Source organism: Musca domestica, unplaced genomic scaffold (assembly GCF_030504385.1).
Source record: "Musca domestica strain aabys unplaced genomic scaffold, Musca_domestica.polishedcontigs.V.1.1 5, whole genome shotgun sequence".
Lineage (NCBI taxonomy): Eukaryota > Metazoa > Arthropoda > Insecta > Diptera > Muscidae > Musca > Musca domestica.
Window position 1 is genome coordinate 7,736,543 of NW_026712346.1, and position 130,989 is coordinate 7,867,531.

At 37.5% G+C, this 130,989-nt stretch overlaps 1 protein-coding gene and 1 long non-coding RNA gene across 2 annotated transcripts; one reads left to right on the forward strand and one right to left on the reverse strand.

Moving 5' to 3' along the window:
- Window positions 1-65,304: 65,304 nt before the first annotated feature.
- LOC131804852 (uncharacterized) lies at window positions 65,305-76,802 on the reverse strand. Its single transcript, XR_009343358.1, has 7 exons — window positions 76,013-76,802; window positions 74,986-75,937; window positions 74,650-74,918; window positions 74,522-74,583; window positions 74,227-74,425; window positions 65,731-65,804; window positions 65,305-65,655 (listed from the first exon to the last, which is right to left on the reverse strand). It is a non-coding gene; the product is annotated as an uncharacterized LOC131804852 (long non-coding RNA).
- A 15,114-nt stretch (window positions 76,803-91,916) lies between these two features.
- On the forward strand, window positions 91,917-116,172 carry LOC101891897 (alanine--tRNA ligase, cytoplasmic). Its single transcript, XM_059128102.1, has 3 exons — window positions 91,917-92,056; window positions 92,238-93,253; window positions 114,080-116,172. Exons 2-3 carry the CDS (start codon window positions 92,259-92,261, stop codon window positions 115,986-115,988), a joined length of 2,904 nt encoding a protein of 967 aa, XP_058984085.1. The 5' UTR covers window positions 91,917-92,056; window positions 92,238-92,258; the 3' UTR covers window positions 115,989-116,172.
- Window positions 116,173-130,989: the final 14,817 nt, after the last annotated feature.

Sequence of the window (130,989 nt, forward strand, 5' to 3'; positions counted from 1 at the left end):
ATTCCCTCGATTTCGTCAGGTATATCCCACTCTGTCAATAGGCAAGTGTATCATATTTCGCAAAACAAAAATGTTGTTTTGGGTACTGCAATGGTGAATCTAATTCACCAAGGCATCACATACCCTGCTCGTGCCCTAATCGACCCAGCTTCTGAAGCGTCTTTCATCACTGAAAATTTGCAACGTCGTCTTGGTATTTCTACTACGTCGACCCAAGCTACGATTTCTGGCGTTAATCAAAGTGTTTCCACTACATCCAGAAAATTGTGCTCATTATGTATAGGTTTTCCTATCGACTCATCATTTTCTTTGAAATCCCAGCTCTAGTGGTTCCCGCTATTTCTGGTAATTTACCCTCTATTTCAATAGGTGGTGACATAATTTCCCGTTTGCCAAATATTCGTTTGGCAGATAGAAATTTATGCGATTCTAGACCAGTTGACCCAGTTGAGCTGATTTATATCCTAGAATCCTTTTACAGGGAATTCAATCGAACATCTTAGGTTCTTTAATGGCATAGAGAACTGTTTTCGGCTGGATCATTACTGGTCCCATTCCCAATTCTACAATAACGGTTTTAACAACCACTATCAACTTTCCGGAAGAAGATCTTAACAAGACTCTTCTTCGATTCTGGAAATTGAAAGAACCTTCAAAACGCTCTATCTTGTCTCCTTCGGACAAATTCTGTGAGGAAAAACCCAAAAAGACGACTCGACGGGACTCAGAAGGCAGATATATTGTCACACTTCCCATCACACTTCCCGCAGGCCAACTTGGTCATTCTAGGACCAATTGCTTACGACAATTCTTTCGAAATGAGGCTTCACTCCTAACAAAACCGCAAATTAAAACCATTTACGATGGTGTGGTCCGGGAATATTTAGAATTAGACCACATGAGACTGGTTTCGACTTCGTCAGCAAGCTCTACAGTTTGCTATCTTCCTCACCATCCAGTTATTAATCCGGATAAACAAACAACAAAATTGCGGATAAACAAACAACAACGGGAACAGTCTTAACGATATTCTCTATGTCGGTCCAACTCTTCAGTTGGACCTAGTCCTTCTTATTCTAAGATGGAGACTTTTCCAATTTGTATTCAATTGCGACGTAACGCAAATGTACAGGCAGATTCGGGTCGATTCTGCTCATACTCCTCTCCAACGAATTTTATTTCGGGATTCTCCCAACAAACCGGTTCAAGACTTTGAACTTCAAACGGTAACCTTCGGAGTAAACTGTGCTCCTTATCTAGCGATTCGGACTTTACTTCAATTGGCCGATGATGCAGAAAATGAATTTTCGCTAGCTGCACATATCCTTCGGAAGTGCATGTACGTAGATGACGTCTTGGCCGGTTATCACGATTTGGAGACAGCGCAAAAATCAAGAGACCAACTCATTGGTGCTCTTTCTTCCGCGAAGTTTGAACTTCGTAAATCGAGAAATTTTAGATTGTTTTCCCTTAGATCACCTATATGATGCTAAGTTTCTCACTTTCGGGGAAGCTAGTAGTTCAAAACCGCTGGGCATTCGATGGAATGCACAGTTGGACCATTTCTATTTCAGTGTAAACCCGCTGGAACACCGGTCCAAATATACTAAACGGGAAGTTTTGTCAACCATCGCCAAGCTCTTCGATCCAGTAGGATGGTTAGGACCAGTAATTGTTGTAGCAAAAATAATCATGCAGCGTATTTGGATAGACAACATTGGTTGGGACGATTCGACAGAACCCGAATGGGAAAAATTTGTGATGTCTTATCAGGGTGTTTATTACATATCCATTCCTCGTTGGGTCCAATATTCACCTCTTTGTCATGTCGAACTTCATGTATTTTCCGATGCCTCGAAAAATGCAAAATACATGGGCAAAATACATGGTTTCATGTTCGATCTGAAAACAATCCTGCTGATTTAGGTAGCAGGGGGCTTTCTCCTTCGGAGTTGGCCTCTACTCAGATTTGGTTGCACGGTCCTCATTGGCTAAGCCTTAATAGTTCTAACTGGGAAATTCAAAATGTTTCTGTTGACACTGAGGTCGAACTTCGTCCTGTTAAAAGTCATGTCACTTTTATCAAAGACTATGAGGATGTTTTAAATAGATTTTCTTCCATAGATAGGGCATTTCGAGCCATTGCATATATCTTTAGATTTTTCCACAATACGCATTCTTTTCATAGAGGTAAACATCATTATGAAGGTTCCGCTCCTAACAATTCAGAGATCCTAGCAGTAAAATTACGTCTTGCTGCGCTTGCTCAAAAGGCATACTATTCAGAGGAATATTATGCCTTACTTCATAAACCACCACTTAATCCTAAAAGTGCTATTTTATCTTTAAATCCATTTCTGGATAAAGAAGGGGTAATGAGATTGAATGGACGCCTATCGCAGTCTCCGACTCTCTCCTATTCTGAACGGCATCCTATTCTCTTAACTTATCATAGTAAATTCGCAAGACTGTTGTTGGAACAAATTCATATAGATTTGCTTCATGGAGGAAACCAATTAATGCTCCGTATGCTTTGGATGGAGTACTGGATTCCTCGCGCTACTTCACTGATCAGGTCAACCATAAGATATTGCAAATTGTGCGTTTTAGCAAAGAAACGTACTTGTACCCAAATTATGGCATCTCTGCCTCCAAAAAAAACGGTTTTGGTTAGGCCTTTCACATCTACTGGTATCGATTTCGCTGTCCCATTCGACATTAAATCCTTTACAGGTAGATGTTGTAAAATTACAAAAGGTATGTCTGTGTCTTCGTGTGCTTTTCTACGAAAGCAATACATTTAGAGCTAGCCTCGGATTTATCTACCACTACCTTCCTGGCTGCATTTAATAGATTTATATCTCGTCGTCGATGTCCAAAGACTATCTTCTCGGACGAGGGCACTAACTTCGTTGGTGCATCTCGAGAGATAGAACGGGAATTTAAGCAAGCATTAAATGAAATTCGTGATAAACTCCGATCAAAGTTTTCCTATCAAGAGATTTCATGGAGATTTAACCCAGCTGGAGCTCCACATATGGGTGGACTTTGGGAAGCTGCGGTTAAAAGCTTTAAAATTCATTTTAGGAAAATGGCTAAAAATTTCAAATATACGTTTGAAGAATTTTCTACATTGCTCACAAGAATTGAGGCGTGCTTAAATTCTCGTCCACTCTGTCCCATGACTGATAGTCTTGACTCTACGGTAGCCCTTACACCTGGGCATTTCCTTATAGGATCTCCGATCCTCGCTCCTCTGGTGCCCATAATAAATGAATCTCCATTGGATATCGTTAATCGGTATAGAAAATTAAAAGCACTCTCACAACAATTCTGCCTTCGGTAGAAATTTGAGTCAGATGGCCGCTTCCCTTCCTTACTACGATGAGGTCATCCAAATGTCGGATGAAGAGAGAGGTGTTGAGGATGCCATTATTCCCTTGGGCTCCCAGGACCCCGATATACGCGAGGTCAGCAATGCTGCGGCTCCTCTTCGGGAACCTGCAATGACACTACCAGCCAACTCACCCGGCTCTACGGCCGATCAAACAGGCTCTGCTTCTCCTCTACGGGAGAATTGCACTGCCCAACCGGCAGGAGTTACCCCTCAGGTGCTCCCAGCCTCAACCAATGGCCTTTCGACCACAGGCGCAGACACCGCTGCTCCTCTACGGGAGATTGCACCCGTCGTCCACGACGACGACAGATGTGGCTACCAAAGGCGGAGTGGTTGCTCCTCTACGGCAGACTAAAACTTCCACTTCCGCCGAAACTCCTCAAGGCAAATGCACAGTGGCCAGATCCATTCGACAACAGGGACCTAAATGTGTTTTATGCACACAGAGGCACGTCCTTCGGGAATGTCCCGAGCTCATCAAATTGACCTGCGAAAAAACGATTCGATTTGTGGTTCAGGAGCATTTCTGCTCCAATTGTTTAGGCAGGTCATATACCCTCCGAAAATGTTTGAGTCCACATCGTTGTCAGAAGTGTAAAGGCGACCACCATACACTTCTTCACCTCGCAAAAAGCCCCTATCCAAGGGAAAAGTCCGACCTTCGGGTAAAAAAGATTCCACGCCTCGTCAATCCACCTCGTCGCAAAAGTCCGTTCCAAAAGAAGTCTTCTAAACCGAGTTTGTCCGGTCTCGTCCAAGCCGTCGAGCTTTGTTGTTCCGACTATACAGTCCATCCAGCCCATTGTTACGCTGGGGCCGACAATGGTGGTTAACATTATCCTTCCGGATAGAAAAGTACCAGTCAGAGCGCTGTTGGACCCCTGTGCTGGACATAGCCGTATATGCTCAACGCTGGCTAGTAAGTTTCAGCTCAATTCTCTAAACGTTGGCCAAGAGCATTATTGCCAACTTACTTTGCAGTCATTTCATGATTCGTCCCAACTTCTGCGCGTTTCCGCCAGAAGTATGTCCTTGAGGCATGTGGTCACACCGTCGCAATCAGCCCCCGACTATTTCAAGGACCATTATGCCGGCATGCAATTGGCAGATCCCGAATTCCATAAGTCCGCTCACGTGGGGCTCATTCTTGGGCCTGATGTGTACCCGAAGGCAATAAAGTCAGAGACTTATTCGAGTCCCGGGTTCCCCTGGGCTCAATTAACCATTTTTGGTTGGGTGATATCGGGTCTTTGTCCACCGTAGGATCGCCAGAGATGATCAGCCAACATCTGTCTCTATCGCCAAGCTGATTTTTGGAGGCAATCTTCTATTGTCTATATAGTTATACGACCATCAGTTGTTTTTTGAAAAAAAAAATGTGAAAAAAAGAGAATATATGTATGTAATAATAAAATGAATTTAGTATGCTCAAAATTGACGGTTACGCCTCTTATTTAATGTAATTATATTTCAAATTTATTATAAGCTAAGATTTTTTTGTTGTAACATCGCTAGATGTTTCAAGGGTGGCGGAAATGTTTAACTTCAATTTAATTTAATTTCTTTAAAAATGCAACCCTTTGCTCTTTTTCTTCATTTTGTCAAATACCATTTTATTCAACTTTGAACTTTCGTTCAAAGTTAGTGATGACAAATTGTAACGAGCAAAGATCATCAATTCGCGCCTCTCTTGTGACATCTAGGCTTGCTCGCTACTTTTTAACTTACTTGTTTTTCGGATTTTCGTCCAACAACATCGAGCAAGTTTTTCGACTAATATATCTAATAAAACCGCCAATTTTTATTATTTAAAAATTTTAATTATTTGTGATTGGACCCATTCCTCGTTGGGTCCAATATTCACCTCTTTGTCATGTCGAACTTCATGTATTTTCCGATGCCTCGGAAAATGCATACGCGGGGGTATCGTACATTCGTGTCGTTGCTTCAAATGGAAAAATTTTCACAAATTTGCTGACTTGCAAAACAAAAGTAGCTCCGCTTAAGTCCATTTCCCTACCTCGCTTAGAATTATGCGGTGCTGTATTAGCATCAGAACTTGTCAAGGGTATTTTGAGTGAAATTGACATATCTTTTTTAATAATATCTTTTGTTGGACCGATTCTACGATTCTTTTTGGCTTTAAAAGACTCCATCTACTTGGTCTACTTTCGTTGCAAATAGGGTATGTCACATTCAAGGGAATGTTGGGCAAAATACATGGTTTCATGTTCGATCTGAAGACAATCCTGCTGATTTAGGTAGCAGGGGGCTTTCTCCTTCGGAGTTGGTTACACGGTCCTCATTGGCTAAGCCTTAATACTTCTAACTGGGAAATTCAAAATGTTTCTGTTGACACTGAGGTCGAACTTCGTCCTGTTAAAAGTCATGTCACTTTTATCAAAGACTATGAGGATGTTTTAAATAGATTTTCTTCCATAGATAGGGCATTTCGTGCCATTGCATATATCTTTCGATTTTTCCACAATACGCATTCTTTTCATAGAGGTAAACATCATTATGAAGGTTCCGCTCCTAACAATTCAGAGATCCTAGCAGTAAAATTACGTCTTGCTGCGCTTGCTCAAAAGGCATACTATTCAGAGGAATATTATGCCTTACTTCATAAACCACCACTTAATCCTAAAAGTGCAATTTTATCTCTAAATCCATTTCTGGATAAAGAAGGGGTAATGAGATTGAATGGACGCCTATCGCAGTCTCCGACTCTCTCCTATTCTGAACGGCATCCTATTCTCTTAACTTATCATAGTAAATTCGCAAGACTGTTGTTGGAACAAATTCATATAGATTCGCTTCATGGAGGAAACCAATTAATGCTCCGTATGCTTCGCATTGAGTACTGGATTCCTCGCGCTACTTCACTGATCAGGTCAACCATAAGACATTGCAAATTGTGCGTTTTAGCAAAGAAACGTACTTGTACCCAAATTATGGCATCTCTGCCTCCAAAAAGAACGATTTTGGTTAGGCCTTTCACCTTTACAGGTATCGATTTCGCTGGCCCATTCCACATTAAATCCTTTACAGGTATATGTTGTAAAATTACAAAAGGTATGTCTGTGTCTTCGTGTGCTTTTCTACGAAAGCAATACATTTAGAGCTAGCCTCGGATTTATCTACCACTACCTTCCTGGCTGCATTTAATAGATTAATATCTCGTCGTGGATGTCCAAAGACTATCTTCTCGGACAAGGGCACTAACTTCGTTGGTGCATCTCGAGAGATAGAACGGGAATTTAAGCAAGCATTAAATGAAATTCGTGATAAACTCCGATCAAAGTTTTCCTATCAAGAGATTTCATGGAGATTTAACCCAGCTGGAGCTCCACATATGGGTGAACTTTGGGAAGCTGCGGTTAAAAGCTTTAAAATTCATTTTAGGAAAATGGCTAAAAATTTCAAATATACGTTTGAAGAATTTTCTACATTGCTCACAAGAATTGAGGCGTGCTTAAATTCTCGTCCACTCTGTCCCATGACTGATAGTCTTGACTCTACGGTAGCCCTTACACCTGGGCATTTCCTTATAGGATCTTCGATCCTCGCTCCTCTGGTGCCCATAATAAATGAATCTCCATTGGATATCGTTAATCGGTATAGAAAATTAAAAGCGCTCTCACAACAATTCTGCCTTCGGTGGAAAGAAGAATACTTAAAGAGCCTCCACCATCGTTACAAGTGGAAATTTCCGCAACGCGATATTCAACCGGATGATTTAGTAGTCCTTCGACAGGAACATTTACCTCCCACAGCGTGGAAATTAGGTCGCGTTGTCCAAGTTTATCCGGGAATTGACGGTCACGTTCGCGTCGTTGATATTAAAACGGAAACCGGTATCGTAAGACGACCTGTAGTTAAGCTGGTCATTTTGACCGACGAAGATTAAAATGTTCACCTCTCTCCCATGCCATCTACACTTTTTTCACAGATGGAAAATTTGAGTCGGATGGCCGCTTCCCTTCCTTACTACGATGAGGTCATCCCAATGTCGGATGAAGAGAGAGATGTTGAGGATGCCATTATTCCCTTGGGCTCCCAGGACTCCGATATACGCGGGGTCAGCAATGCTGCGAACTTTCAACGACAGATGTGGCTACCAAAGGCGGAGTGGTTGCTCCTCTACGGGAGACTAAAACTTCCACTTCCGCCGAAACTCCTCAAGGCAAATGCACAGTGGTTCAGATCGCCAGAGATGATCAGCCAACATCTGTCTCTATCTAGATAGTTATGCGACCATCAATTGTTTTTTGAAAAATAAAGGGGAAAAAAGAGAATATATGTAATAAAAAAATGAATTTAGTATGCTCAAAAGTGACGGTTACGCCTCTTATTTATTATAATTATATTTCAAATTTATTATAAGCTAAGATTTTTTTGTTGTAACATCACTAGATGTTTCAAGGGTGGCGGAAATGTTTAACTTCAATTTAATTTAATTTCTTTAAAAATGCAACCCTTTGATCTTTTTCTTCAATTTGTCAAATAACATTTTATTCAACTTTGAACTTTCGTTTAAAGTTAGTGATGACAAATTGTAACGAGCAAAGATGATCAATTCGCGCCTCTCTTGTGACATCTAGGCTCGCTCGCTACTTTTTAACTTACTTGTTTTTCAGATTTTCGTCCAACAACATCGAGCAACACCCACTGTTAAAAAAGGTAAATAATATTAGTTTTTTGACTAATATTTATTATTTCAAAATTTTAATTATTTGTGTTTTATTTTCCTTTTTTCATTTTCGCTGCTCCGCAACAACAATAATATAAGTGACATAGAAAACAAGTTAAACGAAAATCTTTCACACGAAGAAAAACAACAATTTCAGTCTAATGAAAATATCATAATAACAGGAACACAGAGAAAAAATTATGAAATGCACAAAAATAAATACCACAAACTACAAGACTAAAGAACTCAACCTAAAGCGATAATTGGTTTGTCAAAAAAACGAACAAAACTTTCCCAGATGATATAAAATGGTTACTCTCCTTAGGAGACAAACACTGCTTACCAACAAGAAGAGCGCATTTCCCTTTCTTCAAATATATTGCGGCCGCGGAAGATCTCATACAAAAACAGTGACAAAGAACAACAAGAAATGGGAAGAACAAAACTAACAAATATTCTGGAAACACATATGAATAGAATCAGAGAGAGTAATAGAGACAAATACATGATAAGCACAGTAGAACGAACCCGAAAATTTCTAAACCAAAATAAGGACATATTGATGCTAAATGCAGACAAAGGCAACGTGACTATAGCTATGAATAAAATGATTACCAGGAAAGAATGACCAATTTACTCTTAGACATGATGACGTATCAATAAGGACCCAACGTCAAACCTCCAAAAGAAAAATAATGATATCGTTGAAGAATTTGTAAAGATTCAAAACAGAAATTGCGATATATGGTTTACCCAATATCCACAAAGACGGCTATCCATTACGACCCATATGTTCATCTATAAATTTTCCGTCAATAAAACTGTGCAAATACATAGTGAACATATTAAAGAATTGGGCAAAGTCAACTTACGACGTAAGGGATTTTGTGCAATTTAAGGATAAGATAAAGAACTCGACAATTAATAATAATAAAAAAATTTAAATCTTGCGTTCTCTGTCCTAAATTGGTTCACCCATTTCGTTTTTGTCCAGAGTTCAAAAAATTATCAATAGAAGGTCGTTTTTCAGTGTTCAAACGCTTCAATTGTTGTCTGAACTGTCTGATTGTTGGTTATGAAGTTAAAAAATGTGTAGGTAAACACAATTGTGGGAAATGCAATAAGCGACATCACACACTTTTACATCGTGAAATGTCAAACCACGCAAATTCTACACCAGCAGCGACTCCGTCGCCAACAACTTCTAACCAATCCATCAATGCGAAGGTCGTTTTTCAGTGTTCAAACGCTTCAATTGTTGTCTGAACTGTCTGATTGTTGGTTATGAAGTTAAAAAATGTGTAGGTAAACACAATTGTGGGAAATGCAATAAGCGACATCACACACTTTTACATCGTGAAATGTCAAACCACGCAAATTCTACACCAGCAGCGACTCCGTCGCCAACAACTTCTAACCAATCCATCAATGCGAATCCAAGTATTCCCTCGATTTCGTCAGGTATATCCCAATCTGTCAATAGGCAAGTGTATCATATTTCGCAAAACAAAAATGTTGTTTTTGGTATTGCAATGGTGAATCTAATTCACCAAGGCATCACATACCCTGCTCGTGCCCTAATCGACCCAGCTTCTGAAGCGTCTTTCATCACTGAAAATTTGCAACGTCGTTTGGTATTTCTACCACGTCGACCCAAGCTACGATTTCTGGCGTTAATCAAAGTGTTTCCACTACATCCAGAAAATTGTGCTCATTATGTATAGGTTCTCCTATCGACTCAACAATTTTCTTTGAAATCCCAGCTCTAGTGGTTCCCGCTATTTCTGGTAATTTACCCTCTATTTCATTAGGTGGTGACATAATTTCCCGTTTGCCAAATATTCGTTTGGCAGATAGAAACTTCTGCGATTCTAGACCAGTTGACCTTCTACTAGGCGCTGATTTATATCCTAGAATCCTTTTACTGTTAATTCAATCGAACATCTTAGGTTCTTTAATGGCATAGAGAACTGTTTTCGGCTGGATCATTACTGGTCCCATTCCCAATTCTACAATTACGGTTTTAACAACCACTATCAACTTTCCGGAAGAAAATCTTAACAAGACTCTTCTTCGATTCTGGGAATTGGAAGAACCTTCAAAACGCGCTATCTTGTCTCCTTCGGACAAATTCTGTGAGGAAAATCTCAAAAAGACGACTCGACGGGACTCAGAAGGCAGATATATTGTCACACTTCCCATCATTCCTGAATTCGCAGGCCAACTTGGTCATTCTAGGACCAATTGGTTACGACAATTCTTTCGAAATAAGGCTTCACTCCTAACAAAACCGCAAATTAAAACCATTTTCGATGGTGTGGTCCGGGAATATTTAAAATTAGACAACATGAGACTGGTTTCGACTTCGTCAGCAAGCTCTACAGTTTGCTATCTTCCTCACCATCCGGTTATTAATCCAGATAAACAAACAACAACGGGAAAAGTCTTAACGATATTCTCTATGTCGGTCCAACTCTTCAATTGGACCTAGTCCTTCTTGTTGTAAGATGGAGACTTTTCCAATTTGTATTCAATTGCGACGTAACGCAAATGTACAGGCAGATTCGGGTCGATTCTGCTCATACTCCTCTCCAACGAATTTTATTTCGGGATTCTCCCAACAAACCGGTTCAAGACTTTGAACTTCAAACGGTAACCTTCGGAGTAAACTGTGCTCCTTATCTAGCGATTCGGACTTTACTTCAATTGGCCGATGATGCAGAAAATGAATTTTCGCTAGCTCATTGGTGCTCTTTCTTCCGCGAAGTTTGAACTTCGTAAATCGAGAAATTTTAGATTGTTTTCCCTTAGATCACCTATATGATGCTAAGTTTCTCACTTTCGGGGAAGCTAGTAGTTCAAAACCGCTGGGCATTCGATGGAATGCACAGTTGGACCATTTCTATTTCAGTGTAAACCCGCTGGAACACCGGTCCAAATATACTAAACGGGAAGTTTTGTCAACCATCGCCAAGCTCTTCGATCCAGTAGGATGGTTAGGACCAGTAATTGTTGTAGCAAAAATAATCATGCAGCGTATTTGGATAGACAACATTGGTTGGGACGATTCGACAGAACCCGAATGGGAAAAATTCGTGATGTCTTATCAGGGTGTTTATTACATATCTATTCCTCGTTGGGTCCAATATTCACCTCTTTGTCATGTCGAACTTCATGTATTTTCCGATGCCTCGAAAAATGCAAAATACATGGGCAAAATACATGGTTTCATGTTCGATCTGAAAACAATCCTGCTGATTTAGGTAGCAGGGGGCTTTCTCCTTCGGAGTTGGCCTCTACTCAGATTTGGTTGCACGGTCCTCATTGGCTAAGCCTTAATAGTTCTAACTGGGAAATTCAAAATGTTTCTGTTGACACTGAGGTCGAACTTCGTCCTGTTAAAAGTCATGTCACTTTTATTAAAGACTATGATGATTTTTTAAATAGATTTTCTTCCATAGATAGGGCATTTCGAGCCATTGCATATATCTTTAGATTTTTCCACAATACGCATTCTTTTCATAGAGGTAAACATCATTATGAAGGTTCCGCTCCTAACAATTCAGAGATCCTAGCAGTAAAATTACGTCTTGCTGCGCTTGCTCAAAAGTCATACTATTCAGAGGATATTATGCCTTACTTAATAAACCACCACTTAATCCTAAAAGTGCAATTTTATCTCTAAATTCCATTTCAATCCATAAAGAAGGGGTAATGAAATTGAATTGACGCCTATCGCAGTCTCCGACTCTCTCATATTCTGAACGGCATCCTATTCTCTTAACTTATCATAGTAAATTCGCAAGACTGTTGTTGGAACAAATTCATATTGATTCGCTTCATGGAGGAAACCAATTAATGCTCCGTATGCTTCGCATGGAGTACTGGATTCCTCGCGCTACTTCACTGATCAGGTCAACCATAAGACATTGCAAATTGTGTGTTTTAGCAAAGAAACGTACTTGTACCCAAATTATGGCATCTCTGCGTCCAAAAAGAACCTCCACCTCTACAGGTATCGATTTCGCTGGCCCATTCGACATTAAATCCTTTACAGGTAGATGTTGTAAAATTACAAAAGGTATGTCTGTGTCTTCGTGTGCTTTTCTACGAAAGCAATACATTTAGAGCTAGCCTCGGATTTATCTACCACTACCTTCCTGGCTGCATTTAATAGATTTATATCTCGTCATGGATGTCCAAAGACTATCTTCTCGGACAAGGGCACTAACTTCGTTGGTGCATCTCGAGAGATAGAACGGGAATTTAAGCAAGCATTAAATGAAATTCGTGATAAACTCCGATCAAAGTTTTCCTATCAAGAGATTTCATGGAGATTTAACCCAGCTGGAGCTCCACATATGGGTGAACTTTGGGAAGCTGCGGTTAAAAGCTTTAAAATTCATTTTAGGAAAATGGCTAAAAATTTCAAATATACGTTTGAAGAATTTTCTACATTGCTCACAAGAATTGAGGCGTGCTTAAATTCTTGTCCACTCTGTCCCATGACTGATAGTCTTGACTCTACGGTAGCCCTTACATCCTCGCTCCACTGGAGCCCATAATAAATGAATCTCCATTGGATATCGTTAATCGGTATAGAAAATTAAAAGCGCTCTCACAACAATTCTGCCTTCGATGGAAAGAAGAATACTTAAAGATCCTCCACCATCGTTACAAGTGGAAATTTCCGCAATGCGATATTCAACCGGATGATTTAGTAGTCCTTCGACACGAACATTTACCTCCCACAGCGTGGAAATTAGGTCGCGTTGTCCAAGTTTATCCGGGGATTGACGGTCACGTTCGCGTCGTTGATATTAAAACGGAAACCGGTATCGTAAGACGACCTGTAGTTAAGCTGGTCATTTTGACCGACGAAGATTAAAATGTTCACCTCTCTCCCATGCCATCTACACTTTTTTCACAGATGGAAAATTTGAGTCGGATGGCCGCTTCCCTTCCTTACTACGATGAGGTCATCCCAATGTCGGATGAAGAGAGAGGTGTCGAGGATGTCATTATTCCCTTGGGCTCCCAGCACTCCGATATACGCGGGGTCAGCAATGCTGCGGCTCCTCTTCGGGAACCTGCAATGGCACTACCAGCCAACTCACCCGGCTCTACGGCCGATCAAACAGGCTCTGCTTCTCCTCTACGGGAGAATTGCACTGCAGAGTCTGCGCCAAATCAGGGATTTTCGTCCCAACCGGCAGGAGTTACCCCTCAGGTGCTCCTAGCCTTAACCAGTGGCCTTTCGACCACAGGCGCAGACACCGCTGCTCTTCTACGGGAGATTGCACCAGCGAGGTCTGCATCTCCTCAAGGCTCTGCCTGGACCGTTGGCACGGCGTCTTCTCTACGGGAGCTTGTACCCGTCGTCCACGAACTTTCAACGACAGATGTGGCTACCAAAGGCGGAGTGGTTGCTCCTCTACGGGAGACTAAAACTTCCACTTCCGCCGAAACTCCTCAAGGCAAATGCACAGTGGCCAGATCCATTCGACAACAGGGACCTAAATGTGTTTTATGCACACAGAGGCACGTCCTTCGGGAATGTCCCGAGCTCATCAAATTGACCTGCGAAAAAACGATTCGATTTGTGGTTCAGGAGCATTTCTGCTCCAATTGTTTAGGCAGGTCATATACCCTCCGAAAATGTTTGAGTCCACATCGTTGTCAGAAGTGTAAAGGCGACCACCATACACTTCTTCACCTCGCAAAAAGCCCCTATCCAAGGAAAAGTCCGACCTTCGGGTAAAAAAGATTCCACGCCTCGTCAATCCACCTCGTCGCAAAAGTCCGTTCCAAAAGAAGTCTTCTAAACCGAGTTTGTCCGGTCTCGTCCAAGCCGTCGAGCTTTGTTGTTCCGACTATACAGTCCATCCAGCCCATTGTTACGCTGGGGCCGACAATGGTGGTTAACATTATCCTTCCGGATAGAAAAGTACCAGTCAGAGCGCTGTTGGACCCCTGTGCTGGACATAACCGTATATGCTCAACGCTGGCTAGTAAGCTTCAGCTCAATTCTCTAAACGTTGGCCAAGAGCTTTATTGCTAGCTTAGTTTGCAATCATTTCATGATTCGTCCCAACTTCTGCGCGTTTCCGCCAGAAGTATGTCCTTGAGGCATGTGGTCACGCCGTCGCAATCAGCCCCCGACTATTTCAAGGACCATTATGCCGGGATGCAATTTGCAGATCCCGAATTCCATAAGTCCGCTCACGTGGGGCTCATTCTTGGGCCTGATGTGTACCCGAAGGTAATAAAGTCAGAGACTTATTCGAGTCCCGGTTTCCCCTGGACTCAATTAACAATTTTTGGTTGGGTGATATCGGGTCCTTGTCCACTGTAGGATCGCCAGAGATGATCAGCCAACATCTGTCTCTATCGCCAAGCTGATTTTTGGAGGCAATCTTCTATTGTCTAGTTAGTTATACGACCATCAATTGTTTTTTGAAAAAAAAAAAAAATGTGAAAAAAAGAGAATATATGTAATAAAAAAATGAATTTAGTATGTTCAAAATTGACGGTTACGCCTCTTATTTATTATAATTATATTTCAAATTTATTATAAGCTAAGATTTTTTTGTTGTAACATCGCTAGATGTTTCAAGGGTGGCGGAAATGTTTAACTTCAATTTAATTTAATTTCTTTAAAAATGCAACCCTTTGCTCTTTTTCTTCAATTTGTCAAATACCATTTTATTCAACTTTGAACTTTCGTTCAAATTTAGTGATGACAAATTGTAACGAGCAAAGATGATCAATTCGCGCCTCTTTTGTGACATCTAGGCTTGCTCGCTACTGTTTAACTTACTTGTTTTTCGGATTTTCGTCCAACAATATCGAGCAACACCCATTTTTAAAAAAGGTAAATAATATTAGTTTTTCGACTAATATTTCTAATAAAACCGCCAATTTTTATTATTTAAAAATTTTAATTATTTGTGTTTTATTTTCCTTTTTTCATTTTCGCTGCTCCGCAACAACAATAATATAAGTGACATAGAAAACAAGTTAAACGAAAATCTTTCACACGAAGAAAAACAACAATTTCAGTTTAACGAAAATATCATAATAACAGGAACACAGAGAAAAAATTATGAAATGCACAAAAATTAATACAACAAACTACAAGAAGAACTGACTAAGGAACTCAACCTAAAGCACAACGATAATTGGTTTGTCAAAAAAACGAACAAAACTTTCCCAGATGATATAAAATGGTTACTCTCCTTAGGAGACAAACACTGCTTACCAACAAGAAGAGCACATTTCCCTTTCTTCAAATATATTGCGGACGCGGAAGATCTCATACAAACAAACAGTGACAAAGAACAACAAGAAATGGGAAGAACAAAACTAACCAATATGCTGAAACACATATGAATAGAATCAGAGAGAGTAATAGAGACAAATACATGATAAGCACAGTAGAACGTACCCGAAAATTTCTAAACCAAAATAAGGACATACTGATACTAAATGCAGACAAAGGCAACGTGACTGTAGCTTTGAATAAAAATGATTACCAGGAAAGAATGATAATTTACTCTCAGACATGATGAGCAATATACAAACATAACGAAAGACATGTTTCTGAATATTGTCAAATTTTGCATAAGGGACAACAGATACTTCAAGTTTGAAGACAAAATATACAAACAAAAAGCAGGGGTACCGATGGGGTCTCCAGCATCACCCATAATTGCAGATTTGGTTACGGAACCATTACTCAACAAAAGCATGCAATCTTTACAATCAAAACCAAAGGTACTGACGAAATACGTGGGTGACTTGTTTTTAATTATAAGGGAAGATGCAACACTAGAAACGTTGACAATACTAAATAGTTTTAACCAAAACATTAAATTTACTTTGGAAGAAGAATGCGATGGAAAAATCCCATATTTGGACACATTAGTAATACGAAATTCAAATAACACCATTGATATTAATTGGTATCAAAAACCTACAGCTTCAGGTAGAATAATCAATTACTGCTCTTAACACACAAAACGGACAATTATCAATACAGCGAAAAGCTTAATAAAGAGAGTACTAACAATAAGCGACGAAAAATTTCATTTCCAAAACAAACTAAAAATAAAGGACATTCTAATTAATAATAACTTTTCATTACACATAACCAAATCCCTAATTGAAAATTATTATAATAGCAAACATACAAGTCGAAACTCGCAGAAAACAGATCCGTCGAGGATAAACAAATCCTAACATGTTTATCCGAGGATAAATAATTGGAAAAATCAGAAATATATGACAAAAATAAATACACAATAGTATGAAAGAAAAATAATGATATCGTTGAAAAATATGTAAAGACTCAAAACAGAAATAGCGATATATGGTTTACCCAATATCCACAAAGACGGCTATCCATTGAGACCCATATGTTCATCTATAAATTTCCCGTCAATAAAACTGTGCAAATACATAGTGAACATATTAAATAATTTTACGGCAAAGTCAACTTACGACGTAAGGGATTTTGTACAATTTAAGGATAAGATAAAGAACTCGACAATTAATAATAATGAAAAAATGGTATCTTTTGACGTGGTCTCACTGTTCCCTAGTATTCCAGTAGAATTAGGACTAAATATAATTAATACGAAATTATACGAAATTCAAATAACACCATTGATATTAATTGGTATCAAAAACCTACAGCTTCAGGTAGAATAATCAATTACTACTCTTAACACACAAAACGGACAATTATCAATACAGCGAAAAGCTTAATAAAGAGAGTACTAACAATAAGCGACGAAAAATTTCATTTCCAAAACAAACTAAAAATAAAGGACATTCTAATTGATAATAACTTTTCATTACACATAACCAAATCCCTAATTGAAAATTATTATAATAGCAAACATACAAGTCGAAACTCGCAGAAAACAGATCCGTCGAGGATAAACAAATCCTAACATGTTTATCCGAGGATAAACAATTGGAAAAATCAGAAATATATGACAAAAATAAATACACAATAGCACATAGCTCACATAACACAACAAAATCTTTATTCACAAACATAAAAAGTAAAATTCCTAAAATGGACAAACATAATGTAGTATACGAAATTGAATGTGGTGGTAACAAGGAAGAAAGTTGCGGAAAACTTAACGTTGGCACAACAAAAACAAACTAAAAACTAGAATGTCAGCACACAAATCAGACATCAAATTAAGAAACAATAAATCAATACAAAAAAACAACGTTAGCCGAACATCGTAAACAGAACAACCATACATCCAAGATCGATGACGTGAGAGTGTTACAAACAAAACATCACTACAACAAGAGACTAACGATTGAGATGCTCCACATCAATAGTTTATCAACAACAAAAAGAGTAAACAGCAAAGCAGACACGGACAACAAAGCATACTGCTACAGGCCTTTTACAAAAAGAGATCGTGCAATAAGCAAATAATTATCAGTGCAATAATAACTCTTGACGGTAGTAGTCACATTACGCTAGATTTAAGTTTAATATTCTAATTATTTGCATGTAAGCAATTGTATTTTTAAGTTTTTATATCCTAACATGCTGTGATAATGTTAATATGCTGTATTTTTGTTATTTAATTTGTAGATCACCATGATGATGAAACTCACAGAGTTTCGAAATATTGGATAAATAAATAATTAAAAACCAAAAAGATTGACCTCAAGCTCAAACAGTTGCTTTTTGTTAACAATTTAAAGGGTCGAAAAACCAGAAAAATATGAAAATAAAAAAATAAATAAATGAAATTCCAACTACAGATCTGATCTTAGAAAATATAGTTGTAACCATGGTACAATAAGGAGATAGAACCGCTTCGTGAAACTACAGAAATACAGCCCTGAGACTATGCTCGCTTGCTGTCAAACTCATTCAAAATCAATGCAAAAATTTATAATTATTTTCCTTTAAATTTTTCCTCATTTAAATAAATGAGCTAAACAGCGCGAAAAATGAATGAAATGCCTGGAAAATGTGATCCAAACTGTTCAATCTGTAAATTTCATGGCTAAACTGGTTAATAGGTTTAATGCGCAGGGAGAATACTGTTCCACAGCTGGTTTTAATTAATATAACTGATACAACTCAGACTGATCGTAAACAGTGGTATGCCAGTGTTGATAAACACCCAGTTTCGGTAATTAATGGCGACATAAGTAAAGGCGTAAATAATCCTGAGGTTATGAGTATTGATAGTGAGGTTTCTAAGAAAACTTCACCATCCACTCATGACACTCAGGAATTGTCGTTCTGTAGATTTTAAAAGAATTTGGCCTGCCCGGGCATTTCGGGTTTCAGTGCCAAAAAACTAAATAATTTATTTTTTATTTGCTATCAGAATGTATGGGGGCTTTACATAAAATTAACACTCTATATACTGATAGCATTGGTTTTTATTATAATGTATCGGTTTTCTACGAAACTTGGTTAAACCCATCTATATTAAATAGTGAGACATCGATATTAATAGTGAGTTTTATGTTGAAAATATGAAATATTTAGAAAAGATCATGTTTGTAAAAAATGGTGGTAGCGTCCTTATTGCGCAACTATTTTAATAGATCACAATGGTTTTCTTTATATAGAGTTTATTGGTGTTTCCATTGAATTGGGCAAATTTCAATTATTTGTAACTTGTTTTTATATTCCACCTTCATCTTCACTTGAATTTGTAATCAACATTTATCAGCAATAAATTTAATCACTGAAAAAATGAACTATTCTGATTGTATTCTGATTCTTGGTGATTTTAACATGCCTTCCATTAGGTGACTTCAGATTCTGATGCTTTGATTTTATTGCCATCCAAAATGAACAGTACCCAGTATACATTTGAAGTTATAAATCGTTATTGTGACATAAATCTTCATCAAATAAACAGTGTTCACGTCAAAATTCTTGATTTGGCGTTGTAAATATAACACAGCATTTCGAATTTTCAGAATTCCTCCAATATGATCCATGACTCACAGTTATATAAATGAACAAAGTCAGTCCGATTCATTTAAAACTGTCCTTAATTATAACAAAGCTAATTTTCTACAACTTAATGCCCACATTTCCTCCACAAATTGGGCCTCGTTTTGCCTGTGTAATAGTCATAAAAATCTGGAATATGTAATTGATAGATTAGAGTTAAAACTGTTCATGTTAAAAATTTCAATAAATATCCATGGATAACGCCTGAGTTCACAATTTCAAAACATTCTAAAATTAAGCTTTTTCATAAATATAACAAGTAAAAAAGCTGTAAGTTCGGCCGGGACGATCTTTGAATACCCTCCACGATTTGGAACGAATTTGGCAAAAAATAATAATAATAATAACAAAATCCGTTAAAAATTCTGTTAAAATCTTAAAAATACCGAATGTATATTAGGGTCTATACGAAGACGTGGACCTCCATAGGCAACTTTTGTCATAATCCATTAGAATATTCAAATGCGAAACTTGAAAAAACATTCCGGTGAATAATGTCGCAAAAATCGCCAAAATACCGAAAAGAGGGAGGTACCATTATAAGGGGCAATACCAAAACTTGGACCTACATGACCCATTTTCAATACTAAAAGTCCTGCAGACATAATACACATTTAAGTAAAATTTTATCAACTTACTTCCTTTAGAGTGATTTCCACAGACGGATAGACGGACGGACATCGCTAAATCGAGACAGAATTTTATGCTGATCAAAGATATATATACTTTGTGGGATCTAAAATGTATATATCGAGGTGGAGGGTATAAAAAATCAGGTCTAAAAATAGACTACACTAATTTCTCTGTTGCTAGGTCCAAATAGGTCTCGTAGATTGTATAATCTTTACCTCGACAAAAAGTTTGCGTAGTGCAAAATCGATTAAATGTTCAGGCTTGGATGGTATACTCAATATAATTCTTAAATATTGTTCAGAAACATTAGCACTGTCTTTAATAATATTGTTTATTTATTTACTTAAATTTGGCCACTTTCCTACTTTCTGGAAAAAATGTTATATTATACCTTTACATAAGTCCGTTAGTCTCACAAATGTGTCATATTACAGAGGAATTGCAAAATTAAGTGACACTACAAAATTGATCGAAAAATTAATTACTGCAGTAAATGAAAATTTAATCTATATTGAGTACATATCAGCATGGCTTTTATAGTGGTCTTTCAACTACAATAAATCTTATACGGTAAATGGATTTGTTCAGCGTAAACAAACTGACACAATTTATACCGATTTTAGTTAATTTTTTAAAGGGGTAACCAAGAGCTCCTAATATATAAATTAAATTATATGGGTTTCAGCACAAACCTACTCAAATGGATATCATCTTACTTACAAGATAGATCAAAACTAGTTTTGTTTGAAGGGTTTCATCGGGTATTCCGCAACGAAGTCACCATGAACCGGTCCTATTTCTTTTATTTATCAACAATATACCTAATTCCATAAATTACTCGAAATTGTTAGTGTACGCAGATAATGTTAAATTATTCATTTTCCATAATTGTGATAAACAAGCTAGTTTACTTCAAAACGATTGGGGCAGGTTACATTGTAATGATTTAAATTTAAGCAAATGTAGACATATGAGCTTCTCCAGATATTCTTATCTGATATTACAATATAATATTGACGGTCGTTCATTATCAACTGTAGATTCATTTGTCGATCTCGGCCTCTTGATGGGTCCAAAATTAAATTTTAATAGCCATGTAATAACAATAGTAAATAAAGTAAATGGTGTTCTAGGTTTTGTTAAACGGTTCTGTTAAATTTTCTGATCTGTATACAACAAAACTGTTATGTACGTCTCTTTTTAGATCTATATTAGAATACGGCTCTGTTGTCTGGGATTTTCACTGCACGAATGATTCAATGGGCGAACCTCTTGGTAAAATGTGTGTTGATTTTAAATGTGTGTGCTGTAATGTAGATTTTGGAATGAGTTTAAAAGTTATTAAATCTAGAATAATTTTATTTTTATTAAACAATTAAAATACATGTTTAAGTTAGAATTGCAAATTGCCAAACGATCCAGAGAGCCTACGTTCGCTTAGTACGGACCGTAGAGAGATGCATTCTTGGGCTAAAAGGTTGCCTGCTACTTCCCCTTGGAGCCTACGTTCGCTTGGCTCGGACCGTAGGGAGAAAGCCTTCCTAGTCTGAAGATTTTCCCTACAACTCTCCTTGGGGCCTACGTTCGCACAGCTCGGACCGTAGGCAGCTTTTCCAAGTCATTTCTCTACAACTCTCTCTGGGTACTCTCTCAGCCCGTGTTGCTGTTAGAGATTTCCTGGAAGCATCGGTGCTTCCAGCCACCTCGATGCATTGCGACTTTGCATTCATAGTAACTCTCTTGCTAGCTACGGAGCTAACCGCATAAAAAAGGTAATCTGTCAACTCGGGTTGACAAACTCTCACAACAATAAACGGTCATTTATATTATATTAATACTAATCCCCCTTGGTTTTATTTATCTTTTTATTTCTATACGGTCACGATTTGTATGCCTGAGAGAACATCAACGTCTCATACGGAGAGAAACATTTGGTCCAATCGAGCCGGATTTCTCATCAGTGCCTTTCCCTTTGCTTTCTCCAGGCATTACGTACGGAAAATCATCCCCCCGCATCCTCATACAGTCCACACAACATACATAAAACCATCATCTTCATCAATTATCAACAAAATAACAGGTACGTGAAATCATTTTCTAAAAGTGAGCGAAAAGGAAAAAATAGAATAAACGAAAGGAAAAAAGTCGCGAGTGCATATTCGGAACATAATTGTATTAAACACATATGTGCTGGTCGTCCATCTATCACCCTAATCTCGGCATTAACGGCAATATACGTATTTGGTTAGCATTGTGTTTCTTTTTTATAATCCCCATGCATTGAAGTCCCTTCCAAGAAGTGTTAACAATTTAATATTTGTTAAAGTTTGAATTCGGACAGACATACTTCTCTATAAGCATCATTTATTGTCGTTTAAAAAAAAAAAAAAAAGAGCATTGGTTTATGCAGTAGTGAATTTGCCTTTCGTTTTGATCATTCACTTACAGCATACCTACTTCGCCAAATGATCTAGTTGTTTGTTGTTATTGTTATGCCTATTCGCCGCCTCTCATTGCATTGAAAAAAATAACAATAAAAACATATCGATATTCCAACCACTGGTCGCATACCGAAAAAAAACTATTTGGTTGTTCGCTCCGTTGTTGTGAGAGCTTGCATTTACTTCTTTATTTTTTCTAACAACAACACACTCAGTTGTTGCTGCTCTGCCGCTTGACCGCTTTCTTATGCACCACCACAGGCACTTTGACTACGCTGTCGACGTCGCTTGTGTTTTATTTCGTTTTGTCTGCTTTCGTTATTTCGCTGCACAGTGGGTCGCAGGTGAAAAATTCATAATTTATTTTTAATAAATTTATTAAAACAGAAAATTGGCGTATTTTCTCAAATTAATTAATTTTTTGCTACCAACGGGTTTTTGGATGTTGTGCACGCTACAACCAGCCACATATGTACAAATAAATATTTCGGCTAAGAATAGTTTTGATTTATTTGTATAAAAATATTTATTTGGGTTCTTTTTGCAAATATTATTATCTGTTTTTCATTGAACTTCAGTTTTATTTTCTTGCGTACCCTACATTCGGTCATATACGCCAAAAATAACAAAATTGTTTATTTCTCTTGGAAAATTGAACGAGATTTTCAGATTGTTTTTATATTTTCTTACATTAAATATCAGCTGTGTAGTATTTCTCGGAATTTTACTTTTTCTCTAAACGCACACCCTACGGACAGCCCCATTGAAATTTTGAAAATATAATAGGTGAAATTATTTTTTTGCAGATTTCAAGCATAATTTCGTAGGAAATCGATATTTTTAGAGATGTTACCTATCTAGTGCTCGTTGTTTGCCTTTAACTTGATAAATCGTAGATCTTATTGAGTATATATTTTTTCCGCTGCAATTTTAAGTATTTTTCTGGTTTCTTATTCACCATGCCATTTACCCCATTGGACATGTTCATTAGAGCTTCGGATGCTCTTATTAAATTTGATGCACACTTCAATTTGGTACGCGATGAGGATATGGATGAGTTTGAACTAGAGGTTCGCTGCGCAGAAATCGAGAAATTGTGGGCAAAAGTTCAGGAAATGTTTGATAAATGCCTGGACTATTTGATGTCTTCAGTAGATTCTCAAAAAGAGGACATCGATTCAGTTGACAGCAAATATGAGGTTTCACATCAGACATATATTAAATGTCTTTCGAGTATTAAGCGGAGACTTACCAAATATCGGCAACTCCCACCATCACCTTCTAACTCTGATGGAAATGGTTCCATTGTGTCACTAGTTGAAGCTCCTGAAAACGCGGTTCCCAATTTAAGTTCGTCCACCCAGGCATCTAAGGATATTGGCACGCAAGTCGAAACTATTACTTCTGAAGTAGATTCTATGCAGAGTGGTAGAAACAACGTCTCAGGTTGGTTCCCTTCGGATAATGTTCACAATCTTGCACTTCCTCCTTGTGATATTGAAGTTTTTAAAGGAGATTTTCTTTCATGGCCCACTTTTCGGGATTTATTTTCCACGGTTTACATAAACAATGCCCGATTAAGTGATATTGAAAAACTGTGCCATTTAGTGCAGAAAACGTCTGGGGAAGCTAGGGAAATAATAAACAAATTTCCACTCACCCACCGCAGTTTCATTTTAGCTTGGACCGCTTTAAAAAACACATATGACAATAAACGAGTCATTGTAAATAGTCATCTGAAGCTTTTATTTGACCTTCCCGCTGTAGATCGAGAATCTAGTTCCAATTTAAAAATAATTCAACGGGGCATAAACACTTGTTTGTCGGCTATGGCAGTTTATGATATTCCAACGGATCAATGGGATCCTATTTTAGTCTTTTTGTGCATTCAACGTTTGCCTAGGTTAACGGTCACCTTGTGGGAGCAAAGTATTCGGGATAAATCAGCAATATCTTTGTGGTCAGATTTAGATGCATTTTTGACAGAGAGAATTCAGACTCTTGATTGTTTACGGGACATTAAGGGACCTGATTCACATACCAGATCTAATCAGGCCAGGGTTCAGCCTCACTTCACTAGCGCTTCGGTGAATGTTCACGCAAAATCCACTTCGGAATTCTTTTGTTCCCTCTGCCCTAGACAAACCCATTCTCTTCGGTCATGTCCAAAATTCCGAACATTGTCGATAGGTAAGAAATTGTCTGTTGTCCAAATACAGGGATGTTGTTGGAACTGTCTGTCTCTGGGACATTCAGTTGAAGAATGTAAAAGTTCTAATCGGTGTAGTATTTGCAAAGGCACTCATCACTCTTTAATTCATCGTCCAAGCAGTAATACTCGGGTATCAAATAGCTCATCCTCGCACTCGGTTGCCCTATCAAATCCTAACGTCGCATCCACTTCTACTGGTTCTAGTCCCACTATCACCAATACGCAAGTTTTTCACACTTCGCAGAGTAGAAATGTCTTACTAGGTACAGCTATGGTAAATATCCTTCATCAGGGTATATCTTATCCAGTTCGGGCTCTAATTGATCCTAGGTCTGAGGCGTCATTCGTTACTGATCGCATTCAAAAGCAACTAAATCTACCAGTACCTTCGGTAGTTGCTACGGTTTCTGGTGTCAACGGTTCCGTCTCTGCCACATCTAGGAAAAGTTGTTCACTTTGTTTTGGATCTCTGCACCATTCTTCGGTTCAAATTGAAACGGTAGCTTTCGTTCTACCTCAGATTTCGGAAAACTTGCCTTCATTTGCTGTTCGGTCTAATCTTTTTGATCAATTGCCCAAGCTACCATTAGCTGATCCTCACCTCTTCGACAGTCGTCCGGTAGATTTGTTGATAGGTGCTGATTTGTATCCCCAGATAGCGTTAGAGGGAGCTCATCAAAAGGTTCTAGGGTCACTTGTAGCTCAAAATACGGTATTTGGTTGGATCCTAACGGGTCCATTGTTAGCAAAACATATGCAAGTTTTTAATTCAAGGCTGCATTTCGAAAAAAAGGAAAATCTTTTAAGCGATTCAATATTGTCTCCTCCGATAAAAAGATTTCGCAACATTTGCGCAAACAAGCCGAAAAATCTAAATGGTTTTGATTTTCAGATCGATTTGCACAAACTCGTACGTGTGACACATACAACCTTATTTCACTAACACACATAAGCGATTTGCACAAAAATTTGTGTGGTCTATGGGTCGCTTTATGTTAACTCAATTACAGTTCCGCGTTGGGTTCGTTATGAATCCAACACTTGGCAGAACTACATGAGTTCTCTGATGGTTTGAAGAAAGCATCCCCCCGGGGTAATTTACATGCGAATAAAAAATTCTCTAGGGGAAATTAAGACAAGAGTATCCCCAATTAATTTGGTTACATCGTTTGGAATTATTAGTGCTATTAGTGCCAGAGTCGGTACTCACAAAGTGCATTTTTCCAAAGTGGATATTCCAATTGACAAGATATACTGTTGGACCGACTCCATAATTGTGTTAGCATGCTTGCGAAAAGCTCCATCAACTTGGATATGCCAATAGTTCCACTTGGTGGACAGGTCCAAGTTGGTTGACTCCATAGAGCTCCGCTTGGAAAACATTGGATTTCCCACCTCTTGAAGCACATTTTCATTTCTACTCAAAATATGAAGATATTTTGGAGCGATTTTCGCTCAATAGAGCATTGCGATGTTTCGCATAAATGTACAGTTTCATCCACAAATCTCAACCCCAGGCTGTACTTTGTTTCAGGGTAAAATCCCGACCTCTGAAGAAATTAGAATGGTTAAAACTCATTTAGCCATATTGCCACAGAAGTATTATTAAACCCCATTCTAGACGAGTTTGGTGTTATTCATCTGAATGGACGCTTAATAAATTCTCTCACCATATCTAAGAATGAAAAGCGCCCATTTTTCTTTCATATGGTTGTCGATTAGTACGTTTTCTTCTTGAATACACACAAACGTTCACGGTGGCAATTAACTTATTATACCCTTCACCTTGGAATGGAGGGTATATTAACTTTGTCATTCTGTTTGTCGTAAAATAAGGTATATATCATGGTACAATGAATCGGTCCACATTTTGGTATAGTCCCCATGTAACGATACCTCCCGATATTCGGTATTTTGATGATTTTTGCCACATTTTTTCACGGATTTGTCTGAAAATTGTTATTTTTAGGTCATAATGGGTCCTTGTTTGTGTGGGGAAACACTGTATGTATAGACCCACGCTTTGTTATAGCCTCCATATAACCATACCTCCCGATATTGGGTATTTTGATGATTTTTTCCCCATATTTTTTTACAGATTTGTCTAAAAATTGGTCATAATGGGTTCTAGCTCCGGTGGCGGAACATTGCGTGTGTAGGTCTACGAATTGGTATAGCCCCCACATAACAGTACCTTCCGATATTCGGTATTTTAATGGTTTTTGTCACATTTTTTCACGGAATTGTCTCATCCCAGTCTTTCTGGTCTGGTCTTATGTATGCTTTGATAGCTGAAATAACCGACCGGTTCCATCTTGTGGAGAATGAACAGCAGTATAGACGTGGTTAATGTTGTAAGACCTCAAAAGTTCATTGAATTTCTTTCCCCGAAACTGGGTGTCATTATCGGACACTATACTCTCCGGTACACCAAAGGTGTGAAACAAATCCCCCTCTAGGTATTTAATTATCGTGTCTGCGGTAAACTTTTTGACAGGGCGAAGGAAACAAAATTTGGAAAAATGATCAAGAACATTGAAAATTCCAATATGCACCCCTCTAGGTATTTAATTATCGTGTCTGCGGTAAACTTTTTGACAGGGCGAAGGAAACAAAATTTGGAAAAATGATCAAGAACATTGAAAATTCCAATATGCCCCGTTCTCGATCTTGGGTAAGGCCCTAAAAAGTCAACATACAACTTCTGAAAGAATCTATGTGAACTACCCGTGTCCCCCATTGGTGGTCGCATGGCATTTGGGTGTTTAGTACTTTTGCACACTTCACAAGATCCAATGTAGCTTTTAACATCTGCAACTAAGTTAGGCCAAAAATTGTACCTCCTGATTCGCTCCAAACATTTGTTAATGCCACAATGAGCTGACAAAGGATCGTGGTGATGTTTATGCAGAAGTTAAGGCACCATATCCCTGGGAATCAATAGCCTCCAAGCCAGATCATTAGCTACAGGATTACCGGTGGAATGATTGGTTCTCCTATATAAGTATCCATCTACAACCTTTAAATCTGGGATAGAGTCAGGACTACTGCTAACCTTCTTCAATAATTCTTTATAATCCTCCGATGAGAAATGTGGAGACTTACAATCCACAAAAACGCCATATTCTTTCTCGACTTCAGACAAACAATCTAGGACGGATAAATCATCTATGGTGGTACGCGAAAGTGCATCAGGAACTATATTCAGCGATCCCTTTCTGTGTTCTATTTTGAACCGATATCCTTGTAGTTTTAAAGCCCATCTCGCCAACCGTGAACTTTAATCGTTTTGGGACATGAGCCACTTAAGGGAAGCGTGATCTGTAATTACCGTGAACTCATGTCCCTCGACATAGGCTCTAAATTTTTTTATACAAAGGATTGCCAATAAACATTCCTGTTCGGTGACGCTGTAGTTACGTTGGGCTTGGTTGAGTTTCTTAGACATAAATGCTATCGGAAACTCTTTACCCTCCGTAGTTTTTTGCACCAACACACCTCCTATTCCTGTCTTGCTACATAAACTTGCGGTTCGTTTTCAGTAAATCGGTTAAAGGGCTTGAAATTGCAGCATAGTTCCTAATGAACTTTCGGTACCAACCAGACATCCCTAAAAATCGCCTGAGGTGTTTAGCAGAACGGGGTGGTGGAAATTCTGTTATGGCCGAAACCTTATCTGGATCAGGACGCACAGTTCCATTACCAATTACATGACCTAAGTACCGAATCTCAGACATACAAAACTTGCTCTTTTCTACATTGATTGCCAATCCCGCACTTCGAAGGCTTTCTGCTACCTTTTTAAGAACCTCTATGTACCTCTCAAAAGTTGGAGATACCACCAGGAGCAGCACTTCAGTCCGGAGAAACACCGGAACCACTCTGTCCATGAGCCTGCACATCGTTTGAGGAGCATTACAAAGCCCAAATGGCATGACTTTGAAATGGTACAGCGGTCTCCTGGGAACTGTAAAGGCAGTCTTACCCTTCGATGACTCCTCGAGTGGTATCTGCCAAAAGGCATCTTTTAAGTCTAAGCTGGAAATAAATTCCGCATTATGTAGTCTGCTAAAAATACCTTCAATATGAGGTAGAGGATAAGCATCTCCTTTCGTCACGGCGTTAAGCTTCCTACTGTCTAGGTACAGACGATTTTTGCCCGGTTTTCTATGCAATACGCCCATAGCCAACATCCTATCAAGTTGTTCATATATAAGTTTCTCTATTGCCGGAGAGACTGGAAAATGTCGTTGCTTAATGGGATGTGCATCTCCTGTATCGATTTTGTGACATATAACGCTCGTTTTTCCCAGACCCTCTTTCGCAAAGGAGGGAAAAACATCAATGACACCTTGAAGTAGATATTTTTGTTCAGATGTCAGTCTACTATGATCTAAAATAATATTATCTCTGGGAGATGATAACGCAGAAATCATTAAAGAGGGTGACAACAAATGAAACATCTTCCAAAAGTCGATGCCCAATATTAGGTCTTGTGACAAGTTTGGGACTATATAGACGGATATACTTTGGCTTTCACCGTCAGTGACATCAGTTGTAAAAACTCCAACTATATACTGGGGCTTACCATCAGCTGTTCTAACAATGGTATTTAATTTCTTGTAAGGCGAATTAGAACCTAAGAAATCTATGGCGGCCTGAGAACCGAGACAAGTCACCAAGGCGCCTGTATCTAACAACACCTCGGCATAGGGACGGATATATCCTGGCCTTTCTAGAAATGACACTGAAAAACACTTCCTTACAGCCTTCACGTTTTTTTCCAAAAATTTTTAATTCTGCTGATCGATCGACTAATTCCAACAAACAACGGAAACCTGTGAAATGTTTTCGGGTTCGAGCAATTCCTCTGCAGCACGTCTTGTAAAAGCATTACCCCTTTGATTGGAAAAACCATGTCTGCGACTAACATCCTGCAAGAAAAGTTCCCTACGCCTACAAATCATCCTTAGTTTACCAACTGAATCTATGGACATGTTTCATATTTCATGCTGAATTTCAGGCAAAAGATTCCTCCGAAGAATTCCTACCATGGTCCGGTCATCTATGGGTTCATCCAACCGATCTGCCAGCTACATTATCGAAACATAGAAAACGTCGAATGTTTCATTTGGCTTTTGTTCGCGTAACATTTCGCGTAACATTTTCGGAACTCCAGGTCGGATCTCGAGTCCCTATATTGCTGTCTCATGGCGGAACATAGCGCCTTCCATTGGACCACATGCACTGAGCGATGGAAACGCCAGAACCAATCACCAGCTTTCCCATCGAAAAGCGCACTGGCACTACGACAGAGAACATCGGAATCCCCATTTAGGATTTGTTTAGTTAATGCCTCTACACGATAAATGAAACTATCGACTGGTAGACTCGAGGAGCTACCACTGAATTTTAAGCGCCAATTTGAGATTATCTGACTGACCTTATCGGGTCTTGTCGTCAAATCCGGATTAGAGGTGGGATTGCTATTCCGAGATCTATTGAAGGACAATCCATCGTTATTCATTTGCCCGAAGCCATTGCCATCATTATTTTCAGCGGGAGGAAGACCTAACAATTGTTTTGCTATTAACTCTATTTACAGCTAAAGAATTTGATTGTTTATTATCCTTAATTATTCTGAAACCACACACAGGACAATCAGAATGGGTCTTAATGTAGCTGGTATTTTATGAAATACTCCAGATAATACTCCAGGATTTTGGAATATTTCAAGGTTCCAGATGGTTAATCAGTTATTAGAGTTAAAGTCAGTTTTAGCACTATGCCCGAGCTCTGATTTCATTCAACTTATAACCTCACAGATAAATTCTTCGAAATAGAGTGAAGGAAAGACAACATTATAACCGGTAAAATGCGTTAGCACTACTGCTGCTTGACATAGAAATTCCGAGGAAATTTTGCCATCCTGATGGAAAAAAAGAAAATAGAATAGAAATTAGTCCAAACCCTACGTTGAGAAAAGGCCCAAAGTGAAAGTATTGTGTTATTGAAAACACAAGTATTTTAAATCCTGACAAAATTTACCCATTTTTAATCCACCTCGGGCCTCATGTTAGGCGCCAAAACTGTAACGTTCATTGATGGGTTTAAGTTTGAAGTTCTCCAATTTCGTTAATGATGAATTTTCTAGCCTGGCACGCAGATATCTCCGGCCCTATTGCTCGTCAGTTGGGTTGAGTTTTGCCATGATTCACCATTAAAAGTTGTCAGTTACCTGCGTGCTCAACCAGGTATAAGAAAAAATGTAACGGAAATAATTTGAATTAAAGAAATCATTCATCGATTGTCTTATGCGTGCCTAGGTGACAGTGCACGCTCGCCCACCCACCTTTTTACTATGATGTTGGGAAAAAAGAAAAAAATAATAATACACATTTTTCCACAGTAAACCTATCCACCGAGATCCTAACTTATTTTACCAACCCTTTTCTGAATCAAACCCTAAATTTGATTTAATTCATAAGGATATACTGAAATCTTTTATTCTATAGAATTCCATTATTCAGTTATTATAAGAAATATGATTGCTATCGTATCATCTCAGAATATTACTCTTCAGTTAACATAAGTTTCTTATTCTAACAAAAGTAATTACTTATCTAATAGGTAAGCCATGAGAATTAATTAAAATAAGAAGGTTACAGCAAAAAGTATATGTAAGCGATTTTGGATGTAGAAATTTGAAAAAACAAAATTTAAAAAATGAGAACTGACAATATTAATAAAAAAACATCCTAGTGTAAGGAGTACGTAACTCTAATTAACTCCATAAAAATCAAGAGCAGCAATAGTAATTGATGCAGTTGATTTTTCGTAACCTATCGGGTCAATTCAAGATCAGTATTTGATTATCCAAAAGGAAAATCGAAGTTGAAACAAATTTACAGGAAGGTAATGTATTGTAATATATAATCAAAACGTATGTATAACTTTAATATGTTTTGGTACAGATCAGCTGTGAGGGCATTGACCTTCACCCTGGCTGAGGTATGTTACAGATTATATGTGGGTATGTATTAATATAGTTGCCATGAAAATATTGTATTGGATTTAAACAGATGTTAATATTAATTTTTTATAAACATCTGAAATGTTATTATAGTCGTCGAGTTTACCAAAGCTCCTCTTTTACAGTAGATATTTTTTTAAAGACAACTATTGCAATTGCCGTTCGTTAGAACACATACCAAAGGTACATAATTAAAATCGTTAAAGCAGTGCTTCTCAAACTGTATTTTCACGGTGTATATTTTAATAGAACGAGATCTGACCTTAACAGCCAGCCGATAGTTTACAGAGGAGCAATAACTGCTGTTATCTAGCATAAAACAACAGAAAATAAGATGGTACAAGCACAAAAAGTGGGGTACATCCTTTAGTGTTTTCTTGCTCAAAGTAAAAATAGCGTAATTTTGATTTATTTGGAAATAATTGGTTATTTAAATTCAAGATATAAAAACTATGGAAACAAAAAAAATGTATTGACAGCAGCAATACAGAGAGAGAGAGAGAGATAACGGTGCGGATATACCCTCTCTGAACTTGCTCCACCTTTTGTGTTTGTGTAATGTTAGTATAAGAGTAGCGGGACTTACTTTGATTGGCTTAGCTCCAACGATGAAATTCCTTTCAGGGGAGATGGTGAAGGTTGCAGAAATCTCAGCAATTTCAATCAAATCAAATTATGCATATTTGCTGCTGTTATATATGCCAATGTATGATTTTGATGAACACAGTTTAATTAATATTATAATCTTATCCGGCGAAAAAGTATCGATTAAAAAAATAATTTCTGACACACTAACATATGTTGTTCTCAAATAAATTTGTTTCACTTTCGATGGCTCAATAAACCGTTTAACACAATATGAAAGATAGCAACACAAAAAATCTAATGTCCGTCTTTGCTTACTTTATGATCTAAATTGGTGTTCAAAAAAAAAAAGTATATATATATATACACCTAAGCCTGCTTTTACACGGTAGATTGGTTCCAGAAGAAACCGTGTAAAAAAAACCGTGTAAAAAAGACATTGATCTTATACAAAAATGGGTGATTTGTTCCTAATCTCTAAAACCTATTAAAATTAGTGAAAAACAAGAATTTTTATTTTTTTCTTTACCAAACACGTCTTATTGCATTAACAGTTCACAAAATATTAACACGTTTCAATTGCTCTGACCAGTAAATTTTATTGTATGCACATAGTGCTATTCACATTTCACATATATATATATATAGCTTTTTCTTTTCTTTTTTTTTAAATGGTAGTTTCGCAATAATCCCGGTAGGTAATGACACCAACAACAGCGTCTTACCAGTTAATATGTATTTATTATCGATTATGGTAGTATCCAAGATAAAAATAGTACATACAACGGATCTTCACAAACGGGTCCCAAAAATTGGCGGCCAAGAATGAACCAGGCAAAAAAATAATTTATAGGACAGATTCGGACATTTAATTCCTGCCACCAAAGAAATGTTATCCTCTTGTCAAGATCTGGACGACAAATCTAAATTACTCATGCAACAATTCCCAGAAAATTTTGCAGTGATACTTGTGGACGGTGGAAAGTTTGAATCAAAATGACTGGCATATTTTCAGATACTTTTGTAATTTCGTTTAAAGTTAAGGTCAATTGGCTGAATCACTAATACCAGCCCAGAATTCCAAGAATTAAGATGGCTTCTTTAACCATCAATGGTATATAAGCCTTAAATAATCAGTAATTTATTGGTATTGGTGATAAAAAGAAAACCAAAGAAAAAAACCCAACCAATTCACCACTTCACCGGCGGGGAATTATGGCAATTAACATTCCACCATAATAACTAACATGGCGGAAATTACATATACCAATCCAAGAATCAACGAAAGTATTACAAGGTAAATTTCTCTACTTCGCCAATAAAAAAATTAGTAACAAATGCGAAAATCATATAAAAATAAAACAGGGAAATAAAGAAAAAAATCGAACCCGAAGTCCCGCAGATGACAATCTCAACCAGTGCCTCTAGGCTACGCTCAGGCTTAGACTCGGCTTGGCTTAACGATGCTATCAATAGCCAGCCATTAACATAGAACATACAACAAGACAACAATCAACCGATTACAACATCATCATGACAGTAGAATAACTATTGCATCGTCATAACTACTGTAAAAGTATTCTAAAAATAGAATAACATTTATAAAATTATGCATTTCAATATCTGTACGGCTTGTGTACCAGGAATGATATTAACAGGTGCACTGGAAAAGAAATCAACCAAGGGTGTGCAAAGCAAAGGTGTTGGGAGGGCCATTACAAAAATTAAAGCCACAAGTACAATCACCTATCTACATGCGCCCCTACAACATACATGTATATCAATTAGGTAATGCTAAAAGGAATTACGGGAATTTTAAATTTCTGTGCAATAACATTTACAAATAATAATAACATGTTAGGGCGTAAAATCTGTGAAAATAATGGAGCATTTTATACAAATCATTTCAATAAATAGTAGTTACAAATTGTAATAGTAGTAATAGCTAGTTACAAATTGACGGGACCCGAAAATACCTAACCAAACGCGATGGGAAGAACAGGCTATTGGATCATTCTCGGCTTAATTCTTTTATAATAATTTTCTATCGCTATTTGAACAGAACAATCAAACGATGGACGAATGTGATGTTCGCAAAGCTCGCAGTAGCGAAATGCCGTTGACCCGTGTCAAACCGTGAAGTTATCATAAAGTTATCGTAGAATATATGATTGACTATGGTGGTGGGCTTCCGAAGGTCATCTATTAGGGACGCGCACACCTGACATCTTGGACAAGAAGGGTAAAGGCCTACATAGAATAGTACAATTAGTTAGACATAGATTTAAACATAAGATGAAATTCAAGAACAATACGCGACTTATTGTTGCTCATGCAAATTGGAGTGGTGTTTTTAACACAATAATTACACCATTTGGGGACCGTACACAAATTTGAAACGCTATTAGGACGCAAATTATTATAATGATAACGGTGATAAACGACTAAAGACAGCATTTGTGTATAGAATGATACTGATATATAACCGATACTGAAACGATGATCTTGATGACAACGTTGTTACACGTGGAGACGCTGAGCTAACATGTGAGTTGCTAGTGACCTGTCGGCATTTTGAGCAGCTATCAAATGTGGGCCTATTGACTCAGGGGGTATTACCGGGGAGCTATAGGCTGAGGGGGTTAAACATGGAGGTCTAAAGATCAAGCCTGGTTATTTATAGGCTCAAGAGGTGGATATCACGTTTTTAGGAATGGGACATCATCTAGTCGGACAAAAAGACCTCAGGAAAAGTTGATGTTGGTATGCAATAACTAACGCGTATAACAAAAGAGGACAACACAATAGGGAGAGCAAACAGCAGAATTCATTTTGCAACACGACTAACTACACGACTGGTCACATAACAATATCCTGAGCAGTTGGACGCTTACAACGCGAACCTTACCGCCGTTAACGGGATGCGTTTCGACTACACTTGCTAGCTTCCACGAAGTAGGTGGAAGTTTTTCATGCCTAATGGCTACTACAACCTTTCTCTCCGGATATTTCCACTTATAAAGCGTTATTCAAACTATCTATTTTGCAACAACGGAAAGATGTAATAATGAAAACCCGATAATGTGAACTTTATCCTCCCGATATTGGGTATATTGATGATTTTTGCCACATTTTTTCACAGATTTGTCTAAAAATTGGTATTTGTTGGTCATAACGGGTTCTAGCTCCGATGGTGGAACATTGCGTGTATAGGTCCACAATTTAATATAACTCCCATATAACGGACCTCCGGATATTCGGTAGTTTAATGGTTTTTCCACTGCTTTGTCTGAAAATTGGTATGTTTAGGTCATAATGGGTTCTTGTTCGTGTGACGAAACATTGTATGTGTAGATCCACGCTTTGTTGAATTCGAAAAACATTTTGGAACGTTTCTCAGTGAAAGTCGTTATACCGTTTGTTCCACTATGTGGTATCAAAAACTTATCAGGCCACTGAAAACTGGTTGTTGTCGGTTTGCTCACATTGTTACAAATCCTCTCATTCAAATTTAAAATAATACCACGAGGAAACTTGCATCAGTATTATAAAACACACAGTGCTTTTGCTAACACTGATGCAAGTTTCCTCGTGGTATTATTTTAAATTTGAATGAGAGGATGTTTAACAATGTGAGCAAACCGACAACAACCAGTTCCCAGCGGCGATCCGCTCTCTAGGGTCTCCACCAAGGGAGTTGTAGAGGAGATGCCAGTGTGCCAATCAGCATCCGTGATTGTTCGAGCAAGGAAAGTTGAGGAACAAAGTATCTAAATTATACAATGCCGCGCAATTTGATATACATACATGTATATCAATTAGGTAATGCTAAAAGGAATTACGAGACATGTTAGGGCGTAAAATCTGTTAAAATAATGAAGCATTTTACACAAATCATTTCAATAAATAGTAGTTACAAATTTTAATAGTAGTAATAGCTAGTTTCAAATTGACGGGACCCGAAAATACCTAACCAAACGCGATGGGAAGGCCAGGCTATTGGATCATTCTCGGCTTAATTATTTTATAATAATTTTCTGGGCCAATACCATCGCTCTTTGAACAAAACAATCAAACGATGGACGTATCTGATGTTCGCGAAGCTCGCAGTAGCGAAATGCCGTTGACCCGTGTCAAACCGTGAAGTTATCATAAAGTTATCGTAGAATATATGATTGACTATGGTGGTGGGCTTCCGAAGGTCATCTATTAGGGACGCTCACACCTGACAGCTTGGACAAGAAGGGTCCAATAAAGGCCTACATAGAATAGTACAATTAGTTAGGCATAGATTTAAATATAATATGGAATTCAAGAACAATACGCGACTTATTGGTGCTCATGCAAAATGGAGTTGTGTTTTTAACACAATAATTTCACCATTTGGGGACCGTACACAAATTGGAAACGCTATTAGGACAGCATTTGTGTATAGAATGATACTGGGAATATAACCGGTACTGAAACGATGATCTTGATGACAACGATGTTACACGTGGAGACGCTGAGCTAACATGTGAGTTGCTAGCGACCTGTCGGCATTTTGAGCAGCTATCAAATGAGGGCCTATTGACTCAGGGGGTATTACCGGGGAGCTATAGGCTGAGGTGGTTAAACATGGAGGTCTAAAGATCAAGCCTGTTTATTTATAAGCTCAAGGGATGGACATCACGTTTTTCGGAATGGACATCATCTAGTCGGACAAAAAGACCTCAGGAAAAGTTGATGTTGGTATGCAATAACTAACACATATAACAAAAGAGGACAACGCAAAAGGGAGAGCAAACAGCAGAATTCATTTTACAACACTACTAACTACACGACTGGTCACCTAACAATATCCTGAGCAGTTGGACGCTTACAACGCGAACCTTACCGCCGTTAACGGGATGCGTTTCGACTACACTTGCTAGCTTCCATGAAGTAGGTGGAAGTTTTTCATGCCTAATGGCTACTAAACCTTTCCCTACGGATATTTCCACATATAAAGCGTTATTCAAACTATCTATTTTGAAACAACGGAAAGATGTAATAATGAAAACCCGATAATGTGAACTTTATCTTTCACTTCTTAAAGTAAGGGGTAACCATAATTTTGAAAAAATGTTAAACATGTTGTACAAAATACTTTGTACATACTTTTGAGTGCGATTGAGGCGCTGGGAAAATGTAGCAATACAAGATAAATGTTCTAAAATTAAATATTTCCCAGCCGCCATAAAATATCACATGTGAAGAATTCGGTGATCTTGTGTGCTGACGCATACGATAATGTGAGACATAATAAAGGTTATGATCCACACGCACATATATCGATGCGCTCAGTAGATGCACAAGACCACTTGAATGAAATGTCAAGCAGCCCTGCAATATTCTCCATTCAATATTAGAATAGATAAGAATAATTGTGTGGCTGCGATTAGGTTAAGTTAGATTAGTTTCAGTAGCACTTAAGAAACATATTTTTTAAATAAAATCAGAATTGAATCTACAGCCAAACCATTCGGTTGGTTTTCTTTTCTCACTCATTGATCCTCCGAGCAGGATCCAAAACAGAATTGAAATAACACCCTAACGAAGCGGTCGTGTTTCTTTTCTCACCAAAACCAGAATAGAGTTGACAATCGAAGAGGGAGATTGGACTCTATTCTACTTTACATTGGTCAATCGAGCCTTCACTTTTGTCAAAGTGAAACGAATTAGCGACCACAAAACGAAAATAGTAGGAGTTTTCCCCCACCAGTTGTAAGAGACTCACTACAAGCAGAAGTAGCTATTCTTCAAAAAAAGAGGAGAATAGCTACCAATAAAAATCCGTTGAGGGATAAAATTATAAAGAGCCATAAGGGCAAAATTTAAACATACATATTTAAAAATAAAAACCCAGGGGCAAATTAAAAAAAAAACATAACGAAAAGAGGACAACAAAAGTCCCAATAAAACAAAAAAAAAAATATACACATTTGAAAAGAGGACATCAAAAGTCCAAAATAAAAAAGAAACAAATTAAAAAAAAAATAGAAAAAGCCAAGAAGGCAATATAAAAAAGTTTTTAAAAGAGGACAAATAGTCCCATCTAAAACATTTAAATTAAAAATGAATAAAAAATTGAAGAAGATATCACCACTTTGGCAGACTATTTCCAGTTGTTAACGTCGACGTCAGCCTTTGAAAAGGTACTGGTACTGGTAGAGGTACTGGTAGAAAATTCATATTACCAGTTACGACGGTACTTGAGGGTACACCACAAATACTTTCCAACCCATATGAAGACATTGTCCTGTGATGTGGATATGTGTATGTTATCAGCAATGAAGCTTTTAGCAACCCGGAGTCGCAATAACACAGACTTGGACATCGATGAAGAAATCGAAGATTCGATGAAACCCCTATTACGATGGACACTCTCGCTGAAATATGACCATTTAACTTGGGAAGAGCAAGTGGAAGAAAACAGACAACTTAGCTATGTCGAAACAAAGGAAGATTACGACAGAGAATTAGAAGATGGTTTGCATGAACAAATGCAAGCATATGAAAACAAGTTTCAATCTCTGCAGGGACAAGCAATCGAACTGCGTTCTCAACTAACAATCGAAGTGGAAAAAAGTGAAATGATATTGAGAAATGCGAAGGCCCACGAAAAATATCTGCTCGCCAAATCTGAAGAAAACCTGCGGGCCAAAGATGAACAATTCGAAGAAAAACATCGTGTTCAGAAAGATCAAGTGCAACATCTGAAAACGAAGTTAGAGAAAGTCAATGAAAAATTGGCTAGCTCGGAAAGAGCGCGGCAAGTCTTGAAAGCCGAGAAAGATGACCTGTCCAAGCAACTAGAAAGTGTAAGAAAGGGACATAATGCTGTTAATCTAAAACAGATTCGATGTTTAGAAGGAAATATTGTGAAGTGTTTCCCGCCGGCAAGTCCTCATTTTGAGGAACGGAAAGAAGAGGAAGAAAATTCCACCCTGACCAATGAAGAATTCGAAAAACATAATTATATTGGATTAAAGGAAAAAGGAATAAAGGAGTTACGCACAGAAGGTCCCATCAGTTCCAACGAGTATGGAAATGAATTTATCGAAGAAGTGGGAAAAAACAAACAAAATTCTCTGGTTCCAGTTCCTGAAGGGTATTGCCTTAGCGAAATCAATAGCAAATCATGGCCGTGAAAACAGAAGACGACAAAGCAGAGCGTACCATGGAGCCAATGGTAATCCTTTCCGACGTGAATGATGGCGGTCTACATCGATGGACTATTAATGCGGTATGGAGAATGAAGCCGGCAGATAAAGGTGGTGGCATTGGCAAGAAGGACTGGACAAAGAAATGGAGTCGTTTCCTGGAAGCATTTACTTAATTGAATATTTATATTGTTTGAGCACATATAGTTAGTTTCCTTTTTATATTTAAATATTTTATACATTTATTCAACTTTATAAAAATACAGTCCACTATTAACATACACATTTAAGCCGCCCGGGAGAATGTACAAAATACTTTGTACATACTTTTGAGTGCGATTGAAGCGCTGCAATAAAAAATAAATCTTCTAAAATTAAATATTTCCCAGCCGCCATAAAATATCACATGTGAAGAATTCGGTTGTTGTTGTTGTAGCAGTAGTGCATGTGTGTGTTTGTGTTCTGCTAATCTGGTTCCAGCTCCAGGTTTAGAAATTCGGCTACTTTAACGGGCTGTAGCCAGAGATCCTCTGGAGTGAGTTGGGTAGGTTTGGCTGAGCAATTAAAAAGGTGTAGCGTATTGTGCGGGCCTGTATCGCACGCCGGGCAGGCGTCACGCACATCTTCATCAATTCGTGCCCAATACGAATTGAGGCGACTACACCATCCTGAACGTAATTGCGCCAAAACTACCCTGGTTTGTCTAGGCAGCTGACGTTCTTCGGCTGCAATGGATGGGGGGTGGACTCCGAGGACGGCATTCACTTTATAACTGCTCATAGCATCCGCGACTGCATCGGTGTGAATGCCACTCAGACCTGCCTGATAGGCTTCTTGATCTAGAGGCTCTCTCTTGTAGCGCTGGACCTCCCTCTCTAGATCATGTATGTCCTTCCTGACACGCCTGGGTGGGGGAGAGTTATCCACCATATGATGGTTGGGATGACTCTCGCGGTAACACCCAAGCAGGTACTGCAACGAAAGCATATGATTATGCTGACGTAAGGGAAGGACTTTCGCCTCCTCATGTAGATGGTCCACTGGTGTCATGAGGAGGCACCCTGTCGCAGTTCTCAGGGCAGCGTTCTGGCAGGTCTGGATATTCTTCCACTGCGTAGCACTAGTATTCGCAGACCACACTGGAGCCGCATAGTTGACCACAGACCGACCTATCGCGTTATAAGAGGTCAACAAGGTTTCTTTGTCCGCACCCCAAGAGCTGCCGGCTAGCGCCTTGAGGACCTTGTTCCTACTTTTCATCTTGTCGCAGATAGCTGTGGCTTGCGCGGACGACTTGAACATGCTGTCGAACGTTACCCCAAGAATCTTGGGGTAGTTCGTGGTCGGTATTAGATTCCCCTCGACCTGAACATTCAGCTGTGTTCTCATCTCCGCAGACCATGTGGTAAAGAGTGTGGCCGTTGATTTCGTGGCGGATATTTTCATATTCCTCGCGTGGAAGTATGCGGCAAGCTCCGCGAGATAGGGGTTCAACCTTTCGCATATGTCATCGACCACTGGACCCGACGCCATGATCGTACAATCATCCGCATACGTTACGATCTCAATGCCGTCTGGAGGGCGAGGAATTCCGGAAAGGTAGAGGTTAAACAGTTCCGGAGATATCACCCCGCCTTGGGGAACTCCCTGTTTCACTCTACGGGCTTTGGACTTCTTGTTCCGGAATTCCACGTACGACTGGCGTCCACACATATAGTTGATTATCCAACGTTTCAAACTTGGCCGGAGGGTAGTTCTCTGTACGTCCTCAAACAGTGTGGCATGATTGACCGTATCAAATGCCTTTGATAGGTCAAGGGCTACCAACACTGTTCTGTCACACGGCCTGTTCTGGTTTAGTCCTCTACTAATATGTGTGGAAATGGCGTGTAATGCTGTTGTGGTACTATGTTGTGGACGGAATCCATGCTGGTGGTTGGCAACTGCATAGCTTCCTCTAATGCTGGGGAGGAGTAAAGCCTCAAGAGTCTTTGCTACTGGCGACAAAAGCGAAATCGGCCTGTACGATTCGCCTTTACTGGCATCCTTGCCTGGCTTCAGTAGCGGGACCACCCGGCCCATTTTCCAGGTTTCGGGCACTATGTGGGTGGCTAGCGACAAATTGAGAACTTTTGTTAAGTACTCGACTCCCGGCGTATCCAGCTGCTTCAACATTACCATTGAGATTCCGTCCGGGCCCAACGCTTTGGATGACTTAGCGTTACGGATGACATTTGCAACATCACCCATCGTAAACTGTGGTGGTTCCTCCTCGGCGGGAAGAGATCTGATACGACGTAGTACTCTTCGCTTCGCCCTATCACTCTCGGGGTGCTCGACAAATTGTCGGTTAAAATATTCCGCGCACCTCTTCGGATCAGTCACCGTTACGTCGTTAAAAGTGACTGAGGTCCTATCATCCTTTTTTCCAGGGTTCGAGAGCGACTTAACCGTTACCCACAGCTTACTCATATCGGTTCCAATGTTGCAGCACTTCAGATGGTCTAGCCACTTTTTCCTCTTATGCTCCTGTACCAACCGGTTGACTTCAACTGTCAAATCACTGATTCTAGGATCAGTAGGGTTGGTACGACGGAGATCATCACGCTCGTTTGCTAATCCCGCTGCCTCTGCTGGGAAGTTTGGTCTTATCTCGGGTATTCGACCAGCAGGTATATAGCGAGCGGCTGCAGCTCTGATGATGTTTCGGAAAATCCTTTCTGCTACCCGAACATCAGAAGGGTTGGGCAGTTCTCTGAAGCGGCGGTTGGTGAATTCTCTGAACTCTGGCCAGTGAGCTTTCCCATGGTTAAGGAAAGTGCGGCGTTCAGAGGTTATGAAATCGGGCGACCTGCTTATGGAGACGATTATCGGGAGATGGTCTGAGCCAAGAGAAATGACGGGTTGCCAAGTCACGTCATTTATCAGACCGGGTGACACTATGGTTAAGTCTGGCGAACTGTGACACTCTCCTCTTATTCGGGTGGGGGCATCCTCGTTAACCGTGCAAAATGTGGAGCAGTCAATCTGCTCTGCCAGCGCTGATCCCCTCTGGTCATTACCTAGGACGGAATGCCACAACTCATGGTGGGCATTAAAATCCCCTAGTACCAGGCGGTTATTGCCTACCAATAATGGGCTAATATCAGGCAAATAACGCGGTTCACAGCTATTAATCGGCGGGATATACACATTAAGCACCTCTACCTCGGCAGTTCCACACTTGACTGCTACCCCCATACATTCCATGTATGGGTCACTAGAGACTAGCTCAAGCGAGATAGGTCTGTACTGAACAGAATGGTGTAACAGGAACGCTAATCCCCCACCTCCACTTCTGGTGCGATCCTTCCTTAGTACGTTGTAACCATAACAACGTTGTAGGCTGCAATTTTCATTCAGCTTGGTTTCCTGCACCGCTGCGATCTTAATATTCCTCCGACTCATAAATTCCACTATCTCATCTATTTTGCCTCGAAGTCCGTTGCAATTGAATTGCAAGAATGATGCACAATCCGGAGTTGGAACAGCAACATGTGGCGTTAGGTGCTGCGGTGTTGGTTGCTGTTCTGGAGACTGCGGTGGAGTGCCATACTCCGACGACGTCTCTGACGAGGACGACGAAGAAGAGGACTCGCTGGGGACTACGTTACTGCAGCAAGTCGCAACATAATCCCTTTCGCTGTAGTCTCGCAAACGCCTTAATCCGGAACAGTTCTTAAAGTGCACCCACTCTCTGCATCCATTACATCGCACCGAGACAGATCTGTGGTGGATGACGTTCTGACAAACCGAGCAGAACCAAGGTCCGGGGTTTTCCTCAATCCCGGCACGGACCAATAAAATCCGGAGCAAGCATTCCGGGATATGCTGCTCCCAATGCAGAAAAATAAACAAACACAAACATGTACATACTGGGTTGGCAGCCGCTGGCCGAAACTGGAATCTTGTTGTTTCGGGTCAATCCGGTATCGTAGAACCCGCTGCCGTGGGATTGGAAGAATTCGGTGATCTTGTGTGCTGACGCATACGATAATGTGAGAGATAATAAAGGTTATGACCCACACGCACATATATCGATGCGCTCAGTAGATGCACAAGACCACTTGAATGAAATGTCAAGCAGCCCTGCAATATTCTCCATTCAATATTAGAATAGATAAGAATAATTGTGTGGCTGCGATTAGGTTAAGTTAGATTAGTTTCAGTAGCACTTAAGAAACATATTTTTTAAATAAAATCAGAATTGAATCTACAGCCAAACCATTCGGTTGGTTTTCTTTTCTCACTCACATGTGATGGCATGACTACCTTTCTACCGTGGGGATAACAAAACAGTTTTGTTTCAATTTGAGAGGGATGTTGCTTTTTCCACGACTTTCTAGCGGTTGCTTGAAATTTTGAGAGATTTGGAGATACATCTAACATCTATACATTCAGGGGAATGATGTGAAAGCAATAAAATTAAATATTTTATGATCTATTCTTCTGAATTTTCAATTTAATATTCTCAATTCCAAATATGTATATTTTTGAAATTAAAATAATTTATTGGAAATTTAACTCTGATACTTGTATTACGTACAAAAGTATATTTGGGTGTGGTTGTTATTACGTTTGTTGTACAACAACATTTGCTGTTACCTGTATTATTCTACCATTCGATGGCACAATAACAGGAGGTAGAACAAAGCTACCTCGTACTGATGGCAGATAAACACAGGTAGTAGCATGAGACAGAAAACTGTCAAACCAATTCTGGAATTGAAATTTTTGAATGAAAAATTATTTAAATTTGCAAAAATTTTTAAAAAATGCACATAATAATAACCTCCGATTGTATAGCAAAACATGTACAAATATACTTATATTGGAAAAAACATTTACAATTTTTTGACATATCAATCTTTCCAAGCGTTGACGCATTTACCTGTATTCTTTTACCATTCTCATACCCCAACCTCTTGGATAAAACTGCATTGTCATGTAGTGTGGTTTCGTTAGATACAGTGTATTGAACTTGTGTGGTTAGATACACTCCGACAGGATATAAGTTACCGGAAGGTCTTTTTATAACGAATAGACACCATTTTTCTTAAATTTGTATTGCATTATGTTCTTTTCTTAGTTGTAAATAAACGCTTTGCGAGAACAGTTTGTTTTTTTCGATAGTGCTTAACATGTGATGCTTTTTTAAGACAAAAACTCACTTGCATATCATTAATATGTGGGTTTCGCACCAGATTTAAAATAAGCTTGAGCTTGAATAAATCTGGGTTAAGCAATAAAGCTTGATAATGTGGGTTAATACGCATAAATTTTTTTATCTAAAGCGCTTTTAACCGGTATCGCAACATGGGAAGAACTACGTCCCTAAGATCATAGAAATCTTAGAAAAGTCGAAATAAAATAAAAGCAGGGCAATTATTTCGTCGGCGTCATATGCTGAAGATCTTTCGAGTGATATACTGCGGTATATATATATATATATATATATATATATATATATATATATATTCATTTTTTTATTTTATTTCGACTTTTCTAAGATTTCTATGATCTTAGGGACGTAGTTCTTCCCATGTTGCGATACCGGTTGAATTCCCGAATCAGCGTAACTACGACTGTTGTCCGTAGACTGTTCAAGTTTGCCAAATCACAACATTCCGACAACTTATGGAAACCAACAAATATATCTATCGGAAACCCCATAACTTTCCTGAAGCTTCTAGAACCTCAAAATAAAATCTTAATCTGAGAAGTCTTTGGAGTACTATCGAATTCAATAGCTCACATACGTATGTAAGGATACATGGGTTTACTGAAAAACGTTTAATTTTCTGAAGGTATCATATTGTTAGGCGGATGATCGTGATTCGCATGGCCAAGATTTAGCTGACTATAAATTTGTGGCCTGGCGTGTCCATTTGGGATTTTGATTAGAAGACATAGCTTAAGACGGTAACTCAAGCCAAACCCATTGCGTGTGTCGTTCTTGATAATTTCAAAAGATCTTAAAGCAAAATTTCCCAGCAATCAGCAGAATCACATTGTCAGCGTAGGCCATGACTTTAACTCCGTCTCGTTCCAAATCTATTAACAGTCATAGAAGTGGTGACTTCTTGACGGAGCCCCCCTAATATTTTGAATTGATGATTCTACTGCTTGCATCAATCCATTCAATGAGGAGTAGCGGTATACCAAGGCCTATGAGAGAATTATGAATAGCGTCAAGTGTGACATTATGAAAGGCCCCCTCGATGTCGACGGAGGCTACCAACGTGAAACATGAACTATTCAGGTTCTTCTCGATATAACCCACAACTTCGTGTTGCGCTGTTTAAATAGATTTGCTTTTCGTGTAGACGTGTTGTGCAGTGCTTTTCGAGGTTATAGGTAGAGAATTTCTAACATCTATATCCATAAGTCTTTTCAGGGATTTCAATAGAAAATATGAAAGACTGATAGGCCTGTAGTCTTTGGAAGTGCATGACTTGGTTTCCCTGCCTTGAAAATATAAGTGACTGTGGCCTCCGGCGGAGATAATACCGTCCGTTCCCGGTGATTTGAAAGGTTTGAAGGTTTCGATGGACCACATGATTTTGGGATTGCACAGTGCTGATGAAGTCGACCTGACTGTTGGTCACTTGTCGTTTCTGTGCTATTCGAAAAGCGAGTGCTGGCCAAAAGATTGAGAGTCTCTAGAGCAAAGTCGGTCCATGTATCGTCGATCCGCTTTATGCATCTAATGGATTTAGGATCCTTTGAAAGGGCCTTGCTAAACCTGGAAGCTTTATTGACATCTTCTATGACTCGGTAAAGCACAAAAAATTCCGTTCAGATTTCCTTCTTAATCCAACTAGTGTACTTAGTGAAAGTCGACTTATATGCTTCCCAGTCCGTACTACGTTTGGTCTTGTTGGCCCTGTGATACAAGCTTCTAGCTACTTTCCTAATGTCTGCTAGGTTCTTAAACAACCAAACCGGTTATTTTTTTTCATTACATTCAAGCAAGACTTTTGTTATGAAATTCACAGAGTCGTCTACGCTCGAGGCTCAGTCACCTGTATATTACCTGTGGATCTCAGTCCAATGTAACATACTTTTCAAATTTGTCCCAACGGGCCTTCCTTGGATTTATATGAGGTTTTTAATGAATGCCTGCCTAACCAAGGCGAGTATGATTTTCTTGTGGTCCTAGGGTATCCACATTAGTCAGGGTGAGATCAATGACTTCCTCCCTATCTTTGTTCTGGAAATTAGCCTATTTTCCCCTTTTACATATTTTGAGATTATGTCTAAGAATAAAATCAAAAATGGACTCACCTCTGGCAACGATATCCTTACTGACCCATTAAAAGTGGTGTGCATTGGTATTGTAATCAGCTGTACAAAATACTTTGAACATACTTTTGATTGCGATTGAGGCGCTGGGAAAATCTAGCAATAAAAAAATCTAACAATAAATATTCTAAAATTACATATTTCTCAGCCGCCATATAACACCACGTGTGAACAATCTCTTGTGCGCTGACGCATAGGATAATGTATAAGATAATAAAGGTTATGAGCAACACGCACAGATATCGATGCGGTCAGTAGATGTGCAAGACCACTTAATGAAATGTCAAGCATTCAACATTAGAAACGAATAATTGTGTGTCTGCGATTAGGTTAAGTTATATTAGTTTCTGTAGTACTTAAGGAACGTATTTTTAAATAAAAACTAGAATTGAATCAACACCACAACGAAGCGGTCGTGTTTCTCTTCTGGCTTAAATGCCAGCGATGAGACTGCCTTTGCTTCCCACCTCGGCGAACAGCTTTTCCACTATTTGGACCTTTTCTACAATAAAATACTATGGTATCCCGAACAAACAAGCCAACACTGTTCTAATAATAGACAAGGCACGGTCGACGAAGGGGTTTATGTTGTAACAGACAAAATAAACTTACATGGTTATGCTATTTTATTCAGATAGAACGAAAGCATAACAAGTGGAGCAAGATGTAAATGTTTATAAATGCGGATGTAAAATTTAGAAGATTTTCCAAAAGAATTGTAGTTTTATTTAATTCTTTGGTTCCTCTTCTATTGAGCTTATGATCTCATCACTTGTGTAAAACATGTTTTTTGTCATAGAAGTTATTTTTAAAATAGCTTCTGGAGAGAATATCCCAGACAAAAGGCAAGGGAACTGATGGGGATTGGTGGCTCTTTCCGAAACCTAGGTATTCCCTGCCATTACCATCAGTCTCCACTAATAAACAAACGTTTTTTTTTTATAAAAACAACAATAAAGGGATTAAGCCCGACCATTTTGCAATAACAAAATACTATGGTATTCCGAACAAACAAGCCAACACTGATCTATTAACAGACAAGGCACGGTCGACGAAGGGGTTTTTGTTGTAACGGACAAAACCAACTTACATGGTTATGCTACTTCGTTCAGGAAGAACGAAAGCATAACAAGTGGAGCAAGATGTAATTGTTTATAAGTGCGTTTGTAAGATTTAGAATTTTAGTTTTATTTCATGCTTTGGTTCCTCTTCTATTGAGCTTACGATCTCGTCACTTGGGTAAACAAAATGTTTTTTTTTTTTTTGTCATAGAAGTTATTTTTTAAATAACTTCTGGGAGAATATTACAGACAAAAAACAAGGAAAATGATGAAAAGAACTCACCCAGTGACCAAATTACTAAAAGGTGACCACCACCAACCTTGCGAAAATCAGAACAAGAATCCTTTTAAAATGACTACATCCACGCCGATGGAATTATCAGAAAGCCATTTATTTATTTCAATTCATTGATGTAATAAAAGCTTTTAAGGCCAAAAACATTACATTATAATAAGTTCTGAGCAAACTAAAATTATTACATGTATAATCAATAAATTCATAAAACTAGAAAAAAATTAAATACTACTCATTTATTATGAGCTTGAGTTAGAGTTTGGCTCCCAGCCACAACAATAAAAAAACAGGCTAGAAGACCCAGATATCAGTAACACAAATTCATGACTTAGTAATATTATAACACTCAGTTAATATTAAAAAATGCAAGAAGTTTTTATTTAAACACTTTATTAGAATGCGAAAATAATCGCAGTTCCAAGGGCAATGAATTCCAACTACGCGCAACACGAAATGATCGGCTAAAAATATTTTTACAAATTCTAGGAATGAATAATTGAGGATTCCTAGTGGAGTGGGAAAATTCAAATGCTCTATATGATTGAATAGGCTTACTGTATCTGATAACCTTGTAAAATAAAAATAATTTTCGAAAATCAATATAGTCATGAAAGGAACCCAAAAAATCTTAATAAAGTCTGAAATATGTCTCCTTCTAGGAACATTATATACAAATCTTACAATTGTATTAACAAGTCTCTTAAGGTTATTTAAATATATACCCATAGTACCAGAAATAACCTCAAGACCATAGTTGACATGAGTCATTAACAATAATTGGCCCAGTCTTTGTTTAATTCGGACAGGTAGGTATAAGTTACAAGCATTAATTTTACGCAAAGAGACAATAACTTTGCAATAAAGAGCATCAATATGGCATCCAAAAGTAAGTTCACTGTCAACAATCACACCAAGATATTTATGCCTGTCTAAAAATTGTATTCTTTCATTTTGAACATATATATAAAACTCTGGATGATCACGATAAGAAGACCGGAAAAGAACAGCTTGGGATTTAGATGGGTTAATAGACAACGAGTTCCTAATAGTCCAATCGACTACATTATGAAGGCAACTATTAATATTGCTTTGACATATTTCAGGACAAAGGGAAGAATGTGTCTTCAGCAAACATAAAGGTACGGCAATCTAGAAAATTAGCGTATACAGGTAGATCATTCACATAGAGTATAAACAAGAGGGGCCCCAAAACGGAACCCTGTGGAACACCAGAATGAAGAGGCAGAATGAAGGTTATTATAACTAACTGACTGGATCCTATTACTCAGATACGAAAAGAAAAGCCTACATGCTGAATCAGAAAATCCATATTGATTCAGAAGTTTGAAAATCAATAGGTTGAAGTTTATGGAATTAAAAGCTCTTGACAGATCAAGCGAAATCAGGACACTAAGTTTGCCATTATTTATATCTTCCCGAATGCTATCAGTGAGAGAGAGAAGTAAATGTGTCGTATTATGTCCTGCTCGAAAAGCAAACAGAGAGTCACAAATATAGTTAGAACAATTGTGAATGATTTGATCCTTAAGAATATGCTCAATTATTTTTGATATAGCTGGAAGAATAGAAATGGCACGCAAATCATCATGCCCACAAACATTTTTTTGGGTATAGGTAAGACTCGTGCTTTTTTCCAATATTGGGGAAATGTTGAAGTCATTAAAACACAAATGACCAAATCAGTAATAACTGTTGATATATATGGAAAAATCAATTTTATAAACTTTATTGGAATAAAATACAACCCAACAGCTTTTGATTTGACCTTATTTAAAGCACACAATACATCTACTTCATTGACACGAGCAAAAGAAAAACGACTGTTGTAGTCCATGGAGGTATCAACACTAATCATCTCCTCCAATTGAGAATCACCAACAAAGAAAGCATTCAGAACATCGACGTCAATATCAAATCTAGCACCATTACCACCAACACACCCGACATTTTTTAAGAATTTCCACATATCTGAAGAATCAATACCACTAAATATTCTAGAAAAATATCTCTCCGTGCCTTTCTCATTACATTCAAGTCAGATCTATCACTAGGGTATGCAAAGAATGCAAGATCCCTAAGTGACTTTGCAAAACGAATTTCCCTAGAATCCATCCATTTATCATCATGAGTATTAACAGATTTCTTAACAATGGGTACAAATAAGAAATGCATACTTAAAAGGTTAGTGACAAAAATACATTTAGAATTAACATCAGTAGCATAATCAAAACAATCAAAATCATACGCATTTAAGAATGATATCACTCGATCCCAATCAATCCCGATATTATTTTATTATGATATTCAATAAAGTCGGCGTGGGGTTCATAATCAAAAACAAGAGCTGCAAATATTAAGCAATGGTCAGAAATACCAGGTGATTGAACTTGATCGGAATATGTTATGATTTCCCTCATCACTGACACTGATAATCAATGAGCGATGTTGATCTACACCTCAAGTCAAAATGCGTTGGTTTTGAGTTATGCACAACTGATAAATCAAAGCGAGAAGAAAACGAACGAAGCAAATCACATCTGCTGGAATTAAATAAGTTAATATTAAAGTCACCAACAGCAATAATGTTTGAAAAGCGTGAAAAATACCATGGTGACGAAATTTAAAATCATCCAAGTTACCTGTCAGCAAATAAACAACACCAAATAAAATGTTTAGACCATTAACTTCTAACATAATAAAGAGAGATTCAAAGCTGTGCACAGAAATAAAAAATACACGTTTAATGTGAAGCCCATTTGATATATAGATCGCAACACCTCCACCCCTGTTAGGCATTAACCGGTCATTACTACAGATACGCCCAATATGTCTGGTGATAACCATGTTTCCGAAATGGCTAATACATCCAAAACATTATCTTTAAAAATAGATTTAAGTTCATTCATTTTTAAAGGAGGTTTTAGTCTTCTGCATTTCCAATGGCCTATTTTCAATTGACCAGAGTAGGGTTGCAAGATAGATTTAATATATGTGTTACAACTAACTATAGGACCTAAATTACTATAAGAAGACATCATATTGTTTGAAAAAATATGCGGTGGGGAGCCAACACAAATAGAATAATAAAGATGAAATAAAAAGTACAATATAATAAATTTGCGATATAATATTCAATTTCATGTTTAATACAAAATAACTTAAAATACTAGATAACACAGCTGATCGTAAAAAAGCATTAATGAGATCATATATACAATCAGTGTAATAGTAAAAAATCCTGCTACATAGACGGAACCTCGGATTGTTGCAATATGGAGCAGCAAAAATCAATGTCTAATCTAGATAACACAGCTGATCGTAAAAAAGCATTAATGAGATCATATATACAATCAGTGTAATAGTAAAAAATCCTGCTACATAGACGGAACCTCGGATTGTTGCAATATGGAGCAGCAAAAATCAATGTCTCTCTTCGTCCTAACACCGTTGCGATCAGTAATTTCCGCTAAAACTTTGTCTCCATTTAAGATAAAATTGAACTAAGTTTCGAAGCCGCAGGCGTATATTGATCATTGAGATATATACGACTAGAAACATCACTACCAGGACATACATACATACACGCATATTTCGGGTTCTGAAGTATTGCTTCATAACGTCATCTCGAATACCCACATTATTTAGTTTGACTAAAATCTGCTTTCTATTGTGGATATAGCAGATATGATATGATAACTTTTGTTCAAACTGACTTTAAAGAAATCGGCAATTGATAAAACAGGCTTAAGAAGATCCTGAATTCCATCTGGTAAGCCACCAATAATGAAGTCAGCTCGGTTTAAGCGACGATGAAGAATGTTATTCTCAGCTTCCAAAAGATTCATCTTGGACGACACTGACTCTTCGACATGGTTAATGCGGTCATTACATTTGACACTATCTCACTTCAACCTTCATATTGTCAATCGCATCTTTAATGCCATTCAGCTCGGTTTGATGAACACCAACAAAATTATCAATCTGCCTCTTGAGATCTCGAATGTCGTCAACCACAAAACTATTTCCCCGTACATTGTCAAGGTTTTGGTCACATGCCGCACAAATATATGAACTCACATCACTTGACTTCAGTGTTGAAAGATCTTGAGGTGAGAGTTTGGCACATGCTGAATGAATCCGTTTGCAACAAATTCTGCATTCAATGCTTCCACAGGTTTTAGGAATGCCTTTAAAACACAGCCCGCATGTTTTTTGTCTTATTTGCAGACATATCGGCAAGCAGCAACAGCACCAACAAATCCAGCAACAACAAGAACCAATGGTAAAACGGTATGTTCAAGATGATTATTTATTAAGATTTCACCGATATCGAAAAGTTGGCAAATAAACTTCAATTAGTTTAAAGACAAAAGTAACTTTTTGAGTTATTAGAAGCAAAGAAGAAGCAAAAAAATAGCTGGAATGTTAATTATTTAACTCACGATCAGCTGCGATTAAACCACGCGTTTACTCAGACATAGGGTTGCCAAAGTATCCAGTTAGGCCCGGAATTGGGACAAATTCGCCAAGTACGCCCTTTTGATGGGACCGCCATGGACCTAAGCGCTTTTATCGGGCGAATGGACTATATTTTTCAACTATACCAAACAGAAAAATGGCAGACAGCACAACATCCTAGATAGAGAAGCAGCGGAGAAGCGCTAAGTACATCTCAAATTACGGGAGCAACCTCATGGACTAAGTTAAGAGCATGCAAGGAGTTACAAGGATGACTTTACAACACTAGTGTTGAGGAGTTAGAATATAAGTCTTTTTTATTACTAATAAATTAATATTAGAAAACAGCATGTCTAATACGGCTTTTTACACCACTGCAATGACAAACACAATTAAAGACGTAATCACAAACAAACTCGCGAACTGATTATTTATGCAGCTTATTAGGTACAATATTACCACTGCATCTAACTGTAACCGCCACTGGCGATCAACGCGCATCACGTCATCTAGTAACCAACATGAATAATTTCAAGTATTGTTTTAAGCAGATTCGATGTCATTTATAGATTATTCATAATTTTTGCTAAATCCTCCATTACACTTTATTCCTTTTGTACTAAATTCTACAATAAGAAGTTAGATTTTGATAACCTTATAACCTTATTATTTGTATGTATAATATATTTTATCCTAAATAAAATTGACTTACCTTAGGAATTAAAACACATGGTTGCGCCAAAATTTGGCAATATGAAATAAACATATTTCAATAAAACTATCCAGTGTTGGTGAATTAATTCAAATCATCAGGGGCTATTGTGAACAAATTTTTAATTCGTTTTGCGATGACTTACTAAGGCTGAGGAGTTGCAGACGTCGCATAAGTGACAAGATTGGATATGGACGGAACTCCTACCCGCTAAACCACTAACAGCATAACCTCAACAGTAGCCAAACGTAAGTAATAATATGGATTCTCCCTCTCATCAGGTCGAACTACATAACCTCAACGTCACCAATGATATATTGCCACCAACATGTGAACTTTGCCACGAAGGTATCAACGGTAATATTCTATGCTGCCAGAACTGCAAAAAGCCATACCACGAGTCGTGCAGCACAGTTTCTAACCCAGCAGAAAAATTTGCGTGTGCGACGTGCACCCAAAATTCCACCAAATATTGTCGGTCCGTTGATGGTACACAGTCATCGTGGAACTCAAATAACTCAGCAAGCAGTAAACGCGCTCTTGCGTTAAAACGCTTAGATGAGGAGGGAGAACTAGCTAAAAAACGTGATCAGGAATATCTGGCCAAAAATATCAGTTGCTTCAGGAAACTATGGATAATGAAAATTCACCATAATCGGCTACAAATATACAGATAACGGCCGCACGAAGAACAAAAAATGACGATGATGTTCAACAAAATATGGGTAACCTAACCTCAATCAACACGTCGCTTTGTGTTCCAGTAATGTTACATACCGCGCCTCTTATGACAACCAATCAATCTTACAGGTTTCCTACCAGTGCTCACGATTCAAATATATTTTATACATCCCGTTTCACTCAACCGATATTTAATCTGCACTCAACCAGCTTTAAAAATAATACAAATCAGAATCAAACTGCAGCATATAACAGCTCTCAGCAACAACAATCGTTCATAAACTCTAGGCCGACGGACAGTGCTCCACAGCCAAACTTCAACCACAGCCAAACGTCAACCGCAAGCCCGTCAAACCGTACCTAAAGAACTGCCCGCATTCTCTGGCTCACCGGAGGAATGGCCATTATTTAGTTCTACTTATGACTGGTCAACATCCCGAGAACCTCATAAGGTTACAGCGGGCACTTCAAGGAGACGCACTGGAGTCCGTAAAACGAATACTAATCCACCCTTCATGTGTTCCCCACGCAATTTCAATTCTGAGAGTTCTGTATGGTCAGCCAGAGAAAATCAACAAGTGCGGTAAACATAGGTAATGCATATACGCCCCCTTCCTCTTCTTTATTCGTAAGGAGAGAAATTCCTTTGTACATACCCATGTAGAGATGAAGAAAATGTTTAGTATGTGAAAGAGAGTGTGATAACAAAGCGAAATGCGAAACATTTGTCACAGCTGATCGAAAAACGAAATGGGAATTCGTTAAAAAGCTCCAATTATGCAAACATTGCTTAAAGAGGCACTCTGGTGTTTGCTGTAGCAAAAACAAAATGTGTATTGTTGATTGCTGTCACATAAAGCATCATCACTTGCTGCATTGTGATAAACATAGCAACAATTCTAATACGAAGCCTAACATACAGACTGGAGATGGGGGAACAGCACACAATGAGAAAATTGAGATTAACAGTGAGCATAATGTTAACTCCCATAACATAGGTAAACAGAGCATTCTCTATAAAATCATACCAATAAAGATCTATGGGAACAACAACAACGTTGTATCAAAATATGCTTTCTTAGATGATGGCTCATCGGTAAGTCTAATTGAAGAAAACATTTTAAAACAATTAGAATTAAAAGGGGAGATGGACCAGTTGTGTATGACGTGGACAGCAAATGTAAAAAGAACAGAGAATAACTCACAACGATTCAATGTCAAAGTGAGTGGTGAAAGTAATAAAACATTATATTTGGATGTACGGCCAATAAAAGAATTAATGTTACCAAATCAATCTGTTACTGTGTAGTAAATTTGCATATTTAAAAGGTCTTCCAGTGGTAAGTTATTCCGATGCTAAACCTAAAATATTGATTGGCCTGAATAGTGCAAATATTACGTTTTCACAGAGGGTAAAAGAAGGGGGTATGGAAGAACCCGGTAGCCATAAAAACATCGCTTGGTTGGACAATTTTCGGGCCTTGCCCCAATGATAACCCAAAAGCTTACAACATGCACATATGCGAATGCATGGAAAGAGATGACCAAATACAACAGATGGTGAAACTGTTTTATAATATCGAAAGTTTCGGCATAAGCTATCACGGGACATCGGGAAGCCAAAAAACAGCAGGTCATTGAATATTTTAGAAAAATTCACAAGGCAACGTGTGGATGACCATTACGAAACATCACTGTTATGGAAGTATGACAACATTAAGATGCCGAACAACTACGAAATGGCGAAAAAAGACGAGTTTGTCTTGAAAATAAATTTCAGAAAAATCGTGAGCTCTTTGAAACATTTTCGAAAACCTTAGCACAATACGCTACAAAAGGTTTCATCAGCAAGATCGATATTTCAAACAAACATGAAAATGCTTGGTATTTTCCAATTTTTCCAGTGTTTAACAGGAATAAGCCCGGAAAGTGCAGAATAGTTTGGGATGCTGCAGCAAAATTCCAAGACATCTCGTTGAATTCTATGATCCATAAAGTTCCAGACCTCTTGACATCGCTGACAGCGATTCTGTTCAAGTTTAGAGAAAAGTCAGTGGCCATATGCGGGGACATAGAACAAATGTTCCATCAAATTTACATTCGTGAAGAAGACCGCCATGTCCAGCGCTTTCTGTGGCGCAATTGTGAGAAAAATAGAGAATCCGATGTTTACATTATGAATGTACTGATATTTGGTGCTTCCTGCGCACCATGCATCTCACAATACGTAAAGAATATGAATGCATCGAAATTTCAGGTCCAACTACCACAGGCAGTTGCAGCTATTAAAGAGGATCGCTATGTAGAAGACTTTTTATATTCAACGGATTCTGTTTACAAGGCCATACAAATAGCAAAAGAGACCCAGTACATACACAATAAAGGTGGCTTTAATTTGAGGAACTGATGTTCAAACAAAAAAGAGGTAATCGATGAACTGGAAATGAATCAGCAGGACTCCGATAAACAACTAAATATTGGCTCGGACAGACAAACTGAAAAAGTTCTCGGAGTTTTTTGAAACCATCTGACGATACAATTCTTAGAGTAGCGCCACAGCGTATGACAGCAATACCACGTCTAGAGCTTATGGCAGCTCTTATCGGATCCAGATATGCCAATAATATTATTCAAAGTCATTCCACTTCGCTAAAAAAGAAATATTTTGGTCGGACTCCAGAACAGTCCTAAGTTGGCTGATATATAACAACAAAAAGTACCACCAGTTCGTAATCGTCTCCATCAGCAGATCGCCCGATTTCATAACCTCTGAACGCCGCACTTTTCTTAACCATGGGAAAGCCCACTGGCCTGAGTTCAGAGAGTTCACCAACCTTCGCTTCAGAGAACTGCCCAATCCTTCTGATGTTCGGGTAGCTGAAAGGATTTTCCGGGACATCATCAAAGCTGCAGCCGCTCGCTATATAACTGCTGGTTGAATAACCGCAGTAAGACCAAATTTCTCAGATGAGGCAGCGGGGATAGCGAATGACCATATGAAGTGTTGCAACATTGGAACCGACTTGAGTAAACTGTGGGTAACGATAAAGTCACTCTCGAACCCTGGAAAAAAGGATGATAGGACAGCAGTCACATTTAACGACGTAACTGTGACTGATCCGAAGAAGTGCGCTGGCTGTTTTAACCGCCAAGTTGTCGAGCACCCCGAGAGTGATAGGGCGAGGCGAAGAGTACTACGTCGTATAAGAGCTCTTCCCGCCGAGTATGTACCTCCACAGTTTACGATGTCATCCGAAACGCTAAGTCATCTAAAGCGTTGGGCCCGGACGGAATATCAATGGTAATGTTGAAGCAACTGGATACGCCGGGAATTCAGTATCAAACCAAAGTACTTAACTTGTCGTTAGCCACTCACATAGTTCCCGAAGCCTGGAAAATGGGCAGGGTGGTCCCGCTACTGAAGCCTGGCAAGGATGCCAGCAAAGGCGAATCATACAGGCCAGAGGCCTTACTCCTCACCAGTATCAGAGTAAGCTATTCAGTTGCTAACCATCAACACGGTTTTGTAGTGGACGGAAAACATAGCACTAAAACTGCATTGCACGCCATATCCACACATATCAGTCGAGAACTCAACCAGAACAGGCCGTGTCACAGAACAATAATGGTGGCTCTCGTCCTATCAAAGGCCTTTGATACGGTCTACCATGCCACGCTGTTCGAGGACGTTGAGAACACTACCGTCTGGCCAAGTTTGAAACGTTGGATAGTCAACTATATGTGTGGACGCCAGTCGTACGTGGAATTCCGTAATAAGAAGTCCAAGCCTCGTAGAGTGAAAAAGGGAGTTCCCCAAGGTGGGGTGATATCTCCGGAACTGTTTAACCTCTACCTTACCGGAATTCCGCGCCCTCCAGACGGCATCGAGATCGTAACTTATGCGGATGACTGTACGATCATGGCGTCGGGTCCTGTAGTTAATGACATATGTGTCAGGGTGAATAACTATCTCGCGGAGCTTGCCGCCTTCTTCCATGCGAGGAATGTGAAAATATCCGCCACTAAATCGACGGCCACACTATTTACCACATGGTCTGCGGAGATGAGAACACAGCTGAATGTTCAGGTCGGGGGAAATCTGATACCGACCACGAACTACCCCAAGATTCTTGGGGTCACGTTCGACAGCATGTTCAAGTCATCCGCCCAATCCACAGCTATCTGCGACAAGATGAAAAGTAGGAACAAGGTCCTCAAGGCGCTAGCCGGCAGCACTTGGAGTGCGGATAAGGAAACCTTGTTGACCTCTTATAAAGCGATAGGTCGGCCTGTGGTTAGCTAGTCGGCGAATACAAGTGCAGCGCAGTGGAAAAGTATTCAGACCTGCCAGATTGCCGCCCTGAGAACTGCAACAGGGTGCATCCTCATGACTCCTGTGGACCATTTACATGAGGAGACGAAGGTTCTTCCCTTACGTCAGCATATTTGTATGCTTTCGTTGCAGTACCTGCTTGGGTGTTATCGTGGGAGTCACCCTCGGAGTCCACCCCCCATCCATTGCAGCTGAAGAACGTCGGCTGCCTAGGCAAACCAGGGTAGTTTTGGCTCAACTACTTTCAGGATGGTGCAGCCGTCTCAATTCGTATTGGGCACGAATTGATGAGGATGTGCGGAACGCCTGCGTTGCGTATGTGGTGAAATACAAAAATATATTCAGGCAAAAAAGAAAAATTGAACGTGAGCTTACACCGAACGAATTATTTCATGCAGAATGCCTACTATTAAAAATTGCACAGGGAGAATTCTATTCCAGTGAAATTTTCGTCTTAAATTCCAATAACAAATATCTAAATCTAGTAAACCGTATAAGCTTTCGCCTATGCTGGACGAAAATGGAATTTTACGCATCGATGGACGCTTTGGGAACGCAAATGTTTTAGATTCAATGAAAAATCCTATCATTCTACCCAGAGGGAGCCGAATTACATTTTTGTTGATCGCCCATTTTCACTCAAAATTTCATCATCAAAGTCAAGAAACGGTTGCCAATGAGTTGAGGCAAAAATATTATATTCCACCAATGAGAGTCGCCGTAAAAAATACGGTCAAACAATGTCAGGTATGTAAAATAAAAAAGAGCATGTCAATATGTCCACAAATGGTAAAACTTCCATCAGCTCGTCTCGCCGCATTTTGCCCACCCTTTACATATCCTGGCGTTGATTACAGCGAAAACGGCTATGGTGCAGTGGATTACCTTCATATTTCTCTCAATGGGAATATAGGTTGCTCATTGATTGGTTCAAAGACTAGAGTAGCGCCACAGCTTATGGCAGCTATTATCGAATCTAGATATGCCAATAACATCATTCAAAGTTATTCCATTTCGCTAAAAATGAAATACTTTTAATCGGACTCCAGAACAGTCCTAAATTCTCTGACAAATAAAAACAAAAATTACCACCAGTTCGCTGCTCTTCGAATAAGCGAAAATTCTATAGACCACAGAATTAATTGAATGGCGTTGGGTTTTAGGTAAGCAAAATGTAGCGGACGAAGCAACTAAATGAGCCAAAAGGCCAGATTTATCAAATGAGAGTCGATTGTTTATAGGACCTCAGTTTCCATTGGATCCTACATCCATGTGGCCTACATATGAATCCGCAGAACCGGTCGGTCACATAAGTTCACAACAGGATGAAGAAATATTAATCGTTGCGCAACGTTTTTCCAATTGGAACCGCCTTCTCAGATCTCTTGCGTATTTGGTGAAATACAAAAATATATTCAGACAAAAAAGAAAAATTGTACGTGAGCTTACATCTAACGAATTATTTCATGCAGAATGCCTACTATTAAAAATTGCACAGCGAGAATTCTATTCCAGTGAAATTTTCGTCTTAAATTCCAATAAACAAATATCTAAATCTAGTAAACTGTATAAGCGTTCACCTATGCTGGACGAAAATGGAATTTTACGCATCGATGGACGCCTTGGGAACGCAAATGTTTTAGATTCAATGAAAAATTCTATCATTCTACCCAGAGGGAGCCGAATTACATTTTTGTTGATCACCCATTTTCACTCAAAATGTCATCATCAAAGTCAAGAAACGGTTGTCAATGAGTTGAGGCAAAAATATTATATTCCAGGAAAGAGAGTCGCCGTAAAAAATACGGTCAAACAACATCAGGTATGAAAAATAAAAAAAACATGTCAATATGTCCACAAATGGTAAAACTTCCATCAGCTCCTCTAGCCGCATTTTGCCCACGCTTTACATATACAGGGTTGCCCATATTCGACGGACCCATCTGGCAACGCCATAACTTTTGACAGAAATGTCACATCGCTTAATGACATACCGCGTCAGTCCAAGCAGATTTTTACCATGAACTAATACACGCCACACGAGCGCTCTGAAATTTACATTCAACAGGTCAATTGTGAAAACTCAACGTGCTTTTAAAATATTAAAAACTGTGAGAAGTGCGCCTTCTAAGAACACCATTAAGCGTTTATACGAAAAATTTTCGACTGGTAAGGCTCTTTCTAATCCGAAGAGGCCATATAAAAGTCGACCAAGGCGATCGGCCGAGAATATCGCTGCCGTACGAGCCAGTGTTGAGAGGTCCCCAAGAACATCCCAAAAACGCCGTTCTCAGCAGTTGGGCATGGCTCGGTCCACTTGACAACGGATTATTCGCATTGATTTGCGTTTGTTCCCGTACAAAATTCAATTGACGCAAAGAATGTTGCCTGCGGACAAGCCTCGTCGATTGGAACCCCCAAAGGTCCGTCGAATATGGGCAACCCTGTACTGGCGTTGATTACTTCGGTCAGTTAATGATTACAGTCGGACGACACACAGAGAAACGATATGGAGCTCTCTTTATTTGCTTAACATTGAGAGCAGTCCACATCGAAGTAGTAAATACTCTCAACACCTCCTCCTGTATAATGGCTATTCGAAACTTTGTTCGTTCGTATAACCTAATTATTTGTATGTATAATATATTTTATCCTAAATAAAATTGACTTACCTTAGGAATTGAATCACATGGTTGCGCTAAAATTTGGCAATACGAAATAAACATTTTTCGATAAAACTAACCAGTGCACAGTGGTCGCTGCCATTAGCCAAAATTCAAAAAATGAAAATCAGATATTCATGGTCAAAGGTTTACACATCAACTCTTAAGGGGTTAGGCTTTCTAGAAAACATAATAATAATGGCTTCATTTTAACGGATCACTTCGAGAATAGCATTAAAAAGAGATAATGTAGTTAGTTGATTTTTCAGTGGGATCAGTGCAAAAGTGGAGTGAAAATAGGTCTGTATTACAAAATTAAACAAAATGGCAAATCTTGACATAATTATTGAAAAGAAAGGTATTGACTTATTTTTAGTGAAGTAATTTGTGGATTTAGTAGTTGTGTATAATATAGAAGATGTGCGTGTTCTGAGTTGCCTTTAAGATTAATTTTGACAATGAAATTGAATTTCAGTCAAAGTTTTGGTCCTAAGATTCTAAAAGTGCTAATTTAACTCTCAGATTTTGTCAGATGTATGCTATGCCCAAAATACTGAAGTTGCTTCGCTGCAATTTTGTCAGTTCTATGGTGAAATGAAATATTTTTTTGTCGTTATATGTTGTTTGTCATAAGTAACAGTTTACTATGATGGATGGTAAGGTATGTAATGCCTTGACTCAGCCGGCATCACTTAAATGCTATAAGTGTAACCCAAGCCCAAAAGAAATTAATAATATTGAAGCCCGTTTCCACAGAGAGGTTCAAACAGATAGTTATGAATTTGTATTATCACATCTGTATGCATATACTCTTTTTTTTTTCTTTTTTTTTTTCTTTTTTTTTTTTTTTTGAGCACTTTCTCTATACAGACAAGAAATCAAAAAATGACAAATTAGGTCAAACTTAGAAGGAAAAAAAATCAATTGAAATTTCGAGAAGAAATGGGCTTAATTTTATATAATCCAAAAGAAGGAGGCAGTGGATATTCAAAAGACGGGAACACAAAATGCGATCTTATCTGCGGTTATATCAGGTGTTCAATATTAATATTAATGTCGAAAAATTTAAGGCCTTTGCGCTGGAAACTGCTAAAGAGTTAAAAAATAGATAAGCATATAACTAACTTCCACCCACAGTACATACAATTTTAATACATGCACCCGACATTATAAAATATGCATGGTATCGATTGGAGAATTAGAAACAAAGATATAAAAAATCTCGACTAAATCATATCCGAAAAAATTTTCGTATTTCAACAAATACAGATCTTATTAAACGTCCTCTTCTGAGCTCTAACACTTTTATAACAGGATAATAAGAAATCTATATTATTAAAACCTGTAGTTGATTCACTTGAATAACACTGAAATTTATGAATATCCATTAATAACTTTGATTTAATCTTATATTGAGTAGTTATTTTATTTTGTTTACAAAAAATGTGAAAATAATAAAATTTGGAACTGATTTGCATAAAAAATATTTTTTTTTTTTTTTGGAGGTGCCTTTAAGGGGGGACTATTCCTGAAAGCGGTCAGTTCCAAATAATTTTCAGTAAGATTATTCTTCAACTCCTTAGAACGAAAAATGTCAAATAACAAAACAAGCTGGTGTGGAAATGTGACAAGAATTGGACAAATAACTCTTATTCGGGAAGTACGTTGCAAGGGGACCGTGCCAAAACCTGCACCGACCATATCCATTTTGTCACAATTTTTATTTTTAAACCATCAAGGTACCATAACCCAAAGACTCATATTGATATCTGCACTGAAAGTATTTTTGGCCGCTGTTCCCATACAACCTCGACCACTGTGCAGTGTTGGCGAATTAATTCAAATCATCAGGGGCTATTGTGAACACTAACCTTAAACATGTAGCACAAAAAGAAGGGATTTACGAAACTTTCATATCGCCCAAGGATAGAATCCACACAAGTTATCCAAATAGATTGAAGTACTTGAGTTATAATAACAATTGTAGTAATGATGGTGATCAGAAAGGAGAGAAAAATCACATCAGGGTAGGAGGGAAAATCCCTTAAACCACCAACAGAATATGCAATGCAAAGCACCTATTCTACCTTTAAAATAACAAAGAATATCTACTAGTGGTCAATTCAGAATGGATGTAGATGAAAAATTTTATTTAGATGCCTCAGAAAAGGAGGAAGAGGAAGGGATAGTTAGTTTATACGCATAAGAATGAACAAAATGCCTTTAAAATGCCTCATAGATACAGGATCATCAATAAATTTAATGAAATTTCCTACTTTTAAGGAAAATTTGAAAGTATATACAATAAATGGTTTCATAATACTTTGCACCAGTATAAATAATAATTTAAAACTAGAAAACTTTGTCCGATTCAAAATAATCTTATGTACATAATTTATCAGAAAATTGTGACATCCTTCTTTGAAGTGATTATTTAGAATTAATTACACATAAAATACTATAACATTAAACAAGTCTACGATTAACATTAGAAAAAAACTCTGAAGAGATCAGACAAACCTAGGACATTGCAGACGCTGTAATATTAGAGGGTAAGCCAAATTATAATTTTGCAATTAATGCAACTTTGAAGGAAACCAATCAATATCGCTTAAAACACCTCAATGAGGAGGAAAAAAATGAGAAATGAAGTTTTTAAAATATTTAGTACAGGGAAGGTAAAAATTTGACTTCCAAGAAACTAGAAATATTAAACATTGCAACCGAATTTGAAATTATTGTATTTATTATTCAAAATAATGCACACACATACAAAAAATGAGTATATGTTTTGACAGAATAAGGGCACCAAAGAAAAAATTGTATTTGGGGGCTAGCTTTGTTCTACCTTCTGTAATTATGCCATGAGTACTTTATAGTACATTATTAAAAATAAACATATAGATTCAATTTTTAGAAAACCATATAAATATCCCCAGGCTTACGACGGTATCATAAGGAAATCAAAATCCCCCTACTGTTCACCTCTTTGGATAGTACCTAAGAAAATTGACTCATCGGGAAAACAAAAATTCAGAATAATTATTGACTGTCGCAATCTGAATAAAATCAAGGTGGATGAAAGAACGACCCTGCAACCTTTCAGAGATGGATGATCTACTTGAAGATTTGATATATAACAAGTAAAAAATCAATAAGTTCGGCCGAGCCGAACTTTGAATACCCTCCACCATTTGGAACGAATTTGGAAATTTTCAAAAAATAAAATCCCTTAAAAATTCTGGTAAAATTTTAAAAATACCGAATATAGTCGTTATCTTGGAGTTTATACGACGTGGCCCTACATAGGCATTGTTTGTTATAAGCCATTACGATATTCAAATTCGAAACTTCAAATAAAACGGTGAATAATGTAGCTAAAATCAATCAATATCGTATGTAGGGAGGTACCGTTATATCGAAGATGAGAGAAGACCTGGACCAGCATAGACAATTTTCTTTGACAGGCTGTAGCATCCATTACGAACTTCAAATACGACATCTCAAACAATTTCGGTTGGTATTGTACCTAAACTCATCAAAATACCGAATATAGGGAGGTACTGATATATGGTGCCTATAGAAAGACATAGACCTGCATAGACAATTTTGTAGTTCCCATTACGAATTCTAAATACGTAATTTGAAACAATTCCTGTGAATAATGACGCTAAAATCGTCAAAATACCGTATATTGGTAGGTACCGTTATATGGGGCTATACGAAGACGTGGACCTACACAGATAATTTTCTGTTCTGTTCCGGTGAATAATGTCGCTAAAATCAACAAAACACCGAATATCGGGAGGTACTGTTATATGGGGGCTATATGAAAACGTGGACCTACATGGCCCATTTACGAACTTAACCTGCCTTCTGGAAAAATAAACATGTGTGCAAAGTTTTAGCCTTTTAAATGTTGACATCTTGATTGATGTTGACAGTCGGGATATGCTAGAATATTTTTCAGTCTTTAATGATATGGGAAAACCAATGGAGATAAAAGTAGATGAAGATTCGTGGTTTATGTTTAATTTAGAAATAAAATACACCACTAGCAAAAAGGGTTTTACAGACATAGAAAGATTTCACAAAACCATAAATGAAAAACTCAGTATAATAGGATAATAATGTGTTGCGTTCATCCTCATTGTAAAATTTTTATAATGTGCAATTTAATGCACCGAACGTGCTGAACGCCAGCCAAAAAAGAGAACCGGATACGCAGGGCGGCCGGCTAAATTTTAAAAAGTGATGCCAAGTTTCATGTTGTGTATTGTACAACATGAGAGATGTGTTGCAAAAATACAACACTGGGGATAATAGTGGGTAGGTAGAACACCTGATAAAGGTAAATAATAAATGTCAGGGAAATTGTGGGAAAATCTTGGAAAAGAGGGAAAGTTTGGTTGAGCGTCCTTGGTGGCCGTATATAAAGCACAGAGAGGGCGAAAAGCGCCATTATTTCAAAGTGGTGTGGAACAGAAACAGTTCAGTCAATTTTTAAATGTTTTTTTGTGAATATAAAAAGGAAATACTGAATTGGCAGTTACAATTTGTGTGTTTTATTTGTGTGGCGTATCTAAACAATTTGTAAGTGTTGATTTGTAAGTGGTGTTATGTCGGATGTGTTGTGTTAAGTTTTTGTGTTCTATTTAGGAATAACGCCGCGCATAAATCCACAACTGGACAACGCCATCCGACTTGGACGAAAAAGAAGCGGGCATCCCCAACAATTATTTTTGTATCGCCAGGTGCGGCACAGGGGTTCCAGGCAACGAAAAGGTTCTGGAAACGGCCAAAAGACCTGGGAAACTGCCAGTGGATAACCCTTGGAACAGGCGATAGTACCAATCCGGGAAGCTAATCAGTAGATCCCACCTAAAAATCTGTAAAAAGAAGATAAAAAGTTGCCTAAGTATGCCGTTGTGAAGGTAATGTAATTCAAAATTTAAGTTACTTACCAAAGAAAAGAAAGAAAGCCAAATCCCGCTGAAAAAAGTCATATGAAGTTCCTTTTCCTTTGACGGAAACACCACTGAAATAAAAAAGAAAAAAATATGAAATTCATCAATTAATCCGAATTTGACCAAAAGAAAAAAAGAAGCTATAAAAAATATTTGTTTGTTAGTGTGTAGTTTAGTATATAAGTTAAACGTATTGTTTGTAGTTAGATAAATAGTGCTTAAGATACAAATGTGAGGAAAATTAATGCCCATTAAATCTTATTGTTAGTGAGTGTAGGGTTGCCTCAAAATTTTACAGCTAGAAAATTTCGAATTTTCTGTTTGGGACAAGGATTTGAAATGCCCAAAAGATTTGTCTAAGTGAGCTCCTTTAGGCAGAAATTTAAAGTACTTGTATTGGCCAAAATTGGCGCTTCTAGCAGGGTAATAAAAAAAGTCAATACTCAGACTCACAATTTTTGTTTTTCGTTCGGGTGTTAATAATCCAGTTTTTTTTATGTGTTCGTGTTGAAATTAGTTTTAAGAGAACGATAATGATTCTAATAAATAAGCTTAATGTCTAATTGTCTAAAGAAATAATATGTTGTGCTAAATTTTATTTGTGAGAGAGGAGGTTAGGCGTTGTAAGCGAGTGAGTGTGGCTTTTTGGGGCCCTTTTTAAATTTTTTGAGTGTATTTGGACTAAAGGGTCAAGGATGGGTGGGCATAGTGGGGGAGCAATAATATCAAGCTCCTGTGTCATAGGAGTATGTTGTGTATGTTTGTTTTCAGTTTTTCTGTGTTTGTGTTTATTCCAGTACAAATCTTTAAGTGTTCATTCCCTAGGGTTGATGGTGGCAGGGTTGAGAACCCCCTGGATTAACCGCTCCCTCCTGAGCTAGTGCGGAACTCCACCATAACGCCGAGTAGGCAGAATGCAACAATATGGCGCCCAAGACTAAAAGAAAACATTAATGTCTTCCAGACATTAGCCAATAATATGTGCAATAAAATCTACGCACTGTGCAATATACCATAGGAGACAATAGATTTAAGCAAAATATCGCATTTTTTACATGCTTGCGAATATTGCAACCACTTTCTAAGTAATTAAAAAGTGTCAATTGTGCAATATTTAGCATAGAAAGTAAAAAATCAGGATATTCTGTTCCACTGATTAGGGTCTAGTGCAATAGCTTTTGTTCGTGAAGTGTAACAAAATTTGTATTGTTTTATGACCTGTGTTTTGACGTGTATGTGTTTAAATTTTTTAGAGTAGCGACAATATTTTAAGGTTAGCATAGGATAACTAAAGTATCTGCGAACCGATGGGCCACAGACTGTATTGCACTAATTTTATCCTTTCGTGAGATCTCTTTTCTTTAAATATTGGAGAAAACTGCCACGGTGCTAATTTCTAAATGGAAAGTTCAATGTTTGTAATTGTAAAGTCCAACCTAGTCAATACTCTATGACAACCGTAATAGGTCACTATAAAATAAAATCATGTTTTTTTTTTTTTGTTTGAAAAGCATACCCCACACACACACCTTATTACAGCTGAAAATACTCCTAAACTCCTCTCATATTTGTCATTGTCTTTGAAAATTTAAATTTTGTTTGTTTTGTTAACCTATTGATTTTTATTTGTTTTGTTTTGTTGTTATTTAACCTATTGATTTATAAATGTTTTGTTTTATTAATATTTACTATTTTTATAACTGTGTGTAATACATTAATCCCTTTTATTGTCTTTTAAAATTAATTAGTTTGTAGTTCATTCCATACAATCTTTACAGCCAACCACATAAGTATTTCCATCTTTTCATATATAGTAATATCAATGAACGCAGCTACGGTAGGGAAAAATCGCAGGAAAAGAAATAGATCTTTAGTGTTTGACCTTAGCAGAACTTCAATTGCATCACCAAAACCGAAAACTAAGAAAAAATGCAAAACGCTAATGTCAACCCAACTGTTCGGGATTTATCAGGTTCAATTAATAACCCTAATCCTAGCACTAGTGCTGCAGCTAAAATGCCTTCTAACATGCCTCAACCCTCTGTGCCAATGCAACCAAAAGAAGTTGACCAACTTGTCAGAAGTTTGGTGCAAGATAGTTTGAACCATGCCCAGGCAAATCTGCAGGCTCTGGTTGAAAAGAGCGTGAGCAAGGAGATGGAAAAGGTTTACACTGTAGTAGATAAATTAAATGATGCAATCGCAAAATTGTCGATCAGCAATCAAAGTGCACCACCAATTCAGATGCCTCAACCAATTCCTACATTAAATCCTAAACCCCCTTCTTCACCCCCAAATAGCGTAAATAACCCACCTATAAACCGTACCCATACTATTACTCCATCCTTCATGAGTTTTCAAAATTTTCAAGGTATAAGAATTGAGAGATTTGGGATAAATTTCTCTGGCAGACCCAATACTTTGTCAGTAGAAGACTTTATATACCGGCTAGAACATTTTCAAAAGTTTTACAACCTTCCATGGAAAGATATTTTGAATGAGTTCCATGTTTTAGTTTCAGGCCCTGCTAATGAATGGTTCTGGCTAGAACAAATGAATAACAATATTTCTACTTGGCAGTCATTAAAACATGCCTTGTGTGAAAGGTTCAAAACCAGAAGAACATGCTTCGAAGAAATGCGTGATTTGTTAGAGCGAAAGCAAATGCCAGGAGAATCGATAAACTCGTTCTTCCACGACTTAAACGCAATGAGATCTAAGCTAGAAAGACCAGTTTCGGAATACGAAATGATCTCCCTGGCTAAGAAAAATGTGCGAAAGAATATTTCAGGTATTGTTTATTCGATGCAAGTATCCTCGCTTGAGCAATTGAGAATTGAGTGTATTGAGATTGAAAAGACATTCTTTCGACGCGATCCTGCCCCAGTTACTACTCCTACTTACAATAAACCAGCTCGTGTAAATGCGATGCATGAAGAGAATGACAAAGAAATTTTTCAGGTATTCGGTGAACCAGATGAAGTAGTAGATGTTTCAGCAGTCAATGTTCAATTAGTCTGTTGGAATTGCCAAACTCCCGGCCACGGATTCAAGGATTGTCTTTCCACTCAAAGAAATCTATTTTGTTTTAAGTGTGGAAAGCAGAATACCATTACGCCGAAATGTGCAAATTGTCGATTGGGAAACTCGAGAAAGAACCTGGTTACAGCGGGAAACCACCGTTCTGCCGAGCAGCCCGCCGATCAGAATCCACAATCGATTTAGAAAAAAGTAAAACCGATAAACAAATTTACCCTAAAATTCGACATTATTTACCATTGGAGGTCAGGGAACAAAATTATGAGGAAATAAGGTCAAGAATATTCGGAGAAGATCAAAATGAAATGAATAGCAAATAATTCAAGAAAAAACAAAGAATTTCAAAACTAAGGCAAAAGCAAAAACAATTTAAATTGCTAAAGAAATCAGTGTCTGAATCAATAGTCCGATGCCAATATAAAACAGATTTAAGACCATATGTTACGATAAAAATTGAAGGAAAGGAAGTTAGAGGTTTATTAGACTCTGGCGCTACAGTCAGTCTACTGGGAAGAAATTGTAGAGAAATAGTGGAAGAGATAGGAACTAATGTAAAACTCTATAGTTCAAATGTCACCACTGCTTCTGGTCAACGGCACCGCATTTTAGGTACAATTGAAGTCGATGTTGAATATCAAAGTCAGTTAGCTAAAATGACATTGTTTCTATGTCCTGACTGAGAACAGGAATTATATTTAGGGATAGATTTTTGGAAGATATTTGAAATTGCACCCGAAATATTTCCCACAGAAGAAATAAATCTGGAACTTCAGCAAAAAATTCATGGGAATTCAGCTAATGATAATGAAAATATGCATGTTCTAACAGAGGAACAACAGCAACAGCTAAATGAAGTTGTAAACAAATTTCCGACATTTGAAAAGAATGGATTGGGATGTACCAAGTTGGAGAAACATGCCATTAAATTGATAGAAGGAGCAAATCCTGTCAAGGACAAACATTACCCTCTGTCGCCCGCCGTACAGGAAATAGTCTATAGAGAAATTGATAACATGATCAAACTAAACGTGATTGAAGAAAGCGATTCACCGTGGAGCAACAGGACTACCGTAGTGCGAAAACCAGGCAAAAACAGATTCTGTTTAGATGCGAGAAAACTCAATGCATTAACCATCAAGGATGCATATCCATTGCAGAACATTGATGGGATATTGAGTCGAATAGATCAAACGCATTATATTAGCAGTGTCGACCTGAAGTACGCGTTTTGGCAAATAGAACTTGAAGAAGAAGCCAAACCGTACACAGCCTTCACAGTACCAGGTCGACCGCTATACCAATTCAGAGTAATGCCGTTTGGTCTATGCAATGCGGCGCAACGACTCTGTCGTTTGATGGATCGAGTAATACCTGGTAAACTGAAGTCCAACGTGTTCATATATTTAGGTGATTTACTGATTATATCTGATGAATTTGAAACGCACTTGAAATTGTTGAGCGAGGTAGCAGATTGTTTAAAGAGGGCCAACTTAACAATTGGTTTCAAAAAGTCCTCGTTTTGTTTCCGTGAATTGAAGTATCTTGGGTTCAAAATCGGAAACGGCTGTTTAAAAACCGATCCGGAAAAAGTCAGCGCAATTCTAAAAATACCGATACCAAAGACTCCAAGAGAAGTAAGAAGCTTTTTAGGAACGGCCGGATGGTACCGTCGTTTCATACAAGATTTCGCTTCCATATCCGCTGCCCTAACTGATACATTAAAAAAGGGGCAGACATTTACGATAACACCACAAGCATGTGAATCATTCCGAACACTGAAGAAAGCTCTCACCTCGGCACCAGTGCTTCGACATCCCGATTTTCAGCGAGAATTTTTCATACAGTGTGACGCATCTGAGTACGGAATTGGAGCCGTTCTTTTCCAAAGAGATGATAATGGTTGGGAATATCCAATTGCTTTCTACTCGCAAAAACTAAATTCAAGTCAGAGGAATTATTCGGTAACTGAGAAGGAATGTTTGGCGGCGGTTCTTGCCGTAAAGAGATTTCGACCATACGTGGAATGCATGAAATTCACCATGATCACAGATCACGAAAGTCTCAAGTGGCTTATGTCACTGAAAGATTTAAGTGGGAGACTTGCTAGATGGTCTCTGCAGCTTCAAGCTTTTGATTTTGCAATTGAATACCGAAAAGGATCTGAGAATGTTGTGGCTGATACCTTATCCCGTCTACCAATTGAATCGGAGATAGCAGTAGAAGAAATCACTAACGATGATATTTTGGATTTCGCGAGGAGTACCTGAAGTTGCGAAAAACAATAATAGAGAATCAAGAAAGACTACCCGATTTAAAAGTCGACAACGACAAAATTTACATAAGAGTGAATAATTTTGATGAAACGACGATGGAATTTGAATGGAAATTGTGGATACCGGAAGAAATTACCTATACGATGATTGAGAAGGCCCACAATTATAATCAGTCTGTCCACGATGGCATAAATAAAACTATGAAACGTTTAAAAACGTATTATTATTGGCCAAAAATGGCATGCCAAGTAAAAAATTACGTGTCCAATTGCCAAGTCTGCAAAGAAACCAAATCGTCAAATTCTATTATGCGACCCACCATAGGAAACGAGGTTATCACAGAAAGGCCATTCCAAAAACTTTATGTAGATTTCCTCGGAAAGTATCCCAGATCTAAAAATGGAAACGCCTACATTTTTATTGTCATGGACCATTTCACTAAATTCATCTTTTTACATGCGATGACAGAAGCTACCGCTAAAAATGTTGTGGAATTTCTGGAGGACAAAGTATTTCGTGTATTTGGGGTCCCAGAAACAATCCATAGTGACAATGGAAAACAATTTGTCTCAAATATGTTTCAAGAAATGGTTAAGAACTACAAAATAAACCATTTAACGACAGCGTACTACTCTCCACAATCAAATGCGGCAGAGAGAGTGAACCAGTCTGTACTGGCGGCGATAAGGACTTATGTCGAGAAAGATCACCGAGATTGGGACTTATACCTATCTGAAATCGAGCAAGCTCTCCGAACGTCGGTACACTCCGCCACAGGGGTTAACCCATTCTTTGCATTGTTCGGATACAATATGTTTACCAACGGAAATGATTACAGATTAGCCAAGAAACTCAAATCATTCACTGACCACCAAATTATACAATTTAACAGAAAGGATAGATTAGAATTAATGAGAGAAAACATCAAGAAAAACATGCATCAAGCTTATGAGGCCAGTGCCAAAAGGTACAATAGTAGATCACGAAATGTAACTTTTCGTCCAGGCCAGGAAGTCTTTCGTAGGAATCACGTTCTCTCAGATTTCAAGAATAATATAAATGCGAAATTTTGCAAGAAGTTTTTGAAGTGCAGAATCGTGAGACCTATTGGAAACAATATGTATGAGCTGGAGACTCTGCAAGGGAAACCCCTTGGAAACTTCCACGTCAAGGATATAAAAGCTTAAAATGATGTGAGATATAATTACTGTGATATAATTACTTAAGTGCAATATAATTTATAAAATGTATGTCGTGTATGTCTATTTTATAAATTATAATGTGTCGTTGTTTTTATACATAGAATTTGTTTTATAAATTTAAGATTTGTATTATCAAATAGGATGTGGATGTCTTGAGGGTCTTGTGCAATAGATATGCGATTAGAAAGGAAATACGCAATAATAAAAATCTGTGATATAGAATTTACTAGTGCAATATAGGATAATTAAATTAGTTCGTTATTGTCCTAAATTATTTATTTGTATTGCTCAGAATTTTTTTTCTCAGTCGTTATTGTCAACTTTTTTTTTTTTTTTAAATTGTATGTCTAAAGCAAAGATAACAGCTAAAGAGCCCGGCTGAATGAGACTTCAGGGTGTGGGAGTTCCCCACGTTGTGGAAAACATAAGTAGAAAGACCAATATTCCATTTAATTCCTTTCAAAATACAATAGCCACCATCTCTGATTGTCTCAAACAACCAAAGTCCGTTTATATTCATGAAAAGTTCCGTAGATTTTTTTCTAACAACCATTTCCGGCATTAAAGTATTCAATTGTTACCTGGCAACCTATATTTCTCACATTACAATCGTGGAAATTTAGTTGATTTTCGTTAAATTATTTTAAAAGCATAACAGATTTTTCAACTAAGATTAAAAGAGTAATATAATGTGGCAATGTGAATAAGGGAAGAATAAAATCATATCCCCTTTGCATTGCTGTTGATTTTCATTTGTTTTGATTAAATATCTTTTTTCAATATTATCCTTTTTTTTTCGGGGAATGCAAAAATATAGTCGATATCATTTGGTTTTTGTTCATATGGCCTTATGATAGTTTGTATTTCTTCTCAATTAAAAACCATAGAAGATTTTTTTTATTCTATTCATTTATAGGTATTCTGTTTTTCCTGTATTTTCAGAAAATTTCCCGAAAGTTGTGTCAATTTTTGTTTTTTTTTTAATATGTACTCATCTTTTCAGTGTTTGTCTATCAATGAATATCTAATGTTACAACATTGTATCAGCTTACCACTTGTTCTTTGGCAATTTAGCAAAACAGAATTAGATACTTTTCAGCTCAGTTTTGAAGATTCACGGAAAGTTTTTTTTTGCTCACACAATACTCTGCATTGTCCCATTTAGAATTCAACATTTTATAGTAAAAAGGCATTTGAATTGTTACAAAGCCTGAGGTAGTAATTTTAGTACTCCAAAAAGAAACACAATTTGTTCACTTTGGCATAATCTTTCTATCAGAACCTTAAATATCGAATTTTCGGCTTTAAGAAAGAATAATTGTAATAATTTTTTCGTCATTTCCATCAAAATGTCTTTAATTTTTTATCTTCATCCAATACCATAATACTTTTCGTACACTTTTCTAAAAACACTTCTTTTTCATAATCCAACCACCACCAGATACCCCCAATACATAATTTCCAAATCCCAGATTCAGTCGTTCATACTAAACCAACATTTTTAAATTCTACACAGTTTGTACACGTATAACACATTTCCATAAAACCATCTTCATACCATGGGAAAAGAATATAGGTACACGCTTAAGAACATTGATATGTCAAAATTTTTATAATGTTTGATAAGTGGATTTTTAAATGTTTTATACGACGCAATTTAGAGTTTGTTATAATATGCGTTCTTTCAAAAAAAAATTCTTACAAATTTTATAATTTTTCATTCAACATTTTCAATTCCAATATCGGGGTGACAGTTCATTGTCCCATTGTCGATGCGACTACCTGTATTTTTCTACCAGGCTTCATACATTGGAATAGTTCCCAACGGTAATCCCAACTGTAATCTTTAGTCGCTTCGTCTTGGCGTTGACTCATTTCACTATGTCAATACTCTTTAGTGGGCTTTGCTTGGTTCATTACCAAACGAACACTTTCGGTTTTTATAAAATAATCCACTACAAAAATTATTTTTTACTCACCTGAATTATGTTCTTGAAATACGCCAATCAGCAGTTTACTCCTTATGCAGCGATTTGAAGCCGTTTGGATATCCTATTTTTGTTGTTTAAATTTAATTTTATACTTTTTTCATAACGCACAAATAAGTTTCAGGCAGATGCACTGCCAATTTTAAATATCACTTGCACTTTATTTTTATACACAACCATGGTCGTTTACCTGAAAAGGAAAAAAGAAAAACATTAGTAAATATGGGAAAAGAAAATGACAACAAAACTATTGTTTTGCAGATGCATAAATACAAAAAATGACTACCTGCACAATATAGAGACCTGGTTATAAATTGTTTGATGAGTGCGTGCAACTTCGCCAAATTTCTAAAAACAAAAAAAATACAAGGAGTTAGAATGTACAAATACCTTATTTCTTTAAAAAGTTACTACCTGTTTTTGGTTTGTCCGATTCCGATGAATGAGCTGCAACAATACACGGCAAAGTCGCATAGGGATTTATAAATCGACAAACGGCATGAATGGGCGATGTAGGTGAATGAACGGCGTTGCGCACCCTTCATGTGCGTTTACACGACTGCAACTACTTCGTGCATGTGTGTGTGCATGGAATTTTTTTTCAATGGATGCAGCGTGCCTGCACACACACATACTTACACATGAGACTCCCAAGAATGAACATGGCATTTTTTTTGATTTGTCTGCAATAAAAGAATATAAATTGATTATATTTCTGGGGGGGAATTTATTATAAAAGGGAATTCTTACCTTTGTCCGAAGGAATAAAATGAAACACAAGAAATTTGGTTTGGTCGCGTAGTCATTCCACGCGAGATGGTGGTGGCGAAAAAAAAAGGAGAAACTTACTTAAATCCACAATTTTATATTCCGTCTACGACTGGATGTAAGGATTCACGCACATCACCACTTTTTTTTTAATTTTTTTTCTAAAGTGGTGAAGTTTTGTTGCGTTCATCCTCATTGTAAAATTTTTATAATGTGCAATTTAATGCACCGAACGTGCTGAACGCCAGCCAAAAAAGAGAACCGGATACGCAGGGCGGCCGGCTAAATTTTAAAAAGTGATGCCAAGTTTCATGTTGTGTATTGTACAACATGAGAGATGTGTTGCAAAAATACAACACTGGGGATAATAGTGGGTAGGTAGAACACCTGATAAAGGTAAATAATAAATGTCAGGGAAATTATGGGAAAATCTTGGAAGAGAGGGAAAGTTTGGTTGAGCGTCCTTGGTGGCCGTATATAAAGCACAGAGAGGGCGAAAAGCGCCATTATTTCAAAGTGGTGTGGAACAGAAACAGTTCAGTCAATTTTTAAATGTTTTTTTGTGAATATAAAAAGGAAATACTGAATTGGCAGTTACAATTTGTGTGTTTTATTTGTGTGGCGTATCTAAACAATTTGTAAGTGTTGATTTGTAAGTGGTGTTATGTCGGATGTGTTGTGTTAAGTTTTTGTGTTCTATTTAGGAATAACGCCGCGCATAAATCCACAACTGGACAACGCCATCCGACTTGGACGAAAAAGAAGCGGGCATCCCCAACAATTATTTTTGTATCGCCAGGTGCGGCACAGGGGTTCCAGGCAACGAAAAGGTTCTGGAAACGGCCAAAAGACCTGGGAAACTGCCAGTGGATAACCCTTGGAACAGGCGATAGTACCAATCCGGGAAGCTAATCAGTAGATCCCACCTAAAAATCTGTAAAAAGAAGATAAAAAGTTGCCTAAGTATGCCGTTGTGAAGGTAATGTAATTCAAAATTTAAGTTACTTACCAAAGAAAAGAAAGAAAGCCAAATCCCGCTGAAAAAAGTCATATGAAGTTCCTTTTCCTTTGACGGAAACACCACTGAAATAAAAAAGAAAAAAATATGAAATTCATCAATTAATCCGAATTTGACCAAAAGAAAAAAAGAAGCTATAAAAAATATTTGTTTGTTAGTGTGTAGTTTAGTATATAAGTTAAACGTATTGTTTGTAGTTAGATAAATAGTGCTTAAGATACAAATGTGAGGAAAATTAATGCCCATTAAATCTTATTGTTAGTGAGTGTAGGGTTGCCTCAAAATTTTACAGCTAGAAAATTTCGATTTTTCTGTTTGGGACAAGGATTTGAAATGCCCAAAAGATTTGTCTAAGTGAGCTCCTTTAGGCAGAAATTTAAAGTACTTGTATTGGCCAAAATTGGCGCTTCTAGCAGGGTAATAAAAAAAGGTAATCTGAGTATTGACTCACAATTTTTGTTTTTCGTTCGGGTGTTAATAATCCAGTTTTTTTTATGTGTTCGTGTTGAAATTAGTTTTAAGAGAACGATAATGATTCTAATAAATAAGCTTAATGTCTAATTGTCTAAAGAAATAATATGTTGTGCTAAATTTTATTTGTGAGAGAGGAGGTTAGGCGTTGTAAGCGAGTGAGTGTGGCTTTTTGGGGCCCTTTTTAAATTTTTTGAGTGTATTTGGACTAAAGGGTCAAGGATGGGTGGGCATAGTGGGGGAGCAATAATATCAAGCTCCTGTGTCATAGGAGTATGTTGTGTATGTTTGTTTTCAGTTTTTCTGTGTTTGTGTTTATTCCAGTACAAATCTTTAAGTGTTCATTCCCTAGGGTTGATGGTGGCAGGGTTGAGAACCCCCTGGATTAACCGCTCCCTCCTGAGCTAGTGCGGAACTCCACCATAACGCCGAGTAGGCAGAATGCAACAAATGAAGAAAATAAAATGACCAAATTTGAAACAATATTTTATATTTACAACCACAAAACTAAGCACAATGGCACAGGTAATACACCAGCAGATACTTTTATGTATGCAGGAACGGGTGAATACAACAAGCAAGAAAACAATATTAATAAAATTAAAAGTTAAATTAAAAACGAAGTGAATTCGATAGATACTAATTATAAGAAAGCGTCACCGTAGATCTAAAATTACTAACCCTTTAAGAAAGCATTTTAAGAAACTAAAAGAGGAAGCAGAATTGTTCACTACAAAGCAAAATTTAAAAAGAAGTAGAATAATAATTTAAGCGGCTACAATAATTCCATCTCTGAGTAGCAACCAAATGGGGAAAATCATGATTAATCCTTTAACCATTATCATTATACTTATATTAACACAAACGTTTTAAAGCCAAAACTTGAAGATAAATACAGTTATAGCCAAACATGGATACCTCATTTGATAACAGGTGAATCGGAAATACCTATTGATTACTAATACAATGTTCTGACTATAAATAAAGCTTACAAGAGAGTATTTAACACAAATAAAAATTTTAGTCGAAAAATTGCAAGGGAAAATGAATGGTATTAGAATTATTAAACATATTAAAAGAAGTCCAATACATTTCATATGTAAAATTTATAAGTACATATTTGTTTGCCACTTCAGACGAAGAAGACAAAATAGAATTACAAAACAAAATTGAAGATAGAATTGTAAATATTAACAAAGACATTAAAATAATTAACAATTTAATTGATGTAGAACTAATAGAACACAAAATAAGCATGTTAAATTTTAATTTACAACAATTCATGGAATATACAGAATATATTGAACTAGAAATGCAATTGACTAGTTTGGGAATAGTCAATCCAAAATGACCAAAACATGATACAATAAAGCATATAACATCAGAAAAATCATTAGATATTGAAACATCAACATGGTTAAAAATATACACTAATGAAGTTCTAACCTATTCTCAAATACTAAAAAAGTGTAAAGAAGCACATATTTTCAAATAATACCATAACCGAATGAAACAATAATAAATAGTTTATTTTAAATAACAAAATTTATTCAGAACATAATAAAGAATTGATAACAGACAAATGTATAACAGGAATTTTACAAGCTTAGAGCTTAGTAAAAACTATATTAAGACAAGATTGCTTAAAAATATGACTTTGACTTTAAATTTATAGTTAGTATTCCAAGACACTGTAAACGCAGTATTCAGACGGCTCAACTGCAAGGAGGAAATGTAACGCCGGGCTTAAAAGTGTTACGTATCACAAATGCTAAAGTTGACATAGCCCTGGTCCAAGGAATAATAAGGGATCCTGGGAAGCGAATGGTACATCACCTACGCCACCTCCAACGTAGATAAGGTTAGAACGTGTATCGTCGCTAAAAGGAGTTTGAACTTAATCTTCCATTATAATTTCAGCGGAGGAGACGCCATGGCGGTTAGTTTCACTGTACCTGGCTTACGAGTACCTCCACCCACAGGGCCTAGTAGTAGAAAAGCTGTTCGCCGAGCTGGAAAGCAAGACAGTCTCATAGCTGGTGTTTAAGCGAGAAGAGAAACACGACCGCTTCGTTGGGGTGTTGATTCAATTCTAGTTTTTATACCCTCCACCATACTATGGAGGGTATATTAACTTTGTCATTCCGTTTGTAACTCCTCGAAATACTCATGTCAGACCCAACAAAGTATATATATTCTTGATCAGCGTAAAATTCTAAGTCGATTTAGCGATGTCCGTCTTTCTGTCTGTCTGTCTGTCCGTTGTTGTTGTTGTTGTAGCAGCTCATACATCTGTGTTCGTTCGGTTTCCATTTTCTGACTCAGTTCAATCAGGTTCTGCCTCTAAGTCCAGTCTCAAAAAGGATGCAACATGTATGGGTTGTGTCCATAACGAGACTGGAGTTAGGTGAGTAGGCTTGGCTGGGCAGCGAAATAAGTGCAGCGTGTCATGTGGGCCTGTGCCACATGCTGGGCAGATGTTCTGCACTTCGCCGTTGATCCGGGCCCAGTAGGAATTTAGGCGGCTGCACCATCCGGATCGTAATTGAGCCAAGACTACTCGGGTTTGTCCGGGCAGCTCTCGTTCTTCAGCTGCGACGGGAGTTGCGATCAATAATGGGTCCGTACGCCACGAGCGTACAATCATCTGCGTGGAATTTCAGAAAGGTAGAGGTTAAACACCTTGGGGAACTCCCTGTTTAACTCTACGGATGCTCGACTTCTTGTTTCTGAATTCCACGTACGACTGGCGTCCACACATGTAGTTTACTATCCAACGTTTCAAACTTGGCCGGAGGGTGGTGCGTTCAATGTCCTCAAACAGTGTGGCATGATTGACTGTATCAAAGGCTTTTGATAAATCAAGTGCCACCATAACTGTTCTATCGCACGGCCTGTTCTGGTTGAGACCTCTACTGACATGTGTGGAAATGGCATGTAAAGCTGTTGTTGTGCTATGCAATTTTCGGAATCCGTGTTGATGATCTGGGACTGGTCTGTCCGTCTGTCTGTCTGTTGTAATCACGCTATCTTTCGAATGAATTGAGATAGATGGCTAAAATTTTGCACACATGTTTATTTTTCCAGTAGGCAGGTTAAGTTCGTAAAAGGGCCATGTAGGTAAACGTTTTCATATAGCCCCCATATAACGGTACCTCCGATATTCGGTATTTTGATGATTTTAGGGACATTTTTCACCTGCATTGTTTCAAATTTGGTATTTGAAGTTCAAAATGGTTACTACACCCTAAGACAGAAAATTGTCTGTGCAGGTCCACGTCTTCGTATAGCCCCCATATAACAGTACCTCCCTATATTCGGTATTTTGATGATTTTAGCGACATTATTCACCGGAATTGTTTCAAAATTCGTATTTGAAGTTCGTAATGAATACTACAGTCTAAAATAGAAAATTGTCTGTGTAAGTCCATGTCTTCGTATAGCCCCCATATAACGGTATCTCCCGATATTCGGTATTTTGATGATTTTCACGACATTATTCACGGGAATTGCTTCAAATTTGGTATTTGAAGTTCGTTATAGGGACTACAGTCTGTGACAGAAAATTGTCTGTGCGGGTCCAGGTCTTCGTATAGGCCCCGTATATCAGTACCTCCCTATATTCGGTATTTTGATGATTTTAGCGACATTTTTCACCGGAATTGTTTCAAAATTGGTATTTAAAGTTCGTAATGAATACTACAGTCTAATATAGAAAATTGTCTGTGCAAGTCCATGTCTTCGTATAGCCCCCATATAACGGTACCTCCTGATATTCGGTATTTTGGTGATTTTAACGACATTATTCACGGGAATTGTTTCAAATTTGGTACTTGAAGCTCAAAATGGATAACAACACCCTAAGACAGAAAATTGTCTATGCAGGTCCACGTCTTCGTATAGCCCCCATATAACGGTACCTCCCTATATTCGGTATGTTGATGATTTTAGCGACATTACTCACCGGAATTGTTTGAAAATTGGTATTTGAAGTTCGTAATGAATACTACAGTCTAAGATAGAAAATTGTCTGTGCAAGTCCATGTCTTCGTATAGCCTCCATATAACGGTACCTCCCGATATTTGGTATTTTGATGATTTTAACGACATTATTCACCGGAATTGTTTCAAAATTGGTATTTGAAGTTCGTAATGAATACTACAGTCTGTGACAGAAAATTGTCTGTGCGGATCCAGGTCTTCGTATAGGCCCCATATATCAGTACCTCCCAATATTCGGTATTTTGACGATTTTAGGTACAATACCCACCGAAATTGTTTGAAATGTGTTAATGGATCCTACAGCTTGTGACAGAAAATTGTCTATGCTGGTCCAGGTCTTTGCACAGCTGCAATTTAACGGCACCTCCTTATATTCGATATTTTGATGATTTTAGCTACATTATTCACCGTTTATTTCAAGTTTCCAATTTGAATATGGTAATGGCTTATGACAAACAATGCCTATGTATGTCCACGTCGTATTGACCCCAATATAACGTCTATATTCGGTATTTTTAAAATTTTAACAGAATTTTTTTGGGATTTTATTTTTTAAAAATTTCCAAATTCGTTGCAAATGGTGGAGGGTATTAAAAGTTCGGCCTGGCCGAAATTTCCACATTCGTTGCAAATGGTGGAGGGTATTAAAAGTTCGGCCCGGGCGAACTTAGTGCTTTTTACCTTGTTATTTAAGAATACGTTCCTTAAGTACTACAGACTCTAACATAACTTAACCTAATCGCAGCCACACAATTATGCATATCTATTCTAATATTGAATGGAGAACATTGCAGAGCTGCTTGATATTTCATTCAAGTGGTCTTGCACATCTATTTACCACTTCGATATCTGTGCGTGTGGGTCATAACCTTTATTATCTTTCACATTATCGTATGCGTCAGCGCACAAAATCCCCAAATTGTTCACATGTGTTGTTGTATGGCAGGTGGAAATATATAATTTTAGAATATTTATTGTTTATTGCTAGATTTTCCCAGCACCTCAATTGCACTCAAAAGTATGTACAAAGTATTTTGTACAGCTGAATACAATATCAATGCACACCACTATCAAGGGGTCAGTAAGGATACCATTCCCAGAGGTGAGTCCATTTTTGATTTTATTTTTAGACATAATCTCAAAATATGTAAAAGGGTAAAGGAGGATAATTTCCAGAAGAAAGATTGGGAGGAGATCATTGGTCTCACCCTGACTAATGTGGATACTGAACCGAAAAGTATCCTCCGAATGTTCGTTCTCGGACCACCAGAAGATCACATTTGTCTCGGTAGAGGGCATTCATCAAAAACCTCATAGAAATCCAAGGGAGGCCCGTTGGGACAAATTTGAAGAGTATGTTACATTGAGACTGAGATCCACAGGTAATATACAGGTGGACTGAGCCTCAAGCGTAGACGACTCTGTGAATTTCATAACAAAAGTCTTGCTTGAATTTTATGAAAAAGCTAACCGGTTTGGTGGTCCAAGGTCATAGCAGATCTTAGGAAAATAAGTAGACGCTTGTATAACAGGGCCAACAAGACCAAACGTTGTACGGATTGGGAAGCATATAAGTCGACTTTCAATAAGTGCAGTAGTCAGTTTAAGAAGGAAATCTAAGCGGAAACCTTGGGTCTGTTCATAGAAGTTGTCAATAAAGCTTCCAGGTTCCACAAGTTCCTTTTAAAAGATCCTAAATCCACTGCAAGTATAAAGCGGATCGCTGGTACGTGGGTTGACTCTAATAGAGAGACTCTCAATCTGTTGGCTAGGACTCATCAGTGCTGTGCGGCCGAGGACGAGACCCTGATTGACAGGATTTTAAGCATTCCCAAAATCATGCGGGCCATCGACACCTTCAAATCACCGGGACCGGACGTTATTATCCCCGCCATGATACAGCACGCATCGGCGGTCCCAGTACCTATTCTGAAAGTAATCTATAAGGCTTGTTTGCGTATATCGCACATTCCATCACTGTGGAGGGAGGTCACAGTCACTTATATTTTCATGGCAAGGAAACCAAGTCATGCACTTCCAAAGGACTACAGGCCTCAGCCTTTCGTATTTTCTATTGAAATCTCTAGAAAGACTTATATATATTTATTACCTAAAACCTCGAAAAGCACTGCACAACAGGACTACGTGAAATGCAAGTCTGTTGAAACAGCGCAACACGAAGTTGTGGGTTATATCGAGAAGAACCTGAATAGTTCATGTTTCACGTTGGCAGCCTTCGTCGACATCGAGGGGCCTTTCATAACGTCACACTTGACGCTATTCATAATTCTCTCATAGGCCTTGGCATACCACTAGTCCTCAGCAGTAGAATCATTAACTCAAGAATTTGAGTGGTTCCAAATCCACAATCTATTAATAGATCTGAAACAAGACGGAACTTAAGTCATGGCCTACGCTGACTATGTGGTACTACTAATTGCTGAGAAATTCTGCTGGGAGCTCTTAGGAAATTATCAAGATTGCACGCGGTAATGGCCTTAACCAATCTTAAACTGAGCTCGTTCTCTGTACGAGGAATCGGAATCGTCCAGAGTTTTCAACACCCTTGGTGGACGGAGTCATATTGGGTTTTTCTTCTGAGGCCAACTATCTGAGCGTCTAAACTGGAAGAGCAATACTGAGAAGCGAGCTAAAAGAGGTTTAATAGCACTCTATTCCGGCAAGAACTCCATAGGAAATAGCGGGGGCTGATGCTGTATATCATCAAATGGTTATATGAGTCAATTATCCGTTCGATTCTGATTTATAGAGGTTAAGTTTGGTGGCACTCTTTACGGAAGGCTTCCTTCATTGGCAAAGTGTAAAGAGGGGCATCGCTATTGTCTATTTGTAGAGGAACAAGCAGCAAGATGTGCGCTGAGACTCAACGAGCATGGTCAATCGTTTGGACATTCGATCATTTGTAAATATGTGGAGAACATATCGGGTCGAGTTTTGACCAGTGACTATATATCACATAAGCTGGACTTGGACAAATAACTGCCTTAAACCTTGAGCGTTTGTGTTTTCCAATTTCCGTATATAATGATGGGAAGAAAAATATGTTGATGCTAATGACAACTGACCCCGGAATCTATGTACGAATGGTTTCCTAGATAATTTTTCATGAGAGTTCAAACAAAATTCAAATTTTCCTTCAGAATCCAAATTTTTAGATATTTTAGAACGCTCCTTTCTTTGCTTTGAAATCATTTGTTTTATTTTCAGCATTCTTGTTAAATTTACACTCACGTTAATTGTATCCTTATTTACCATCGTTAAAACATTTCAATTTTGCTTTAGTGTACAACTTCAAGGCAAGATTTGATGGGCTTGTATTTGATCTCCTTCTTGCCTACGTTTATGTTCCTGAATCAGTTTCTCTATGACAAGATCAAGAGTCATGCCCGAGCCGCCCCGAACTTGTAAAGCCGTAATTATGGAATTTTAACAATCTGGATTGCTTCCCAATAAGAATGACATTTAAAGATGATTTGCCAGGATATACAAATTTGGAGTCTTCTTCCAAAAGTCCTAGGGTAGCTCGAGCTTTGATGCCCTTTGAAGATATAGTTAGGGGGTCAGACTTTTCTTTCACAGATAATCTTTTATAAGCAAGATTTGCAATTTGTATTTTACAAACAGACGAAGGTCTATTGGAATCTAACGTTTTAACTAACGTTAAAATTAAACCACAGTCCTTAATATTCAGTAACACTTAAGGATAACGTTAGTTTCCAATAGGATATGGGCCTTCGTCCTTTTGTGAAATACAAATTGGAAATCTTGCTTATGAAAGATGATTTTTGGGATATGGTTTCCAAAGAAAAACCTGCTAATAAAAGGCACCAAAGCTCGAGTTGCCATATGATTTTGGAAAATACTTCCAATTGGTGTATCTTGGCAAATCATCCTCAAATGGCATATTTATTGGGAAGCCATCCATATTGTTACAATTCTATAATTACGGCTTTAGCAGTTCGGGCGGATTCGGACTTGGGAAGCCATCCATATTGTTACAATTCTATAATTACGGCTTTAGTAGTTCGGGCGCATTCGGACTTGACTCAAGATCTTGTTAAAGAGAAGCTGATTCAGGAACAGAAACATAGGCAAGAGGAGGATCAAATACAAGCCCATCAAATCTTGCCTTGAAGTTGCAGACTAAAGCAAACTTAAAATGTTTTAAATTTAAATTGTACATAAAAAATAATTTCTTCAACGACGGTACATTAACTTCCATCAGTCTTGGTAATACCTGAAATGTAAAGGAAAATAAAAAAATAGCTATATATTATATTCTTCAATTTGAAGATGTTTCTCTTAAGGTGAGAACACATAAAACGATTTTTTGACTGGATTAAGTCATTGGCTGGCTTGTTTGAAAAAAAGAAAAACAAAGGGACGTAGAGGTGTTTGTTCATCAACGTAGCAGGTGTAGTGCTCTGTGGAGAACACATTCATCACTTTATTTTTTTATGTACTATTGATGGTGCGCTTCGGGTTCTTCTCGAACTCCTGTGGAATGAAGTCAAGAGTGGTAAAACATTTTTTTGTGTATATAGTACGGCCAGAATCAACAATAGCCTCAATTTTGCTGTTGATGAGCCGCTGATGTCGAGTATTTCCATTGTCGAATCGAATAAATTGTGTTAAACACATGAAGCGATCGTACGACAACACAGCTTTGTATATGCTTCGCGCCCCGTAGTTCCATAGCTGGTTCATGGCTTGATCTTGTAAGTCCAGCATACAAAACAATAGCTACAAAGGCGTCTAACCTTTCACTGACATTGGTTCCCACTCCTTTTTCTTCGTGAAAATCGCAGCAGTAACGTAGTATTAAGTGCATTATTTACTCTATCATGATAGAACGCAGCGTACAACAATTTCAGCATCGTAAAAGTTACTTGCATCTGCCATATTTATATTTTTGTTTCTATCACACACGATTTTACTCTTCCCTGTCTAAATTTTGACTGATCGGTTTACGAAACTACAACTTATTTTATACTCTTTCGTATGTCTACCTAAACTCAAAGACATTAGGGAGTACAAAAATACTAAGAACAAGAATAATAATAACAAAAAAATTTAAGAACTTTTTTATTGCTAGTAATGGGGGTGTCTGGTTACCCTAAAATTTGTAACAATTGTTACAAATTGTTACTGGAAGTCGTCTGTTATCCCAAAAGTTCTGCAAAAGAGAGCGGTTCGAGAGAGAAATTTTGACAGTTCTTTCAGTGAGAGTTTGCAAATTCTTGCTGGACAAATTTCTTCTTGCAATCACTTGCAACTCTTCTTCTTCTCATTCATCGACATTCAATCAGATGTTTTCTATTGTTTGTTTATTTATTTTTGTGCTTTCAATTTGAAATATTTTTTTTGGAAATTAGCAAGACTAATAGTTTTTGGAGAAAAACTTTACAAAATGAGAAAAACGTAAATGTTAATATGTAATAAGAAAATAAAAGACTATTTCCAACATTTTTATTTAAAAAACTTGTAAAATTGGTATTACTTCCTTTGTTTTAATTTATGGGGGACAAATTGGTTTGTTTTGACAAATCAGCTGATTAGTTGCAAGCTTCTGCAGGAATACCGTCTGTTTACTTTTCGCATTTTCCTTGCAAAAGAGAATAAAACTATATTTTCTCTCAGAAAGAAGTTGCTGCACAATTCCTGCAGGAAAAGTAACCAGACACACCAAATATAAAGTAAGTATATTGTGACTTTCCTTGAAAGCAATAAAGTTCATGTCTTTTAGAATTTTTTATACCCTCCACCAGAGTATGGAGGGTATATTAAGTTTGTCATTCCGTTTGTAACACCTCGAAATATACATTTTAGACCCCACAAAGTATATATATTCTTGATCAGCATAAAATTCTATGTCGATTTATCAATGTCCGTCCGTCTGTCCGTCTGTGGAAATCACTCTAGCTTCCGAACGAAATGAAGTAGGTTGATAAAATTTTACTCAAATATGGACTATGTCTGCAGGACTTTTGGTATTGCAAATGGGCCATGTTGGTCCACGTTTTCGTATGGCCCGCATATAACGGTACCTCCCTATATGCGGTATTTTGATGATTCTAGCGACATTTTTTACCCGAATTGTTTTAAAATTGTTATTTAAAGTTTGTAATAGATGCTACGGCTTAAGACAGAAAATGGGCCATGTAGGTGCACGTCTTCGCATAGCCCGCATATAACGGTACCTCCCGATATGCGGTATTTTGATGATTATAGCGCCATTTTTTACCCGAATTGTTTTAAAATTGATATTTAAAGTTCGTAATAGATGCTACGGCTTAAGACAGAAAATGGGTCATGTAGGTCCACGTCTTCGTATAGCCAGCAAATAACGGTACCTCCCGATATTCGGTATTTTGATGATTTTTTCAACATTATTTACCGGAATTGTTTCAAATTTGGCATTTGAAGTTTGTAAGATATACTACAGCATAAAACAGAAAATGGGCCATGTAGATCCACGTCTTCGTATAGACCCCATGTAACGGTACCCCCGATATTCGGTATTTTGATGATTTTAGAGACATTATTTACCAGAACTATTTCAAATTTGGTATTTAAAGTTCGTAATTAATATTATAGCCTATGACATAAAATTGTCTGTGCAGGTCCACGCCTTCGTATAGCCCCCATATAACGGTACCCCCCGATATTTGGTATTTTCATGATTTTAGCAACATTATTTACCGGAATTGTTTCAAATTTAGCATTTGAAGTTCGTAATGGATATTACAGCCTATGACAGAAAATTGTCTGTGCAGATCCACGTTTTATAACCACCATGGTACCTCCCTCTATTCGGTATTTTGATGCTTTTAGCTACATTATAAATAGATTTTTTTCAAGTTTCGCATTTGAATATTGTAATAGCTGGTGACAAAAGTTGCCGATGCAGGTCCACGTCGTCGTATAGATCCTAATATACGGCTACATTAGGTATTTTCAAGATTTTAACAGAATTTTTAACGGATTTTATTTTTTTGAAAATTGTTAAATTTGTACACGTTATGATTTTTAACCAACGTAGAGGTTCATTGAATAAATGAAAAAAGTTTCATTGAGTTTCATTAATGTAAAATTAAAGAAATTGTTCATTAATATTATGAAAATTCTTGATTGATTCCGTGAAACACATTCATTAATGCAATAACATTTCTTCATTAATACAATGAAAGATATTCTTGAATGCAGTGAAAAACATTCTTTATTTCAATGAAAAAGTTTTGTGAAAGTAAAGAAATTTACTCATTTCTGTAATGAAAAACATTCATTCATGCAGGCGGGTCAGGTACGAAGCTATATCGATCCACGATATCGTATATGACCCATATAATGGTACCTCCCGATATTCGGTATTTTGATTATTTTTCAACAGATTTGTCCAAAAATTCGTATTTGTAGTTCGTAATGGGTTCTAGCTTCTGAGGCGGAACATTGTTGATATAGGTCTATGTCTTCGTATAGCCACATATTTCAATGAAATTGCTTCAAATTTCGTATTCGAAAAATACTTTTGCAGGTCGAGATCTTCGTATCCTCCATATAACTTTGCCGTTTTTTACTTCTTAATACCTACACCACACTGTGGTACAGGGCATGGTCCAAATATAAGGTCTCCCTTCGAGCGAATTAATCTAAAAACAGCAGTTTTTATCAGATATACAAATTGAAATCTTGCTTATGAAAGATGATTTTTGGGATATGGTTTCCAAAGAAAAACCTGCTAATAAAAGGCACCAAAGCTCGAGCTGCCCTATGATTTTGGAAAAGACTTCCAATTGGTGTATCTTGGCAAATCATATTCAAATGGCATATTTATTGGGAAGCCATCCATATTGTTACAATTCTATAACTACGGCTTTAGCAGTTCGGGCGGATTCGGACTTGACTCAAGATCTTGTTAAAGAGAAGCTGATTCAGGAACAGAAACATAGGCAAGAGGAGGATCAACTTTAGACCTAAGAACTTACGAGCAACCGTTAAACATGGAAGCGGATCAGTCATGGTGTGGTGGTGTATGTCCGCAAGTGGTGTTGGAAAACTGAAGTTTATCGAAGGAACAATGAATGCGCAAATGTATTTATATATTCTCAAGGAGGAGTTTGTTTCTAGCATCGAAATACTACACCTAGATGGCGGCTACACCTTCATGCATGACAATGATCCCAAGCATTCTTCATTAATAGTCAAAGAATGGCTATTATATAACGTTAGCTCAAAGTTAGAGCATCCTCCTCAATCTCCGGACCTGAATGTTGTTGAACATTTATGGACTTATTTAAAGCAAAAGGTCCAAAAAGCTAATCCACCATCTGTCGCTCAACTGAAGACAATTTTAAAGCAGGAATGGGGAAAAGTATCACCAGATTTTACAAAAAAAAAAAAAAAAAATAGCTTACTCCATGCCAAAGAAACTAAAGGAGGTGATTCAGTGCAAAGTAGGACCAACCAGCTACTAAACCATTAAGGAGGAAGTACTTTCTACAACTGTTTGTAGACTTTTGTTGTGATACAAAAATAATAAAAATTTAATTTTTATGTGTCAAAAGTTTAACATTAAAGAATGAATTAATATTTTTATTTTTTTAATTTTCTAACGCATAGTTAAATAATAAAAAAAGATATAAATAATAAAATTCGTTTAATTTTTTTTTTAACAAAATAATAAAACATATCGTTTATAGACTTTAGTGGTATAGTGTATATTCTTTTTCATTCAAATCAATATTCGTTACATTTATTCCGTTAAAGTTTAAATTTTTTTTAATATCAATAAGAAAAACAGTGTAAAGCAACAATGAAAATATCAATAATTTTCATTGAAAAAAAAAATTGTGTGCAGACGCCGATGAAAATGGGAAAAAATTTTCAATGAAAATTTTCATAGTCTGGCATCCCAGCTAACAATTTTTTCCGAGGGATCTGATGTCCGATTTTTTGTCGAGATTTTCTGCCGTTTCTTCAGAAAAGTTTCCTAGTAATCTGCACATACTCGTTTCTTTTGTTTTGTTTGAACAAAACAAAGCAAAAGAGAGAAAAAAACAGCGTATACAGAGAGTTAACTCTTATTTGGCGTGAATTTCTAATGTTACTCCAGAAAAGTTTCCGAGTAATCTGCACATACTCGTTTCTTTTGTTTCATTTGAAAAAAAAAACACAAAAATTCCTACATCAGCAGAGAGTTACCTTTTTTCTGTTAAGATTTTTTTACCGTTCCTTTCGAAAAGTTTCCGAGTACTCTGCACATGCTCGGTTCAAATTATTTGAAGAATTTTGTGTATACAATTTTTCTTTTTGGTTTTTTGATTATGATCAGTTTGTCGTCAGAATTTAAACGAAGCACGTGGGCAGTGAGTTGCATTAAAAAAGTTTTAATTTAAAGTGAAAAAAGTCATAATTATAAGGTAAGTCATTCAAATTTAACTAAAGGTTTGTATCCTTGTGTTTTAAACTCTTTGATAATGTAAATCATATTTTTTCATTTTTTATTATTTAGATGCAGCATTGGAACATATTCCGGGAACTATGGGAAGTACCATAGAAACCCATATTTATTATATATTTTTTTATTATATTTTAATTTCTTTATTCATTAAATTTCACAAAAAGACTGAATAAAAATGATCTATTATTAAATTAAAATATATATACAGAATCAATTATTTAAAAAATTAGATAAATTTTAGTATTTCAGTGTTTCGATTACAACTACAGAATAAATTCAGATTTTTTTCCGAATTTCGTATCAAACATCCGAAAATTTTCCGAATTTCGTATCAAACATCCTATATTTCTCCGAATTTTCCTTTTTTCTTTGCCGAATTCTATACGATTTCGCCCCGAAACTCTTACGTTCTTTCAGAATTTTTTCCGCAAAATCTTTCAGAATCTTGGGCAATCTCACACAATTTTTTTCCGATTTCTTTCCGAATTCGACATCAGAGTCGGAAACTTGTGCAGAGTTTTTTTCCGAATTCGGAAGAAAATCGGAAAAAAATGTTTGCTGGGATAAGACATACACATATTGTGTATGTGTGCATTGTTTTGAATAAAAAATACAAAAATTTTAAATTATTTCTAATTTGGTTGCTAAATAAATTAAAAATTTCGAGGAAGTGGGTAACAAATTGTACAATTTTGTGATAAAACTGTATTGTGCTGCCATTTTAGATTCAATCTTGTGGAATAACTCCGGGCTTAACTCTAGTTTAGTAAAAACTCTTCAGTTTTTTGAGTGGTAGGTTTTTTCACTATGATCCCGGGAAACTATTTTTTTCTTTGGAACGGAAAAGGTATTAGCACAAATTGTATCATTTTGGAAAGGTAAGAGTGTCAGCAATAATTTGGCATCAATTTGGTTGACACCCACAACGATACCTATATTGTCTATATCGGTTGAGTGGATCCGGGTCCGTCCCCCAAGAAAAAAAATAGTTTCTTGGGATAAGGGTAAAAATAACTACCTCTGGAAAAAATTTCGAAAAAATCGAAGAGCTTTTACTAAACTAAAGTTGTCCTAACTCCATTCTTGTTTCGCGGCTATATCCCAATATTAGAATTTTGTTAAAAAAAGATAAAAATAACCAAAGCCAACTGTTGCATATTTCAAAGACTATGTAACACTGTAAGATTCCAGCACAGAGTTGTCTTTTTCTAGTTTCTTTGAAGTTGAGCAACCTTTCTTATTGAGCCATGATCATATCTCTCTCGTTTCCTTTTGTATTTTACAAAGAAATGCAAACCTTCATACAACCATGTACAACAGTGGAAATAAAGTTAATTGTCTTAAAATTTTGTGTATTTCTGATGACTGCAAAGCTTGAGGATGCCCATAGAGTAATAGGTTAAAGATAATACCAACAACAATTTTCGGTCCCATCTTCTGTAGTAAATTTTCAAATAATCGTGATTATCTTGCAAACATCTCTCAACTACAGTTAATAAACTTAGGTCAAACAGCTACAACAGACATTAGAGTACGTTTACGTTGTAAAGGATTTAGAAAACCCAGTCGAGTGTGCAATTTTTACACTTGAAGAATTTGACACTTCATATGTAAAAGTCTTTATGACTGATAGCAGCTTAAGTTTATTGTCAAATTGTTGTCAAAGGTAGTCTTCTTGACCGACCTTAACATGGTAGAAGTATACAGGTACATGCATCAACGATTTGGAACATTGATATGTCAAAATTCTTAAAATGTTTTGTCAAAAAGTCGATTTTTATATGTTTTCTTATGGAATGCAAATCGGAGGTTGTTATGATTTTTTTTAAATTTTTTGAAAATTTCAATAATTTTTCATTCAACGTTTACGATTCCAAAATCGGGTTGATAGTTTATTTTTATCCAGCAGTTGTGTCGATGCGACTACCTGTATTCTTCTAACATGGACCTTATATAGCCCTTGATTCTAAAGGTTGAATTTTAATCTTCGAAAGTCGACATACACGTCCCTATACCCATGCATAAACGTACTAGCCGAAACGGAACTAAAATATCTGCATTAAAGTGGTTAACATAAATTGGTGAGTTTGAAAATATTGCAATTAAATGAATTTTATCAATAATATTTTATAATATTAAATTACATATTTTTGTTTTTTATTCCCCTCAAAAGTACATCCACAAATTCACATATTTATATTTTTTAATTTGCTTACATGTTCCACTAACGTGGCACATTGTTACATTATTAATTCATTTCAGGTTTCTGACTGGATCATCAAAATGCATTTTCTTACAGCTGCTGAAGTCCGCCAAGCCTACTTGGACTTTTTTAAGGAGAAAAATCATATTTATGTGCATTCATCCAGTACTATTCCTTTGGATGACCCAACGCTGCTTTTCGCAAATGCTGGAATGAATCAGTTTAAACCTATTTTCTTAGGAACAGCAGATCCCAATAGTGACATGTCAAAGTGGCTTCGTGTAGCCAATAGTCAAAAATGTATTCGTGCAGGTGGTAAACACAACGATTTAGACGATGTTGGTAAAGATGTTTATCATCACACGTTCTTCGAAATGTTGGGAAATTGGTCCTTTGGTGATTATTTCAAAAAGGAAATATGTGCCTGGGCTTGGGAGTTTTTAACGGAGCGATTAGGATTGGATAAGGATCGATTGTATGTGACGTACTTTGGTGGAGATGAAACAAGTGGTTTGGAGCCAGACTTAGAATGCAAGCAAATATGGATGAATTTAGGATTAAAAGCTGAACATATCATACCAGGCAATATGAAAGATAACTTTTGGGAAATGGGGGAGACGGGGCCTTGTGGTCCATGTTCCGAATTACATTTTGATCGTATAGGTGGTCGTAGTGTCCCCGAGCTTGTAAACATGGATGACCCCGATGTATTGGAAATATGGAATTTAGTCTTCATTCAATTTAATCGAGAACAAGATGGGTCCTTGAAACCATTGCCCAAAAAGCACATTGACTGTGGTATGGGCTTTGAGCGTTTGGTTTCAGTCATTCAAAATAAACGTTCAAACTACGACACTGACATATTTGTACCTCTTTTTGACGCTATTCATGTAGGAACAGGATGTGCTCCATATGGAGGTAAAGTTGGAGCAGAAGATGTTACCGGCGTAGATATGGCCTATCGAGTTTTGGCTGATCATGCAAGAACTCTAACCATTGCTTTAGCCGATGGAGGAGTTCCCGACAATTCCGGCCGGGGTTATGTGCTACGTCGAATTTTGCGCCGTGCCGTTAGGTAAGTGTAAAATGATTAAATTTATATTGTTGAGACACAACTGGGGTCTAACGCTTACATTCGATATTTTTAATAATTCTCAATTTGGAGCAATTTCTCCATTAACATGTGTCTAGACTTTGTAGCTTTTGTAAGTTTTCAGATTTTTTTCTCAGTTGTATGTCTAACACCATCTGTGCGATCCATGTTTTTTCTGTACTTTATACTTTGAAAATGTCCCCTCTGGTATATGTTTTACACCGGCTACGCGATCCAATTTCTTCAGAACTTTATACCGTGTTTAAGTAGCCGGCCTTAGACCGGGGCTTGACATCTTTTTGGCGTATGTCCAACATTGGGTGCCCGATCCATAGTTTTTCTGAAGTTTATAACTTTTGTAAGTAGACGAGCTTCGGCCGTGGCTTGTGATTTTCTACTCTATTTTTTTGTATCTGAATTTTCGTATCAAATAACCTGATAAACGGGTATTTCCTTACGAAAAAAAAAAAATGATTGACGTATATTGGTTAAGAATTGAAGAGGGGTGGTACAAGACAAATTGTATCAAATCTGTATTTTTCGACACACTGACTGTCTACTCAATCATGTGCTAAGTATTTAATCGACCTTGGCAACCAACAACAATCCCCAGTTTGATTCATGTGTGCATTTCGACCGGTTCGACCGTTTCATGATCGACTCGAAAATATGCATGGTGCTCTCCAAAAAGCAATATGTCGACAATGACATCAAACCATTAGTCTTTTGTTCGTGTGCTTAAATTGAGTAAATGTGTGTTTACTACGACTGTAGTGTAACCTACCAAGTCAACTGGAGATCAACCATTGGTGGTTTCTTAAGAAACTAACTATAAGTTAAATATGAAATAACTATAAGTTAATTGAAAAATCATATAGAAGTCAAACAATTTGAACTCAAAAACATACGTTTTGGTATAACCCTTATATGAAGGCGAACATTTGAACATTGAAATGGCGAACACAAATCTACTTCAACCGACTATCTTGCAAGAAAAACACCTAAATATAAGAAAAAAAGGCGAATCAATTCAAGTACATTGCAATTTATGAAAATAAATGAAATAAACGTTAGCGATTGTTTCGTTCTGTATTTTCTCGGAACAAAACCGCAAACGATACAGCTCGGCAACTCACATTCGAAGTACATTCAAGCATTGTTCGTGTGCTTCTGGCATTAAAATGTTTGTTGTTTTGTTTTGCTTGGTAGAAAACGATTAAAAAAATGAAAGCTTGTGACTTCGTGTGAGCAGTATGTTAATCGTTTCGGTTTTTCTACGTTGCTCCATTCAAATTATAACACAAAGTTTCCCTATTGCTTAGACCAGCAATAAGCCTCGCCAAACAACTGATTGAACATATAAAACAAATCAGACTTTTTTATACTTAATATAATGAAAATCTAACTATAGAGTTATTCAAATCTGACCTAAAAAAGTGGTCGTGCTGCACGAGTGCTAAGACGTTAGTGCTACAGTTCGCCAGACTTAACCATAGTGTATAGCCTATAATTTCTCTTGATTCGTATTTATTAGGAGGTCAAATTTCCGCACTTTCCTTAACCACGGGAAAGATTTCACAAACATTCTCTTCAGGTAAATACCCAAAACCTCTGCTGTTCGGGTTGCTGAAAGTATTTTCTGAGGCATCATCAATTCTGTAGCCGCACGCTATATACCTGCTGATCGAATTCCGGATATAAGACAAAATTTCCCAGCAGGACTAGCAAATGCAGGTCAATTTCGCTTTTGTCACCAGTACAAAGAATCAGCATCAAAGGAGTCTTTGTACTGGTGGCTAACCATTGACCAGTGGCTAACCATTGACACAAACAACCTTGCACGCCATATCAATACAAAACAGTCGGCGATTAAACCAAAACTAGCCGTGTCATAGAACTGTATTGGTAGCCCTTGATTAATCAAAGGCGTTTGATACAGTCGTCACACTTTTAGAAGATGTAGAGAGGGCTACAAATCAGCCAAGTTTGAAGTGTTGGATAATCAACTGTATGTGTGGACGCCATTCGGGAGCGGAATTCTGGAACAAGAATTAAGGCTATCGTGGAGTGAAACAGGGAGCTCTCCAAAGTGAGATGTCTCCGGAACTGTTTAACCTTTACCTTTCCGGAATACCTCATTCTCCAGACGGCATTGCTATCGTTACGTATGCAGGTTGTACATGTGTGTAAGGTCGAACACCTATCTCGCGGAGTTTTCGGCCTACTTACACGGGAGGAATATGAAAATATCCGCCACTAAATCAACGGCCAAACTGTTTACCACATGGTCTGCGGAGATGAAATCAAAGCTGAATGTGCTGGTCAAGGGAAAGATAATAGCGAGCACGAGCTACCCAAGATACTAGGGGTCACGTTCCACAGCATGTTCAAGTCGTACGCGCAAGCCAAGCGACAAACCAAAATAAAAAGTAGGAACAAAGCGCTAGCCGGCAGCACTTGGGGTGCGGACAAGGAGACCTTGTTCATCTCATATAACCCCATAAGTCGGTCCGTGGTCAGCTAAACGGCCCAATCTGCTCTGCGGACATAAGTGCTACACAGTGAAAGGCTTTCCAGACATGCCAGAATACTGCCCCAAGAACTGTGGCAGGGTGCCTTCTCATGACACCAGTGTCAATAATTATAGTATTAATGACGTCGTCGGATTCGAGTTAGTTTCACTCTATGAGCGAAATCGAGCGAGTTTTTCGAAGGTCTGAAGTGGGTTGGGTTTGGCTGACAGTTAAAGAGGTGCTGAACGTAATTGCCCCAAACTATAGGTGATGGCATCTGTGACTACATCAGTATGAATACCACTCAGACCTGCCTGATAGGCTTCTTGATCTAGAGACTCTCTCTTTCTTTCTCTTGATCTAGAGGCTCTTTCACCCTCTCTACATCATGAATGTCCTTCCTGACACGCATGGGTTGGGGGAGTTGTATCCACCATATTATGGTTGGGATGACTCCAACGATAACACCCAAACAGGTGCTGCAACGAAAGCATATGATTATGCTGACGTACGGGAATGAGTTTCGCCCACTCATCTACATGGTTTACAGGTGTCATGAGGGGGCACCCTGTCGCAGTTCTGGCAGGTCTGGATGTCCTTCCATGCTACTGCGTAGTATTAGTATTCGCAGACCATACTGGAGCCGCATCGCTGACCACATACCGACCTATCGGGTTATAAGAGGTCAACAAGGTTTCCTTGTTCGCACCCAAAGTGCTGCCGGCTAACACGGCTGTTCTATGACACGGATCGTTTTGGTTCAATCCTCTAATATGTGTGGAAATTGCGTGCAATGCTGTTGTGGACGGAATCTGTGCTGCGGTTTGGCAACTGGATAATTTCCTCTAATGCTGGGTAGGAGTAAAGCCTCAAGGGTCTGAGCTACTGGCGAAGGGAAGTTGGCCTGTGTTGTTTGCCTTTGCCGGCTTCAGCAGCGGGTCCATTGGGCACATTTTCCAGGCGTCGGGAACTATGTGTGTGGCTAGGTTGAGAACTTTCGTTAGGTACTCACTCGAACCCTGGAAAAAAGGATGATAGGACCTCAGTCACTATGGTTGTCTTCCGAACTGTGACACTCTCCTCTTATTCGGGTGGGGGCATCCTCTTTTACCGTGCAGAATGTGGAGTTGGCACTTTTAGTGCGATCCTTTCCCAATACGTTGTAACCATAACAACGTTTTAGACTGCAACCTACTATGCATGTGCCATCCTAATAAATTATGACAACGCAAAAACCACCGGTCATTGCAATACATTCTGCTGTTTTTTCTTTTTCTTTTTTTTTTGTACACGATTAATCTGTGACCCCGGGCTCCCTCCCTTCAAAGTTCACAGCAACATCACATACACACACAAATCTAATTATTTTCACTCTCTAACAAACTCTTTTGAATGATTCTACTCCCACTCTAATTTTTCAAACAGAAGTGACCTAGGACTGCTCCAACACAAACCAAAAGAGTGAAAAGTAGATTCCGTAAAAAACACTCTTTGAGCTATCCTGCTCACGAGCAAGTTTCGCTCCCGAGTGGAAATGAGCAAATCTGAGCTCTGCCATACTCACTCAGAAGACCTCTGGTTACAACCCATAAAAGTTGCCGAATTTTTGCAACTGGAGTTAGAACCACTCTTTGAGCAATCCTGCTCACGAGCAAGTTTCGCCCCCGAGTGGAAATGTACCGGTACACTACCACTAAAATTTTTTTGGTGTTACTGTACCGGTACAGTGCACTATGTTTGTGTACTGTTTATTTTCGAATTCTGCTTAGTACACGTATCCAAAATCACTTCCTCATAGTAACCCTACTTCCCAAATTTAATTTTTTTACCAAATGTCAAGATTTTGCCTCAGTCCGTTCAGATATTAACAAATGGTACTAAATTTATTGCTTTTTAGTACTTTTATTACACTTATTTCATTTCACATAATTCAATTCACTGATATTTCGAATTTCCAAAAACTCAGCCTTATATCATCCATACACATTAAAGGGCTGCAAATGTGACAATTTTCTCTATTTATGACATGGAGAGAAAACGCTCGTCGTGTTGTGCCCTGTTTGATCAAACGCATAACAGTACGTGACATCCAACCAAATGCTCGATGTTTCGTCATGTCGGTCACACTCAAACCCATCGTCATAACATGTAATGACCAATAAAAGGGAATGTTGAATAGTGTGTCATACAAAAATGTTCTATCAAAAAAACAACAACAATTATGAAACAACTGCCAACGAAAAAGACACACGCGTGATGAAGGCAAAGCGCAATCGCTACCTGCTTTTCCGATATGTGAAAGAATAATTTTTTTGTAATAATTTCTTGGCGAATACTAAAATATTAAAGGTATTTCTAATTGGTCCACACAAAATTTTCACATTTCGTGGTTATTGACGAAACAATCTAAAATGTTAATCCTTATAAAAAACAATAATCTCCTGAAAAAATTTCTTATTTTGATTATAATTTCGTAAATGTTTGCCTCCGGTAGTGATGTGTAAATGAGAATGAGTGCTACTGTAATTCACGTAACAACACTATATACCTCCATTGTTCAATTCTGTGCATATTCTGTTATTGAATGAGAGTCAAATCTCCGCCCACAAACTTTAATTTTATAAGAACACTTTATGTAGATAGAAAATAGGCAAACAATATTTACCTCTTTTTTATGACCAACATTTTATGATAATCACCAATAAATTGGGATTGTTCAGTAAATATTTCATTTTTTCTATTCATTTGTTGATGTCTATGCACATTTTGTTATTGAACTCAATTTTATATTTACGCGGTGTTTGTTACTTCAAAATTACAGCGCACACAAAAACACATCCTCACCGTCGAAAGTAACACACACACACTCTCTCAATTTAAGCACACGTACACAAATGGCACACAATTTGACGATGACACGGTTCGATGTCATCGTTGACACCCTGTATTTATGGAGAACACCATGCAAATATTCGAGACAATGGCACACATGAATCAAAATTGGGGATGTTGTTGGTTGTCATTGCCTATCAAATACATAGCGCATGATTGAGTAGACAAAGTCAGTGTGTCGAAAAAAGCATAATTCATACAATTCGTCTTGTGCAGGCCTTTAATACACATTAACATTTACCCGATTTTTGATAAATCAGAAATAGAGGTCGTAAAAGTGGGCGTGGTCAATTTTTCTTTCCATGAAAGCCTAAGTTAACGAAAGGTTTCAAAAATTTTATAAAAAACCTAGTTTAAAACGAATACGTTTGAATATGAATGATTAAACGAGAAGTAAAGTGCTTTCAACTTCTTCTACACATTATCCAAAATTGCGGATAACGTAGCTTTTATCAATCCCATGAATATGCGTATCAAATTAAAGGGCTCAAAAAGCAAAATACAATATAATATAAAAAATTGAAATCCAAAATGGCGGACGCTACCAAATTGGCGGATAACGTATGTTTTATCAATCCCATCAATATGGGTATCAAATGAAAGGGCTCAACAAGCAATGTTTAAAATAAATGTACTAAAAACAAAAAGTAATAAAAAATAGATACAGTCGTGGGAATTATAAACATATGCATAGACTTGACTAAAATAAAAGCGAGAGGCACTTCAATTGCATATGCATATTGTAGAGAATTGACGTGCCCCACGGTTTTATTTTAGTCAAGTCTATGCATATGTTTATAATTCCCACGACTGTTTTAGTTTTTATTATTTTTTGGTTTTTAGTACATTTATCTTAAACATTGCAATGTATGTTTAACATAAAACCTTTTAACTGAAAAAGTTGCTTACCTAATTTTTATAATTATTATATGTTTTTAAAAATCTATTTCTATAATATTTATTTTAAAATACCTTAAGTTTTCATTCGGTTTGCTATTTGCTCTCTCTCTTTCCCATTCTTCATTTAACCTTTCTTAACCGGTGGAAAAATTCGATTGGTTTGTGTCTTTTTGTAGTTAAATTTGTCTTATCGGACATCTTTGAATTCCGCCGTATATTACTAAAATCTAAAGGATATGAACTTTCAACATAGTAGTGCTTAAAATTGCTTCCAGTTTGTCAGATTATTCGAGATTTACTATGCTGTTGCTGTGGCGGGCACAGTCACCAAGAACAAAAATAAAAACTGTTGCTGTGTTGGGGCAATTTCGACATCAAATGTCTTTGACTGTGCTGCTGTCATGACAGAACTTTTGTTTTGTTTTATACGTTAGAAATAAAAGCAAACGAAACAGTCTTACAAAACATTTTACCTTTAGGGGATGGTGAGTAGTTTGTATTGCACGTTGGTTAATGTGTAGGCCTGTTAGTTCTAATTTGTCTTTAATTTATCACGGTAAAATTGGCATTTTTTTCTATAGAAATGATTTTATTAGCTAATGAGAGATTTTTTCTATTGTCTTACTATAAATATTTCAGATTGATCACAGCCCAGAACAAGTTTTTGATGACTGCAATAGTACAGGACAGATAAAGTCACGTGGTGTGGAATCGGTAACAAAATACTACAGCAAAAGCACTGTTTTTTTTTTAATTTGAGGACCATGGCTGCTATTAGTGCTGTGTTCCAGTTTCATTAGAATGTTATTTATCACTAAAAGCCAGAATAGTGGTGACAGAACTCCTCCTTGACCGTTTTCCTAACAGAACACTCCCCATTGCTTGAGTTGATGATTCTGCTGCTGAGCATAACATCAATCCTATCAAGTAGGAGTTGGGAGTTCAGGTTCCTCTCTACATAACCCACGACGTCGTGTTGCGCTGATTCAACAGATTTGCCTGTCATATAGGCATGTTGACCTGTGCTAAACGATATCAAGAGTATCAGAGATCTAATCTCAATCTATATTAGTCTCTCCAGCGTTTTTAATAGAAAAGACGAGAGACTGATAGGCCTGTAGTCTTTTGGAAGTACATGACTTGGTTTCCCAGTCTCGGGGATATAAGTGACTGTAACTTCCCTCCACAGCGATGGAATGTGAGAGAGACGCAGACAAGCCTTAAATATCACTTCCATGAATGGTATTATTACCGTCAATGCATGCTGTAGCATGGCGGGAATAATGTCATCCTGTCCCGGTGACTTGGGAGGTTTGAATGAGTTTATAGCCCACAAAATCTTGGGAGTACTTACAATCCTCTCAGTCAGACTTACGTCCTCCGCCCACGATGCTGACTAAACCGATCTACCAGTCGGTCATTTACCGCATCAGAGCAGTTCGGAAAGTGAGTATTGGCTAACAGATTGAGTGTCTCTAGACCAGAGTCAGTCCAGCATCCGTCATTCCGCTTTATGCATCCAATGTATTTGGGGTCCTTCGAAAGTACTCTACGGCATCTGGAGGCTGTTGTACCTGTTGAAGGCTGATTTATAAGCCTCCCAGTCTGTACCCAGTTTGGTCTTGTTGTCCCTATTATAAAAGCGTCGCTTGTCTTCCTGAGCTGGGCTAGTTCTTTCGACCACCAGACAGGAAAGGTGAGCGGACAAGCTCTTTCATAGATCCCAATCAGAATCCACATGAGTCTACTGGGAGATTACCAGTAGATCTCAGCTTTCATGCAGTATACTCCGCAAATTTGTTCCATTAAGACTTTCTCGTGTTCCTATGCGGTTTTTGATGTAATTCCTCTAATGAAAAGTGGAATGTTATCTTCCGGTGATTCGAAAAAGAACATTCGGTGGAGACTTTCCAAGTCAGTATGAGTGACTCATCCATTTTAGTAAGGCCTTTGATAGGTCGAGAGCCACCACTACTGTTCTATGACACGGCCTGTTCTGGTTGAGTCCTCGACTGATATGTGTGGATATGGCGTGCAATGCTTTTGTAGTGCTATGTAGTGGACGGAAACCGTGTTGATGGTTAGCAACTGTATGGCTTTCTCTGATACTGGCGGCAAAAGCGAAGTTGGCCTGTATGATTCGCCTTTCCTTGCCAGGCTTCAGTAGCGTGACCACCCTGCCCATTTTCCAGGCTTCGGGAACTATGTGGGTGGCTAACGACAAGTTAAGGACTTTGGTTAGATACTCAACTCCAGAGCTCTTATACGACGTAGTACTCTTCGCCTCGCCCTATCACTCTCGGGATCCTCGACAAATTGGCGGTTAAAATGGCCAGCGCACCTCTTCGGATCAGTCACCGTTACGTCGTTAAATGTGACTGCTGTCCTATCATCCTTTTTCACAGGGTTCGAGAGTGACTTTACCGTTGCCCACAGTTTACTCAAATCGGTTCCAATGTTGCAACTCTTCAGATGGTCTAGCCACTTTTTCCGTTCAGTTAACTGACTCTGGGATCAGTAGGGTTGGTACGTCGAAGCTCATCACGCTCATTCGCTAATCCCGCTGCCTCTGCTGGGAAATTTGATCTTATTTCGGGTATTCGACCAGCAGGTGTATAGCGAGAGGCTGCAGCTTTGATGATGTCCCGGAAAATCCTTTCAGCTACCCGAACATCAGAAGGATTGGGCAGTTCTCTGAAGCGAAGGTAGGTAAACTCTCTCGTTTACCGTGCAAAATGTCGAGCAGTCAATCTGCTCTGCCAACGCTGATCCCCTCTGGTCATTACCTAGGACGAAATGCCACAACTCATGGTGGGCATTGAAAAACCCTAATACCAGGCGGTTATTGCCTTCCAAAAGTGGGCTTATATTTGGCAAGTAACGCGGTTCACAGCTATTAACCGGCGGGATATACACATTTAGCACCTCTACCTCGGCAGTTCCGCACTTGGTTGCTACCCCCATACATTCCATGTATGGGTCACTAGAGACTAGCTTAAGCGAGATAGGTCTGTATAGAACAGAATGGTGTAACAGGAACGCTATTCCCACACCCACACTTCTGGTGCGATCTTTCCTCAATATGTTGCAACCGTTGCAACGTTGTAAGCTACAATTTTCATTGGGCTTGGTTTCCTGCACCGCTGCGATCTCAATATTCCTCCGGTTCATAAAATCCACTATCTCATCAATTTTACCTCGGAGTCCGTTGCAATTGAATTGCAAGAATGATGCACTGTCCGGAATTGGAACAGCAACATGTGGCGTTAGGTGCTGCGGTAAAGGTTGCTGTTCTGGAGACTGCGGGGGAGTTCCATACTCCGACGACGACTCGGAAGTTGACGATGAGGTTGGGACTCACTGGGGACTACGTTGGTAGAGCACAATGCAACATAGTCCCTATCGCTATAGTTTCGCAACCTGGTTAAACCGGAACAATTCCTAAAATACACCCATCCTCCGCATCCATTACATCGCACCGAGACTGATCTATGGTGGATGGTGTTTGGGCAAACCGTACAGAACCATGGTCCGGGGTTTTCCTCAAGCCCGACACGGAGCAAGCATTCCGGGATGTGCTGCTCCGAATACAGAAAAATAAACAAACACGAACATGTATACACTGAGTTGCCAGCCGCTGGCCGAAACTGGAGTGTTGTTGTTTCAGGTCAATCCGGTGTCGTAGAACCCGCTGCCGTGGATGGAAGTATAAAAGGGCGCTGTACGAAGCAGGAATTTATATAATTTTTTAAGGAGTCTGTTTAGGCTGGGGATTTGGGAGGAGGTGAAAGGAGGAAAATAAAAATAAAACACAATAGTAATTAGTTTTAAGTTCAAATAAGTTTGTTGGTTTATTGAGTTATTCTTTTCGAGCACAACAAACAAAATTACCTTGTGTAATTTGGGGTGGCGCAGAGACCTTAGTACTTACGTTTCAAATTTTAAACGACAAGTGAACGCCGAGGTTCATGCGATCACCGAGGATCTTTGTCGATTTCTACTACTACATCTACAATTGTTTCCAATGAGAGCAGAGTCTCCTATGTATCAAAGTGAGCTAACCAACAACAACCGCCGCCCAGTGGCATCTGCCCTCTACGGTATCCGCCGAGGGAAGTTGCTGAGGAGATGCCCGTTGTGTCAATCATCATCCGTGATTGACCGGACTCGGGAAGTTGTAGGTCAGCTTAAACAGAGTCTTCCAAACAAAATGCAGATAACTTGGGAGTAAACTTGCCGAAAATAATTCAAGATGTCATTTGTAGAAGAATTATGAAAAATATACGGAGGTATATCCCTGATAATGATTTCAAAACAAAAGTTACTAACTAGATAATTAAGGGCTACCAATGCGACATATTTATCTATTTATACCATGGAAAGAAAACGCTCGTCAAGATATGCTGGATGTCTAGTCATGTCGGTCAAACTCATCGTCGTAACATGCAGTCCAAACAAGTGGCTGGTTCTATGCCGTCGATCCAGAAAATACATGTTCGTGTGGGAAAATGTTTGCTCTGTATATTTTTGGCTCCAGCCGGGATCCATACCAACACCGGACCATGGTTCTGATCCGTTTGCGATAATCGCACAGATTGGCAGCCAAGGTGAATAAGGAGCCATTCATGTTCTTCTCAATATACCCTATGACATCATGTTGCGCTGTTTCAACAGATTTACCTCAATGTCTATTAGCCTTTCCAAAGTTTTCAATAAGAAGGATGAGAGATTTATCGGTCTATAGTCCTTAGGAAGTGAATGACTCGGTTTCCCCGCTTTGGGGATATAAGTGACTGTGACTTCTCTCCATGATTCCGGGATGTAGGATAGACACAGACAAGCTTTGAAAATCTCCCCCAGTATTGGGGATATTAACGCTGAGACATGCTGGATCATAGCGGGAATAATACCGTCTGGTCCTGGGGAATTCATCCTGTAACTGCTGATGCATCTGCGACTGCATCGGTATGAATGCCACTCAGACCTGCCTGACATGCTTCTTGATCTAGAGGTTCTCTCTTATAGCGTTGGACCTCCCTCCTCATGCCCACTGGTGTCATGAGGATGCATCCTGTCGCAGTTCTCAGGGCAGCATTCTGGCAGGTCTGAATGTGCTTCCACTGCGTAGCATTAGTATTAGACCTATCGGGTTATAAGAGGTCACGAAGTTTCCTTGTCCGCATCCCAAGTGCTGCCGGCTAGCGCATTGAGGACCTTGTTCCCATTTTTCATCATCGCAGACAGCTGTGGTTTGCGCGGACGACGATAACCAACGTTTCAAACTTGGCCGGATGGTAGTTCTCTGCATGTCCTCGAACAGTATGGCATGATTGACCGTATCAAATGCCTTTGATAGGTCAAGGGCTACCAACATTGTGCTGTCATTCCGCGTAGTACTCTTCGCTTCGACCTCTCACTCTTGGGGTGCTCGAAAAATTGTCGGTTAAAAAAAAAAAACTTAGCGCATCTCTTCGGACCAGTCACCATTACGTCGTTAAAAGTGACAGGTCCTATCATCCTTTTTTCAGGGTTCGGGAGCGACCACCACCGCTTACTCATATCAGTTCCAATGTTGCAACACTCAGATGGTCTAGCCACTTTCTCATCTTATGCTCCTGTACCAACCGGTTGACTTCCACTGTCAAAACACTGATTTTAGGATCAGTAGGGTTGGTACGCTCATTTGCTCATCCCGTTTGGTCTTATCTCGGGTATTCGACCAGCTGGTATATAGTGAGCGGTTGCAGCTTTGATAATGTTTCAGAAAATCCTTTTTGCTACCCGAACATCAGAAGGGTTGAGCAGTTCTCTGAATCGGCGGTTGGAGAATTCTCTGAACTCTGGCCAGTGAGCTTTCCCATGGTTAAGGATAGTGCGGCGTTCATAAGCTATGAAATCGGGTGACCTGCTTATGGGGACGATTATCGGTAGATGGTCTGAGCCAAGAGAATGACGGTTTGCCAAGTCACGTCATTAATCAGACCGGGTGACATTATGGTTAAGTCTCACGAACTGTGACACTTGGTACGTCTGTGCCGATCTCGCCTAGCTTGACTCTAGTGACCCGTACATGCAATGTATGCGGGAAACGGTCAATTGTGGAACCGCGGTAGGTAGATGTGCTTGACGCATTAATCCCGCATCTAAACAGTACAGTTCACTTCTGTTAGGGAATTTCCATGCCCATCATGAATTGTAGCAAAGATGCTTGAGGCATTACTCCTCCCCAGCATAAGAGAGTATTTCCCAGTAGCTGTTCACCAACACGGATTCCACCATTTTCACACATGTCATCAGAGGACTCAACCAGAACAAGCAGTGCGACAGAACAGTTACGGTGGCACTTGATTTATCAAAAGCTTTTGATACAGTCAATCATACCACACTGTTTGAGTACAGAAACAGTAAGTCGAATATCCGTAGAGTGAAACAGGACGTTCCCTAAGATGGTGTTATATCTCCGGAACTGTTTAACCTCTACCTTTCTGACATTCCACGCCCTCCAGACGGCATACAACTCCAAAGTCTTAGGGGTTACCATCGATAGCCTCTTTAAGTTGTCCACGCATACAACAGCTATGCGACAAGATCACAAGTAGGAACAAGCTTTCAAGTCTCTAGCCGGCAGCATTTGAGTTGCTGATAAGGAAATCTTGTTGCTCTCTTACAACGCGATAGACCGGTATGTGGTAAACTAAGCGACCCCGCTGTGGTTCGCCAACGTTAGTGCTACGGAGTAGAAAAATATTCAGTCCTGCCAGAACGCCACCCTTAGAACCACAACAGGGTGCCTTCTCATGCCACCTGTCGACCATCTACATGGGGAGGCGAAGGTCTTAACATGCGACAGCATGATAAAATCCTGTCAATGCAATACCTGAGAGCATTTCTTTGTCTATATTTTCATTTGTCTATGTTCGGAGACCATCCCGCTACCACTTTAAACTACAAACTCCCGTCAGATCAGCAGGAGAATGCAGCTAGATTTTTCAAAAAATAATACAGGGTGAGATTAAAAAACTGCAACAAATTCAAACGCCACATTTTAAAATTTTTTTAATTTTATTGAATGAAAGCAAAAAATGTCGGAGATAGCTCACGCGCTGCCCGAATTTTGCTCTGCGGTATTTTGGCCCATTCCCGGCGAAGCGTTTGCTTGATGTGATGGACACTTTTGGTATTTTTTAGTGCCAACCTTGTTTTCCAAAATACTCCAAACCCAGTAGCCCAACGGATTGGCATCCGGAGATTTTGGTGGCCATTGTGCGCTGGAATTGAAGCGAGGAACCTCATTTTGTAACCATTCTTGGATGGCGCGTGCTGAGTGCGATGGTGCTGAGTCCTGTTGGAATGTCCAAGGTCTGCGGCCAAAATGTTTGCGTGCCCAAGACATGAATACCCCCCTTAATGTTTTCAATATAATATTCGGCCGAGAGCGACCATCGGCTGTTATGGCAGCCCACATCATCACCATGACCGGCACTTGAGTTCTGGTGGCCAACCGAAGGTGCACATTTTTAACTGACCTCTTTGCCAAGTAAACACGATAATGTTGTTTGTTTACAAACTGCTTAACAACGAATGTTTTCTCATCGGATAAACCAAATTCGGCAGTTCCTCAATTTCTTCGGCCAAGCGAAGCAACACTTTATTTCTTTTGAGTCTATTTCCTTTCTGTTGGGGTGTAAGTTCTTGCACTTTTTGAAATTTAAACGGCTTTACCCCGAGCTAATTTTGCTTATTGCAATATGTTCAGCTCACAAGCCATTTTCGGCAACAGCGGCGCGGATCTTTAGTTTCCGAACCATTTCTGCTGATGTTGCTGTTTTCTTCGGTCCACTTCCTTGACGTCGGGCTACGCTACCAGTATCACGGTAACGAGCGATTGTACGAGACAAAAGATTTATTTACATTTAAACGATAGCCACTCACACTATCACGCTTGAATTCCATCACGAAAAACTTTTTTTCTGGAAAATTCTCACCAAAATGCTTTTGTACGCTTGTAAACAATATAATGAACTGTCACTGGAATAATTTTAACAGCTGTCGGACGAGTGGCTTAGAAATGATAGCAGTTTTTTCATCTCACCTTGTATAGTGCTTGGAGTCGTTATATGGGTCTTACCGAAATGGTAGTCTATATAGACAATTGTAATATATTGCGAGTCTTAAATACCAAATTTGACATAATTTCGTGGGTAAATGTGACTATGATTATAGAAATACCGAATATCGGTCTATACAAGAAATATCGAACCGTTGACCCATGTGGACAATGTTTTGACACCGGTTGTAGAATCCATTATGAAATATAAATACCAAATTTTCCTACAAATCTATTAGAAAATGTGACTTAAGTCGTCAAAATACCGAATATTTGAAGGTATCGTTATATGTGCGCTATAGAATAACATGGACCTGGATATTCAGTGTTGGGAGACCGGAGCTAGAACCCATTATGAACTACAAATACCAATTTTTAGACAAAATAACGAACCGACCATCCTAGACGCAATACAAACTACTGTGCCAAATTTTAAAGCTCTACGCCGACAGACCGACATCGTTAAATCGACTTAAAATTTTATGACGAATATTTAGAGGTGTTTCAAACAAAATGGCAAATGAAATGTATGCTCTTTTAAAGGTGGAGTGAATAAGCTGAATAAAGCGGTAGAAGCCGAGTTGGTTGGAGTTACAGCTACATTTACAACTTTCAATGGCTTTGAATATATAGTCGTCGAGTATAAAGAGAGCGAAGATTATTTGAATGAAGGATGGAAGAAATTATAAGACAAGGCAGAAAATCTGCCCAGCATGTGGCAGCACAGGTCCGCATGACACGCTGCACCTATTTCGATGCCCAGCAAAACTAAACTAATGCCAGTGTTGCTGTGGACCCAACCCGTAAAGGTTGGGTCCTTCTTGATGCTAGACTTATTCTGGACATTCTGATTTTATCCGTTCTGAGCTTTTAGAACAAAAACCAAATTAACAACAGTTATTAAGAACAATTATTAATTAGATCTTTAATAATGCATGAAATCGTCGTAAAAAAATGTTGTACAATAAAGACCGACAGATGGGGATGTATGTAATTCTTTGCATATTTTTGTGTCGAATTTTACTTGGTCTTCGATTCATATATACTCTGTTTTCGAAGGAATGCGCTGTTTATTTCGGGATTAGTCGTGTTATCTAATTAGTAACATTGGTTTTGGACATATTCATGCAGTATCCTGTTCTTATCCATACAACAACAATTTACGGCAATGTTCTTGCAAAACTCTAAAAGAGACCAACACGAAGCTTAACTAACGGTAAAGCGCCGTTTTTGACGAGTTTCTGGATTTATAATGAAATGTAATATAGAATCATATTGTCTTTAACAACATACTTTTAAAATGCGGTTTTGTGGTATAATTTGGTATGGATTTAGAAAAAAAAAAGAAAAAGTACATTGCCTGTTCACAGAACTTTTGATCAAGGCAGACAAGCAATTACTACCCAGACGATCAAGCTTTTGTTGGAGTTCATTTATTTTTTTCTTCTGGGTGTTAAAGCTCATTTTACCTAATGAAAATTTGTTTATATTTCTAAAGAAGATTGCCTCCGCTGCGTTTGGATTTTCCATTATAAATAAAAGTGACCCCCATCTATGTCACCGAAAAATAAACCTTAACATAGTGCTTCCGGGAAATTGGTAAGTGCATTAATGCAAATCGGGTCAAAATATTGGTTCAAGACCAACGATTTTAATATGGATCTACCAATCTCGCCAAGCTGAGTCGATTTATATATATATATGCATTTGGCTGCCCATTTTTATTTGCAATCACTCTACACGTCACAATTATGACCCGAACCCCACGAAATTTTGCGTTGAGTCAGGATCGAAATAGAAGCCTTTAAGGATTGAAATGGACCCAAAACAGAATTTTTCAGATTTGTTATAATGATATAATTATATTTCAATCGACGCGGAATTTAGTATGGGGGAAGTGTTTAGAACAGGGAAGAAGTGCACTAGTTTGGATGGACCCAGGTGTATTCAAAATTTGTGAATGAACGATTTGTTGTAATTTGAATGTAAAACTACCTTTTACACCACTACTTTTAATTGTTATATTATATCTTGTATGCATTGAATTTGTATTCATACGATTTGTAAATTGGAATACATATTTTTTCAGTTTTTCAATAAAACTTTAAACACAATAGGTTATGGGCCCCTAGACACTTTAAAAAAAAAATTCAAATTTTGAAAAAATAGTGAAAACTATGGCAAGCAACCAATTATTGTGCCCAATGGAGAAATTGCGGGGCCGCGAGAATTTTGATGTCTGGAAAAGACAAGCAAAATCGTTATTGGTGATAAAAGGTTGCTGGAAAGCTGTAAAGGAAGAAATGCCGGATACCGAACTGAATGAAAAAGCCCTGGCAGAAATGATAGATCCGAACAAATATGGTCACATTGCGGCTGCTACAACAGCGAAAGATGCATGGACTGCCTTGATTAATGCATATGAGGATACAGGACTTACACGGAAAGTGGAATTATTGAAACAATTAGTCAACATCAAGATGCAGAATTATAAAACAATTCAGGAGTATGTGAACGACTTGGTCATCATCGCATTAAAGGTAAAGAATGCAGGATTAAACATTGATGATGAGTTGACTGCCTCATTGATGCTAGCTGGACTGACCGATGATTTCAAACCATTAGTTATGGCCGTTGAAAATTCCAAACAGAAGCTAACCGTGGATATGGTGAAAAATCTGTTGCTACACGATGCAAAATTCGATAACGTTAATGGCAGAGACTCAGCTTTTCAAGCTAAATTTTCAAAGAACAAGAAGCAAATTACGTGCTACAATTGTAAGAAACAATGTAAGTAAGAGTGAACACGGCAAGCATGTGAAGAAATCTGAAGTTTTATTTGCCACAATTGATGGAATTTCTTTACCAAAAGCCACGTCCGATATGAGTTCATATGACAAATGATGATAGCAAGATGTATAACAAACGGCATGTAGAAAACAAAAAAGTCATCGTTGCAAATAAGGAAGAACTTCAAGTTGAATGCATTGGCGACATCGATCTGAAAGTTTCTTGTAAAGATGGGACAAAGAATGTAATTGTCAAGGACGTTGAATTTGTTCCAAATCTTTGTACAAATTTGTTGTCCGTGCGGCAAATTACAAAAGGTGACAAGTCTGTGATATTTGAGGGCGATTCCTGCAAAATCCGAAACAAGCAAGGAAAAGTTATAGCTTTGCAAAGATGCGCAATGAATTATACAGATTAGAATGTGAATCTGAAAACTCGAAAGATAAAGTATTTGCTGTTTCAGGTAATTTGAATTTGTGGCATCGCAGAATGGGTCATATTTGCCATTCGAAACTCAAAGATGTTAAAGAAGCCAACTTTGGATTAAATTTTTCGGAGAAAGAAGATGGTACATGCACAATCTGTCTACAAGGAAAGCAATGCCGAAAACCTAATAAAGAAGATGGTACACGAGCTACAGAACTTTTGCAAATTATACACACTGATGTTGTTGGTCCGTTGAACCAGTGCTCGTTTTCTGGAACACGTTTCCTTGTAACCTTCATTGATGATTTCTCTAGGAAAGTTGTGGCATATCTCATAAAAAGTAAGACTGAAGTGTTTTCAAAATTTGTGGAATTTATGAATATGGCTGAAAACCAGACTGGAAAAAAAAATAAAGATTTTCCGATCAGACAGTGGTGGAGAATACGTTAATCGCCAATTTGAGAAGTTATGCAAAGAAAAAGGCATTATACATCAGAAGACGTGTCCATACACCCCGGAGCAAAATGGTGTGGCGGAGCGTATGAACCGCACAATCATTGAAAGGGTACGTTGTATGCTCATCGATAGTGGCTTAGATAATCGTTTCTGGGCTGAAGCAGTTACTGCAGCATATCTCATAAATCGAGTGCCATGTCGACAACAAAAGAAATGTCCAGAAGAAATATGGAGAGGTCGAAAATCAAATTTAACGTACCTTCGAGTGTTTGGCTGTCCTGCTTTTGCACACATACCGAAAGATAAAAGATCGAAGTTAGATCCGAAGTCAACCGAATGCATAATGGTGGGATATAGTGCCGAAAGCAAGGCATACCGCTTGTTTAGTCCCAAGGATAGCAAGATAATAATCTGTCGTGATGTAACATTTATGGAGAACGGGAAAGTCAACAAAACTGAGCCAAGAAATGAAGACTTTTATTATCCAGAATTATTGCAAAACGAAAGCGCTGATTCAGGGGAGAGAGAATCCCATTATCAAGACAATCTTAATGAATCAACACCTTCCGTAATAGCTAATGATCCAAGTATGCAAAATTCATCTGAAGAAACTCTAACTCCGAATGAAACCCCTGCTGAGAAATCCGATACAGACAGCGTGTATTTAGAAACAGATTGGCCATCAAATAGCGATGAAGTCAGCGCACAAAATCGTGCATGGACTCCTAGCAGAAGCTACAGGCAAGAAAGTGTGGAGGAACCACAAATTCGGAGATCAGAGTGTATTGCAAATCAAAACCAAAATTCGTCATCATTCTGTGCCATTGATTTCGTTTCAAATGATCTAACAAGTTATAAAGAAGCAATGTCGTCGGATAATGCTAATAAATGGAAACGTGCAATGGAAGATGAAATTGAATCATTGAAGCTGAATAATACATGGATTTTGACTAAACTACCACCAGGTGAAAAGGCTATAAAATCGAAGTGGGTTTTCAAGACAAAGAGTGATGAAAACGAAAGCCACATTAGATGGAAAGCAAGACTAAAGGTTTTAGTCAACGAGAGGGTATTGACTATAATGAAACATTTTCGCCAGTAATCAGGTATGACTCTATAAGATATTTAATTGCATTGGCCGCAAAAGATGGTATGAAAATTCATCAAATGGATGCCGTAAGCGCGTATCTTAACGGAAATCTCAAAGAGGTGATTTATATGGAGCAACCTGAAGGATTTTCTGATGGCACGAAAAAAGTTTGTAAACTGGAAAAGTCAATATACGGTCTCAAGCAATCTGGAAGAGTCTGGAATGAGACGATAAATTCAGAACTTATTAAAATGGGACTTGTACGCAGTGAAGTCGATCAGTGTATATACCACGACTTGAAGAATGGGTATAAATTGTATGTCGCAATTTACGTTGATGACGTCCTCATATTCTGCAACAATAGCAAGATTTTGAGAAATATGAAGAAGAAGCTTTCCAAAATATTTAAAATGAAAGATATGGGAGAGGTGTCTACAATACTTGGAATAAAAATAAGTCGAAATCAGGACATTATAAAAATAGATCAAACAAAATATATCAATGATGTCTTATACCGTTTTGGAATGAGCGATTGCAATCCAGTTTCTACTCCGATGGATTCTAACCAGAAGTTATCAATGTCAATGAGCCCAAATAACGAAGAGGAAAGACAGGAAATGTCGAAGGAAGCGGCGAAGCGTGTCATGCGATATTTAAAAGGAACAATTGAGAAAGGCCTAGTATACAAACCAAATTTGGATAATACAATTACTGGTTACTGTGATGCCGACTGGGCTGGTAATATTGATGACCGGCAATCAACAACTGGATATATATTTGTATATCAATCCGCAGCAATATCATGGTCAACTAAAAAGCAAAAGACAGTAGCGCTATCATCAACTGAAGCAGAATTCATGTCAATTACAGCGGCTATACAAGAATCAGTCTGGCTAAAACGATTAGAAAAGGAAATAAATCCTGACGCCAAGAAGACCATGAAAATATTTTGTGATAAAGGAGCATTACATGTGGCAATGAACAATAATTATTCTAACTAAACACGTCGACATAAAGGCAAAATTTATAAGGCAAAAAATCGATGAAAAAGAAGTAGCATTAGAGTACATTTCTACTAACGAAATGTTGGCAGATGTTTTTACAAAAGCTTTACCATGTCAAAAATTATAATATTTTAGAAATAGGTTTGGTCTTTTGTAAAACAAAATAACATTTTCTTTAATTTAATAAAAGGAGTTTACATTCAGGGAGGGTGTTGTAATTTGAATGTAAAACTACCTTTTACACCACTACTTTTAATTGTTATATTATATCTTGTATGCATTGAATTTGTATTCATACGATTTGTAAATTGGAATACATATTTTTTCAGTTTTTCAATAAAACTTTAAACACAATACGATTCAATCATTTCATGAAAATCTATTTTTGTTTTCTTATGTACCAAAACCAAAAATTCTATTTCTCTGCCATTTGACTTGCAAATGGTATAAAAATAAGTCTGTAAGTCACGTTTGGAAAATTTTAACTATTTCCGAAAAGTCAAAAGTTAGTACACTAGATTTAATAGAATATACTACATCTATACTTATTCTAATACATAATATAAATTTGTTGTCGCTTGTTTTGTAAGTAAATGTAAATAAAATAACTTATATGCTTTTATGTTTTAGGTATGCTACAGAAAAATTAAACGCAAAACCAGGATTTTTCGCGACTCTCGTCTTTACAGTCATTGATTTACTTGGTGATGCTTTTCCTGAAGTAAAAAAGGATCCTCAGCATATTGTTGACATTATAAACGAGGAGGAGCAACAATTCTTAAAGACACTTTCCAGAGGTAGAAATCTCTTTAATAGGACTGTTGCCAAACTTGGAGATGAAAAAATAATTCCAGGTGACGTCACTTGGCGTTTGTATGACACATATGGCTTTCCAGTAGATTTAACTCAGTTAATGGCCGAGGAAAGAGGTCTACAAATTGATATGGAGGGCTATGAGTCCGCAAAACACAATTCCTATATTCTTTCTCAGGGAAAAGGTGCCAACAAAGTTGACGAGATCAATCTCGACGTTCATGCCATTTCCCAACTTAAGGATAAAGGAATTCCAGTTACTGACGATAGCTTCAAATATTCATATGATAGTGTATCAGATGATCCTCAATCTGAATATAAATTTAATTCGTGTACTGGAAAAATTGTTGCTATACGATACAATAATGAATTCGTACAAAAGGTTTATTCTGGTCAAAAGGCTGGAATTGTTTTAGATAAAACTAATTTCTATGCTGAAAGTGGAGGCCAAATTTATGACCAAGGAGTTTTGGTAAAAGTGGATGAAGAAGAAAATGAATTTATGGTAGACTGTGTGTACAACCGGGGCGGTTACATTCTTCATATTGGGATTGTGGAAGGCTGCCTTGCTGTTGGAAATACGTTGAATTTACAAATTGATACAATTAGACGATCGCTGACCATGAAAAATCATTCTGCTACGCATGCCCTCAACCACAGCCTTTTAAAAGTACTGGGCAAAGACACCGATCAAAAGGGTTCCTTAGTAGTGCCAGAAAAATTAAGATTTGATTTTAGCTGCAAATCTGCCATGACTACTGAACAGATTGCAAAAACTGAACAGTTAACAAAGGATCTTGTGTACCAGAACGTCCCCATCTATGCAAAAGAATCAAAATTGCATGTTGCAAAAACCATCCGCGGGCTGCGCTCCGTTTTCGATGAAGTATACCCAGATCCAGTTAGAGTTATATCCTTTGGTATCCCTGTTGAGGAATTAGAACAGAATCCAGAAGGTGATGCTGGAGAAAAAACTTCTGTAGAATTCTGCGGAGGAACTCACTTAAAGCGGTCAGGCCACATTGTCGATTTTGTAATAAGCAGTGAGGAAGCTATTTCAAAGGGCATCCGACGCATTGTAGCTCTTACTGGGCCAGAAGCTTTGAAAGCTATAAGTAAATCAAACCTATTTCAAGCTGAAATCGAAAAACTTAACAAAGCAATCGAAGAGGATTCCCATGGTAAAAATTCTAAAAATATTGTTAAACAAATTGTTGAAATTAATGAAGAAATTTCTCGCGCCACTATTCCCCATGTTAAAAAGGATGAGATGAGAAACAATCTTAAAAATCTTAAGAAAAAATTAGATGATAAAGAGCGCGCATTGAAAAATCTCGTTGCACTACAAGTAGTAGAAAGGGCTAAAGAATTGTGCACTTCTAAACCGAATGCTCCGTATATGGTAGAACAATTGGACGCCTATAATAACACTAAGGCATTAGACGCTGCTCTTAAACAAGTTCGATCGTTATGTCCAGACACTTCTGCAATGTTTTTGTCTGTCGATGTTGACTCCAAGAAAATATTCTGTCTATCGTCTGTTCCCAAGACTGCTGTAGAAAAAGGCCTGAAAGCAAATGAATGGGTACAATATATTTCTTCCGTTCTCAACGGCAAAGGTGGCGGTAAGCCCGAATCTGCACAAGCATCCGGCTCCAACTACGAAAATATCGTAGACATAATTAAAGTAGCTGAAGAATTCGCAAAAACTAAGCTTGAGGCTTAATATATCGGTGTAACATTATCAGTAACTGACTTGTTCCGTATAGTATATGCATTTACAATGTAATTTTTTCCCCAATGTATGTTGAGTAATTATGCGGCTTAATAATTAATATTTATAACTGGACACATCATCTATTAATTTTACACAATTTTCACAAATAAATTCGTCAGTTTCTAAAACACAATGTGGACTTTTAATTTTAAAAATTATAAATCCCTACTATATCTAAAAATAGGTGAAAATGACATGCAAATGGTTACATGAAGATTTCATGCCACAGTTTGGTTTAAAATGCCATACCAAGGGTTTGGTTAAAGAGTCATGCCAAAACTTGAATGGAACTGCCATGCCCAAGTTCAGGATCTTTGCCTGTGTAGTGCCAAATAAGATGTCAACCCATATCATATTTACGCAGTAAAATTATTTGGAAAAGTTTGTATGGCAGTACCTTAAATACAAATAAAGAACGTCCCAACTAGGATGCAATTTTTAAAATTTTAATAAAACACTGGCATTTAAACAAGAAAATGTGAGACTTTAATCCTAAAGTAGACAGAATAATGTTATTTATGGAATAAGGTATCGTGCCATAGACTTCAAAAAACCCCAAAGGAAAAGATTAAAAGGTGTTAAATCGCACGATATAAGCGACCAATTCTGATCACAGCCATTATCTGGCTGCATGACATGTAAGGCCGTCTTATTGAAACCATATGCCCTCCAAAAATTCATTTTTTTCAAATCTAGACAAGAAAAAAACTGGTTATCAAAAAAGGTCCAATGATTCTTCCAGCCCATGGATATACTCCATGGTAGGATAATACAGGTAACATCAAGTGTTGTTAAACAATAAACCCATACAAATATATTTTTGTACGTAATACTAGTGTAAGAGTTATATGCCCAAAAATGTAAACAAACAATATCATTCTAATAAATTTCAATTGATAATGTTAATTTTTGGAGTTTGGATTAATAATTTAAAAATAAAGAAAATTACTTTTTTGTTGGCAACCCTGTTGTGATTAGTGTCAAAAAATGGTGGTACTTCGTGCTTTTAAAAAAATTATAAGTTATATGTTTTATTAAATTAATTAATCTGGTAAAAGAAGTGTTTAAAAAGTGTTCAATATTGATTTTGTAACTTAAAGTGATAATTGGTGTAGTGTTTTAAAATCTTTTTTTGTGTTTTAAAGTAATATCAATTTTCAAATTGTGTAGTTTTTCATTCTCCCTTTTATCCTGTTTCTTATGTTAAATTAGCTAATTTGTTGTTGTAACATATCTTCTTGTTTTGTTTGTCACTTCATAAGAGTTGCCAACATTAAAAAAACAATAAAAAATTCCAGCTACAGATCTAATCTTGAAAATATAGTTGTAACTTGTGTATTAAAAAAGAAATAATTGTTATTAAAATAAATAAAATGTCGTGCCCTTTTGAATTGTACAATTTTGTTGCAGAGGATGAATTGTGTGTTACCTGTTGGTTTTGTCTTAATCAATGGCATGCAAAATATGCTAGGGATAATGCAAAAGTCGTATACACAATTAGAAATAAAGTTGGTGTTCGTTGGTGTTGTGTGCAATGTCGGAAACTCTCTGCAGTCGGAATTGACATCGATGAAAAAAGATTTTCCTTACTATGACTCCGATTTGAAAATTTCTCTACATTGTTTGAGAAATACCAAGAATTAGAAGAGTTTGTGTCGTCACCGTCAGTTTCTGGCCAGAAACGCAAAAGGGCTGGGAAAAAGACACCAACTAAGGGAATGCCTAGTCGCAAAGGAATAGTTTCTGTGGAGAACACTGTTCCACAACCGGTTTCAGTTAATATCACTGATACAACTGAGATTCGACGTGAACAGTCGTATGCCAGTGTTGATACATACCCAGTTGCGGTGGTTAACAGCGGTGTAAGTAAAGGGGTAAATAATCCTGATGTTATGGGTATTGATAGTGAGGTTTCTAAGAAAACCTCACAATCTACTCGTGCCATACAGGAATTATAACTTCCTTCACTTATCACTAGTGATCGTCCCGAGACTGCTACTGGCAAAACTCAACCTGTCCTAAGATCATTATCTATGGCTCCCGCCTTGAAAATGATATTTGCAACAAAGTTTGCACCAGAAACAACGGCCGATGACATAAGCTATTATATAAAATCAAAAATTTGAGGGAGATTACTTTTTGAGATGTTATAAGCTCCGATCTGCATTTTCTGAAAGTAGATCTTCTTTCAAAATCGTTGTACCTGAATATCTTTTCAATTATATTGTATTGTTTTTCTCCGAAACTTGGTTAAAAACATCTATATTATATAGTGACATTTTATATTCAAAATATCAAATATTTAGAAAAGATCGTGTTTGTAAAAAAGGTGGTGGCGTCATAATTGCAATTGATACCAAATATACCAATTATTTAATTGATCTAAATGATTTTCTTATTTATAGATCTAAATGATTTCTTAGAATTTGTTGGTCTTCACCTGACATTTATAATCAGCATTTATCAGCAATAAATTTAATCACTAAAAAATGAAACATTCCGATCGCATCTTGATCCTTGGTGATTTTAATATGCCTTCCATTAGGTGGCTTCCAATTGCAGATTCTGAAGCTTTGATTCCTTTGCCGTCCGAAATGAACAGTACCCAGTAAACATTTGATGTTATAAATAGTTTGTGTGACTTAAATCGTTATCAAATAAACAGTGTGAAAAATTCCCACGGCAAAAATCCTGATTTAGCGTTTGTAAATATAACACAGCATTTTGATATATTCAGAATTCCTCCAATATGCACTCCTGAAGATATATACCATCCAACTTTATATATCTCCATGACTCACAGTTATGTAATTGAAGAAAGTCAGTCCGACTCACTAATTTCTCTGTTGCTAGATCTAAATATACTTTAGGGTCTCGTAGATTGTATAATCTTTACCCAGACAAGATTAAAAATAATTTTAAATCAATCTTTTTATGATTTTGTTAATCAGTATTGAAATATAATATAATAATATTACTGAATGTTTCGCAGATTTTTTTCCACAACCTATTCCAGTACATCTTGCCAAATTAAAGGTTCGTATCCTTATAAGTTATCACAGGCTGATCAAATTTGTATGCCTTTTCTACAACGTCAGGAGGTGTCCAATAGTCTGCGTAGTTTAAAATCGATTAAATGTCCAGGACCGGATGGCATACCTAATATAATTCTTAAATATTGTTCAGAAACATTAGCACTTCCTTTAACTATATTGTTTAGTTATTCACTTAAAATTACCCACGTTTCTAGTGTTTAACTCCGAAGAGTGGGGAATGGCTTCGATTAGCGGCAGCGACAACAAAACTCCCCAGAGTATTTTATGATGTGAGGTATGCGATGTGTAGGTGAGAGATGTGGTGAGGTGCGGGTGATACGCGTGTGTGGTGTGAGATAAAAGAAAGAGATATACAAGAAATGAAACAAAGACAAATTAATATTATTTCTTAATATAATTCATGCTTTATTTGTGCTTCTTTTCAATGCGACAAATTACGTTTAGTAATTGGGGTGGCGACAGAGGCCGTGTGCTTTCGCTTTCGTTTCTACAAGACAAGTCAACGCAATGGTTCTGAGTGACCGCTGAGGGTCTCATGTCTGTCTACTATTACATATACAAATACAGAAAAGTGAACGCAGAGGATCCCTTGTCTCTTTTTATTACAAATACTTCCAATGAGAGCAAACCGACAGCAACGAATGCCCATCGGAGATCCGCTCACTACGGTCTTAGCCAAGGGAGTTGTAGAGTTGATTGATCGAGCAAGGGAAGTTGTGGTGGAACGTATCGAACTTATACATTCCGGCCCCCTTGCTAGAACTACGAGTCTAGCAATCTAAATAATGGTTTATTAAGTTAGGAGAGAACGTAAATTCAGATTCCTAAGTGAGTTATAGTTGCAGATTTGCAAATTATGACACAAACGATTTAATTCAGTTTTACAATTTCAATGTTTAGTGCGTGTGATATTTTTAAATTTTAAGCGATATACATTATTTTAAGAAATTTTTTGAGTTTCAGCTTCTAGAATTTTAGGATACAAGTCAGCGCCAAGTAGCAAATCTATTGGGCTATTATCGAAAGAATCCGCTAAATCAAGATTAGGAATTCGACTCCTTAAATTTGTCGTGGGTGGAAGAGAAAGCAATTTCCCGGTGACATTAGGCTTGACTAAAACTCTAGTTTCGGCAATTCTAGACGATTTTTTTTGGAGAACAGCTGAATAGAACAAACTTCTCTTGGAGCAGCAAGTTTAGATTTTTGAATGCCAGTGTGAGTCGAAATTCCAAGAGTATTTCTAAGCCTTTTACTAATAATCGATGCCGTAGAAGGGTCTATTATAGCACGAGCAGTATAACTTTTACCATAATGAACTATGTTTCCAAATGTAGTTCCCAAGAGCACATTTTTCGGAATGGTGTTGGGAGACTGGCTGGAACTATTTTTAACAGAGGGTGGGTGCGTTTTAGAAGGCTCAGGTCCTCGACTTTTGACCTTCGTAAAAGTAGGAGGGGACTTTGAACCTCGACTTTTGACTTTGGTAAAAGCCGGAGGTAGTTTTTTAGAATTCAAGGCGAGATTTTGAGTAGACTTGCAGAACAGCGAAGATTTTCGACTTTCACTATTGTTGGAAACCAGAGATGGTTTTGAGCAAAATGCTGCAACAACTCTACTAGTTTGTGGCCGGTGAATAAGGCTGTGATGCCTTTGCTTGCAAGATTTACAACTATTTGTGCTATGACAATTTTTAACTACATGGCCACGCGAAAGACAATTTATGCAACACTTATTCTTTTCCACAATCAAGCATTTGTCCTCAAACGAAAGTTGTATAAACTTGGGGCAGAGTCGAAGAACATGTGTATCGTTAGGACAAATGGAGCAATAAGTGTTTGGCCGAGGAGAAGGAGCAACACATTTTGACTCATGTACCAATGACTTTAATGACTGAACTAGATGTACGAACATGCTTGGATGCCAACGATCTAGTGGGGGAGCAATGTGGGCGGATTTTTATGTATGCTCTGAATACACTGCAAAGTTTGTATTCTGTTTGTGAGAAAAGCATCTAAGTCTGGCCAGGAAGGCAACAACGACTTATTTTTGATACTTTGCTCCCACAAAGCCAAGGTGGTTATAGGCAAACGCTGCAAACAAATATGTACAATAATTGGATCCCACTGATCCGTGGCGACGTCATAGACGGCCATTGCAGCGAGGCAACTATTAATTCCATTTTGGACATTTTTCAAACCCGCACAAGTTTCAATTTTTATGGGAGGAATACCAAACAAGTTTTAATATGACTGTTCACCGCGATGCGCTTATTATCGAAAGCCTCCGTCAAAGTTCTCCATGCCAGTGTAAAACTACAATTTGTGAGTGGAAATCTGCAAACGATTACGGGAGCCTCACCGAAAGTCTTCTGCCTAAGATAGCAGAGACGTTCTATGTTTGAAAGGCGAGCATTATTTACATACAGAGTGGTGAACCAATCATGAAAAGTGGCTAAGACATAAAATCACCAGCAAAGATTTCAATATCAATAGGTGGTACTAAGAAACAATTACTATCGAAGTTTGTATTGGAGCAACTATTACTGGGGGAAGATTTGGAGAAAGCATCAACGAGTGGAGAAACAAACTGCACAGGAACCGATAAGCTAGGTTCGCTCGAAAGCAAGCCTGAAGGTGGTGTAATATTATCACTATTAGAAGAAGGATCTATAGCAGAGCCATTCTCATAGACGGGTGATTTGATGCCGCTTAATTGTCGTCAAATACCAATGGTACGCGATAAATGCATTATTGTATTTATCCTCAACGCCATCCAAATTATCAACCTGTGCAGTCTCGGATGCCGAGAGGTAGTTTTTGCACTCAGTGTAATTGTGCAAGACCTTATCCCACAATTCTTGAATTTCCGAATTTCGAGATTACATCAGTAAATTGGGATTCTTTTATCTGTTCGAAGATTTCAACAGATTTGAGAAGAGTGTTAGAAGCTCTAACAAAGCGAGTGACTGGCATTATCGACATTATGTAACTAGTTTATATAAACTACATTTTATTTAAATTAAGGAAATCCGCCATAGCTCAATAAATTAGAATTTTTAGGATTTCACCAATAATTTAAAAATATGGAGGCAAAAACGCAAAGTCAACAGATTTTCTAATTAAACATCTGGCAACTCTTGTCGTGTTTAGTTGTGTTTTGTGTGTGACAAAATAGTGATAAAATAATTTTAGATATATTATTATTTATTGTTCTTTTTGTGCAGTGAAATACTATCAGTTCTTACTAATATAATCGAAATTATACGTGCATTGTGAAGTTCAGTGTTTAAATACGGTATTTTACAAAATAATTAAAACAAATTGTGACGGTTTTTGCGCCTTCTCATCTTTTTGTTTTACTTTTGCTGTTTACGTCTGTTTCGTTTTTTTCTCTCTTGTGCCTTGTTCTTGTTTTGTTTTTCAATCCCAAATTCTAAATTTTATATTTACAATCTAAAGCATACTTTGAGGCATTAGAATAATTTTTTGAAGTTTTGCACAATGGCCTGTTTATACAAAAATTGTAAAATTACTAATGAAAATGAACGGTTTATTACTTGTTGGCTATGTGAAAATCATGGTCACTTTAAATGTGCGGGTTTTACTGGTAGACAATTTGATGTAATAACCGATAGAAAAAATTGACTTCGCTGGGCGTGCATAAATTGTAGGTCCTTGGAGGAGTCTAAAGTCGAAATTGCAAACATGAAGAAAGATTTTGAATCTATTTACTCTCGCTTAAACTATTTTGGAAATATGTATAATAAATTTGAGTATCCTGATGGTTCGCCCAAAAGAAAAAAATCTTCAGCTATTATTTCTGGTAACAACCATCTGGCGCCTCCGTTGCAATTTGCATCTTCGCCATCCAGCAGGTCATCACCGGCTGTTTCTAATACAAGTGAAAGTCGGAGTACTCAGATCGAAACCTTATCTTCTGAAGCTCCATCTAATGTCCAGCAAAATCCACATCATTTGCACAGCGTCCCCCTATTTTTGTAAGTGATTATACGTCAAATCCTACACCACATCCACCAATGCAATGTGCTTCTCTTCCTTCTAGTAGCCTAATTGTATTTCCTCCTAGAAAAAGCGTATTTATATCTAGATTGCATCCTAGTACTACAATAAATAATATAAGTGATTATGTTAAATCTAAAATACATAATCTTGAAGAAGTGATTTTAAAATTTTTAAGTTTAATTCCTCCTCTGCTCGTGAAATTTCATCGTTTAAGCTTGTTGTTTCCAAAAACATATTTGATACTATTATAAATAGTTCATTCTGGCCCGATGACATTTTAGTAAAAGAGTTTGTATTCAGAGAAAAGCGTAAGGCACTTAATCCTGTCCGTACTTCTAACGCTATGCAAGCTTCAAAAAACTAATAGAATCTGATTCGTTACAAATGTTATACCAAAATGTCAGAGGTCTTAACTCAAAACTTCGTCAAACTTATTTAAAATCTTTTGGTTCTGATTTTAAAGTCTTTATATTTACTGAAACTTGGCTTAAACCTGAAATCTACGACACGGAAATCTTTTCTGACCAATTTGAAGTTTATAGAATTGACAGAGTAAATAGAACCGGTGGAGGAGTTCTAATAGCTGTACATAATTCCATTACGTCTGAAATAGTTGTCACTGAAGATCTTAATATAGAATTTATATGTGTCAAACTATTATATCGTTTTAAATTTATTGCTTTAACTTGTTCCTACATTCCTCCAAATTCAGACTTTGAAATATACATTAAGCACTCAAAGCTTCTGAAGGATGTTTCATGTTTAAAGTCAGCAAATTCTGATCTTATTTGTCTTGGTGATTTCAACTTACTAAGTATATCGGGGATCCCTAAACAAAATTCCATAGACTATATTCCTGTATCGTCTGCAGGCTCAGCTAGTAGAATGGACGAATTCTGGGAAGCTATATTTGACCAAGGACTTTTCCAAATAAATAATGTTTTTAATGTCAAGAATAGAATTTTAGATTTAGTATTCTCCACAACCGTTAAACTTTCATTATGTAGATGTGCACCGTTTGTCGAACCGGAGGATAATTATCACCCAACCCTCAATATAACATCCAACCACTCAATAAAAAAATATCCTTTAACTTTTCCAAAATTAACATTGATTTGTTACGTAATACTCTTTCCAATACAATATGGCGTCTCGAAGGTGATATTGATTATTGTATTTCCGATTTTTATAATATCTTAAATGAAGCCTTTAAACTAACAGTCCCTTGTTCAAATTAAGCGCCACATGGAGGCTCGCCATGGTTTACTCTATATTTAAGACGTTTACGTAATAACAAAAGTAAACTTTTTAAGAAATTTAAAAAATTTAACTCATCCTTAAACTACTCCAATTACTCCAAAGCTCGAAATAAGTATAATACTGAAAATTTAAAATGTTATTCGGCATATCTACAAAGAATTAGAAATAGTTTTCAACGCAACCCAAAAAACTTCTATAATTTCGTGAATTCTAAAAGAAAAGTCCATGAATTCCCTAGCTGTATGAAATTCGACAGCACAGAGGCTACCGATGATTCTGATATTGCAAACATGTTCGCAGATTTTTTTCAGAATAGCTATTCAACATTTACATCCACTAGCAATTACAGCTTTAACATTAATAGACTGAATTTTTTGCCCCAAATTTTGCTTACAGAAGAAGAGGTTTTAAATGGTTTAAAAACTTTAAAAAGTTCGATCTCCCCAGGTCCAGACGGTGTACCGTTAAACGTTCTTAAATTATGTGCAATTGAATTATACATACCACTTACGAAATTATTTAATTACTCTTTATCTTTAGGCTAATTTCCTTATTTTTGGAGATCTAGTTATATAATTCCTCTCCATAAAACTGGTAGTCGTTGCAATATTGAAAATTATAGAGGTATTGCTAAGCTTAGCGCAATACCTAAACTTTTTGAAATTTTGGTTTCGCGTAGACTAACACACTTTGTGGCTCCAATTTTACTCCGTGTCAACACGGTTTCATCAGAGGTAGGTCAACTTTGACTAATCTTATGGAATTAACATGCTATGTTCATAATGGTTTTGCTATTAAATTTCAAACTGATGTAATTTATACCGATTTTAGTAAAGCTTTTGACACTGTCGTACATAGTTTATTACTCCACAAGCTTGATTTAATGGGTTTCCCTACATTATTGTTAGACTGGATTTCATCATACCTTGAAAACCGTACTCAAAAGGTGTCTTTCACAAATACCATCTCAAAAATATTCTAGTCCATTCTGGTGTTCCCCAGGGAAGCCATTTAGGGCCATTACTATTCGTTTTCTATCTCAATGATCTTCCGTCAGTTGTAAGGTTTTCCAAAATTCTAATGTTTGCAGATGATGTTAAGCTGTTCATTAATCTCGATTCTTTCAATAGCTCATTACATTTACAACATGATCTACATTCCATTGTAAATTGGTGTGGTATAAATGGCATGTCATTATTCAGATCTAGACATATTCAATCTGATTACTTCGTAGGTTCATACAAATTGGAGAATGTAGACTCATTTATTGAACTTGGTATTATTTTGGACAATAAACTTCGTTTTAACTTACACTATGAATCTAGCGTTAATAAAGCAAAGTTTCTTCTAGGTTTCATTAAGCGCTGGTCTAAAGAGTTTGAAGACCCTTACGTAACTAAACGCTTGTTTACTAGTGTAGTTAGACCTACATTAGAGTATGGTTGCGTGTTGTGGAGTCCATTTTATAAATGTTACTCTAATTCAATAGAAGCAGTTCAAAAACAATTCATTATATTCGCTCTCAAAGGTTTGCCCTGGAATCCATCTGAAGCACTCCCCCCCCCCCTATGAAAATCGATTAAAACTTATAGACCTTCCATCGTTAGAAAGAAGGCGTTTAATGCTTAGAGCAATATTTTTAATACGACTTTTGCGTGGTCAAATTGATTTTAATTAGTGAAATAAAGTTTAATGTTCCGTCTAGAATAACTCGTAATTATATACCGCTAAATCTTCCCTTGGCGAGATCTAACTACGAACTAAGCAACCCCCTTAGATCTTTATGTGAAATATATAACAACCTCTATAATAATTTATCACTATCTGAACCTTTGCATGCAATAAAAATATCAATACTTAATTTGTAATTATAGTATTAGGATCTGCCAGATTTGTATTTTTGCTCGTTAAGTGTGATTTGTAATACTAATCCCTTTACTAAAACCGGCTGATGTTTTACTGTAGCTGGTGTTTCCCTACAATACTAACCCTCCATGGTGCGGACTATGGGGTGTACGCGCTCCCTACGTATTGGGAGGTGGCCCCCTCGGTCGGCAAGGGCGGGTAAGAGTGGCGTTGGGACCGAACGAAAAAAAACCACAACTATGTACGAAAATTTAAGAAAACCTTCCTCTGTTCGGCCAGAACTACTAAATGGTAGTAGAGTGATGTAAGATGCGCCAATCGGCCAAAAAACGAGAATTGCTCGACGTTTGGAAACAAATGAAGAAGAATTGCAACAACAATGAATATGCGTTGGCGACGAAGACAAAGTAACCAACCGACAGAAAGATGCATTGTTATTAAAAATGTGTTGTTATTGTTAATTAGAAACAAACAATTCTCGTTAAAGGGTCCAACATTTGGAACATGGAGGGGTATAACAACAGCGAACATTTGGTTGGTGAGAAATTGAACAACAAATAAACCAAACGACCAAATATAAAAGAATGAATGTGTATGTATGCTGTGGTGATGCAAATTTTTCTTCAACTTGGAGAGGGAGTAGCGCAACAACGAGGGGGACACTTTCTATTCTCACAAATGGTTTAACATTTGAAATGAGGGACCAACTATTTTTGTATAATCAACGCGACGACGGATGATCAGTACAACGAAAGCTAAATATTTTCCATTAACGCAAGAAGTGTTAATATAAGTCGACCAACTGACTTGTTCTTAAACGAAAAGCAAATGTATGATCACCGCGATGTTGGATGAACAGTACAACGAGTAATATTTTTTGCAAAGACTGGACTGTATTTCATATGTAGCACGCGCGTAGAGCAATTGAGATTCGACCAAACAGAAACAATTTAAATATTGACTAAGGAACCGCTGGTAGCTCATTTCAAATGGTAATCTGAATTTACGTATCTGTTTCTTAATGTTGATGATAATGATGAAAGAGAATCCAATGATTTCTTCATGCAATATAGGGAGCAACGACAAAGGGATGGCTTCTATCCGGGGAGTGGGGGAATGGCTTCGATTAGCGGCAGCGACAACAAAACTCCCCAGAGTATTTTATGATGTGAGGTATGCGATGTGTAGGTGAGAGATGTGATGAGGTGCGGGTGATACGCGTGTGTGGTAAAAGAAAGAGATATGCAAGAAATGAAACAAAGATAAATTAGTATTATTTCTTAATATAATTCAAGCTTTATTTATGCTTCTTTTCAATCCGACAAATTACTTTTAGTAATTGGGGTGGCGACAGAGGCCGTGTGCTTTCGCTTTCGTTTCTACAAGACAAGTCAACGCAATGATTCTGAGTGACCGCTGAGGGTCTCATGTCTGTCTTCTATTACATACACAAATACAGAAAAGTGAACGCAGAGGATTCCTTTGTTTTTTTTTTATTAGAAATACTTCCAATGAGAGCAAACCGACAGCAACGAATGCCCATTGGAGATCCGCTCACTACGGTCTTAGCCAAGGGAGTTGTAGAGGAGATGCCAGTGCGCCAATCAGCATCCGTGATTGATCGAGCAAGGGAAGTTGTGGTGGAACGTATCGAACTTATACACCTAATACATAAGTCTGGTAGTCTTATTAATGTGTCAAATTATAGAGGAATTGCATAATTAAGTGTCATTCCAAAATTGTTCGAAAAATTAATTACTGAAGTAATTTCACTGAGAATTCAATCTATATTGATCAAATGATCAGTACAACGAAAGCTAAATATTTTCCATTAACACAGGAAGTGTTAATATAAGTCGACCAACTTACTTGTTCTTAAACGAAAAGCAAATGTATGATCACCGCGATGTTGGATGAACAGTACAACGAGTAATATTTTTTGCAAAGACTGGACTGTATTTCATATGTAGCACGCGCGTAGAACAATTGAGATTCGACCAAACCGAAACAATTTAAATATTCACTAAGGAACCGCTGGTAGCTCACTTCAAATGGTAATCTGAATTTACGTATCTGTTTCTTAATGTTGATGATAATGATGAAAGAGAATCCAATGATTTCTTTATGAAATATAGGGAGCAACGACAAAGGGATGGCTTTTATCCGGCTCGATGCGACCAATGTTTAACTCCGGGGAGTGGGGGAATGGCTTCGATTAGCGGCAGCGACAACAAAACTCCCCAGAGTATTTTATGATGTGAGGTATGCGATGTGTAGGTGAGAGATGTGATGAGGTGCGGGAGATACGCGTGTGTGGTAAAAGAAAGAGATATGCAAGAAATGAAACAAAGATAAATTAGTATTATTTCTTAATATAATTCAAGCTTTATTTGTGCTTCTTTTCAATCCGACAAATTACTTTTAGTAATTGGGGTGGCTTTCGTTTCTACAAGACAAGTCAACGCAATGGTTCTCAGTGACCGCTGAGGGTCTCATGTCTGTCTACTATTACATATACAAATATAGAAAAGTGAACACAGAGGATCCCTTGTCTCTTTTTATTACAAATACTTCCAATGAGAGCAAACCGACAGCAGCGAATGCCCATCGGAGATCCGCTCACTACGGTCTTAGCCAAGGGAGTTGTAGAGGAGATGCCAGTGCGCCAATCAGCATCCGTGATTGATCGAGCGAGGGAAGTTGTGGTGGAACGTATCGAACTTATACACCTAATACATAAGTCTGGTAGTCTTACTAATGTGTTAAATTGTAGAGGAATTGCATAATTAAGTGCCATTCCAAATTTGTTCGAAAAATTAATTACTGCAGTAATTTCACTGAGAATTCAATCTATATTGAGTCCATATCAGCATTGTTTTCATGGTGGTCTTTCAACTACAACAAATCTTATGCAATTTATGTCAACAGTAATAAAAAGATTTGCTCAGCGTAAACACACTGATACAATTTATACTGATTTTAGTAAAACTTTTGATAGGGTTAACCATGAACTCCTAATATATAAATTAAATTATATGGGTTTCAACACAAACTTAGTCAAATGTATATCATCTTACTTACAAGATATATCAAAACTAGTTTTGTTTGAAGGGTATCTATCCAAAACGATTAACGTTCCATCGGGTGTTGGATCAAAATTAAATTTTAATAGCCATGTAATAACAATGATAAATAAAGCAAATGGTGTTTTATGTTTTGTTAAACGGTTTCTGATCCATATATAACAAACCAGTTATTTACGTCTATATTAGAATACGGTTCTGTTGTATGGGATCCTCAATATGCAATATACTGAGATAAAATAGAATCCGTGCAAAAACAATTGCTGCTATTTGCATTACGAGGTTTACATTGGAATAGTGATTTTGTTTTGCCTTCTTATGCTAGCAGGCTAAAATTAATTAGATTACCCACACTTAAATGGTAATATACCTTCAGATTTCCTAATCTCATATATTAGAATTAATGTTCCGTTTAGATTTAGTAGATACTACCAATTATTATATACTGATTTTCACCCCACGAATTATTCAATGGGCGAACCTCTTAGTAAAATGTGTGTTGACTTTAATTCTGTGTACTGTAATGTAGATGTTGGTATGAGTTTAGAAGTTACAGTGGTTTCTATTTACCTGCATCAACATTAGCTGCGCATTGGCCTTTGCAGACCAAAAAACTTTTTTTATGCCATTTTTTCTGAATCCCTTTATTTGAATTGTATTTAAGTGCCCAATCGATAGCTGCACATTGGAAATTCCTGCCTCGAAAATTTGGTAATTTTTTTTTAATTTGGTTACAAAAGTTGTATTTATCTGCACAAGAAAATTTTTTGCAAACTCAAAAAAGACACTAAAAACTACCACTTCGTTTTTGTTTTTGTATTCGCAAAAACAATAACAACACAAGAAAAGAGCATGCATTAAAAACATATTCTCGCTTCCTCTCCCACACTAAAAGATGGTTATGCAGGATAAAACACCACTGATGCTCAAATACATATGTTGTGAATTTGTCTTTCTGAGTTTGTCTATCCATTGCTTAACTACTTTTGATGAGCTAAAAGAGAACACTCTTTTGTTTGAAGTTTCGATGACGCTAATGGTGAGCATCCATTCTGTTTTTATTTAAATATTTCAGTAATGATGATAATAAAAATACTAACTTTAGGCTGGGTTTTTGCTCAATGACAACATCGATTCCGATGAAGTTATATTTGAAGATTTGGATATCATAACAACGGTCGCAGATAGTGCAGCATACATTCATTGCGATGATGTTACGGGGATTTATCTGAAGCTGAAATAGTTCAGGCAATTACAATGCTTCAAATGTAGAAAACGAAGAGTTAGAAGATGAGGAGGATATTGATCCAATAGAGCTGCCAACAGTTTCCCAAGCATTATCAGTCCTAAATATATTGCAAAAATACTGTTTTTATAAAAATATTGAAGTATCTTTTGACCAGGCAGGTTTTGCAAAAATTGCAAAACAAAAAAGCATAACTGATTTTTTTCATAGTGTGGATACTTCATCAAAGATTTCAATACCATTTTTATAAATTGAATACATATGTATAATCAAATTTCAGTTCCTTATTTGTCTTTAGTTCCTAAAATGAAAGTACAAATATTATTTTTAATTAATGAATTGTTATGTTTTGTTACTTTATGAATTATTTATTTTATGTTAAATTGTTGTGTTTAATATAATTAAACCACTTAATAA

What these genes read in the sequence shown, in the direction of transcription:
- LOC101891897 (XM_059128102.1), top strand. Translation starts at nt 92,259, where the DNA reads ATGCATTTTCTTACAGCTGCTGAAGTCCGCCAAGCCTACTTGGACTTT. An exon ending in ATTTTGCGCCGTGCCGTTAG is followed by an intron (nt 93,254 to 114,079) that starts GTAAGTGTAAAA and finishes TTTATGTTTTAG; the next exon opens with GTATGCTACAGAAAAATTAA.